Source organism: Candoia aspera, chromosome 3 (assembly GCF_035149785.1).
Source record: "Candoia aspera isolate rCanAsp1 chromosome 3, rCanAsp1.hap2, whole genome shotgun sequence".
Lineage (NCBI taxonomy): Eukaryota > Metazoa > Chordata > Lepidosauria > Squamata > Boidae > Candoia > Candoia aspera.
In genome coordinates this window covers 40545757-40647511 of record NC_086155.1, presented here as the reverse complement: position 1 = coordinate 40647511, position 101755 = coordinate 40545757, and the positions used below count along the sequence as shown (strand labels likewise).

The 101755-nt window shown below is 41.1% G+C and overlaps 2 protein-coding genes across 2 annotated transcripts; one reads left to right on the top strand and one right to left on the bottom strand.

The window, feature by feature from the left end:
• Positions 1–35217: 35217 nt before the first annotated feature.
• Positions 35218–78743, top strand: C3H6orf132 (chromosome 3 C6orf132 homolog). The gene is made up of 5 exons (XM_063297436.1): positions 35218–35609; positions 52345–52460; positions 66458–66533; positions 70506–73473; positions 74524–78743. The coding sequence occupies exons 1-5, from the start codon at positions 35462–35464 to the stop codon at positions 74624–74626; spliced, it is 3411 nt and encodes a 1136-aa protein (XP_063153506.1). The 5' UTR covers positions 35218–35461; the 3' UTR covers positions 74627–78743.
• Positions 78744–83993: 5250 nt separating this feature from the next.
• Positions 83994–101233, bottom strand: WDR77 (WD repeat domain 77). Its single transcript, XM_063297435.1, has 10 exons — positions 101037–101233; positions 96215–96400; positions 93007–93148; positions 92876–92925; positions 90887–90957; positions 90598–90652; positions 88788–88859; positions 88588–88696; positions 86986–87054; positions 83994–85935 (listed from the first exon to the last, which is right to left on the bottom strand). The coding sequence occupies exons 1-10, from the start codon at positions 101158–101160 to the stop codon at positions 85773–85775; spliced, it is 1041 nt and encodes a 346-aa protein (XP_063153505.1). The 5' UTR covers positions 101161–101233; the 3' UTR covers positions 83994–85772.
• Positions 101234–101755: the final 522 nt, after the last annotated feature.

The window sequence follows — 101755 nt, the reverse complement described above, 5'->3', positions numbered from 1 at the left end:
AGCCCAGAGCTACAGGAAATTGCTTCTGGGGTTTGTGTGCAGGAGCTGATGACTGGAGCAAAGCTTCAGCCCCTTTCTTCGCCTGTGACATCTTGCAAGGTTTGACATACGATCTTGTCTTCGTGGATAACTTGGTCTGTAAAGAGAGGAACCAAGGGGAGGGACAGATTTAGTCTTCCTCTTCTATAATTAGTAGCAGGAGGAGTATTTGGCCAGCTGGTTGCCCCCAAACTCAGGACCACATGAAAAATGTGCAGCAGAAACCTGTAAATATTTGTGTTAGTCTGAATTCACAACAAGGAGGATGTTAACAATAACAAGCCACCCACCAGCAACCCCTCCCCCCAAATATTTTACAAAACTATTTATCTCCTAATGAAGAGATATTTTTAATCTGTAATAAATTGATTAAAAGTAACCACTGCTAGGGAAAGGGGAAAAAAGGGAAATGGCAGGAGGGAAAAACACTTTGAGATGTAAAACAGAGATGAGATTTCCACCCCACCCCACCCACCTTCACTCATGCTGTGCTTTAACTTAGTGGTTCTCAGCTTTTCACATTTCATGCCCCACAAAGACTCTATTCTGATGTTTCTCAACCTTGGCCACTTGAAAATGTGTGGACTTCAACTCCCAGAATTCCCCAGCCAGCATAGATGTGGCTGGGAGTTGAAGTCCACACATTGAATTCTGGAGTTGAAGTCCACACATCTTCAAGTGGCCAAGGTTGAGAAACACTGCTGTATCCAGTAACCTGTATCCTACCATGATAGAAACTAAAAGTCCACTTTTTTCTACAAAGACATCTATATGTTTACAAGCACTACATTCTTTTAAACCATTTAAAAAGTAACTTCCTCCCCAAACAATCCTCTCCTACCTTTCCAATTAATTTTGTAAATGGTTTTCCATCCCAGAAGAGGCCATGCAGTGGTGCTCCCCTACTGGCAAAACAACAACAATAAAATAAAAATAAACAGTGAGTCAAAACCATCTCACAATAACCATAAGCAATCTATCCCCCCAGGCTTGCCTCTATCTTCTTGCTTTTATTGCAAAGTAACAAACAGGTGAAAAGATGCAGGAGGAGCTCAGCAGTTCCATGGAGAAGGTAAAAGACTGAAAGTAGGAATCAGGGTGTTCACAGGCTATGGTCAAAAAAAGTCAAGGTGGCAGCTCTGACATGTGACTGAAGCTCTTCCCATTTTTTATATGTGTTGCACACGTAATACACACAAAACTGGGCAGAACTTCAATCATACCTCACAGCTGCCATTTTGACTTTTTTGACCATACCCTGCAGACACACCTGATAGGAATTTTCAGAAAGCACAGCAGCTTGTCCAGATCACCCATTATGCCATTTTCCCTCTGTTGGTTTCCTTGCAATTTGAAGCTAATTTCCAAGCAATGAAAATAATTTATAATCAGTTTTCATTCATTTTATGACAACCAACAAAAGTAGTCAACAATATTCTTCAAACCAGAAGTGAGTCTTGTTAATTTTGCCTTTGTTTCAGCCAGTGCTTTGACATCTTGGTATGACAAATACACACACACACACACATTCATTCATTCATTCCAAATAACATATTTTATTCTCCAAACTGTTCCTCCTGTGATGCTTACATTCCTAGAGATTGTTGAATGGAAAATGATTTATTCCGTAGTTAGTGAAACTGTTTATTTGTGTATTATAAACATGGATGGCTCTTGACGTTACTTTAAAACCTTATTAATGGTTTTCTACTTTCCATGACGCTTTGAGCTTGTTAGGCTGCACTAATTCAGCTCTCTAGATCTAGTTCTGCCCGCTAACTTATAAAGCCATTAATCCTCTAACAAGGGAAATCACTGAACACAGCAGTTAAATCCTATGGAGCCAGGTTGATACAGCAAAATAACTGGATTTTGTCTGGTTGTTTTCTGTTTAGGGAAAAGACACCTTTCAGCAGCCACCCTTCTCAGGAAAAGGTTCTTGTTGTTGTTGTCAAGTAACAGATTTAGATATAAAGAATACAGATGTCCTTTTTTAAGGAAACAGCTCAGTTCAGAAATAAAACAGTCTGAGCAACTTTAAGAGGTGTGGACTTCAACTCCCAGAATCCCCCCCAATTCTGGGAGTTGAAGTCCACACCTCTTAAAGTTGCTGAGGTTAAGAAAAGCTGGTCTACACTATACTGTAAACCACTATACACTGGTCTACAGTACTCTATACTGTAGAACAGTACACAATTCATTTCCAAGTAGAATCAATCTGTGGCCTCAAGGAGGCCCCAATCCCTTTTCATAGCCTTGAAATTGGTGGTCTGATTTCCTATCTGTTTGGGATGGGAAATAAAAAAAACTCTTGAGTAAGCTCTAAGAGAACTTTGCACTTCAGTTTGAAGGAAATTTGAGAGAAGCATCCCTTCAGTGAAGCAAAGCAGCTCCCATCTTCTAACTGGCAGTGCAGTGACGCTGCATTGCTGAGCAACAGTAGCTTTGGGGCCAGTCTTTGCAAGGCAAGTTGGCCTTGACTCTGAGAGCTGCTTCATTGGGTCAACGAAGTGCTCAACAGCTCTCCAAGCAAAGTGTTTCATGGGGCTGGATTGCTTGTGTCATGTATACCCATATAGACAGATTAAAAACAGTTAAAATGGCCTCCCCCTCCACCAAAAAAGAAATAAAGAAGAAAGAGTGGGAGGAGGAAGAGGAGGAAGAGTTTTAGTAAAAGGAAAGATCCAGCTGCTGAAAGATGCAGCATGATATCCCCCCCCCCCAACTATTTTATGTTAACTGGCATGGTGAAGCCTTTGGGGCTTTCAAAAGCTTTTCAGTCATTCCCTGCCAGCAAAAGATGCCCCCCCCTCCCAATCGCTGGAGAAGAGGATCAGAAATTATGCCAGCTGCTCGCATCCTTTCATGCATTCAACACCTTGTCTAAACAGGGACCTATACAAGAACACTCAAATGAGGGTTCAAGGGCTGCCTCCCTATACTACACCCATAATGAGCAAGAACAGGGTTTACGATGGGAGAAAAAATGGAAAGTGCAATTCAACAGTTCAGTTCAAAAGAGAGCCAGTTTGCTCTAGTGGTTAAGCCAACGGGCTAGAAACCAGGACACTGGGAGTTCCAGTCCTGCCTTAGGCCTGAAAGCCGGCTTGGTGACCTTGGGCCAGGCTCCCTCTCTCAGCCCAACTCTCCTCACAGGGTTGCTGTTGTGGGGAAAATAGGAGGAGGAAGGAGTGTTAGGTATGGTCACTGGCTTGAGTAATTTATAAAAATAATAAAGGCGGGATAAAAAAAATCTAAAAAAAAAAAGACAAGCCATCAGGAAACAGGGTCCCATCCCCCTTCATTAACCCAGGAGGAGGACTGCACTGGATGGCCATTTCCCATCCTGTCCCTAGAGACAACCATTTCTTCTCAACTCACAGTGGACAATCCTAACTATCTACACTATACTAGCTCATAGACCATCACTTTCCATGAGAATTACTTGTCTAAAGATGGTAAAACGAGGCATCCGTTCAGGGACTGAAACTTTCTAATCCATCCAAATGTTGACTATCCTTTTTCTAACAGGCTCCTTTAGCATCAGGCAATCTGATTCAAGCACTTTGCTACTACACTTCAGTGCTAGTTAGCCAACCCTCCACAATCTGCTGCCCTCCTCCCACCACATTCAACATATTTGGAGGGCATTGGTTTAGGGACAGTGACTTTAACTGGATGAAATGGGCAGGTTTTGACACACTTTCATTTTCACTACTTCTCTATTCTGAATATATTGTCTTCTGATTCAATCCAGACATTTTGACAAGGGGAGCTGTTCTCCCTGTCACCTTGCCAAAATTCTGCAGCGGCTGGAATTCTGCAGCACATGCAGGGGTCAGGCAGCCTGGATTCCTTGGATCCTACGCAGAAGCGATTATGATGAAATGGGGGACTCCCTTCCTCCTGCTCCGCCCTGTCCTCTGAAGCCCAGCCGGCTCCTACCTCCGAGGGAATCCTCCCTGCGGGGTTCTTCTTTGGCGTCACGCTGCAATTCTTCTCCACGTGAGCACCCAGCTCCTCCTCCTCCTCCCGTTCTTCCTAAGCTCCTGGAAAAATGCGGCCGGCAGAGAGGAGGGAACAGATGGCCGTCGCTGCCGGACACATGGTGACCTGAGCCGTCCAGTGCCGCTTCTCGACTGCAGCTGCGGATGGCGCCGCGCCGCGCCGCGCCGCCCGGTCCTGCAGATCTGGGTCATTGTGACTGGGGCAGGGCGTCAGCTGGTGAGGCCGGGCTGGATTGATCCCTCACAGGGAAGCGAGCGGCTGGGCGTCGCTGGCTTCCCGCGGTCGCAAGAGAGTCGGAGGAGCGACTGGGGCTTCAGGGGAAAAACGTCTTTCCTGTTTCAGAGCAGCCCGGTTCTCTGCTGCTCCAGAAGCGAATGCCACACCAGGCAGAATCACAAAGCAGTTAAGCAATTAAATATCCCGCACACGCTCAGCGGTATTTTTAAAATCTGGATTCTAAAGCCGATCCCTTGTTTCGAGAACCAAGGAATTGGGGGTCCGGGGGCCGAGGCATGCGCCGTCCCGCTCCCGCATCTCGCTCTTTTAGCACAGTGGCTTGCTCACGGGACGTCCGTAAACGGTGCCAGGCAAGCAGTAGCAGCGATCGTGTATGACAAGCGAGGGCTATTCTTTGGGGCCGTACCAACATTATAATGTTGACATTTACTATTTTGGAGTATCGTTTTGTAAATCATGCTGTTGTTGGCGGGGGCGGGGGCGGGGGCGGGGGGGGGCGTTGGTTTTGGTCCTTTGTGCGCCGCCTAGAGTCTCTGTGGTGAGATGAGCGGCGATAGAAATAGCTTACATTAAACAATTTATTACAATTTATTAACAATTTATTAATGTAATAGCTTACATTAAACAAATATTATTATTATCTAATATTATTCTTCAGCAAAAAGCAAGCGCAGAAAGTTAATCTTGTGCCTCTCTTTGCATGTCCTGCAATTACTCACCCCTTTCTTCCCCCGTGGGTTGCCAATTGTCGTTTCTTAGGCTAAGTTTAGAGATGTGATGATGTCAAATGAATGAACCGCATTTATCTATTTGAAACTTTCTGGGCTGCTGTTCCAGTCAGTATTTTTGGGGTGATTAAGCTAGTTGAGAGAAGGACAGTCAATCAGAACTACCCTAAATGTTGTTCTTAGAGTTTGTCCTGCTTACTGAAGTTTTTAGCACATTGCATAATAAGAGGTTTTGTTTTTGGGCAGGCTGTTGACTGCAGACCCTGACACCGATTAGGACGTAGAAGGAATGACTGGCCCAAAGTCCCCCAGCTGATTTCCATGTCTAATGGAGGACTAGAATCTAGGTCTCCCCATTCCTAATCCAGCACCTTAAGGCAGAGTAGCTCAACCCTAGAAACTTTAAGATGCATGGACTTCAATTCCCAGATTCTGGGAGATGAACTCCACTCAAAGTTACCAAGACTGAGAAACACTGCCTGAAGTACTACACCACATTGGCTCTCTCAGAACAGCAAACCATAAGCTTTGAGAAACTTCCAGCTGAGAAATTGCTAGTGCTGAACTGAGGGGCTATATAGCTTGAGAGAACTGTACTAAACTGGTGCAAAGGAGTACAAGAAGATATGTGGCAACTGTAAGTAAAACATGAGCTTAGCCTGGGAAAACAAGAAAGCGTGAGAAAGAAACTCAAGGTTGCCCCACCTTGACTGTCTTTGTTATAGGAAGGAGGGAGAGAAAGGGAAACACTGGCAGACTTTCATGATTCTGTTACTAGAGCCTGTATCAATAAAGTCTTTTCTAGTATTTCTCATGGTGTTTCTTTCCTGACCTGGTCTACCTTGAAGGGCTGACAGCTGGATTCCTCCAGTCAGAGGAAGACTGTAGCTGGTAGCAGCCATACTGGTCAAGAATTGTCCTAACAGCCAGGAACCACGCTGAGACAAGGAATAGGTCTCTAGTTGTCATGAGTGCCGTTGAGCTAAAGTCATCAGCGCAATGGCACTCATGACAATGACAAGGAAATAAGTGAAGGGGCACAAGTTAAGTAGCCATCAACCCACAACGACTAACGGCTAACAAACAATAGCTAAACGAATCACGGAGCCACCCAAGCCATCAGCGGCAATACAACGGGGATCGCCCAGCTGAAAGCAATCAGCAGAAGAATGGAAACCTGAGGATGGGCGATCCCGGAAACCCTCAACCAATGGCAGGGCAACGCATGGGACAAAGGGGGGTGACGTGACCGTGAGCGAGGGGGCGCTGACCGGCGCGGGGTATTTAAACCCCGCACCGGCGCGCTCCTGTCACTCTCAGCTTTTTTCTACCAACGTTGTACCTAACCTGAAATAAACCAGAACCTGCTTTGCAAACCAGCGTCTGAACGTTATTCGGAGGTAGGCAGCGCATGACATAAAGCTGAGAGTCATAAACTCAGCCTCGCCGAGCCCCACCGGACGACAACGAGCCGCGGGAGGAGTAGACGGCGAGAAGACCAGCAAGATGAGGCCGGAACGGCGCGGGCAAGGAGGGCGAGCCGCGCGGCAAGAGACAGAGGAGGACCGACCGAGGCCAGAGGCACCGCGGACTCCCGGAGCCATGGACGCCCACCCCACCCGACCCGAGCCTCAGCTCCAACCCCAAGGGGAGATGGCGACGGAGGCAACCCGACCGCGGGAGGGAGCAGCACGACTTCCGAAACCAGCGGAGGACCCCGCGCCCCACATCACACCCCAGCAACGGGCGTGGAGCGACAGCCCCACGGTGCTCAACACGGAGGAGGACGACGGAGACACCCATCAGACGGAGGAGGAAGCGGACCCGCGGCGGAGGGACGATGAACCCCACCGGCAACCCACCCCCGAGGACGCGCCAACGGAACCGGCCCCAGCGGCGGCGCGGGCTGTGGACGAGGAGGCACGAGCTGAACTCGCGGCCATGCGGGCTCAGCTGACGGAACTCCGGACCATGCTCCAGGCGCTTATGCCCCCCACGCCACCCAACGACGTCCCCGCACAAGCCCACACCCCGAGCGAAGCACCGAACCCACACGGGCCAGCGGAGAGCCAGCAGACGGCACAGGCGGCCGACACCACACCCCGGGAAGCGAGAGGCGGGGCCGCACAAAACGCCCGGGCCCCAAAGGACTTCCCCATCTTCTTCGATGGGACCCCCTCAAAACTCTCGTTTTTCATTACCAACGCTAGGGAGTTCATGGGGAGGCACGGACACTCCTATGACTCCGAGGCCGACAAGATCGCCGCCGTGGCGATGAAACTCCAAGACAGGGCGGCGGACTGGTACGTCCAACTGTACGAGTCCAGCTCCCCCGCCCTCGCCACCTTCCCTGCTTTCATCAAAGAGATGAAAAACTACTTCGAAGACCCCCTAGCTAAAGTACGGGCGAAAAGCGCACTCCAGAGACTTAAACAGGGCACACGCACGGTCCCTGACTACGCCCTGGAGTTCAAAGCCCTCGCGGGAAAGGTCTGCGACTGGTCTGAGACCACCCTGCTGGAAATCTTCAAAAGGGGGCTCAACCGCGACGTTCTTCAATGGGCCCTCTACCGCGACGACCCAGAAACGTTACACGGGTGGATCCACCTCGCGGGGAGAGCCGAACACGCGCACCGCACCTTCCTTATGACAACCACGGAAGACACAAACTATGTCGGGAAAAAGGTACCCGCACCACACGGGGGGATGGCCGGCCCCATATACCCAAAAAAGAGGTTCAATCGGGAGCCCTGCGGGAGGTGTGGCAAATTAGGGCACAAGACGGCGGATTGCTTCGCCAACCGACCGCCGACCAGCGCGCCCAAGCCCGCCCCGAAAATTAGCCCCAAACCACCCAACCCGGGGCCGCCCCCTCACCGCCGAATGACCGTGGCCACAGCGACACCGGAAGAGGGCTGGGACGCGCACTGGGGGGAAGAGGACAATACCGACCCCGACCAGCCGGCGGGAAATGCTCCCCGCCTGCTCTGAGACGCGTGGCGAGGCAGGCGGTGGGACAGCAACGCGGACCACCTCAACGAAACGACAAAAGCTCCGTAATATTGGCAGCAATCCAACTCTCTGCCGGCAACGGAGCCACCACGGCCGCGGCACTAGTGGACTCGGGGTGCTCAAAAAACCTCATCCACCCCGACCTAGTCGCTAAACTCGACCTCCGCTGCTTCCCCCTCCCCACGCCGCTGGCATTCCACCAGCTGGACGGCTCTACAGCGGGAGGGAAACCAGCCACGCTACAAACCGAGCCGGTCACCCTGCAAATGGGCACTCACACCGAGCGCACATCGTTCGTAGTCACGCCCATCGGACGGCCCATTGCAGTCCTGGGGATGCCATGGCTCGCGAAAAACAACCCGCGGATCAACTGGGCGACCCGCACCTTCACATTCGGCGACGGCGAGTATCGAGCACCAGCACCAGCTGGCAAAAGCAACCCCACGGTAGGACGAGCGGAGGCGACCACACAAGACAACGCCGCTACCACAGCAGACCTACCAGAACAATACGCCGACTTCTCCGAGGTCTTCGGAGAGGCAGAGGCAGACCAACTACCCCCCCACCGCAAGACGGATTGCCGGATCGACCTACTGCCCGACGTCCCCCTACCTAGACCAAAGATCTATTCGATGACCCCGAAGGAGATGGCAACCCTCCGGGAGTTCATCGATAAAAACCTAGACAGGGGATTCATAGAGCCAGCATGCTCACCGGTCGGAGCCCCCGTCTTATTCCGGGAGAAGAAAGACGGGACCCTACGGCTCTGCACCGACTACCGGGGCCTAAACGCGGCTTCCCTGTCCAACAAATACCCCTTACCCCTGGTAAAGGACATGCTCGCCCACCTCTCCACGGGCAAAGTCTTTTCCAAATTGGACCTTCGCGAGGCGTACTATCGCATCCGAATCAGGGAGGGGGACGAATGGAAGACGGCGTTTAACTGCCCCCTAGGCGCCTTCCAGTACAAGGTACTGCCCTTCGGACTCGCGGGGGCCCCTGGGGTGTTCATGCAGCTCATCAATGAGGTACTGCATGAACATCTGTTTAAAGGGGTCCTGGTCTACATCAACGACGTCCTCATTTACACAAAAACACACGAGGAGCACGTAACCTTAGTCAGGCAAGTCCTCGACAAGCTCAGAAGGGCGCAGCTCTATGCAAAGCCTACAAAGTGCGAGTTTCACAAAGAGCGCCTAGACTATTTGGGGTATCGAATCTCCGGGGACGGCATCGAAATGGACCCCGCAAAAGTCGAAGCGGTGCTAAACTGGGAGCGGCCCCGCAACAGACGGCAACTACAGAGCTTCCTGGGATTCGCGAATTTCTACAGGTCCTTCGCCCGGGGGTTCGCTGAGATAGCCCTCCCCTTAACGGACCTCCTCAAAACCAAAGGGGTGGGGGACACCCGACGCGCCAAGAACCCAGGCACAGTGCTGAATTGGACTCCCGCGTGCCAGACCGCATTCGACAAGCTGAAAGCGCTGTTCACGACGGAACCAATCCTCGCACACCCGGACCCAGAACGGCCGTTCGTGGTCCAAGCCGACGCCTCAGACTTCTCCCTGGGAGCCATCCTGCTACAAAAAGACTCCACGGGGCTCCTGAAACCATGCGCCTACCTGTCAAGGAAGTTCTCCGAGACAGAGAGGCGATGGCACGTCTGGGAGAAAGAAGCCTTCGCGGTGAAATCGGCACTAGAGACATGGCGTCACCTACTCGAGGGAGCCACCCAACCATTCGAGGTCTGGACGGACCACCGGAACCTCGAGGCCCTACGAACGCCTAGACGCCTTAGCCCAAAACAGGTCCGATGGGCCCAATTCTTCAGCCGCTTTGATTTCCAGCTGAAGTTCATGCCGGGCAAGAAGAACTTCCTGGCCGACGCCCTCTCCCGGCTGCCCCAAGACGAAGAGCCCGCCCCAGACACCATTGGGACGGTCCTATCCGCCTCGCAACTGGGAATGGCCGTGACCACCCGAAGCGGCGCACGGAGGCAGCTCGACGCTACGGCGCAGCCGACGGCGGGACAACCGGCGACGGAAAGAAGCCAACCGCAACTACCAGGGGGAATGCGCACGGACCTCGCCGCCGCCCTCAAAACCGACCCCTGGTTCCTGGCAAACCCCGACAAGGTAACGATGGCGCAAGACCTGGCATGGGGGGAAGGCAGAATCTACGTCCCGGACTCGCAACGCCAGGCGATCTTGCATAGGTCACACGACGCCAAGCAAGCGGGACACTTTGGGTTCCTCAAGACCCTACACCTAACACGGCGCCAATTCTGGTGGCCCGCGCTCAGGCGAGACGTAAAAACCTACGTGGCGTCCTGCCCAACGTGCGCTAGGGCCAAACGGGCACCAGGCAAACCCGCGGGGCTATTGCAACGGGTGGCAGAACCCTCCCGCCCATGGGAGGAAATCTCTATGGATTTTATAGTGGACCTCCCACCCAGCCAGAAGAAAACGGCCATTTGGGTGGTGAAGGACTACTTCTCAAAGCAGGCCCACTTCATCCCCTGCACGTCGGTCCCATCCTCACAACAACTAGCCAAACTCTTCCTCATCCACGTGTACAGGCTACACGGATGTCCCGCACGTGTGGTGACCGACAGGGGCACACAGTTCACCTCCAAATTCTGGCGGGCCTTCCTGAAGCTGACGGGGACCCAACAGGCCCTATCTACGGCTTGGCATCCGCAGACGGACGGAGCCACTGAGGTTCTTAATGCCACCTTAGAGCAATTTATACGATCATATACGAACTACCACCAAGACGACTGGGCTGAACTGCTCCCGTTCGCCGAAGTCGCATACAACAACGCCGTCCACACGAGCACGGGGAAAACCCCGTTCGAAGTAGTCTCGGGGCGCGACTTCGTCCCCATACCGGAGCTACCTCAACCCCCGGAACCCCAGGTGGACGCCAGCAACTGGGGACGGAAGATCGCGGAAGCATGGCCAGTAATCACGGCGGCGCTGAAGGAGGCACAGGCTGCTTACAAAGAGCAGGCCGACAAGCACCGGCGCCAACAACCGCCGTTCCAGGCGGGGGATATGGCCTATCTCTCCACCAAGTTCCTAAAGTCAACCCAACCCTCGAAAAAACTGGGGCCTAAGTACATCGGGCCGTTCCGAGTCACGCAAATAGTGAACCCGGTAGCAATACGCCTGGACCTGCCACACAACCTCCGGAGACTCCACCCGGTGTTCCATACCAGCCTCCTAAAACCGGCAACCACCTCCCGATGGCACCCAAGCACGCCACAGCCCGCACCGCTAATGATCGACGGGCAACACCACTTCGAGATCAGGGACATCCTCGACTCCCGCAAGCAACGAGGAACTCTACACTATCTGGTCAGGTGGAAACACTTCCCCCACCCGGAATGGGTGGCGGCGCACAACGTTAACTCGCCTGACCTGACCAGAGCATTTCACCGGGCATACCCCGACAAACCGCAATCAAGGTCAGCAAAACCAACCCCCCCCCCGCAGGCCCCCCCCCGCCTCCCGTGCCCCAAGGGAAAGGGCCCCCCCCAAGCCCGCGACTTGGGTGGACCTTCCCCCCCCCGGGACTCACTCCCCCCGCCCCGGGCCCACGGGGTGGTGACAAACGATCGCCAGCACCCTCCCCCCGCCCCCCGGCCGCGGGGGAGTGGCAAGCAAGTCAACAGGGCAACCTGGGGGCAACGCCCAGGAGACACAACAAAGGCGACGCACTCTAAATAAGAAAAGAAGGGCCCTACCTGGAGCTGAGCAGCACCCGACCAGCCACGCCTCTCGCCTCGCCGAACTGAGCCAAACAAACAGGGTGTGGTTGGAGCATGCGCACGCCAGGTCAGAACCCGAGCATGCGCACCATGGACACACCCTGGGAAGGCACGTGGTAGAGGGAGGAGCAAAGGGAGGGGCGACAACTACTCCGGCGGGAACTTTGGAAAAAAAAAAAAAAAAAATGTGGCGTTTTGACAGCTCCACGGGGAAAACCAAGAAAACCAGGGGAGAACACTATTCGAAAAGGGGGCAGTATGTCATGAGTGCCGTTGAGCTAAAGTCATCAGCGCAATGGCACTCATGACAATGACAAGGAAATAAGTGAAGGGGCACAAGTTAAGTAGCCATCAACCCACAACGACTAACGGCTAACAAACAATAGCTAAACGAATCACGGAGCCACCCAAGCCATCAGCGGCAATACAACGGGGATCGCCCAGCTGAAAGCAATCAGCAGAAGAATGGAAACCTGAGGATGGGCGATCCCGGAAACCCTCAACCAATGGCAGGGCAACGCATGGGACAAAGGGGGGTGACGTGACCGTGAGCGAGGGGGCGCTGACCGGCGCGGGGTATTTAAACCCCGCACCGGCGCGCTCCTGTCACTCTCAGCTTTTTTCTACCAACGTTGTACCTAACCTGAAATAAACCAGAACCTGCTTTGCAAACCAGCGTCTGAACGTTATTCGGAGGTAGGCAGCGCATGACACTAGTGTTTTATTACTGCTACATAACAGAAAATCCTAACAAACTGAAGAAGCGTGGTGGGCCCGATCTGTGTCTCTTTGAATAGATACCTAATTCCTCAGTACTACGCATGCGCTTTACAGCCTGGATGGGAGCCCCCTGCTCGCCATCCTTACTCATGACAAGAATCCTGAGAACTGACCTACAGTATCAGGAGGCAACAGATGGTCTAATAGCTTGCACACTATTATAATTATTTATAATCATTCATATGCAATTATCAATTAATCTGGCTGCCAGAAGGTTTGCATAAACTTAAGAAGGGTAGAACTACAAGCTTGCCTCTGAGTTTGTCTCTCCCCCCACAACACGCAATAGAAAAATCCTGTATATTACTGCATGATTGTGGATGGAATGCTATACAAATCAGTTTGTTCCTGCTTAGTTGTCTGTGACAGCTTATCATTCTTTAAAATCTCTTCAAAGGGACTACACCCTTCTTGGGCATGCATCATTTAATTTTTATGCATAGCTGAGTTTCATGTGAGTTAGCGGCATGAATAACTTGCGTCATGTCATAACAGATATTTACAGGAAAGGGAGTGCTGTGTTTTTGTTATATAACTTCTCTGCTGCATTTTTATACAGCTAGCACATAGTTGTCATTGCTGATTACACAGATCTGTGACTATGCATAATCTGAACTATTGTCTTTTCATGAATCAATGAGCTCTCTAATTTCCAAGGTAAATATATACAGATCTGGAGACACCATGTCATAATGACTGCTTTAATCCCCTTCCCACCCCCAGCTTAAGAAATGTATTTTTCTCTCCCTTGTTGTTGTTTGCAATGATTTCCCCCTAGCACATCTACTCGAGATCACCAGGTATTTGCAGAAAGGACAGTGAGCACTTGCTTTACCTACAGAATCTCAGGTCTCGCTGGGCTAAGTGGAACATGTCTGACTCAGCATAAAAGAGCTAGTTATGTTCCATGCTAGCTGGGGAATTCTGGGAGTTGAAGTCCACACATCTTCAAGTTGCCAAGGTTGAGAAACACTGCCTTAGACAGTATGGAATGCACACAAATCACATGAAGAGATCAGACAATTTTAATGTTAAATATCTACTTTTTTTCTTCTTTTTTTAGAGTACTGCCCTCTTGTGGAAAAGTAATCTGTCACATTATTTCTTTAACGTGACCAAACAATTTTTTTTTGCTTTTGGATACATAGTCATCACCATCACCATCACAACTGCTGATTCTACTGTGACATTTATTTCCGACCTTATATTTTAAGAAATATATTTCTACTGCAGTAAAATCTTCTAAATTTGTTTTAAATGTTCTAATTTTCAATTTCAATGTTCTAATTTCAAATTTTCTAACTTTCTAATTTTCAAATTAAATGTTCTAATTTTAAATTTCCCATAGGGTTTCATTGAAAAAATATAAGGGAAATAATAAGCAGATTCCATGGGTGCTGATGTGTCTGCAAAGCATAATAAATAAATATGGAAATTATCCTGTCTTCATTCCACTACACCAGCAAGAAAAACCCTGCATTAAATTCTTCCCTTTATCCAGGATGTTAATGCACTAGAAACTGATTGTATGTATGTATGTATGTATGTATGTATGTATGTATGTATCAAATTTGTCACTGCCCATCTCCTCCCACCAGAGGGACTCTAGGCAGTTTACAGCAAAATAATTAATAAAACAATAAAAATACAGTTTTTGGCACCAGATCAAATGCAAAATTTATTTCCTAGGGCTTGAGGGACACAGTCTGTAGCAGACTGTAGTTAAAGAAATACCAACAAGAAGCAACTCCTGTTATTGGGCAAAAGAGCTGTAAAAGTCAGCCAGATGTGATCAGACTACACCTCTGGAAATTATCGGGAGGGGTCTGTCAGAGAAACCATTCCTCCTATTGCTTGAGGATGGGAAACCTAAATGTCAGGTTACTAACATCTGTCTCATCATCAATGTGTGAATCATTTGACTACATTTTCCTCAGATTTTCTAGCTTAGGCTTCATACCTTTCAGTGACTTTCAGTTAACTGCCTTGGTGCAGTAGCAGTAGCATTTTGAAACAGACTGTTGAATAAAACAAACATGTTTATTTTCACATTGTGATGTGGTTTTAGAGAAACATGTTATTGTCCATGTTCCTTTTTTTTAATCCATTGTTATATTACTGTTTTCAACAAAACAACGTGGAAAGATGCAATTAACTGCATTAAAGAAAATAATCAAGGCTTCTGAAACAGCTTGTGTTGTTGTGTTCCTCTTGCTGGATCAAATTCTGCTGCTGCCAGTGCTTTTGACAGAGAACTGATTTGTCAAGCAGAAGAGAGAGGAGGCTTATATCTAGCACTTTCTATAAAAAGTTAATGTACATTTGAAAATAGGTAGCATGTCCCTAATCTGTGCTGGTAGACTTTTGCATAGGACAGTCTTGAAACGAGGAGCAGAATTCCCTGCCTCGTTTTATCTTCCTTCAGATATGGGCAGTTTTATACCTGCTCTTGGTTTGTTACAAGGATATTTCATCATGACTTTTCTGAGTGGCTCAGGGCAATGCACGTGCTTCTTCCTTCCCACCCACCCACCATTTTTTCTGCAAAACAATCCTGCAGAGTAGATTAGGCTTAAGACCAAGGCGTGATAAATATATCTCGAGACAAAATATTAAAGGGCAAAGATATCACATGGACAATAAAGGTATGTATTGTCAAGGCCATTGTTTGCCCAATTCTAACATATGGTTTTAAAGAAGCAGTTCTGACCAATAATCCTGGCAAAATGATGCTCATTTCAAAGAGTCAGAAACTGCTGAATGACATAAAGAGAGCTTGCTTCAGACACGAGGAGGAAAGGGTTTAGAGAAGAGAAGACTGTGCAGGCAGGAGAGGTCAGTTTCTTCAAACCTCTATTCCAGTGTTTCTCAACCTTAGCAACATTAAAATGTGTGGATGTCAACTTCCAGAACTCCCCAGTGAGCATGCTGGCTGAGGGATTCTGGGAGTTGAAGTCCACACATCTTAAAATTGCTAAGGTTGAGAAACACTGCTCTGTTCAAACGAAATGAGAACTGAAATTGCTTCAGGAGTTTGGAAAGGAAACTCTTTTAAATTCTAATATTTTAAAAAGGTACCCTTATTTTTTATTTTGGACAGAACAAACAAACCGGTCCGATTTCAGTCTTGTCAAGGCAAGACGATTTGTGCAAAGGTCCAGAACTACAGAACAAAGAAATTAACTGCCCCCTTTTTTAGCTAACAGTGTCTAGGAAAATTGCAGGTGTTTGTAGATTTTTAAATAAAACAGAGGCATGCACCTCTTCGAGGGTCATAATTGATTTCTATTTGCAGATAAAGGACTCACTATTTTTATCCTGATGAATTGTGATTTGAGAGCTTCTGATGAACTGTTCTCTTGTAAGTCACTCATTTCCACCAACTGCTCTTTCCATCCTTCTTCTTGTATTTTAGAAGCAAAGGCTTAGGGTTGCACTGATTGCCAATACAGGGTTTTTCTGCAGGGCTTAGATCAGTGTTTCTCAACCTTGGCCACTTTCAGATGTGTGGACTTCAATTCCCAGAATTCCCCAGCCAGCATGCTCACTGGGGAATACTGGAAGTTGAAGTCCACACATCTTCTCAAGCTTGAGAAATGCTGGTGCAGAAGTTGGAAGAAACTAATCTCTCCTGCCTGCACAGTCTTGTCTAAGCTCTTTGCTCCTCTCCCTGTGTCTGAAGCAAACTCTCTTTATGTTGTTCAGAAGTTTCTGATTCTTTGGAATGGGCATCATTTTCCAGGACTGCTGGTCAGAACTGACTGGGGAATTCTGGGAGTTGAGGTCCACACATCTGAAAGTGGCCAAGGTTGAGAAACACTGGTTAGATGCATTGAATTGCTTCACAAGGATCTTGCTTTGCTATACAGAATCACACAATCAGTCCAGAGCAGCCTGACTTTCCTTAAGGATCTGTCATCATAGACACAGATTAAGAGGTGAAATCGCCTTTGAGTTCAGCTTGACTCCTAGTGATTTCATGGACACATCATTATAGGCTTTTTGGCAACAATATGGAAGTGGCTTGTTGGTGCCTTCTTTCAGGATGTCCTTTCAACTTCCCAGTCTAGCCTATAACCCTGTGATTTCCTGGAGGTCTCCCATCCAAATGCCAACCAGGTATGACCATACAGTCTCAAAAGATTGACAAATCTAATGAGATGTTGGTGATTTCCAAGAGATCATTGAAATCTTGTGCCTTTCACACCAGAGCATCGGAACCTTGGGAGCTCTTTCACTTGAGCTTGAAAAGGTTACTGATCCCTAACTTATGACTTTATGACTGAATGGGGATGTCTACCAGTCTTAGTCCTAAATGATCCTGCAAATACAATATTATATGCAATTGTCAATTTCTAATGCCTATCTGAAAAGGGCTCCCTCTGATATGGAAACCCCATTACTCAGTTCTCAGAGAACAATGCTTCCTGCATGTGCCTGGATGTCCTAACATCACTGCTACACATGTTCTGAGGCTGTGCTTTAGCATTACAAACACTTTCTGATGACTGGCAAGCCCTAACTTGTCCAACCACATCTTGACTGAAAGTGCTGATTATGGACAGAGCCTGTGTGCTTCTGACTTCTTGTCTCTGGGTTCCTTTTGATTTCCCATGCTTTAAAGGTTCATAATGTAACAGACAAAAAAACTGACAATTTCCTCCACACTAATGATTTGTAGTCTAATGCCATCATTCTGCAATTGTGTGGAGATGCAGCAGTTATGAATATAGGCTTTACTTTGTCGTAGTGATGACTAGTTGATGTTATGCAAGATTACAAATCGTTGGTGTGGAAATGCAACGTGATTGCACAGACTTACTCAGCCTTCTTCTCAGATATTTTAACATCCAAAAGTTTGCTTCTGAATGGTTCCTTCTGGAATTTTCACCACCTATTCTCAAAACCAGATCAAAACAAATAAGGGAGAACCTATTAGAAGAGTGACTATATCAGATTTTCCTGTTTTTAGAGATAATCCAGTGTCTTACATAACTGAAAACATGGAAATATAAGATTACCTTAAAGAACATGTTACAAAACAGATGACCTTGTACTAAACTCAGTTTGTCAAATCGAGATGTGGAAAATGTTCCTTTGTACATGCAAGTTGCTTACTTCCTGATATACATATCTTCTGCACTACACTGCAAAGGGATAAAAGGATTGTACATCCTATACCATGGTAGAAAACTGGCATGGGAATATGGTGAGCTGAACCCCTGAGGTATCCATGCTTTTTGGACTAAGATAAGGTTGGAACAATTTCATGAATGAATTTGTTGTTGTTTATTCATTCAGTCACTTCTGACTCTTGTTGACTTCATGGACCAGCCCACACCAGAGCTTCCTGTCAGTCATTGCCACCCCCAGCTCCCCCAAGGTCAAGTCTGTCACCTCTAGAATATCATCCAACCATCTTACCCTTGGTTGGCCCCTGTTCCTTTTGCCCTCCACTCTCCCTAGCATCAGCATCTTCTCCAGGGTATCCTGTCTTCTCATTATATGGCCAAAGTACTTCAGTTTTGCCTTTAATATCATTCCCTCAAGTGAGCAGTCTGGCTTTATTTCCTGGAGGATGGACTGGTTTGATCTCCTTGCAGTCCAAGGCACTCTCAGCATTTTCCTCCAACACCACAGTTCAAAAGCATCTATCTTCCTTCCCTCAGCCTTCCTTATGGTCCAGCTCTCGCAGCCATATGTTACTACAGGGAACACCATTGCTTTAACTATGCAGACCTTTGTTGTCAGTATGATGTCTCTGCTCTTAACTATTTTATCAAGATTTGTCATTGCTCTCCTCCCAAGAATTAAATGTCTTCTGATTTCCTGGCTGCAGTCAGCGTCTGCAGTAACCTTTGCACCTAGAAATACGAAGTCTGTCACTGCTTCTACATTTTCTCCCTCATTTTGCCAGTTATCAATCAAGCTGGCTGCCATAATCTTGGTTTTTTTAGGTTTAACAGCAACCCAGCTTTTGCACTTTCTTCTTTCACCTTCATCATAAGGCTCCTCAGTTCCTCTTCACTTTCAGCCATCAAAGTGGTATCATCTGCATATCTGAGATTGTTAATGTTTCTTCCAGCAATTTTAACTCCAGCCTTGGATTCATCCAGCCCAGCATGTTGCATGATGTGTTCTGAGTACAAGTTGAATAGGTAGGGTGAGAGTGTACAGCCCTGCCATACTCCTTTCCCAATCTTAAACCAGTCCATTGTTCTGTGGTCTGTTCTTACCATTGCTACTTGGTTGTTATACAGATTCCTCAGGAGGCAGACAAGAACTATGGACAGAAGTTCGCAACATTGTTCAGGAGGCAGCAACAAAATACATCCCAAAGAAAAAGAAAACCAAGAAGGTAAAATGGCTGTCTGCTGAGGCAGTAGAAGTTGCCCAAGAAAGAAGGAAAGCAAAAGGCAATAGCGATAGGGGGAGATATGCCCAATTAAATGGAAAATTCCAGAGGTTAGCCAGAAGAGACAAGGAATTATTTTTAAACAAGCAATGCGCGGAAGTGGAAGAAGACAATAGAATAGGAAGGACAAGAAACCTCTTCCAGAAAATTAGAAACATTGGAGGTAAATTCCAGGCAAAAATGGGTATGATCAAAAACAAAGATGGCAAGGACCTAACAGAAGAAGAAGAGATCAAGAAAAGGTGGCAAGAATATACGGAAGACCTGTATAGGAAGGATAATAATATCAGGGATAGCTTTGACGGTGTGGTCAGTGAGCTAGAGCCAGACATCCTGAAGAGTGAGGTTGATTGGGCCTTAAGAAGCATTGCTAATAACAAGGCAGCAGGAGATGACGGCATCCTAGCTGAACTGTTTAAAATCTTTCAAGGTGATGCGGTCAAGGTGATGCACGCCATATGCCAGCAAATTTGGAAAACACAAGAATGGCCATCAGACTGGAAAAAAATCAACTTATATCCCCATACCAAAAAAGGGAAACACTAAAGAATGTTCAGACTATCGAACAGTGGCACTCATTTCACATGTCAGTAAGGTAATGCTCAAGATCCTGCAAGGTAGACTTCTGCAATTCATGGAGTGAGAATTGCCAGATGTACAAGCTGGGTTTAGAAAAGGCAGAGGAACTAGGGACCAGATTGCCAATATCCGCGGGATAATGGAAAAAGCCAAGGAGTTTCAGAAAAACATGAATGAATACCATCCCCTTTATCGGTACCTTGAAAGCATCCCAAAATTGGAAAAGTCTAGCTGGAAGATTTTGTTTGTGTGTGTCTGTGTGTTTCCTTTATTCAATTTATATGGGCATCAGAGAATCTGGATAGCTAATGACATTAAAAACAACAGTCAACTAAAATTAAAATTAAAATTAAAATCCAGTCATCAAAGCTTTGCATAGTTTTATGTACTAATGATAGACTGGATCCTGTGAATATATAACCAAACTGTACATTCTGAGGGTAGAAAGTTACTTAGTGATTCAAATATGTTTAGTCTTTGCAAGTAGAAAATAGTGCAGTCACAGACAAAAGAGGAAGGTAGAGGAAGGTATCATCGTCATCCAGCTTTCTTGAATCCTACTCAAGAAAGTTGCAGAAATAGTGCCAGCAGAAGACTCAGCTTGGTATAATGCCAAGAAGAGGTATCATCATATTAAATGATAGCATTTTGGATGAGTATTTTATTTAATTTTATTTATTTTTTTACAAATGACTAATAGTATAATATGGCTGCCCATCTACCAAGAGAAATTCTGGATGGTTTGGTTGATGCTGAAGTTTCTCCACCATTCACATAATGCATTTGCAAACTGATTCTGAAACACAAGATTGAAATGTGTATGTAATTTGCAGTTAAATGCAAAGTACTGGACCTCAACTCCTATGATTCTTCAATAGCATGGTTTATCGGTTGCCCAATGCATCTGGAGGATACCAGCTTGAGAAACCCTGATATAAGCCGTTCAAGTATGAGTGGTGAAAACTAGCCTATGATTGTCTATCACTTCCACTCTTAATTTAGCCACACATAGATGTGGATAAGATACAATATAGCTATTTACTAACAAGGAAGTGCATGCAGAGTACACCAAAATGGCCATGTGATATCTTCACATGATATCGTAAACTAGAAGGTTTAGAAAAGTACCATACTTGTTTAGAGGCCATCTAGCTAAAGAGCGTGCAGTCAAAACAAACTGTGCAGCTGCTTTATCTTTTCCTATTTTCTCTCTTTCCCAGTAAGGGAAACGATGGAATAAGCAATGAGGAAAATCCCATATATGAGTCAGGATGATTGGATAAGAGAAGCATCCCCACAGTATAAAAGTTCCAGGAGAGGTGACAAAACACAAGTCACTGCCAACCTGAAAGTTCTTGGAGAAAGAGGATTAATAATGATAATGATACAGAATACAGAATACATAATACATAATAGTTTCCTTCTAATAATCATGAGAGTAGACATTCCTCTTGGTTCATTAGAAATAAAAACCCCAAATAACAGCATTATACCATTTTTATCACAAAGTAAAATATCTTACAGCAGTAAGCAAGCTCTGAAGTTCCCCACTGGTCTGATAAAATCAAAAACTTTCTACTTTTTTCCTAAGTCGTTCTTGCTCTCGTACATGTTTCTACCAACCCCTCGAGATAGTACTCTTTTAGAAGGCCCCTCCCATTTTTGTTCCTTCCTTCCTCCTCTGTGTATAATATAGCTTGCTAAACAGGTTTGATCAAACAGTGCAAATACCAGGCAATATGTCTTGCATATTTCTTAAAGGTATTATATCCTGCACATAGGTATGCACCTAACTTCTCTGCTGAATAAGAATATCACTGGGCCTGCTTTTAGCCCCACTGAATTCAGTGGGATATATCTCTGAGTAGACCTGTATTGAATTATAGAGTCATAACATGTAAGGCTTGGAACTTACCGTGACCATCTAGTCTAACTCCCTGCCCAGTGCAGGAATCCACTAGTACAGCATGCTTGACAGGTGACCATCCAAACTCTTTAATTGCCTCTAGCAAAGGGGACTCACCACTTCTCAAGGCACTCTGTTTCATTACTGAATAGATCATTCCATTGGAAAATCTTTTCTGATGTCCAACCTAAATCTTATTCCTTGCAATTTTAAAGCCACAATGTATTGTCCTCTGTTCTAGAACAACCCTGAACAATTCTGCCCCATCTTTTATATGACAGCCCTTCAGATTCTTGAAGACAGCTATTCTATCTCCTCTTCTTCAGGCTAAACATACTCAATGCCTCCTTCCAGTCACCCTTTCATATTGACCGCCTTTCTCTGGATATGCTCCGCTTGTTTGCCAAAGAAAAAACAGTGTCCTGAACTGAATGCGGTCTGACCAATACAGAGTAGAGAGGAATGGTAGCTTTCCTTGATCTTCATGTTATACTTCCATTGACAAACCATAGGATTTTTTCCCCCAGTTGCATCACGCTGTTGGTTCAAATTCAGCCTGTGAACCACTAAGATGTTGACATTTATCTTGCTAGTTTCTGTCCCCTGTTTCAGCTTCTCAGGATCCTGTATTTTAAATGGATTGGCAAGATAAATGTTTGGGAGGAAGGGAGTAGGGTGTTTGTACTCACCAAAACAGTCCCCTTCTTCACACCTTGGATGTATTTTTGTCATATTACAGGACCAATGCATACCAAACACATTATGGTTCCCTGCATTTCTGAAGACCAGTAATGGAGAATTCAGAACAAGGAGGCTGGTCCACAGGATGGCTGCAATATGGGTTTGAGGAGCCTTGGTGTAATTCCAATTGTGTACTGCAGCATGACATGCATGTGCAGGAAATTTCCTGCATGGTTGCATCTTGTATCTAAATATACATGAAAAGTTTGAAATTACACCTGAAATGTGCAGTTAACTTGAAAACATGTTGATCTGCCATCTGGTAAATCCAAATAGGCAAAGCAGTAACCGGATATCACACAGCCACTTGGCGTAAAAATCACTCCCCAAATACTGCCAGTTTCTCAGATTAGTTTCTACTTCCTCTTTCACTTCCTATTCTGGTGCTACAGATCCAAAGAAAGCTACAGTCTAATCTAGTAAGCCAATTTATGGGAAAGCTGGAGGTTAATCCAGGAACAGTGCAGCTGCTGAGAAAAGGTCACAAGAGTTTCTTCTCATTAGATATGACTTCTAGGGTGCTACCACCTGGTGCTTTGGCACCAGCCCTGGATCACCTGTGCTCCCATCAACCCACAGCACTGTCACAACTGAGCAACCAAGCCAATTTACTTCCAGCTTGACTACAACTCAGGAGGAATTACAACATCTCTGTTTTGAAACTACGAACAGTGGAGTTCAATAGAGGCCTGTTTTCCTATTGGGAGAAGTGCCTGCCTCACCCTGCTTTCCTGGCTTCCCTTTCCTACAATTGCCAAACTGCCATCATACTGGAGTGAAGGGACAGTTCTGCAGTCCTCTCCTCTCATTGACTATTTTGCTCCACTCCTTGAAACTAAGCACAGTGAGGCAAGAAGCTTTGTACACCATGGAATGCTGTAGACATAGTGGACATGGACCTTAGCAAAGCCTTTGATAGAGTCTCTGGTTATATTCGCCTTCATAAAATGGTAAAGAATTGACAAGATGCTACTTCTCTTAGATGTAGACACAGCTGGCTGAATGATCACACCCAAAGAGGGGTCTTTAAGGGCTTTATCTCAGCTTAGAAGGAAGTATCAAGTGGTGTGCCACAGGACTTTTCAGGAACTTGGATGAGGGAGTTGAGGTGACAGTTACAAAGTTTGAGGATGACACAAAGCTGGATCTAAATACTTTAGATAACAATGAGAAGATTCAAGAGGATCTAGACAGGCTTGAGCAGTAAGCTGACATCAATAGGATGGAATTTTAGAGGAAGAACTGTAAAGTTCTGCATCTGGAAGGGAAAAAATGCAAGACACAAGTATAATATATGGAGACCTGATGTGTAATGGATTTGGGTTCTGGGTATCCTTGTTGATTGCAAGTTAAACAAGAGCTTGCAGTGTGATGCAGCTGTTAAAAAGACAAATTTTATCTTCAAGTGCATTAACAAAAGCTCAGAGTTCAGATCCATTTGGGGGCACCACAGTTCAAAAATGACCATGACAAATTGGAGCAAGTTCAGAGGAAGGTACCAAGAGGGTAAAAATGTCTGAAAACCAAGTGCCATGAGGAATGATTAAAATATTTGAGTATGTTTAGCCCACAGAAAAGACTAAGAGGAGATAATGATAGTGATCTTAAAGTATCAGAAAGGTTGTCATTCAGAAGAGGTTTGAACCAATTATCTTTTGCCCCAGAGAAGAACAGAATCAGCAGGCTAAAACTACAAGGAACGAGATTCAGGCTAGACATCAAGAGGAAATTCCTGACTATACAAGCTGATTGCCAGTAGAATAGGCTACCATATCATATAATGAGTTCTCTTTCACTCAAGAGAGATCTGCAAACAGTAGTTAGATGGTAATCTCTCAGAGAGACTATAGTGGATCCTTCACTAGCAGGGGGTTGGACTAGATGATTTCTGGAGTCACTCCCAACTCTACAATTCTCTGATTCTAAGAAAAGAAACTTCAGCAAAGGATCGTTACCTTGTTGTGGTGCTGGAGCTTGAGCACCTCAATGATGCCATGAGCTAAACTGTGAAGGGCCACCCAAAACGGGAAGGTCATGACAGAGAAGTCAGACTAAATGCAATCCCTGGGGAAGGTAATGGCAACCCACCCCAGTATTCTTGCCGTGAAAACTAAATGGATCAGTACAACCAGAGCTATGTCAGTATACCATCGGAAGATGAGACCCCCAGGTCGGAAGATGGTCAAAACGCTACTGGGGAGGAACAGAGGATGAGTTCAACTAGCCCCAGATGTGATGACGCAGCTAGCTCAAAGCTGAAAGGACGGCTAGCGGCCAACGGTGCTGGTGGTGAACGGCGAATCCGATGTTCTGAGGATCAACACACCATTGGAACTGGGAATGTAAGATCTATGAGCCAGGGCAAATTGGATGTGGTTATTGGTGAGATGTCAAGATTAAAGATAGACATTCTGGGCGTCAGTGAACTGAAATGGACTGGAATGGGCCACTTCACATCAAATGACCACCAGATCTACTACTGCGGACAAGAGGACCACAGAAGAAATGGAGTAGCCTTCATAATTAATAGTAAAGTGGCTAAAGCAGTGCTTGGTTACAATCCAAAAAATAATAGAATGATCTCAATTCAAATTCAGGGCAGGCCATCTAACATCACAGTGATCCAAATATACGTCCCAACCACAGATGCTGAAGAAGCTGAAGTAGAGCAGTTCTATGAGGATCTGCAGCACCTACTGGACAACACGCCTAAAAGAGATGTTATTTTCATCACGGGAGACTGGAATGCTAAGGTGGGCAGTCAAATGACACCTGGAATTACAGGTAAGCATGGCCTGGGAGAACAAAACGAAGCAGGACATAGGCTGATAGAATTTTGCCAAGACAACTCACTCTGCATAACAAACACTCTCTTCCAACAACCTAAGAGACGTCTTTATACATGGACTTCACCAGATGGACAACACCGAAATCAGACTGACTACATCCTTTGCAGCCAAAGGTGGCGGACATCTATGCAGTCGGTAAAAACAAGACCTGGAGCTGACTGTAGTTCAGATCGCGAACTTCTTCTTGCACAATTTAGGATCAGACTAAAGAGATTAGGGAAGACCCACAGATCAGCTAGATATGAGCTCACTAATATTCCTAAGGAATATGCAGTGGAGGTGAAGAATAGATTTAAGGGACTGGACTTAGTGGATAGGGTCCCGGAAGAACTCTGGACAGAAGTTCGCAACATTGTTCAGGAGGTGGCAACAAAATACATCCCAAAGAAAGAGAAAACCAAGAAGGCAAAATGGCTGTCTGCTGAGACACTAGAAGTAGCCCAAGAAAGAAGGAGAGCAAAAGGCAACAGTGATAGGGGGAGATATGCCCAATTAAATGCAAAATTCCAGAGGTTAGCCAGAAGAGGTAAGGAATTATTTTTAAACAAGCAATGCGCGGAAGTGGAAGAAGACAATAGAATAGGAAGGACAAGAGACCTCTTCCAGAAAATTAGAAACATCGGAGGTAAATTCCAGGCAAAAATGGGTATGATCAAAAACAAAGATGGCAAGGACCTAACCGAAGAAGAAGAGATCAAGAAAAGGTGGCAAGAATATACAGAAGACCTATATAGGAAGGATAACAATATCAGGGATAGCTTTGACGGTGTGGTCAGTGAGCTAGAGCCAGTCATCCTGAAGTGTGAGGTTGAATGGGCCTTAAGAAGCATTGCTAATAACAAGGCAGCAGGAGATGACGGCATCCCAGCTGAACTGTTCAAAATCTTGCAAGATGATGCTGTCAAGGTAATGCATGCTACATGCCAGCAAATTTGGAAAACACAAGAATGGCCATCAGACTGGAAAAAATCAACTTATATCCCCATACCAAAAAAGGGAAACACTAAAGAATGTTCAAACTATTGAACAGTGGCACTCATTTCACATGCCAGTAAGGTAATGCTCAAGATCCTGCAAGGTAGTCTTCAGCAATTCATGGAGCGAGAATTGCCAGATGTACAAGCTGGGTTGAGAAAAGGCAGAGGAACTAGGGACCAGATTGCCAATATCCGCTGGATAATGGAAAAAGCCAGGGAGTTTCAGAAAAACATCTATTTCTGTTTTATTGACTATTCTAAAGCCTTTGACTGTGTGGACCAGAACAAATTGTGGCAAGTTCTTAGTGGTATGGGGATACCAAGTCATCTTGTATGCCTCCTGAAGAATCTGTACAACGACCAAGTAGCAACAGTAAGAACAGACCACGGAACAACAGACTGGTTCAAGATTGGGAAAGGAGTACGGCAGGGCTGTATACTCTCACCCTACCTATTCAACTTGTACGCAGAACACATCATGCGACAAGCTGGGCTTGAGGAATCCAAGGCTGGAGTTAAAATCACCGGAAGAAACATTAACAATCTCAGATATGCAGATGATACCACTTTGATGGCTGAAAGCGAAGAGGAACTTAGGAGCCTTATGATGAAGGTGAAAGAAGAAAGTGCAAAAGCTGGTTTGCAGCTAAACCTCAAAAAAACCAAGATTATGGCAACCAGCTTGATTGATAACTGGCAAATAGAGGGAGAAAATGTAGAAGCAGTGAAAGACTTTGTATTTCTAGGTGCGAAGATTACTGCAGATGCTGACTGCAGTCAGGAAATCAGAAGATGCTTAATCCTTGGGAGAAGAGCAATGACAAATCTCAATAAAATAGTTAAGAGGAGAGACATCACACTGACAACAAAGGTCCGCATGGTTAAAGCAATGGTGTTCCCCGTAGTAACATATGGCTGTGAGAGCTGGACCAAAAGCAAGGCTGAGAGAAGGAAGATCGATGCTTTTGAACTGTGGTGTTGGAGGAAAATTCTGAGAGTGCCTTGGACTGCAAGAAGATCAAACCAGTCCATCCTCCAGGAAATAAAGCCAGACTGCTCACTTGAGGGAATGGTATTAAAGGCAAAACTGAAATACTTTGGCCACATAATGAGAAGACAGGACACCCTGGAGAAGATGCTGATGCTAGGGAGAGTGGAGGGCAAAAGGAAGAGGGGCCGACCAAGGGCAAGGTGGATGGATGATATTCTAGAGGTGATGGACTCGTCCCTGGGGGAGCTGGGGGTGTTGACGACCGACAGGAAGCTCTGGCGTGGGCTGGTCCATGAAGTCACGAAGAGTCGGAAGCGACTAAATGAATAAACAACAAGAAAAGAAAGATGAAAGGACTGTGAGCAGATGCTGATTTTTGTACTCTGATTGGTCAATAGGAGTGCGGCTTGGTCATCTGGATTTCTTTTCAGCAGCTACAGCAAGCACAAATCTAGGCTATAATGAAACTGTTTCATAGAGCTTGGGAAGGATTTAATAAAGGACAACAATGGCTTTGGATGTGTCCCTCGAGTCTTAGTACTTCCTTTACACTGTTAGTTTTTACTCTGTTTTTCTAATTATAGTTATTCTGTAAGCTGCCAGGAGTTGTAGTAGATTGAGGCAGCCTATAAATCCCATAAACAATCTGTGAATTCATAAAACATTGTTCAGTGCTACTCTCTGTTGTTTCTTATGCTGCTTAGAAGTTTCTGAAGATTGGTCCCAGCTGCAGAAATAGCACCCTTCAAAAATTGATTGTCTGAATCTGACGTCACAGGTCTGAACAAAGGAGAAATCAGCATGTAATGATTGGTTCTCAGGGTGAGAAAAATTCAGATCGTTGTATAAAGGGTCCCCTGGAACCTCCTTCCTTATCAGTGAAAAGACTAGTAGTTCACAAGAAGGCTGTTAAAAAGAAGATAAGGAAATAGCTATCCTAATGTACTTTGGGTTATACTGGTTTTAGATAGGAAGTAGTTCAATTACTGGAATGCTTGTATTCCAACCTTTCCTTCTCAATACATCTTGCTTTTAAAGAAACTCCGCGTGAAAAAAGATCTCTTTTGGTTGTAGGCAGACAGCAAGAGCCTGATACAATACTTATTATAAAATGAGTATTCATAATAGTGCCATAAGAACTCTAACATCATAATGAAGTTAATATTAAATATGAAAAAGGACAGACGACCTTCTGTCTCTCTTAATCTTACTCGTTTGCACCAATCTGCAAATGTCACACTAGGATTCTCATACATTTCAATAGGCTACACTAGATCAACCAGATTTATTTGTTTTTTGGTGGGATTGTTTTTTAATTTTAATTTTTATTGTTAAAATAGTAACTTATAAAACACAACAAAATAAGATTATGTCTTAGTGGTTAAATGACTTAAACATTACAACAAATTAGTAAAAAGAAAAGATCCATATGATAAGCACCAGGTTTTTCTCTTTCTGTTTTTATTGTTTCTTGTTTTTACTCTTTGTATGATATTGCTTTGTCTTATGGTTGTTTGCCACCCAGAGTTCTGGTTTTAAGATGGATGGTCATATAAATATTTTAAATAAATAAATAAATACCTATATGGAATTAATTCAATTGCTTTAATATTAAATCTGGACTGTATATCAACATAATGTGTCATCATCTCATTTTTAGAGCATAAATTGATGACAAATTCATACCCTGAATCCATTCCTAAAATCAGAAGTGTGACTTTCTTCACAAAATTCCATATTTTAGGAATATAATTCAACATATCCTTAAATAAAACATTACTTCTAAGAATTATGTCAACACAAGAATTAGAACAAGACCAAATCATGAGAGTTAAAGAACCTTCACATTTCTTACATCACCAATGTAAGAAGTTTAATGTCTATCCCTTTTTAAGCATTCTTTGAGGGTCCAATAGACCCAAAATAACATCTTCTGATGAATTAGTTTCATTAAATCATAAGAAGTGTATTTCACATTTTTAAATTCCTGGAGCTATTCCTTGATATTCTAAATCTTGGATATTAGAGCTGGATATTCCAATTCTGCCTTCCACAGATTCAACATACTGTATATAACTAATACTGATTCTAACTGATTCCAGTTAATCTACCCATGATAACGAGGACTACCAGATTTGAGTTGCAAAAACTCGAGACAACTACTAGTGTCAAGGTAGAAAAGAGATATGGAACACATATTTTTGCATCCCAGATCTGTTAGTCCTAGTCCAGTAATCGTCTCATCAGAAAACTCTGGGAAACTGCAACTGTTTTCAACATTCTCTTAAGCAGTGTTTTGTTTTGAATATGGGTTGTTGAACAAGCCAGAACTGATTGGTCTTGCAGACAAACAAAGTAACTATGGCTTGTTTGGCCAATTCCTGGGTTGGTTTTCCTAGATCCTTTTTAGTTTACCTTTACCTTGCATCTCTGTGAACTTGTGAGCAGTTTGAATGGTACACAGAAATGAACAAGGAGGAAACCAGGAAACTACAAGGACTTTCTCCCACCTGAACATCACATATAGCCACAGCTGCAGCTCAAAATAGGCCAAGATGTCATTTACCTGCCTAAAATAAACCATAGTCTATTCTCTGACTGTTTGCATATCCTGCTAAATAAAAAAACCCAGCATATTATTTATTTTATTTTCTATCCTGCCTTTATCATTTTTTATAAATAACTCAAGGCGGCGAACATACCTAATACTCCTTCCTCCTATTTTTCCCACAACCACCACCCTGTGAGGTGAGTTGGGCTGAGAGAGAGTGACTGGCCCAACATCACCCAGCCAGCTTTGTGCCGAAGGCAGGACCAGAAGTCTCAGTCACCTGGTTTCTAGCCCGTTGCCTTAACCACTAGACCAAACTGGTTATGGATTACTATGTTGTGTGAGCTCTGTTTCAGTCTATGCCACTCATCTATAATAGACAGATATTGAAGACTCTTGCCTACTGCTGTTGTGTTAATCATTATGTGAAACCTCTTGACACACTATGTGAAACCTCTAGCACACCATTGTTGTTTATTTGTTTAGTTGCTTCCGACTCTTTGTGACTTCATGGACCAGCCAATGCCAGAGCTTCCTGTCGGTCGTCAACACCCCCAGCTCCCCCAGGGACAAGTCCGTCACCTCTAGAATATCATCCATCCATCTTGCCCTTGGTCGGCCCCTCTTCCTTTTGCCCTCCACTCTCCCTAGCATCAGCATCTTCTCCAGGGTGTCCTGTCTTCTCATGATGTGGCCAAAGTATTTCAGTTTTGCCTTTAATATCATTCCCTGAAGTGAGCAGTCTGGCTTTATTTCCTGGAGGATGGACTGGTTGGATCTTCTTGCAGTCCAAGGCACTCTCAGCATTTTCCTCCAACACCACTAGCACACCATAGGTAATGTTATTAGTAGCAGTAGTATCAGAATCTTTAGAAGCAGCAGTAGTAGGCATACTGGATTGCAAAAACCCAGATGACCATTAGACGACTACAAATGGCCTGTGTCTCTTTGGTGCCATCTAGCGAGTATCCAATTTTTGCAGCCTAGTTGTAGAAGCGTAGGAAGGACTCCCATTGAAAAGAGGGAAATGCACATCATCACTTTCTTGCAAGATTCTTCTTGCAGTTCGAACAATGCTTAAAATGAAATTTATTCTCAGATTGACAGCTCAGTCAGGTTTACCAAGAAATAAATGCCACTTGAGTTTAAATGGAGCTTAAACCCTTTAATTCTAAGTGTTTTAAGTAGTTCTGGCAAATTATGGTTGTGAGAAAAAGCTGTAAGCATATGAAACATCTCTCAACATTACATCTTAAACACCAGGTAATATTTCATAAATATTGAATGGCTTAAGAAATTAATGCTTTAACTTGCTAATTTTTGTAAATATCCAGTATGCAGCATATTTTGGTTAACAAATGTCTTTCATACTGATGTACTTTCTGCTGATGAAGTGAATTAGAAGGGGATTGACTTTATAGCTGCATGAATATTTTTTGTTCTTTAAGAACTATGACCACTTCAATCTCATACATTTAACTTTTACAAAGAACAAGTAAACACTTACTAGCTTTTAAGAGATAAGTATAACTAATCATGCTAAATGATAGTTCTTGCTTAAATATGCTTTTTTAGGAACAGTTCAAACTATATTTAATCCAGAATTCTTGATTAATCTAGAATCTACAACTCCCAGGATTCCCAATTAGAAGGCATAGTCCATCTCACTGACACCTCTGGTGGACTTCGGGATGAGAAAGGTTGCTTTAATAAAACATTCCCTAAGAGCTGGCAGGTGGACAGAAACCATTGGAAAGAGACAAATTGTGAATCCTTGCCTACTTCTGCTTACCCCTGTATTTAAAAAAGGTAAAGGTTTCCCTTGACGTAAAGTCCAGTCGAATCCGACTCTAGGGGGCGGTGCTCATCTCCGTTTCTAAGCCTTGGAGCCGGCGTTGTCATAGACACTTCCGGGTCATGTGGCCAGCATGACGACTCGGAACGCCGTTACCTTCCCGCCGAAGCGGTACCTATTGATCTACTCACATTTGCATGTTTTCGAACTGCTAGGTGAGCAGGAGCTGGGATTAACAACGGGAGCTCACCCCGCCGCGCGGTTTCGAACCGCCGACCTTCCGATCGACAGCTCAGCGGTTTAACCCGCAGCGCCACCGCGTCCCTCTCACCCCTGTATTTAATGACTGGAAAAAAAGCTAAAATTAGCAAAATTTATAATCTCAAAGCGTACTTTGATCCATTATATTTTTTCTATAAATATATTCTTTTGTGAATTCAAAAGAATTCACAATTCATAGTTATTTCCTCCTAATCTGTGCATATTTAACAGGAGATTTACATTTCTTTTTAAATCTCTTTTTATTCTAAAAAGACATGTTCAGCTGTCATAAAATGCTGTCATCAATATATTTGGGAAATGAATCCTATTTGTGTTTTTAAAGCAGCCCCAACACCACACACAACAGCCATACAATTGCTCCTTTGAAGTGCAACTATGCAGAGGCCTTCACACAGTCAGCTCAATTTTCTAGAGCTGAGTTCATATTTCCAAGAAATTTCTCTGATAAAATTTGTGACAGTTTTACTTGTCTCAACTTAAAGCCCTCTCTTCCCCTGAAACAAAGATAATTTTATCAACCATTCTTTTTGCGGGGGAGGAGGTGATTGCCATCCCCTACATCAAAGTGGACAACTGGAGTCTCAGTGTCCCACATGAACCCTGGAGATCTTGGAAGTGATACAGTTTTTCATTATCTGGAGTCAGGAAACTCAAAAATTGTCCTACAATAGGCTTAATTAAATTTAAAAAACCCCGTACAATATCTTCTCAAAGCCCAAGGGAAAAAGAAAACTGTGGACCCACTGAGGTGTAGAGAACGCCACCCCTTTTGCATCACCATTGCCTTGTCTCTGAAGCCTTTGGTTCACCCAAAACCATTAATTGTGGCCCCTGACCAAAAAAATTAGCCCTTGACTATGGGCAACCACAGCAAAAGGAGCTTTCATCAAAATGATAAAATGTGCATTATTACGTATATCACAGTGCAACCTCCATCTCTTACATATTTGTGTGTTACATCATGTTGCAAGTACAAAAGGGATGGAGTTTGCATCACAATGTAAGGAAACATTTTCATTATTTGCCCCCCACCCCACTGCGCTCCTCATCCCCTGCAAATGACTGGGCCATAGGTGTCTGCAGAGGGGAAGGGGTGACAATGATGATACGCGTGTGATGACATCACCTCACAAACGCTTCAATTCATATATTTACCTCAGACTTCGGGATAAAAGTATGTAAAGGTGTCATTTGCGTGATGATGTCATATTACTCATGTTGTCCTTTTGGCATCAGTCCAGTTTGCTGCAGATCCTGTTGTCCCTGTCACATGATAGTCTTTATTACAGTATGATTGTCCAACAGGAGTGCAATTATAAATTTCAGTAGCAACTACAGAATTCTCACATCTGTCTTAATTTCACATTTTGACACAATATTTGTACCTCACTGAAATAATTTAAAAGCTGAGTGAAAATGGTATTCCTAAATTCTTTACCCAATTAGAAAATGGAAAAATTGGATGAAACTAAATATTCTTCCAGCTGTTTGTAGAGATGAGGGCTTGCTATCAGCAGTAACAGCATCACAGCTTATTCTGTTTGTTTGTTAGCATATCAAGAGACAGCAGCAATAATTATTTTGGCAGTTTAGGTGCCATTTATATCCTCCATATTGTCATGGATATAATGATGTTCTAGATCAGTGTTTGTTAAACTTTTTGCTCTCAGGACCCCTTCCCACTTTTAAAAATTATGGAGGCCCCAAAAGAGTTTTTGTTTGTATGGGTTATATTTATGGTATTTACCATATTAAAAATTAAAATTGATGCATTCGTAGAATATTTATTGTTGAATCATGTAAAAATAACAACATTAAACTCATTAGATATTAACATAAATAAAATATTTTTCATGAAAAAACCCTATATTTTTTAACAAATAAATAACAGTAATAAGAAGAGTGACATTGTTTTAAAGTTTTGCAAGTATCTTCAATATCTGGCAAATAATTTTGATTTCGCAGACCCCTGAGGGGGTCTTGGGTGACCGCCCCAGGAGTCCTCAGACCCCACTTTAAGAAACACTGTTCTAGGTAATATGTGACGTCTTTGTGTGCATGAGCATGAAAGGCAAATGTTAAAATCAGGACATAGGATATAATTATTCATATTAAAGATTAAGTCATTTCCTGTCTGGAAAGCAGATATTTTTTTCATTCCTATATCTCAGCCTGGGAATGGTCTCTTCTTAATTCTTAGAAAGGCTATGTGAAAAAGAATTTCCAGTGATTGCTATCCATCATGAGGAGGTTCGCCAATGCCCAAGTCCAGGTTATTCGACTTGTTCTAGACCAAGGGCCACACTATCCCTTCAAGATTGGCCAGGTTCAAGAAACCACAGGGATTCCAGGAATGCTGTTTATTGTAGTAAGGTACAGTAAGAGAATCTTGAAAACCTATCCAAGTTTTTCTCTGCCCCATCTTATATTAAACAAACATTGAGTTTCTTTCTCACACTATTTAGTTTCTAGAACAGTGTATTTCAAAAAGAGAATTGGGAACAAGAATGACCAATCCATGCTCAGCAGCATCTGATGTGGGAATGCAAGAAAACTTGATCTTTTTCTTGTTTAACTCATGCCAAAGTGAAAGAAAATTCTCCAGTTCTTTGCATGCTGGCTGGGGAATTCTGGGAGTTGAAGTCCACACATCCTCAAGTTGCTGAGGTTGAAAAACACTGTTCTGTGTAATTGCTTCTCCAAGCCCCTCATTAATGGTTCCTTCATATCTTCTTCAAGGTCATGTCTACATTGCTTCACACACAGAATCTTCCCAGGGAAACTGCCCTGCAAAATATGGATGGGACCAAGTCAACAAAACTTGATTTCACTTCATGTACAGTTACAGGTAATGCCACTTAGTGTTTTGGAATGTTTGGGGGTGCTTGCGTAAACACCTGTCTGCAGCTTCTTGAAGTAACTGTTCCGCTCCCCAGGATTGTGTGATTACCTTCTGCAGCTGCACTGTGCTCCCAGGAAAAGTCATGTTTTGTTAGGGAGTTCCTAACAGATACCACATACGCTTGTGTACCCTGAACACCTGCTTCCCTTTCAATCCAAGGTGTTGCGCAGCTCTAATACATATTAGATTCATCACTTTCCCTTTCAGAGACATTAAACATGACAATTTGGTGATAACTTTTGGATGGCACCTGATGGCCACATTCAAGATTTTCAGAGCCCCCCGAGAGTCTTGAGATCTCTGATTCTGAACCTCTGCTGTGGCTGAGTTCTCTTGCCTGTGTAAACCTTAGCTAAAAAGAAAATAAGGTAGTTTTTCTTTAAAAATGCACATTTACCAATGTTGCTTCTAAACCTTTAACAAACAGAGGAGGTTATAAACCTAAATAAATATTGACCTGGCAGGCTGGAGTATCTGTGTGTTGCTCACAAATACTTGCGTGTTTACTTGGTTTTAATCTGAAAATCTGGACAGTGTGTGTGTTTTTTGCTGTTTTTCTGGGGTAGTGCTGTAAGGCTTATAGTCACCCTTGGGACATGGCACTGCCCTGGGGAAGACCTTCACCAGTTCCAGGGGTAAAGAACTGCTTTGGGCGTAACAATGGCTTATTGTAGCAGCAAGGAAAGAATGTGATGGAAGGAGCTGCCGTGGGGTGTGGCCAGGTAACAGCAGCCAGCCCTCTACCTGCTCAGGTGGTTTAGCTTTAAAGCAGCTGAAAAGAGAGCTCCCCGGACTAGCACCTGCTGGAGCTCTGTGTGCTGCGTAGGAGCTGAGCAAACGGAAATATGTTTTGCTAGACGGAGGAGCTAAGAAACATCAGGGAAAGCAGAAATAAGGATGAAGAAGCATCACTCCGTGCAGGGAACTTTTAGCCGACTCTTTGGGAAAAAACATGCCACCAACAATTCCACCAGTTCTCTCTTTGTCACTAACCCCCCTTGGATCTTCACACAGGAAGTCAGTTCTGACAGCCTGGCAACCTCAGGTCAGTATGGCTTTTTTTCTTTTTTTTTGAGTTTTCAAGGCAGAGTGGGAAGGACAAGGGAACTGATTTACGCTTTGGCTGTGGACTTTTGTCTGAACGGGCTCTGTACTGTAGAACAGATCCAGCCATCAGGGCTTTTACTAGGGTGGCATCGGTGTGCATGTTTCATTTGTACCCCAAGAGATCTGTATTAAGCAGGAATTCAGCTAGAAAAATACAGGAAGTATTTGGTAAGAATGACTGGATGAAATGGAACATGTTGGAACTCGTAAGACCAGACTATCAGCCTGGATCCTCTCTCCCTCTCAAGTAATTAAACATAAGAAAAATGAGTGGATTCCAGTGGTAGTCCCTGTAAAGCACTGTTTAAAGAGAAAATGAGAAACAGATTTTCTAAGACAATTTAATAAAATGTTTGCCATTTCAGAAGGTATTAAAATTGTTCCGCTTGCAGCCATCAGGAGGCCTTTAGATGGTAGTGGTTTCTAGAGATGACAGCAATAGACTTGTTCTCTGGGTAGTAATTCTCCCTTGTAGCCTATAATTGTGGTACAACAGCCTGGAGGCGCAGATGGGTGGGTGCCAACTTTGAATTCTTTTGGAGCAATTCAGAGCGACCATGAGGGGATTAATCTGGCAAATTTAAGGTGCCTTCCAGCAAGACAGCAGTGCAACACCTGTTGGTTTCAGCCAGGGATTGTGCAGAGAAATTCAGAGCAAAGGCCAATGGAACAGATGGAGACTGCACAATAAAATTCTTCATAAATGGTGCCCTTGGAGGTCACCAAGTTGTGTAACTTGTACCTATATGTTAGCTCAAGAGAGAAAAGGTCTTGCTTCAACAGCACATGTACTAAAATTGGGAAGCATCTCAGTATCCAGGAGAGAGTTGCTTCTTGTTTAGGGCTTCTGGTTCTGGGCTGCAAAAATTTGGACAATCACCAGATGGCAGCAAAGAGTTAGAGTTTCCTCTATCAGTTTCCTGATTTTTGCAGCCCAGATCTGACAGCCCTATTTTTGTCAAAAAAGAGAGAACAAACTCTTTGAAATTAAAGAAATGGGAAACTTTACCATTTTATTTGTTCCTAATTCACTAAAAATAGTTTTAAGCATTTAATTAGCAAGCTCTGTCTCAGTTCTGAGATAGTATCTGTTGACACCCCAGCTACACTAGGTATGACCATTAGGAATACATGTTTTGAGATGTCCTGACTATATTCAGATATTCTCTCTGTGGTAGGCTGGTACACTGTCAAGACTGAATAAGTGTCCATATTTTGTGTGAAGATCTAACGAGTTAAATCTGCAGAGGATACCTCTGTTGTCATTCTTTACATTCTCTACTGCTGTTCTTACTTGTGTCTTCATAGACTTCTACTCCCAGCTGTAAGGTATACATATGATAAAATGTCTGTAAAAATGAAAACACAGTTGAATCATGAGAGCCTTGACTATAACCTGTCACTCTGAACAGCCCAAGGCAATGCACTGTCCTAAAGGAAGGACATCTCACTGCTCATCAGGCAGCCCAATGATCTAATTATTCCTGCAAACAAGAAATTACAGAGAGCTGTGCCTCCTCCCTACATTTAATTTTTAGCCCAGGATCCACTTTTCTGTGTCATTCCAAAATAAGCTCAAGAAGAGATGAAGAGGAGTGGAACAATGTCTGATTTCATTCTTGTTGCACAAATATCTAAACTGGTTCTGTGCTCTGTTTGTACACACGCAAAGCTGAGCAATCTGACCCCCACACAACAGGTTTCCTTCTAGCTTGTGTCAAGGTATCTCAGTTAGGCTATGCAATATCAAATCCTCCCTTTGCGGAGAAGAAGAGCCAAAATGAAGTGATGTATAAACATATCAATGCATAGATTTGGCACTATTTCTCACACAAGGGAACTAAAGCTCCCATAATAAAGTGGGATAAATAAGACAGTATCTATGGTGTGGATCAATGTAAGCAAAATTGCAAAAGCAGTTTCATATTCATATCAAGGATTAGAATGAACAGTGGAGTCCTGAAAAAATTATTTTACTTTAGGTCCTTGTATAAATGCTTACAAGACTCTGTTTTCGCTCACGTGTTTTCTAGTTGTATATGTGATGCCCTTCTGTTAATCTCAGAATAGGAGTAAGCATTTTTTGCCAGCAAAGGCCATGTATAGTTGTGGACAATGAGTTGGGCAAGTCTATGTGCACTGGGCAAGGTTGGTGCTGACAAAGGGGATCACGTCTGGCTCCCTCCTCCTCTTCTCTCCCACACTACAAAAGTGCAAAAATGCAGTTTGAGCTCTCTTTTGGGAAGCGAGGCAATAATTCTCAGTTGGAGAACAGCAGCGGCCCTCTTCTGACTGTTACTTTTGAGTCCCTAGAATAACATTCCCATGGATATCCACAGGTATGTATATGGTACACAGGCTGACGTGCTGCCCCTTGCTATTCTAGTCCAATACCTGCACTGAAATCAAATTCAGTTGGCTGTTTCCTTTTATTCCCAACCTTTGCCTCTGTATTCTTCTGCTGCTAATACTGGACTGCACATCCTTTAAAAGAGGACATCTTCTATATTTCTACAACCCCCTTTCCCAACCTGCATACTTTATTTGCTAGATTTCTCCAGCCAGCACAGAGACTGTGAGAATTGTGGAATTTGCATACCAAGGTTGAGGACATTTGCTCTACAGGATATAACATTGCTCTGGTCCATCCATACTTGTGATTACCATGCAGTGCTGTGGAAAATTCCATCCAAAGCATTAATGCCTTCTTAGAGAAAGCTACCTATTTTAGGTGAACGAGTAGCTAAGCATAACACTGAAGTTGCTCCATGCCTGTATGTTAAACAGCTCCTTGAATGTAATGTTTGCAGCATGTTTTATGCTGCATGGACTAAAAAAAATAGTTGAATGCTCAGCTTGAACCTCACCTTAATTTTGCATAAATGAATTGCAGAGTAAACACAAGTTACCCAACCTGCAATGGGTGTGGACTTGTGGGTGTCACTGACTCAACTATTTCTGAATCTCATCTCTGGCCCTTCCCCTTCACTTCCCTTAAAGCTATGGATGTACTCAGCATAAAACACAGCTACACCTCTCATGTGTAATGCAGAAAAATGACACAACATTGTTCTACATATCTCAAAAAATACCCCTTACCTACCAAATTAATTATATAGTGATTAGGAAGAAGTTGCCACTTTTGCAAATACAATTCAATCATTAGGAGTGACTAATTCTGTAATGATTTCCCTGCAAGTTCTCATCAGACTTAACTTTCCTTCTATGCTGTCTCTGAGTAACTGATTGAAATATTGTCAAGGTTTATCACCTATGAATTGTTTCACAAATGTTCCTTCCTAGGATATAAACCATTCTGTCGGTTTAGTGCAATGTGTCTCAAACCTGGCAACTTTAAGATGTGTGGACTTCAACTCCCAGAATTCCCCAGCCAGCATGCTGGCTGGGGAATTCTGGGAGTTGAAGTCCACACATCTTAAAGTTGCCAAGTTTGAGAAACACTGGTTTAGTGCTTTATTTTAACCTTGGCAGCACACTGGGTGGAAAATTGGGTTTTTAAATTTACAATTAAACTCCAATAGTGTAATAATAGTCCAGAATGTTTTGAACTGACTTGAATAAATATTGCAAGAATAACTGAGAGTACCAAACTTTACCAATCCTTTTGCCCTCCTAGTCAAATGAGCCCTCAGCTGAACCACGGAGGCAGCTCTGGAAATTTATATCCATTGCACACTTATCTCCTAACGCTCACTTTCACTTATGGCAGTTCTTCTCACTGATTCCTTACTTACTGTTTTCCATTCATAAGGCAAGTCAGGGCCTTCATTCTGCATAATCCTCAGAGTTGGCGTTACAACTGGAGAGGTGTTGATAAGGAAAGTATGAGATGCGAACATCAGCAATAAAGATTGTTTCCCAACTAAATACTGCTCCCAATGAATCTAGAGCATTAGGTATATTCACTTATTTACTTTTACTTGAACACATGCACAACATTTTCAGCGCCAGTCACAACCAGATGCTTACCTAATTAATCACAGATCTCAAAGTGTAGGTTGGCTGGGAATTCTGAGAGCTGCCTGGATTTGTTTCCAACATGGCTGGAGGATCCCTTTTAGCAAAAACTGGTATAAGGCATATCACACCAAGAGTTAGTGGAGGCACAAGTCCATTTTGACACATTTATATTAAACCAGACAATGCAGTTCAACACTGTTGACTGAAGACCAGCAAATCACTTCTTAAATTAGGCTTTTGCTTTTTAAAAATTCTTCTGAGTCTGGTGCAAGAATTATTTTTCATAATGGTAAGAGGAAGAGCAGTTACCCAAATGATGAACACATGCAGACTGTCCTACTTTCACAAAAAAGGCAAGCCTCCTCCCCTCAGCCTTGAAAAAAGTATACAGAAATGGACAAAATGTTTTACTGCCTATATGTGAGCATCTCCTCGGAAATTGCTGGAATTCTTTTGTTATACCTTTAGCTTTCCTTCTAATAAATACTATTAATTAGAGCTTTGCAGTTCTTTTTCCTTGGGTTAACTGTTTTCAGGCCAGATGGTGAAAAGAAAAGTCTGACATCTGATTAGGCTTAGATGAAATAAGAATTAAGTCTGATCTTTGTCATGCCAATATTTCATCTCAACCTCAGGAAGATGGCTTTAAAAAAACACCCTTAGGAAGGCTTAGTTTGCAAAGGCTTGCTTTAAATAAAGATTTTGCTGGCTTGCATTAATTTGAATTGTGTTACACGTTCATGGTGCATTCATCCTCTAACAGGCTTGATATGCCTATTACTGTTAAAGATACCACTGTCCACTGCTCTAAAAATGAAGAAAGGGGCAGGAATTCCATTTCTGCAGTGAGATCATCACATCACCATCACAACGTCTGCATCTTCTTGAAAAAATCTTTAAAAAATCTATTAAAAGCTGTATTCTCCGGGTGGAAAAGTATTCTTCATCACCTCCTGCTTTATACTAAGTAGACTAAACTTTTGGAATCATCTGATGTTTGAGAAAATTAGGTTGCCTTATAAATAATAAGGTTGACAGGGATTTTTGCTTCTTTTCAGTGTAAGAACATTTCATAATTTTGGCAGTCTTTGGATGAGAGATTTGCAGACTGTCAACAATCTCTGAGGTGTACATAGTGTCCAAAAACCAAGAGTACGCCAACTAAGTTCTGTCGTGTTCTTCCATTTGAATAACCTGCTGACTAACAACAAGGAACTAGGTCATGCCCGTATTGCTGTCAAACTCTGTACACATCATAGTCTTTGGTTTACTGGAGTGTTTTAACTCAACCTTCCAGATTTTCAGCCTTCTTCTCATTCCTTGCCAGCTCATAAGGAAGATGTCTCCCAAACATTCATATTTTACATTATTAAAAGGGGATACATTCAATCTAGGAAATGATAGGGGCATATCAGCCTTCCCCAATCAGTGCCTTGCAAATGTATTTTATAATCAACATGCACAACCAACTTGGTTAAATAGAAGCTGTTGTCCAACTCCCCTTCAGGACACCAGACTAAGGAAGACCAAGGTCTTCCCATATGGGGGATTTCATTCCTCTTATTTTACTTTTTCAACTTCCAGTTCCAAATATCCCCTACTTCCATTTCAAATTCATCTTTATCTTTGCAAGGTTTTATTTTGCATTCCTAGAATGAAAAAGCCACTGAAAATAATAGGTGGAGAAAGCATTAAGATTTTTCTCCAATAATTTTTCTGTTCTGAATTCCTCCTCTCAGATTTTGCTTTAGTGAAACTATGCATTGGGCATCATTAAACATATCATTGTATTATATATTTAGCCACCTTGTTTACGAATATATTATACTCCACATTTTCATTTAATTGTCTGTTCATTGAATGCAATCATACTACATTCTTTATATAGGCACTGATCTGGCATAATGTGGGCTCCCCACCTCTTCCCATCATTTATGGATGTATTGGTGCTATTTCCAAGATGATATGTACTCTAACAACTGGAAGTAAACCTTTAAATAAGCTTGCACAATTTGCATAGATACTGTCTAAGCAATGTATTCAATGGCTGGCTGCCTGAGACTAACTTAAAGAGAGATGGGACAGCTTGGAAAATATGGCTTCTACCGGTCTTCCCACAGCACTATAAAGCTAGCTGTGGTTATCCAGTTGCAATACAGAAGCAGGCAAGCTACCTGAATAGAATCTATGTGGGCAGAGGCAATTGCAGGATGGGTGAAGAAAGAGAGCAGCTCACATGGGGTGGGGATTATTACATCAGGGAAACCTTTGGATTATGCAAGGAAGAGATAAGGAATACCTGGTAGTATATGACATGTACAAATCTCCCCCATGTACAGTTAGTAAACAGAATGTGAATCTAGTCTTAGATGTAGGTTGGACAATACACTTACTACATTGCTACAGACAAGTCTGTTTTCTTCACATTTAGTTCTCCTTTCTTCAAATGTAATGGCTACTGATAATGGTCCTACCTACAGTGCAATCCTATGCATGTTTGTTTAGGAAGAAATCCCATTAAATTCACCATTTAGTATACTTAAGGCAGCAGCTTTAATAACATCTTGCAGGTAACCCTTGAGGAATACATGGGACAGATATGGCCTTCAGTGCAATTTCCCTCTCACACTGCCTTATCATTCTTTTTTCCTAGAGGGTCCTAAAGGCCCATTCCAGGAGCTATTTTCTGATTCAGTTGAATCAGCCATTGTGTGACAAACTAGCAAACTCCATGTGATTTATCAGGCACACCTTGGTTGTAAGCTGTGAGAAATGGACATCCAAATGAAAAGTTGCCAAGCTTTTGGAAAGTATCCAAAAACAAAGAAAGGATGTGATGAATGACAATTTGGAGATGTGATGAAACTATCACACAACCAGCTCATTACATGTCAGTTTGGGTTGACTGACTTCTCATATGCAGTTAATTTGGAGAACCTTTTTGAAAATATGAGTATTTTGGTTGGATATTTGTTCTGCCCCAAGCGTCTTGTGTTATTCTGCATGCCACTACAGCCCTTTTAATTTTTCCTTCTACACCTAGCATCGATTGTCCTATCCATATCAATAACTACTTAAATCCTAATATCTTCTGATATTATGTGCAACCTGATCCACAGTGATCCCAGAGTTTTCTGTAGGGACTAGCTATCCTGGGAATCTTCCTTTAGAAATATGATTGCCAGGTAACAATAGCCTGTTCGAACAACTGACAACATAACTCTTTTTACGTTACCATTATCTACATTCCCTACCATCTACCTACCATTTTGTCATTCCTTATCATTCTCAGCAACTAGAATCTGTTTTGAATTGAAAGGATCTTTCAAATCCTTTGCATTTCTGCTCTTTGTGAGTCTATACCCTTAGCTTGTCCTTGCTATTAAATAATAAACTTATTTTTGGACTGTAAGAAAACATGGGAATAGTGTAAGTTAAGATATCAGTTAAATAGGATTAAAATCATGAAAACAGAAAAAATATTTATACAATCAATACAACTTTAATTGTGCTACATATTTCTTGCTGTTTTCCAAAGCTCATTTTGGCCATCTAGAAAGAAAACTGGTCCAAGAATTCATACATAAAAAGGACAGGTGAATTTAGTATCCATGATCTTTATTAATAAGACAATCCAGAAGAACAGGTATTTGAAGAATTTCAGGTGCATGCTTATTGTTATGGAAGAAATACTCAGAAATATGTATTTCCATAAGAAATATATTTCTTCCAGCTCTTTCCTGATTAGAAAGGGAATTAATGGCTTGCGTTTGCTAAACAGAAAAAAGCCACATATGGTACAGAAAAATATTTTGCAGATGTCTGAGCCTCTTTGGTATGTGTGGGCAAGGCAAACCATGACCTTTTCTTACTTGTATCATGACACAGATGCCTAAAATGGGCAGCGCTTGTAGTGCAATGATGCTTTCATCAATCTGACAAAAACAGCAAGAGCCTACAGACCTGCTGTGTGGGTGGCGAGAGAGACAGAGAGAGAGCACCCATAGATATGTTCTTTATGTAATAAAACTGTATTAACTCCTTCTCTTTTTCCAACTTTGGACCAGTAATGGAATGGTAGTGATTACAGTGGGCATGGACTTTTCTGCTTCCTTTGTTGCTGATCATGCATGTTCTGTGTGTCTCCCTTCTTTTGATGCACTTCACTTTAATGTTAGCTTTCTCTGCAGCAACGTCCTACAGAGTTTTCCAGCAGAGGTGGGGCTTCTAGACTCTGAGTGTGTCTGCTGATCATACTTGTTAATTCATGCTGTTCACCCGAGAATCTTGTAAATTATGGGCTGTATTCACTATAGAAAGCACAGCTCAGAGAGGTGTGATTCTGTGGCAAGAATGTGAGGCTGGAAGCTAGGAAGTCCACAGGTCCTGGTTTGAGAATATACCAGCAGAATGAAGAAATTTCCTCCCTGCCATTTTTATAGGATTGCCTTTAGTTGGGATCCCAATTGCCATTGCAAAACATGTGGAAGATGCCAGGTTGGGAGAATAAAATATGGTCTAATCTCTATGGTCAAAAGACCCTCTGACATTTCAGATTGTTTCTCTTTGTCAAGAAGATGACTTCAGAGGATATTAGAGTATGTTTAAGATTCCAAACTCATTTTGGATAGGCCCTACCATGAGAACTGGAACATATGTGGTTTGTTGGCCCAATTTTCCCCAGATTAAAGTAACCATTGGCCATTCTGACTGGCTTGTTCAAAGGACTCCTTTTCCCCCTCTCCAAATGTCAGTTATGAGTATTCTATGCAAGTGTAAATGTTTGGGGGGAAATCCCTTGTACTGAAAAATGGCCAATTTTTAAATTATCATCTTTCTGAACATGTTGATTTTTCAGCAATTTTGAACGTGCATGATGATGCTAGCAACAAGGTGATAATGTTCCCCAAACATTCCCTTTCTATGAAACAACAGTCCCCATCATACAGCTGTGTATACCAAATTGAAGTATACTTCTGAAAGTCCGAGGCCAGGTAGTAAAACAGAAAGAACAAATGGGCCTTTCAGGAAATTGATAAAATACAAGAAGCTTGTCCTTGGTGTTATGTTGGTTCAGGATAGTCTACGTCAATCCTCCTCACCCTATTTTCTATTCCTCCTGTTCCGACTTCTTTGTTGTTTTGTTTAATTTTATTTTCCTCCATACATATTTTGGGCCCTGCTGTTTTGGCTACAGAAGAGAAGCAAATACACCTGAGCATTGAAAAGGAACAGAACAAATGGAATATTCAGGGTCCTGCACTCTTTCTTCCATTCTGTTTTCCTGTGATTTCCTTCCCTTCTCCCTTAAGTGTCACAAGCTTGTCTCATCCCCAGAGCATGTCAGTCCCTGCCCAGCTATTTTGGGATTCCCCTCCCAGGGTCAGATTTTCTGAATGCTTATCAGGTGAGGGAGATTTCTACAAATCTTAGATTCCTGCCATCAATTCAAGGTAGCTGGGTCAAAACACAGACACCACAGGGATTCCAGGAATGCAATTTTATTGTTGCAGGGTATAATAACAGAATCTTGTCCAAGTTTCTCTCTGTCTCATCTTATACTAAACAAAAATAAAGTGGGGTTATTTTGAGCTTCACATTTCCTTCTGTCTCTGGACTGTATAATCTCTTGTCCAAGTCCCTCTTTAATGGCTTGCTTACACCTTCCCCTTTAGCTTTAAATTCCTTTATAACTCCCAAAGATTGTTCTAGGAAGGCATGTGCACATGTGATACAACTTTGGCTGCCTAAGTGCTTACATTTGGAGAATTGAGATTGCTGTAAGAAAATGAAAAGATAATGAGTAAAGGTGACTTCTCAAAATTTTCAAACTATTTGTATTATCCAATTAGCACTATTAGTTTGGATATGTAACCAGGTATGAGACAAAGGGAAAGATGCCGAAATGTAGGTTGCTGCTGTTTCATAGGTTAAACAAGCTGTCCTAAGCAGCTATCATCCAGATATACCAAAACTTCACCATCTAGAATAGTGTTTCTCAACCTCAGCAACTTTAAAATGCTGGCTGGAGAATTCTGGGAGTTGACAGCCACACATCTTAAAGTTGCTGAGGTTGAGAAACACTGACCTAGAATACCAACCCAATGTGACCAAAGACTATGTTAGCATGGCATTCTGGAAGCTGTAATACCAACACACTTCATCTTCAAAGGTACTAGGTTGCAAAAGGTTGATTTAAAGTAATTTTATATTGCTGATTAACTGTAAGTATGCATTTCCAATGTCTTTTCATACGGCTGTTGGGATGAACAGGTTATATTAATTCATCATAAACTGTGCAATCCAATACATACTAATTTGAAAGTATTACATATATTAATGATAGTCCTTAATATGGACATATAAAATTGCAGGCAAATAAGTAATTAAGGCATCCCAATTAAAAATACATCAATAGAATTTCTTATAAAATTGTATGTGGCAAGCTTAATCTCAAAAATTGCATTTCCTGCAAGTAGCCCCTGCTGCTATTTTGTGCAGGGATCATTTGAAAACACACCCACATATATACATACATACACACACACACATATATATATACACACATATATATACATACACACATATATATACATACACACATATATATACATACACACACACACACTTTATGTATATATATACTGCATGTATGTATGTGTATACACACACACACACACACACACATACTGTATACACAGACACATATTCAGAAATAAGATTAGCTTACTCATTTACAAATACAGAAACACTTGATTGAATTAATTAAATAGCTAAATCTTACATATTAAGGCTGTAACTCTATGTAGATTTTCTTGGAAATAAGGCCCATTCATCTCTGAAGGACTTAGTTTGCAGAGATGCACAGGATTATGGGGGCAATCAGTTAAAGTTCCTTTAATAATCTAACAGCTCTACATCTGTATTTCTTCTGTCAAACTGCCAGCCAATTTTGAACTCTAGTTGAGAACCTAAGATGAGATGCTACAATGTAAAAATAGATAATTATTGTTAAGAGGTACCAATTTAGGAAGATTAATTCTTGAGATGCTTTAAGGGGAAAACCAAGGAACTAAGCACTGAATGTTTTGGCACAATGTTAAAGATGACTCTATTCTTTGATTTGCTGCTATATTTCTATGTTTGTGTGTGTTCTTGGTCCTGGTACCAAAACATGACTGCCTTTGGTCTTCACCCTCTGAATTGTTCCCTGTTCCCAAGAAATAGGAGCCACTGCAGCTGTTTGCCCAATTCATCTTGGGCAAATAGCTGCAATGATTGGACTTCATAGGATAATGCATTTTTTATCCAACGAATGGACCAGGCTGAGCATTTCCAAGTACTTATACGTATTGCTGTTGCGACTATGAAGGATAGCCTTCTAATTCTTACTGTTTCCCAATGCCTTACTTAGTCAAAAATGAAACACCAAGATAGTTTGGATGGCTTTAAAATGCAATTGGATAAATCATGAAGGATAGATCTATTGAGGGTTACAGTAATTCTTTTGAAGACTTGTATTATCTCTGAGTTGGAGAAAGCATGCCTCCAAATACTTGCTTCAGGGAAACAATGGTGAGAAAGGGGAATGTCTCCGCCTACTGCTTGTGAGATTCCCATTTCTCTTTCAGTAAAGCCTCATCTCTGCCTCCCACTGGAGTTTCCTTGAATGCATTGAGCCCATATCTATGGCCCTGCTTGATGTTTCCTTCAAAGACATCAGACAAAAGCACTGCTGGGCGTGCAGTGTTGTAAACCTGCAAAACTGAAACAGTAAAATATTGAGGACTCTTTGTCCCTCACTGCTCTGAGCATAATTAAATGACCAAGATCTGTTGATGTGATAAAGGCAACTAAAACACTTGGGTATGAGAACAGAGTCCCTGTCTTTGGCATTGTGCGCTGTCAATGAAAGGACATAAAGGAAAGGTGGTAGCCTGGGACTAGGCAATATGGTTAATGGCAGCTTGTTGCTTGCTCTTTAGCACCACAGTTTGATTGGTTGTTCGGTCAAAACCTGCCAGATAAGGCCATGGGTAGAAAGAAGTTATCAGCAGGATCAGCGACTCTGCTTTAGAGGGAAGGCTGATAAGAATAGAAAAGGGACCTTTTCACCACACTTGAAAAAGCTTTCTTGATTTCTCTCTTTTTCCATTGCCACTAGGGATTCATCTGCACTCCATACTGAAAATGACATTAAATTGAAGGTCTTATTGTTTAAAACATCTAGTCTCATTTTTCAACTTTCTTGCTTCTTCTGTATCCCCTATTTTTATATCATCTTTCCTGCTAGAACATTCTGAAAAACTCAACTTTGCACATGTTTCTGTTATTTCAGTTAATTATAGTGAAGATATCACCCAGCAATACATTTGGACTTTTTTCTCATGGACCAACATGGCTACAATCTCTTTTCAGAAATGTGGGACACTTTGAAACTGTAGTGCAGTGTCTGGCACTTCTGAATGTGATGGAACTGCAAAAGCCCACATTCCCTGCCAGCCAGCCAGCTAGACTTGTAAATAAGGGTGTGTTATTTTGATAGGGATATATTGATTTATGTGTCTAAACTCACAACTTTATTGGTGCTTATAAGGAAGTAACCAGCTCTGATTTTATTTTCTCTCACAAGGATTAGTTTGTGGATAACATGGTTTAATCTTTAAGCAAGGTCTGAATGCCAGAATAAGACAGAAGCAGAGACATTTAGGTATTATAGGAACTGTTCATGTGCAAATGTAAAAATTGTGCTGTGTGAGTAATAGTTCCAAGACTGAATGTCTATTAGAATATAACTATTAGTCACAGTGTCCATGTGTACAAGCCTCTTTTAGATTACTATTCTGAAAACCCTTCCTCCTCCCTTCCTACTAAAATGGGTCTCCAAATCTATATTTGTTAATCACATTATTCTTTCATTTCATGACTTGATGGGAAGCACCTGCAGACAGAAGTCTCCTGGCCAGATCATCCCATCCAAAGTGATCATTCCATTTGAACTTCTCTCTCTGGAAGCTGTTCAGTCCTCCCCATCAACCCTGCCCTGTCAATAGAAATATATCTGTGTTCTGGAAACTTCCTTTGCTGGCAAAGGAATGAGACCATGCCATGCCAAGCACCCCACTTTGCAAACCAGGTTCATAAACTATTTTTCACAATACAGATTCATGTAATTCATTTTATTCTTTACACCAGGGTTCCTCAACCTTGGCAACTCTAAGCTGTGTGGACTTCAACTCCCAAATTCCCCAGCCAGCTTTGCTTAGAGTTGCCAAGGTTGAGGAACCCTGCTTTACACAATTTAATTTAGGTCCTTTGTCCAGCCTGGGTTTGGTCTTACCAGCAGACTGCTGGCCTGCAGATTATCTGATTATAAAAGAAATTAAAGGAAGCTCTGACTAATAGGCGCTAAACCATATGCCTGAGCAATCAGGAGTTTAGGGTAAGCATTATTAATAATCATAGTGTATGTTGGCATCTCCTTTTGGCTTTGGTGGATAAGGAAAGGGGCAGAAAGAAGTACCATCTTGGTGTTTAAAAGGAAGCACAGAAATGACTACTCTGAACAGCCCGTTCTCTTCTACTTATTTCTCTCCTACATTTCTTCTTGTAATGGCAGATGGAAACACCATCGATAAGTGTGGGCAGCAGTAAAGCTCCCTGTCCAGTTGATCATTCAGAACAAGGCTTGGTGGCATGGGGTTATGGTGTCTGGCCCCCTGGCAGGAGGGCGCTTCTGCTAGGAGAAATGGCTCCACATCATAATCCCAAAGCGAGTGCTGCAAAAATGTCTTTGCAATGTTTCCTCTGTTTTTTTTTACATAATTTTTGTTAATAGATTTTACATAAATAAAAATACATTCAAAGAAAGAAAAAAGAAAGAAAAGGAAGAGGAAGAGGAAAGAATATTTTCTTTTTAACTGTGAAAAAGAAAAAAGAAGAAAGGAAGATAAAAAAAAGAAGCAGCAAATAAAAAGACAGAAAGCATGAAAAAAATTATGTAAAGAAATGGCTTCCAATATCCCTCTCAGCAGATATGCAGAGTTCTAATCAAACCACTCTCTCCAATTACCTCATAATTCCCTTCTTTCTATAATCTATTCTTTCTAATCATCAAAACCGTAAACCACAAAATCATTTTCTTTCTCACGCAAAAAGTCCGTAACGGGTTTCCAGTCTTTGATGAATGTCAGTAATGACCTTTCTCTAATCAAAGAAGTCAATTTGTCCATCTCATCAAGTTCTGTCAATTTCACCAACCATTCCTCCATGGTGGGTAATGCTGAATCTTTCCATCTTCGAGCACATCGTAATCTCGCCACATTGATCATATATTGAAATAATCTTCCAAGGCTCCTTTCTAACCATTTATCCATCAATCCTAAAAGGAAAAATTCTGGCTTCAACTGAATATTAATCTTTAAAATCCTCTGCATCAATGTATGTATATGAATCCATTTTGTTTTTTAGCTTTTTACATGTCCATCAAACATGATAAAATGTCCCTTCGTGTTGTTCACATTTCCAACACACATTTGAAATGCCTTTATACATTCCAGATAATTTCCCTGGCATCATGTACCAACAATACATCATTTTATAAAAATTCTCTTTAAGGTCATAACATAATCTAAATTTCACCCCTTTTAACCATATATTTCCCCATTGTTCCATCTGTATATTATAACCAAAATTCTTAGCCCATTTTATCATACACTCTTTAACCTGTTCTTCCTCTGTTTCAAATTTCAACAAAAGTTTATACATTTTAGTCATTACATGTTCATCATCAGTGCACAATTGTACTTGTGTCTTACTTTGCTCCCTACCATAAGTCTTTTTATCCATTTTAAATCTTTCTGATAACTGTAAATGGAAAAATCATTGACAACTATATCATTCTGCCATTAGTTGCTCTCTTGATTTAATTTTGTATTCCCCTTTATGATTTTCCAATAATTCCTAGTACACTAATCTTTTGTCTTTGCCTGCTGTTTCTCATCTATAGAATGCTTCTTGTGCTGAGATCCACATAGGTGTTTTTGGGAACAGCCTGGGTTTATATCTGTTCCATATTCTCAATATGGCACATCTAATAAAATATTTTTTTAAATCCACATTAACCTTAACTTTATCATACCATAATGATCCATGCCATCCAAACATCAGGTCATGGTCTTCTAACTCTAAAAGTCTCTTGTTTCTCAGCAACATCCATTCTTTCATCCAGACCAAACCACAAGCTGCAAAATACAGTTTCAAATCTGGTAAACTCAATCCTCTTCTTTCCTTTGCATCTTGTAACACTTTATATTTAACTTGTGGTTTTTTCCCTTGCTATGCAAATTTGGATATATCTTTTTCCTATTGCTTAAATGGTACATCAGTTGTCAAAAAAAGTATTGTCTGAAACAAAAACATCATTCTAGGCAAAACATTCATTTTTATCACAGAAATTCTCCCTAACAGTGACGATTTTAATTTTTTCTTATCTTAACCTGCCCTTCTTAATTTTATTCCATGTCTTAATGTAATTATTTTGAAATAACTGTCATTACAATGACATGCAATTCAAATTCGCCATAATAATATCCAAGTATTTTACTTTTTTCTCAATCTTAAGACCAGTTTTCTCCATCAGTTCTATTTCATATTCTATTTTCATATTTTTGTTAGCATCTTCATCTTCTGATTATTAATCTTAAAACCTGCAAGCATGCCAAAGTCCTTTAATTTTCCCATTAATGTTTCTACCCCCTATAGCAGATCTTCCAAAACTAACACCAGCTTATCTGTGAATGCCCTTAATTTATAAGTTTCTTTTTTAATCTTAACTATTACATTGTACAAAATACCCTCTTACAAAAGCTTTCCTTGTGTCCCAAATCATTCTTACTTCTACGCCTTTATCAAGATTATTCTCAAAAAATTCTTTAAACTTCTTTTTACAGTCCTCCACTACTATTGCCTTTTGCAACAACATCTCATTCAATCTCCATCTAAGGGAGCCATTTTTCCTTTTAGAAGTTAAAGGTACTGGATTGTGGTCTGAGAAATCGTTGGTAATGTCTCCACTTTATGAACATTAATAGCCAAAGTCTTAAAGATCCAAATCATATCTATTCTTGAAAAATATCTGTCTGTCTTTGCAATGTTTCCTTTGGATCAGTTGAGCTGATAGTTAATCAGCTCAACTTTTAAGGCCCACACAAGCTCTACAATGGTTATAAGGACGCAGGATGAGAGTGGAAGGGATTTACATGTTTGCTAGATCATCTTGTATCATATTGATATTAACTTTGGGAAGCTTCCAACTGCCTGTTGAGGTTACATTTGATAGCAAGTTTGGTTGCATCTTTAGAATGATTCAAATGATTTTTAGGTTCTATGCATAAAATAACTTGATGTGACTTCCAAGTGCTTGTGAAATCATGGTGGCCCATTATGTGCTTCTGCTTTTAATGCTCATTAGTTTATGCCCTCTGTACAAAGGACTTTGATAAATCTCATGGACAAATATTATTACAAGCTGTTTAGGTGGTAGGATTGTTTGCAAAAACTGTATTCTAATTGCAATGATATGCAGCTAGATAGAAAAAAATACAGACTTGACTAACGTATGTGGTTTACAGCTCATCTCAAAAACATTTGGACTTGATTCCTCTGCTTATTTATTCTGTTTTTGTTTTTAGGTGAAGTGGATGGCATTTATTATGGGGATAATCGCTTTGGGTCAGTGACAGATTCTGGAACAGCCACACTTAAACCACGTCCAAGAGTTCGCCCTCTGCTCACTTTCTTGCCTCTAGTGAGTATTTGCTACATGATACATACTTTATCTGTCTGTCCATCCATCCATCCATCCATTGTATTCTCCTTGTAAAAGAAGATACAATACAAATTGATTAGTTTTAGTTTAAAGATTTTCAGCTTCATATAGCTGCTTTGAAAATAAGATGGGGGTGTTTTGGAGGGGAAGGGAGAAGTGAGAGAATTCCAAAGTTTTCATATATCAGGCAGATGTTTACAACTGAAATTGTATGTTCTGGTTTTACGTGAGCAGTCATAAACATGAAATGTAACATGATGTCATGGAAAGTGAAAAGGTCTTCAGGTCTCATATAACATACTGCTGAAAATCTCAGCCTGAAGTGGAAAGATATTTTGCATACAGCATGGAAATATATCATGATTCAGGTCAGAGTGGGTATACCTGTATCATTAAAAAGGAGAGTGGGAGAGTTCTTTCCTTTTGCAACAGTATCTTAGAAAGATATTTTAAAATTTCCTGTATGACTTCAGATGTTGCAACCTATTGGATTGCAACAAGATTTTTCAAACAGGAATGTCTGGAGAACTATTTTGAGCATCAACTATTATAGATATCAGCTTGCTTGACTGGACTGGCACCTTTTCTGCAAATGCAGTGGAAATTATTGTAGAACACATGGTTCATAGGAATGTTGAAGGGATCATTATTAGTTACATCACTACTTGATAATCTAGTTTTCAAAATGAATCAGATTAATGAAGAAAGCTATGGCATGGAAAAACAAAAAGCAGGAAAATGTGGCTGGAATGATCAGGAGTAAGAGTTTTCAAATTTATTTTCAGTAGAGAATCTTCATACAGGTATAGAAAAGAAAAACTTTTATATTCACTAGAATCACTAGAAACATGCCTTTGAGGGCTGGCTAAAGGAACTTGGGATGTTCAGTCAGAAGACAAAAAAGATTGAGGAAAGACAGGATAACCATGTTCAGGTCAAGAACTACTTTCAATGGCCATATTAATGTCAGAAATAACAGCTATAAATTGCATCCACCTAGATTTCATTTAAATATAAGGAAAAACATATTGACAGTAAGAAGTCTACAACAGTGGAAAAATCCACCTATAAAGGTTGTAGGTTCTCCAACTATGGAAGTTTTTAAGAGGAATCTAGACAGTTTTCTCTCATGGTTGGTTTAACTGGTTTTCCTGCACATTACAGAGAGTTGATCCTTCTGGTCCCTTCCAACTGTACGATTCTATGATTCTATGATCTAGGACACACCATTGATGATGTGGTCAATGATACAGTTAGTGGCTGGGATTTGCCCAGTTTTCATTGGCTATCTTAGGCTGTTGAATGTATGCCTGCTGCCCTCCATTCCCTGGGCACATTTTTGCAGGACCATTCTGCTCTTGGCAGCAGAAGGGTCTGATCCTTTCAAACAAGCCTCTTCTTCTGGACCCCAAAGCCACCTCTCCTCACTTCTCCTACCACCCCTACAGATATGGCAGCATATCCTGGGACTGCCAGGAGTTTGAGAGGGGCAAGAGAAGGGTAGGGAAACTGCTCTGAACAATCAGAGATGTGCCAGTTTGCCATTCTGCCCAGCATTGGTCTGGTAGGGAGGGAAGAGAACTGGGGGGGAGCGGGAAGGAGACAAGGAGAGCTGATTTCTTTCATCAGATATCTGATGGCATGGCAATCTGGTGGTGAAAGAATTTGCTCCCTGCAGCCAGCACCTGTAAGCCAGCCTGAGAAGCAGCTGACTGACACTGCTGGGTGCACCATGAAATGGGAGAGATCGTGCTTTGTTTCATAGCTCCCATAGCACCCATCAAACTATTTTAAACACAGGTTGGGCACTCTCTCCCTGAATTGGGAGAGTGCCTTCTCACTACAGCTACAGCACCAGATCTGCATGGTGGTTTGGGGCACCTTGGTAAAGCAGCTGGCAAGCACATGGGGGAGTTGCAAAGTGAAATGGGAGAGCCCTTTCCCACTTTACCTCATAACTACTATCTCTCTCCCCATCAAGTTTGGGGATATCCTTTTGGGCACAGATTTTGTGCTATTTCAAAATAGAGCTATTCAGGAATAGTTTGACCCTTGTCCAAAAGGAGCCAGACTATCAGCTGCACACCTGTGCAAAAACACTTACGTAAAACTGGAGTTTTAACAGCTGGAGAAATACACGAGTCTAAACATCTGTCAAAACTCATCTCCTGCCCAGGTGCAATTCTACTCCATGTCAAGGAAAGTGATTGGTGGATGTTTTTCCCAGTAGCTGGTGAGATTTGGTGGGAAACTAAACAGAGGCAAGGGAATCCACCAATTTCTTTCCTTAACTTGTCCCACGTTAAAACTGTAAGGACTGCACCCCTCATTACTGAGGCAAAATGGGGCTCAGAATTGAAGGCAGTGCAAAGTCTGCAATCATACTTTACTGCCAGCTCAGGGATTAGAGACATGTACACTAACATCATTGTGAGGAAGACCTTAGTGACCTTGTGAACATCAAGTTTTCAAAGCGACAGGCAGAACCTCTGGCTTGGTTAAAAAGTAAGTTACTGTTTATGAGTTTGCACTAGGAAATGAACAAGCAGAACAGAAAAATAACTTCAGGATAATATATATTTGTTGTACAAGGCTGCAAAAGATGCCAGGTCTTAAACCAGGGCAGATTTAAGCAATTCTGAACTATCTTTGGCCATTACTTAGCTTTTCTCTGTGTACAGAGAGTAGCACATGTAAAATGATATTTGGCATCTATTTTAATGTGATGGTTGATGTCACTCTTTGAGGCATGTTTCTGTATCATATAAGTTATCTCTTTTGTAGTAGCCCCTCCCCAATTATAATTCTATAATCTAGTCATTCCAATCATCTATAACTTTTCTTATCCAATGAATCCGTTTGATAAATAACTTTCCAAAGAATGTTTTACAAATGCAAATTCGTCATCCAGCAATATTTGCATGTGTGAATGATTTAGCACAAATGAAATAATTCTAGCTGGTCTTCCATAGCCATTTTGATGTTTTTCAGAGAGGTCAGTACAGACACTAGTTGCAAATTAACAAATGGTAAATATAAATACATATGGAGACTGCAGTGAATCCAGATTTACTGTATTTGCATTTAATCATGCTTTCTTCAAAGAGATTGCATGATATGTATGACTAAGACAGAAGCAATTCAATAAATGTTAACATTCCCAAAATGGATTCCTTCCAGATAAGTTGAATGAGGACACCATCTTAGCCTGTTGTGTCAGCACAACTATTGGCTATGCCACTTTGAAAGATGGAGCATGTGGTCCAACATTCTGATCTTTTTTTAGTTGCTGTTGTTCTGATGGATATAAATATCAGAATATCTGTATTCTAGGAATCATGCTATCTAGAAAACAAATCTCATGGAAGGTATTGCCAGAAACCAGTGGGTTGTACGTTAAGTTAAAGTACATGACATGGCTCACATAAGTAAATAATTTAATCAACAGTCTTTCCCCATTTGCACCTAACCACACCACAAACTTGTCCTGGCAGCATCATTTTTTCTACCATGACTGCATGATATTGCCTTAATTGCATCCCCAGCCAATGATAGGTTTGCATCATCCTTCACTGAACCTAAAGCAATGTTTTCCCCTTTATTCTACATCATCCAAGGGAAGACTCACTATAAATCTGTAGGGATTTGTCACCCATTATGTTAGAGAAAATGAGGTGATTGGCACTGACCGGGAAGAGAGGAATCAGCGATGAATTGTATGTCAAGCTAATTTTCTGCCAACTCAAGGATGGAGGAATAGTGCTAAGCCAGCAGTGGAGAAAAGCCTTACTGGCATATATCAGTCTTGTTGTGGCTTTCCTACACAGACTGGACTCATATGCCTAACCCTAAGTCCAGAGCAGCACGCAAATTTTGCTATGTTCACATAACATGCTGTGTCCCAAATAAATTATATTATTGCTTGGTATGATGGTCTAGTTCACACAATATCATAGGTAGGCAGATTGGGAGTGGCTGATATTCATTAGCCTTGAGGGTGGGGGTGCTCAAGGGGATGAGTGGCACGTGCACAAATGATGCAATTTATTTAATTGAAGCAAGTTACAAAATTCACATTTGTAGGATGAAGTTACAATATCTATGTGACATTATAGTCTCCACTAGATTCCTGTGCAAGTATTTGAGAACTGAATCATCTGCCTATTATTTGTGTCCTGGAGAAAAACTCACACAGTTTCCCTTTTTTAACCATCACTGTCATGAAATAGATCTGTGGTTGTGATGTCAGACATCTACTTTGACTCTAAATGAGCCAATAAGTCCAAAGAGTTAAAGAAAAAAAAAAGTAAGATCTCTTGTGAGAAGCAACGGACACTGAAGAAACAGGACAGAAGAGTACTGATGCTTTTGAATATTGGTATTGGAGAAGACTCCGAAGAATACCTTGGACAGCCAAGAAAACAAACACATGGATCATTGAACAAATCAACCCAGAAGTCTCACTCCAGGCACAATGACCAGGCTCGAATTACCATGCTTCAGACACATTATGCAAAGACTTAGCTCTCTGGAGAAGTCCATAATGCTGGAAAAGGTAGAAGGAAAAAAGAAGACAATCACCAACAGCAATGTGGATGGACTGAATTAGAGTGATGATGGGAGCACCATTGGAAGATCTGAAGGACCACATTGGAGACAGATCCTCCTGAAGACAATTTATCTATGGAGTTGCTAGGAGTTGACACCTTGCTCTGGTTTTTGACACTGCAATAAACTCCTGGATTTGCCTACTCCCAGATTTTGACAGGCCCTGAACCTCAGCCATGCTTCCTACATGTTTACTGGACAATATTAGGCATTAAACAAGGCAGGAGACATTTTCTGTTTTTACCTTTTGCCTGTAGATCCTGGTATTATTCTTCTCCACTCCATCCCCTGCAACACCCAATCCCAGTGAAATTTGCAAGCAAATGTTTGTAACAAAGAAACAGCCTTTGGAAACAGCCTGGAGGGGCTTCTATTTTGAACACAGGAATGGCAGAAAAAGTTCCGTTTCATTTTTTTTTTTTTTTAACTCCAAATCTTCCAGAGGTTACCTTTGAATATCCATGGGTGTGTGTAGAGTGTGTTAAAAAAAGTCGAAATGGCAGTTGCAACCTCATGGTCAGAATCCTGTTTTTTATTTGTGTTGCAGGGTTTCAGTTGTGAGGTCACAGCCACCACCTTAACTGTTTTTACACACACAAACACACAGACACACACTCCCAGCAGATGCCCCTGACTTGGTGTCTTGTTATAAATGCAAATAGAAGCAGGATTCTGAAGAGGAAATAGCTCATAATAACTACTTTTCCATTTCTTCCCTGCTACTTCTCTGCTCAAAATTATTTGGTTACTTTTTTAAAAAAAAAATTGGCACTTCACTATATGTACTACGTATTTACTGTATCTCTCAATTCATGTAATTCTACTTGGGGGAGATGTACAAGTGCTTTCTTTTTAATGTTGCTTAGCAAGTGTGAAAATATCCTTTTCTTTTTTTGGTGCACAAGCTTGTTTTATGTTGTGCGTGGCAGATGAGCAGCTTTCTAGAGTGAGGTGTGTATATATCTGGCATTACCCTCTTATTTTAAACAGGTCTGACTGGGCTTTATTTTTAGCTTTACCTTTATTAGTATTAGTCAATGAGCATTAAAAAACACATTACAGGTTTGAATGAGTCAGCAACAAATTAGCCATTTTCTTTTGTCTTACAGAAGAAACATTAGTGCCTACTTCTTCCTTACATACAGTTTATATTAATTCAGTCTGCTATACATGGGACAATCTTTGAAGCCTGTGCCAAGATTTTATTGAGAACGTAGCAGGAACAATGTTAAATTATTAAATAATAATAATAAACAAACCTGCACTCTGATAATTCAGTCATAAGTTGACTTCTAAAACTCTGAATAGCATTGACATTTGGGTATGAAAACATTGTCTGTTCCCATACAAATTGGTTTGAAGTCATTTTCCTGGGCTTTATTCCCTGTGTCTCATCCTCTAGAATTAAGGATATATGCAAGGGAGCAGGGTCTTGTGCATTGTGGCTCCGTTTGTGGTGTCTCTTCCCAAAATATGTTTGTGTGCTTTCAATTCTTTTCTCTGCAGGCCACCTCAAGACATAAATATCACTTCATATATGATATTTTCACATATTTTCAATTTTAGGGCAAGATATATATCATTTAACCAAGCAAAGAAATGGCAAAGGATGATTTGATAGGCATTTCTGTCACTGAAACAAGGAACTTCAGTACCCACTATCTAAGGGAAGAGACAATCTCTCAGCAGAGAGGAGATGTCTTTTAAATTTGGGCTTTTGGTATCTGAAAGTCACATCACCACAAAGAATAGATGTCACATTGGGTAGAGCTGTGATTTCTGGGTTTTCTTTGCACTTTTACATGTGCTAAGACTTTCCCATTTGTTTTGTTTTCCATTTTCCATTTAAAAAGTGGCAGGAAACCAGGAGAGTGTGAGTTCCACTCCTCCCTTAGATATGAATGCTGGCTAGATGATTTTGGCCTAGTCTCTTCTCTTAGACAAACCCACCTCACAGTGTTGGTGATGTGGGGAAATAGGAGGCAGGAGCATTAGCTATGTATGCCATGTCATCTTGAGTTGACTGAAAAATAAAGCTGGGATAAAAATCTAATAATTAATAAATAAATGCATCAATTCTGGGGCAATTTGCCTTCAAACTTTGGCAGCTTTGGAGCCTACAAAAAGGATTGTGACCACATTTATACAAATCATATACATGCATTTATGTATATATGGACCCAATTTATGTCCATATACAGACTTACGTAGATTTTCAGACTTAGTAAATAAACTACATGTAAATAGTCTGACAAATCTCCAATGACTGCTTTGTAATAAAAAAGTGTGGGTTTTGTGCATACGTATGCATACATATAGAGGGGACACGGTGGCGCTGTGGGTTAAACCGCTGAGCTGCTGAGCTTGCCGATCGGGAGGTCGGCGGTTCGAATCCGCGTGACGGGGTGAGCTCCCGTTGCTAGTCCCAGCTCCTGCCAACCTAGCAGTTCAAAAACATGCAGATGTGAGTAGATTAATAGGTACTGCTTCGGCAGGCAGGTAATGGTGTTCCGTTCAGTCATGCCAGCCACATGACCACGGAAGTGTCTACGGACAAACGCCGGCTCTTCGGCTTTGAAACGGAGATGAGCACCGCCCCCTAGAGTTGGACACGACTGGACTTCATGTCAAGGGAAACCTTTACCTTTATTATGCATATATATAATCCCCCAAAGATTAATCCATGAAGTGCTTCATCTATTTCCTTTGGATTTCCATGGGCAATTACTTTTTCATTAGGAATACACTAAGAACAAATATATCAGCAGGAAAAGGGAAAAGAGCTGGTGAGAAAAGAGTTAACATTCCCTCCATCCTGTACAATGAACTTTTCTGCTCCAAAACACCTCACCAGAAGCTGCTTTCCAAAAAAGATAAATCCAAAGAAAAGGGGTCAGTGGGGCTTCATGTCATACATTCTTATACAATGCACAGGTAGGCTCTTAAATGCTGGGTAAATTTAATAAATGAGCTTAAACTATGAAGTACGTGAGTCTAAGCCCATGTTCTAGCCATGCATCTTTCTGAAATGACTGACCTTCAGGCCTTTTTCTTACACAGGCCTTAACCCTTATGCAGTTCTACCCCAGAAAGGAATGAAGGTTTGACCAGCCATCTTGAGTGCAGGAATGAGTCAATATTTGAAATTGCACAGGAACTGTGTACACCCAAGATTGGACAGAAGCCCATATATATTATTGTACAGTACTCTGAGAATATCCTGTAAAAATGAAGCTTTCTGGCCCTGCCCTGGGCCAGACTTGGCATCTGCCTTACAGGCTCACAGTTTAGAATCTAGGAAGCCTACTTTAAATTTGTCTCAGTCAGATATGTGAAAGCACTCATTGTGGTTTAGCCTTATGTGTGAACCAGACTGTTATAATTTATTAAACCATGGTTTAAAAACATGGCTTTGTTTTATACAAAAAAAAGTCTTTTCGCTTATAGCTGTGGGCTTCTTTCTTTGAAGATAAGAGGAAAGTCCAAAGCAATTGTGAAAAAAATCATATTACAGATACAATATTTTTTTTCAAACTTGCACTATTACAACATTCCCAGTAAAACAATCCAAGCAGCTAAAAGGACAGCTCCAAAACCCATTAGAACAGGCAAAATTTCATAACTATCTACTGATTGTTATTGAAACAGCAATGGAGTCAGAGGGACCTCCTTTTGGATGGACAGGGTGGAATCATGATCTTGGAGCTTGGCAGAAAAGGTCCTTTCCTTCATATCGTTCCAGAACCTCATCAAATGCAACGATGAAGTTTTTACATTATCTGGGCAGAAATCCAACCTCCATCGCTAGCATAATGAAAACATGACTGGAAAAGATGAGTGATGCATTCAAGTAGCTGATTTAGATTCTGCAAACCTGAAATGCTGGTTTTGCTTACCTTTTTTATTCTTTCCAACCCCACAGAATGTCAGAAATAGATTATGTTCTGTCTGTCTGCCCATCTTTTGTCATCAGCAGGATAACAGAACAAAAGAGGATCAAATGTGATGTGGCAGGAGAAGCCAGCAAAAGAAACATGGATCCAAGTAGGTTGGATCAAGTCAGGGTGGGATGGAGAGTTTTTCCCCTAAAACACCCTATGGGAAAGGCAATTGGGTAGCAGCTTGTAATGCTGCTGATTCTTCCAGTGTTAAGTCCTCTCTCTCCTGGGCATGTGACCCAGAGTGAGCCATATGGAGCCCACCTTGTGCAAACATATGCAAGCATGTAGAGACAGAGACCCTGGAGAAGATGCTGATGCTAGGGAGAGTGGAAGGCAAAAGGAAGAGGGGCCGACCAAGGGCAAGATGGATGGATGATATTCTAGAGGTGACGGACTCGTCCCTGGGGGAGCTGGGGGTGTTGACGACCGACAGGAAGCTCTGGCGTGGGCTGGTCCATGAAGTCACGAAGAGTCGGAAGCGACTAAACGAATAAACAACAAAGAGACAGAGACACAGCACATATGTACCCATCTTTATTAGACCCACACATATCCAAAATAGTAACACATATACTGTACATGTGCTGGTTGGGGAATTCTGGGAGTTGAAGTCTGCACATCTTAAGTTACCCAGGTTGAGAAACACTGCTGTACGGTATGGTTAGTTATCCCTGGTCCTAAATGGAGTACTTTTCTCTTGTGTCCAGGGCATACGGAGGTGGTGGGTATAAAAAAAGTCAAAGTAACAACCATGACTGTGGGACTGAAGCTGCCATCCTAAATTTTTGACCCCCTCCAGCTGAGGCCGATACTTGTGTCACATTAAAAATTATAATTTGTTAACAACCTTTGGAGATCTCTGGAGATTGCATTCAAGACTTCTGGAGCCTTCACAAAGCTTTTGTACTTCAGGCTGCATGCCTCTTTTCCTACACTCAATTCTGAAATAGGCTAGAGCGGAGGAGACACTGGATACAATACAATGAAAACAAATGAACGCTGGATACAATACAATGAAAATTTGGGAAAGGTGGATTTTTTGTAACAACGTAACTAAAAGGTGGTTCACACCTCCCCTGGACTCTTTCTGCACCTCTCCAAGGGAGGTACACCTCACAGTTGGGGAAACCCTGGACTAGAGCAAGCTCTGGCTGTTACAAGGCAAGATACAGGAATGGTTGCCTGGTTTTCTCCTTCCATTATAAGCTTATTGGTTTACCCCACCCCAGTTTTTAACTCTTTACTTGCCCTTCATCATTTTGATCTGAGTGTTTTCATGTTCTGCTAAGTTCAGAAGACTTTGGCCTTTCGTTTGGCAAATACTCGGTGGAAAGCCCAGGCTTTGCTTAATCATTATTCAACCTTGTATTCAGAGCAGTAAATATTTAAATAAACAAAGCACCAAATTCCAGTAAGATGTCTCATTTCCTAGTTACTTGTTAAAGCAGTTGTTAATGCACTCTCAATCTCATCACATCTGCAGCCTATTGGTCCCTTTCTGACGCCTGTGGCTGACCGTAGAATATTGTGGAATCAGTCTTCAAGTTGTGTGATGCAGTATACCAATTTTCTGAATCAATTCAGATAAACATAAACCAAGATAGGAACAAAGCAGTAGATCACAGCCCCAGCAATCCTTTCTTATGAGCTGTGATTAAAATTGGAGGTTCCTAGCAAATTAGATTGTTTTACTCTGAAACAGGAATTTAGGGTTCTAAGGCATCTCATACTAGGATAATACTAGGAATCTAGCAGAGAGCCAGTTTGGTGTACAGTACAGTAGTATTTAAGGTGCTGGCCTAGAAACCAGGAGACTGTGAGTTCTAGGCCTCCCTTGGGCATGAAAGCCAGCTGGGTGACTTTGGGCCAACCAGCCCAACCCACCTCACAGCACAACCCACCTCACAGAGTTGTTGTTGTGGGGAAAATAGAAGGGGGGAGTAAATTGTGTTGGTAACTGTATCTTCAGTCATGTCTGTGTCTGGCTTCATTTATCACACTAAGGGCCTTACCATGCTTACGCCTAACCATGATACAAGCTTGTCCTAGCAATATAGTTCTTGCTCCTCTGTCTTCATCTCAGCCTGTGAGTGAGAAAGACTGAAGTCTTCCTTAGCTGTACCACTGTTAAAATACTATTTTATTTTTTATTCCACATAGTTCAAGAGTAGGCTTTGTCTTTGGGGACAGCAAATGTTATATCAGCATAGTTTTTTACTGAGTCAAGAATGAGAGGAGTGGTAGGAAAGACTCTAAAGCAAAATGTGATTAATTTGGTTTTGGTGTAGTCTATTGTGTGAACTGTGAGATTATGGCTTGTGAACCATAGTATTTGAGAGAGAGTGGTGAGAATCCAGACAACTATGCTTTATTCAGTTAATCATGTTTGAGCAAAACCTTAGCTTAGCATGTGTAAACCTAGTTTTAATTCTATTGTGGTTTGGTCCAAGTATAGTGATTTATGCTAAAGCTCTAAATAGAAAGTTCATTCAGTAGACTGAAACATTTTGGTATAAAAACACAGTACCTTAAATGCAGTTATGAGAAGACAATAGCAGAGGGTAACAGCAGACAACTTCTAGCCACAATAATTAACAGCAAGTTAATGAAGGAGATTAATTATAGTGGGACTATGAGTATGCCAGTGCCATATTTCTAGTCTTCTATTCCAGTATGGTGCAATATCATATTGCATTATTTTCCTAGTTATCTTTTTAAAAAACAGGTAACAGTGAAGACTCCCTTGAGTCAGTTTTGACTCTTGATGAATATATGGAAGTGGGTTTCGCTGCCTCCTTCTGTTTTGCTTTGTTTTCTTAAACTTTGGAGCAAAATGTATAGCCCTGGGATTTTCTCATGGTCTCCTATCTTAGTACTAACTACTGTATGCCCAACCAGACATACTGCACCTTTTGGGGATCAACCAAAGTTGGATTGATGCTGCCATTTGGTGTAACTTGGCTAAATAGCTAGGTGAATACTCATGTTGATCATTCAGATTTACCAAAACTATGGACAATTTTGTTCCATGGTTAGGAGGGGGTTATGTCATAACATATGCCATAAGTGTCTGACTCTGGGCTCTGATGCTGGTCAGTTGAGTTTGGGTCAAGCTGAAACTTAGTGCTACTAAGTAACTCTGAGTTTACTTAGCGACATAAGAAGTATGAGGTTGACTCATCTCTAATTTAGATGCATTAACATATGTTGAAAGGACAGCAGGAACACTAAATTCTGTTTTGTGGAATAATTTCAAGAATAAGTTGCAAGCGTGTGGAGGACAAATAGAGTTTCGCTCTGAGGCTAGATTGTGGCAGAAGCCTATTTCACCATTCTAAGCTATTAAGAGAGATTGCAGCTGTAAGTGATATTAACTGAAGCTGAAAATGAAGCAGGGAAGGTGGGCAACTAAAATGGTCCCAAACTGCCTTTTCACAATCATGGAATCTACCTCAGGCTTAGAGTCACAAGGTGAACCATAAACCCACTACTAATGTTGAGTAGAAACTAGAAGTAACCTTAAAAGTGGTAATTCAGCCCCAAGCCAATTTGCCCATCATCTCTATGTGGTCCACCTATTTCCTCTTTGTTGTTTCTTATCCAGACAAAACTCTTTCAACCTTTCTTCATACTATTATTAATACATTTGTCTTAATAGTATATATTATATTATATTATATATTATATTATATTATATTATATTATATTATATTATAATATTATTTGTTGTGATCTGAATAAATAAAAATGATAAACTTAGTTTACTGACTTTAAAAGAGGAGGAGGCTTAAATCCCAACTATCTGCAAGCTCTGCTTTGAGCTTTGCAAGAGATTAAACAAGGAACTTTGTCAGTGGTGCTTGTCTTATTATGCAAACTGTTTTATAACTGCATTGAAAGGCTGGGTTGTCAAGGACACAGTCCACACCATTGTCCCTGTGAATTCAGTTTGCTTAAATACACCATGGGCCAGGACTAAAGAAGGACGTACTTCACATGGATTCAAGGACTTGGATATCCTTGAACTAAATGACTTCTTTGCCTTGATTAGTATATCCAAACCATAACATACAGCTTTTGAAAGCCAACACTCAGATTTCAAAAACAGTTTATATGTGACATTAGGGAATGCTAATTTGAGAAATACTAGTCTAGAATATCTTGGACCCATGGAAATAATTGCACAATTTATTGGATTCTGACCAATGGGTTTGTGATACAGTTCCCTGATTAGAAAGAAATGCCCCTCTTTCTGCTCTGCATGATGTTTTATAAAACAACAATTAAAAAATCTGCATACCCATTTTCTAGATGCTTATGTCAATGTGAACCAAGAACTTCAGCATATGTCCAGTGTTGGACACATGAATTTATGCACCTGATATGAACACGTGAACCTGATCATAAGAATTAGGTTGAATCAAAATTCTGTGGAATCAAAATAGATATGCTACTTCAACTTTCCAAATCTAACTTGTGTCCTCCAACATGTCATCAGGTTTGAGCAATTTTAATGCCTGTGAACAGAAAATCTTCATCAGGAAATTACATCCAAATTCCAACTCAATGGCTTTGCCTGAACATCCTTAATATTCTAGTGACAGAACAAGTGCATCACTTCAGCTGGCTATTAGTTAGGAGGCAAAAGCTTGAAAGCCTATTATTTTGCCAGCTCTGAAAAGGGAAGTATGGTAATATTATGCACTGTTCTACTTCCTCTAACTAAGAAATCTTGACTATACAATGACAAGTATGTAAACAAGTGACCATTTCAGTTCTTCTGTAAACCATGGTATGAAGGAAAGCCAAATATTGTCTTCATTGTACATTCCTGAATTAAATAAACAGGGTTTTATATCAATTTTCCATACAGACATGTATAGGATATATAGGATTGTAAACTGCAAATGTTTTGTAATGGCAGAGAGAAAGTTCTTTTGACTGTAAAATATATTCTCATATCCCTAACAGTTTTATTTGAAGGGTTATAGATATACAGTAGCACTATCATGCAGGCTTTATATTTATACTCAGGGATTCCAAGTCAAGATGAAATGCAAAACTATTATTTCTGCATTTTCAAGACTGGGTCAATGATTGTGTGTGTAGATGCATCCTGAAGTCTCCCCCAATTTTTATTGTAAAAGTTGGGGAAAGTTTAAAAGATTGTACTTCGTGGATTCCACTAATGCAAGTTAGCATTGTAACAGAGCAGATTTATGAACTGAATTTGCATACTCACTACAGTTCAAATAACATTTGTCTGGTTCTTTAACAATAATATAAACAATAAGCAATTTGTAAATATTGCAGGAAAAATATTTTGATTAAAAATGGAATAAATAGTAGTAAACTCTGTGTGTGTGTATTGTATGTGTGTGTGTCTGTGTGTGTGTATATATATAATCCATCTTTCAACCTTTTCAGAATGCTCAAGAAGCACATGGGGTAGCTGTACCAACACCATCTGTTCCAGAAGGCTTTGAGGACAAGCTGACTATAGGTAAGATGGCATTTGGGATGGACATTCACCATACCTATTATCTGCATAACATTAGCTACAGATTATTATTTTGACAGTGAAATCCTAAAGTTTGCTTTGGCATCAGTGCATCATCTTGCAATATTAGCACAATGTTGTTTTTTGTGGTGCTCCTGAACCTTTGTGAAACTGTAGTCTATCCTCACATCTAGAATCTTAGGACCAAAACAAAAGGCAACATGTTTAGCTGTTGACCACATTTTATAGAAAGGCTCTTCAGCTGGAGTAAGCAGGGAATTCATCTACCAGGAGGACAGAAAGGTAATTTCTGATTCCAGGGTCCATTATTCCTGTTAAGATAAGTCAGCCATGTGGTGCCCTTAGGCATTATGGCATCTGTGATTACTCTTAAGTGGTGCCCATGCAATAGCATTTAAAACAAAACAAGTTTGTTTGGCTTACTGTTGCTTTTGGCTTGGTGCTGCTTTTATTGCTGTTATTTATGTTTTGTTATAGTTTTAGATGTTATCATGGATGTTTTAAATCATCGTTTTATAGTCTATGCAGTGGTGTGCTGGTAAATGTTTAAGAACTGGTTCCATTGCCGCTGCTGTCCCGTTTGAAGCCATTAGTGGACAGCTAGGATCACTGAATGGAGCAGAGGTTAACACAGTGAAAGATGTGCACAGAAAAAGAATATTATCTAAAATAGCTTTAATGAGCAAGTTAGAGAAATTTTCTTCATTTGAACAGACTGTAATACCCATAATCTATACATTTAATTGCTGCACTAAATTATCTGTTGAAAAAAGAACTGGTGGAGTTGAGTGAAGAAGGATCTGAATACCAGTGTCTTAACTCATATCCTTGTCTTCAGCATTTTTAGTCAATCAAGAAGAATCCTACTGCCTATATTCCATAACTGATAATAGCTAACAACCCACTGGGGTTTTTTATTCTGAATTTAAATTCAGTGACAAATATGCATCACATCAGTGCTCAGTTAAGCTTGGCATACCTGTGATTCTATTGCTAAGGAAGGTAATTTCTAAATGCAACCAAGATTTTTAATGTGCCATCTAATGACTTTTCAATACCCCCACATTCTGTGATCATGTTTTCTTTTTAGATAAATACTCACTGTTTAACATTAAGATCATGAATTCAGTTCTAGTTTTCTGGCCCTCCTGTTCCAAGACTTTTCAAAACATCTACGACAAACGCAAAATATTTAGCATTGCTAACAGGAAGGCTTGGCACAGAGTTGAAGGAGCTATCATTAACTTAAATCAACTTCTTAAAAGCAAGTTCAGCTAGTTCCCGCAGTTGGGTAGCCATGGCAATTAGCAATCTTTTAAAAATATATATAGTTACTTCCTTGTTAATGAGCAGGTCTGGTTTGCCCCAGTCCCCTATCTGCTGAGAAAAAAAATTGATTTTGTTTGCCCTCCTTTATAGCAACTCCTTATAAGCTTACCAGTCTCTCAAACTCCAGTATCTGCTCCATCTCTGGAAGGAACATTTCCTGGATACCAAATAGGTAGAGTGCTGTGGGTAGTTTCATATAGCAGCTACTATAAATAATTATGCTAGTCCTTTTAAAGATTACTTTGTAGATCATTCAAGCAGGGCTAAATGTGCCGTTATACTGGTAGATTCATATATCTGAGTTGGTTTGTCATTGAACTGATCTGATCTGAATTGATTTGAGGCTATATTGTGCACCATTTCTGTTGTGGGCATCCTTTTCTTATTTTTCTTTCTCTCCTCAAAACTAAAATGTAATCTTGTTAACCCAGGAAGATCTCAGAGGGGACCAAACCCTTTCCTGATTGGCAAATTAGTTTGATATTCTCTCTCTCTCGCTTTCTTTCTGTACACGTGTGTATGACTTGGAATGTGTAGATCAGCCTTTCTCAAACTTTTGACCCTGGAGGAACCCTTGAAATATTTTTCAGGCCCCAGGGAACCCCTGCATATTCAGGCTCAAATATAGGCCAGATGTTACAAAATTACTATATTCATTTCATGTGTAGGCCTGTATATATGCATTATCAGTGTTCTTAAACTAAACATAAAGAATGAAACATACCTCTTTAATGTGAAGTTGCCCAAATTTGAAATAAAGTTTTAAATAGTGATCTCCCGGGGAACCCCTAATGACCTCTCATGGAACCCTAGGGTTCCACGGAACCCTGGTTGAGAAACCCTGGTGTAGAAGTTATAGAAAAGCACACTTAGTTAACATTTGTTATTATTTATTATTTAACATTAAAGCAAAAAATTAGATTAATTTTAGTTAAATAATTTAAACCAGGTTCTCTTAATATTTCAGCTTTTGTAGGCTGTCAATCTTTGTTTTTCCTGGCACTACAGATATTTTCATAAGCCTGTCACTCGGACAGATTGAGATGATGATAATCATAATCATAATAATAATAATAATAATTTATTATAGCTGCCCACTATAACAGCTTATAAATACAAAATACAAAACAATAAAAACTGTTAAAAACATACAACCCCATAGGTAGCCCAGACTGCTTTATCCAGCCAAATCCAGCCAAACCAGGGGCTCCACAAACAGAGAGAGGACAACACTGTCTGTATCTCGGGGGTGGCAGGGTGGATTCTGTTCCAGAGAGTCAGGGCCATGACAGAGAAGGTACACTTCCTCAGCCCCATAAGATGGTAACATTTAACATCCTCCCTATAGAATATAAACTATGGGGAGATGTCCTGTATTACCATGCTTTGAGTGACTGTTCTAATAATCATTATAGGCTATTAAAACACCATTTGGGCAGATGGGGAAATGGGACTTTTCTCCCGTCTATACTATTATCCCTGTCATTGTGAGACCCTGCCACTGAAAGTATCCCCCTAACCCAGGAGCAAAATAGCTGGGAACAAGTGATTCTGAGAGGGAAAAAAAGTGTTTTCATCTAATCTGTCTGCTTTATATGAATTCTGCTTTGTGTTGCATTAATATCTGTAGTGTGTCATTTAAAGCCAAGTCGATCATGATGTTGAATTTCTTTAAATTTCAATTACATGAATATAAACAATGTATATACATTTTTGGGGTTTTAATTAAAATAATCTGGTAGGAAAAATGTGGCTATTATAAACCCATCAGAAGCAAGGGAGAAATTTAAACTTTTCTTCCTGCTGCCATCCAGAATACATTGTGTCATCTGTAGGTGCCACTTGTTTGAGTTCTTATCTGTAATCAGGAACTAATGTTTCCCATGGGAGCAGAAACTCTTTGCCTTGTATAAATGTACACATCATAATCAGTTTGGCTGTTACTCAGTGGCAGCCTTCCCCAACATAAGGTTCTATAGATGTTTAGGAATGCAGCTCAAAACATTCTCCAGCCAGAATGGCCTCTGGTCATGTTGGGATTCTGCATTCTGTAATCCTGACATACCTGCAGATTGCAGAAGTCTGCTCTCCAGCATCAAAAGGAACAGATTCAACTGCAAATTACAGATATGCCTCAGATTATAGGAATAGACCATCTTATTTTTCAGTGGAGATTCCAGTGACCATTCCATGTGAGGACACACAGCTCTCTTAAATTTGATATGGTTGCTGCATTAGTGATTATGTTCCCCATTTGACTCTTCTGTTAATCTTAGGACCCAAATGAACTTCCCCCAAAGAACTTCCCACTTGTTTAATTAGAAAAAAGCACCAGTGACTAAAACTTCCATTATGAAAACATCAGTTAACTTGCCATAGCATATTAAAGAAAAGAAATTAAAAACCAAAAATTGAAGGCACTATAAATGAATTTGTACATTTTGTTTCTCTTTGGGTTTTGACAGCAGGGAGGAGCTACCTTCTCTGATTCCCTTCAAAACCTTTTGAATATATTTCTCAATATGGTCCAACAAAAAAATATTCACTTAGATAGGTTTACCCTTCCCAATGTAAAATGAGAGCAGTATAATATATTTATATATGTATGTATTGTTTTCTCCCTAGGTTCACAAATCAATGGCAGTTATAGAAAGTACAATTCAGCACTTGACCTGAGGACAAAGGCATTTGAGGAGGATTATTTGGATGATTACATTCCACCACCACCTTCAATTCCTCCTCCTCCCCCCCCACCACCTTCAGTTGACTTACCACCAGTTTCATCTTCTCTGGTAGCTCCACCTCCACCTTCCATGGTAGTTCCACCTCCACCTCCACCTTCCATGGTAGCTCCGCCTCCACCTTCTGTGGTAGATCCACCTCCACCACCAATGTCTCCTCCACCTCCACCTCCACCACCAATGCCAGCCCCATCTCTTTCATCTCTGGTTCCACCTTCATTCCCATATTCCAATGTGTCTTCTCCCAGTACTCCATCCCCACCAGACTTCATTCCTCCTCCTCCTCCTCTAGATTTTATGGATAGTGCAGTACGTCCTACTCCTTCAGTTTTACCACCAGTTCATACACAAATCTTCCCAAATTGTATGTCCAAATGGAAATCAGAGACTGTTCTAAATGCTCATAATCCTTCCCTTATCTCTCCAACAACACCTATTCAGAAGGAGTCACAGTTACCACGATCCAGCCCAGAGCCTCACCTCACCTTTCCCAAATCATTAAAGGTACCCCCTCCTACTCCCATGAGAACATCATCTATTTCTTCAGGAGAAAAGGAATCCAGCCCCAAAGAACAGCTTCCTAGAATGGCACCTGACAGTCACACTCCTCTGTTACCTACTGTACAATCTGCTACCACAGTTCACCCAGAGGCAGAAACTGGAGCCAAAGCTACCTTGGAAAAACATTTTGCTTTAGCCATAGAATCTGAAACATCAGATTCCAAAAGCTGTCCACTGAAAAAAGAACAGAATTTATTTTGGTCCACTGAAGAACGAACAGAATTTTCATCTCCAGATCATGCATCATCTGATGATGATGGCTGGAAGGAACGTTGCAATCTGGATAAGTTGAAGAACGAACTGTCAACCCTGCTGTCCTCATCTTGCAGAAGGGAAGACAGACAGATTGAAAAAACTATAGTTTCCAAGTCTAAAGGCACAAATATTGATAGCAACAATGTTACTATGGACGAATTAAAACTAGTTAAGCATGATGTGAAAAAAACATGCTTACCAGAAGGAGCAGAGAATAAGAAAGAAAAGAAACTTGCTAATATTTCTTCCCCAGCCAAAGCCTTCACCAAAGATGGTTTCTCAGCAACAGACAAGTGCCCTACCATTCAAACAAATTGTGCTGTGAAATTTAAAGAGGAGTTGGAAGCTTTATTGTCTCCAGTCAAGGAGGGAGGCCCACCTTTGGCAATTGCAAACTTGAGACATAATCCAGACACAAGGAAACAAGTTACTCTTCAGTTTGGTGGCAATAAGGTCAATAACGGTGAGTTGAAATTTCCGACAGCAAAACCATGTAATACCACATCGGAACTTACAGAGAAAGAGCCAAAGATGCCTAGTGCTTCTGTCCAGACCTGCAAACCACCAGTTTCACCTTTAAAACCCAAAAGTGAACACTTGGCTCCAGCTGCATCTTCCCCTTCCACTTCTGGGACTGCCTTGCCTATGCAAACTGCTTCTCCCAGCATGGATCTCTCTCTTCTTCAATACAAAACTCATAGGATGAGATTGGGCTCTGATGACAGCCGTGTCTCTGCAACTTCTTCCCAAACTACACATGATGGGCCCAGCAGCCCAATTAATACTGAAAATCAAAGAGATTCTACTAGGAATGTGCCCTCAACAACAGACAAACTCTCTAGGAATGCAGAGCAAGTGAACAGTGATATTCTTTTTCATCCTGTTACAGGAGAAAAAGTAAAGCAAGGCTCTCCAATGGCTCTTCTTTTGGCTGCACAACTGCGGGCCCAAAGAGTCAAGTGTTCTGCTTCTGCCTCCCCAAAGAATAGCTATTTATCAGAGAGGCCCCAGCTCAAGTTGAACGATAGCAACCAATCAGAGAATGGGTCATCCACCATTTATTACAGCAATTCAATGCCCAACACTGTCAAGGTTGTACCAAATTCGCCACACAAGGACTTATTGGCAGTCTCTGAAAGTAAGCACTGTAATGGAGCAAGTGCATCCTACAGCAATATCTGGAGCTTGTCAGGACAAAGTGAGAATAGGCCACAAATATTCTCTGATGCCTCCAAACAATGCAGGAGTACAGTGAAGATCAGGGAGATGAATGACTCTCAGAGTCTTTCATCAAATAAGTGTGGTTCATCGATTTTGGTTCAAAACTTCTCAGAATCCAATCACTTGAAGCAGCAAGTTCCACTGAACACATCAGAAATTCCCTTTCATTTTCTCCCTCCATCCCAAAATCATATTGTCAGAAATGATGAGGTAGAAGGAGGATTCAATTATGAAATAATTCCTCCACCACCAGAGTTCAGCAATGATGCCTCTGAGATCCTAAAGTGGTCTTCAAATGGGGAAGAAAACTGCAAATGTCTCAACCTGTCATGTGATACTCAGACCCCAGATAAGCAACTTAACTTCAACAACTTAAGCTATAACTATCGCAACAGTTATTCTTTGTCATCTAACTCAGCCCTGGAAAGCAGTCCAAGGCCAAGTGGATATAGTCACCATTACCCAGCTGGTAGCTATACCTCCAGTTACCTTAGTAGCTGTTCCAATAGCCGCCCCCTAATTAAAAAACGCCTTTATATATCAGAGACTGATGACTTATATAGCAGGGCAGCTATGTCTGCTCGCAGTATGAGCATACCTAACTCCTATAGCTACAATGCAGTGACCTACAATTCTCCAGCTGTGGAAGGAGCTCGAGCAAATTCTACTCATAGAAATGTTCCCAGTGGTACACAGGTGCGAAGGGTGTCCTTGGAAATACCTGGAAAAATTATAACTTATAATACAACTGTCAATGATGTCCAGTATAAAAGCCAAAATGGAGAATATTCTACCAATGCAACAGCTGCTGGCAGGTATGTTCCATTTGTCATACTGTAAATACAGGAGCTGTAATGTGAGTAAGGGGCTGCATGGAAATATTCTGGCCAGACGTCAGCATGCAGGTCGACGTTCTGCAGTTTCCATTGTCCAGTATAATATGAGCAATCTGTTTTTTTCCTCCTTTTCAGAGTTTCAATGCTGTAGGCAGAGTTTTTTCCATTTAAAATCAAGTTATTGTTCAGCCCGGTGACCAGATGGCTATTGCTCCAGCCAAATGCATGCTTCTTCCACACTTGTTCCTACAGCTAAGGTCACTGTCAAAATCACCAAGATCTTGGTTGAGAGGGAAATACTGCATTACTAGTAGATGACTGTTTAATATGTCCAGCTGTTTATTTGAAGTTATATTTAGAGAGAAGAGATAGGTACTGGGAAACTTGTGTAATTCAACAGACCTTATTGCCAGGTAGACTAGCATTTTATTTCTTTTTGAAATGGTAGTGAAAATATTCAAAACACCCAGGTTATTCATTATTTATAATGGTATAATAACACTGTTAGAATTTAGCTGAAGAAGCCATTATGCCAAAAACTCTATATTGAGTATTGCATATCTGTTTGTGCCCCTGATAACCAAAGGCTATTTTATGGAGTCCTTGGTGCTCTCTGAGCCTTGTTGTTTTCTTGCAGACATTTCATTGCCAGACTAGGCAACATCTTCAGTGCGAAGAGGCAGTGGGCCTTGCTCTCAGTTTTGACTCAGTTTCAACTGAGAGTAAGGCCCACTCCCTCTTCGCACTGAAGATGTTGCCTAGTCTGGCAATGAAACGTCTGCAAGAAAACAACAAGGCTCAGAGAGCACCGAGGACTCCACAGTTCAACCCTGAGCTACAAATATTCGCTTTGATCAAAGGCTATTTAACCATCAAAATCTCAGATTATATTGTCTTGAAAAGTTTCTCCCTTCAAAATAGAGTTCTTTTACTTGGAATGAAGTATACCTATTAATTGGATCACAGGACTTAATTATTGCTAAAAATTTCTGTTGAACTAATGATACTTTTTCTATTTCTTCTGTTTAGACCTTTACATGTGAGTCCACAATATGGAACTGTAAATACATTTACTGTCAGGCCTGGAACACGACAACCCATTTCTTATTCATACCAAGGGGTTCTTCATTAAGACACTTCTGTCAGAAGCTCTGCATCTGCACATAGCTTGGGCCAAGCTTGTTGGTTACTCATCCTGGACCTCATTCTCTTTTCTGTATTATACCTCTTCTTTGTATAGCTCTGTAGGGCCTGTATCTTTTTGTAAACAGATTGGTTTTAAGTTATTCAGATGATGTTAAGAATGAGTCTTTTGAACCTATCGTGTTACCAAGCTTCCAGGCAGAATGTAAGAGTAGCTACATAAGCTTCTTCATTTTAGGGCACATTTGACTAATAGGTCTCTGCTTTGAATAGAAGGGCATGGAGTAAATTGTAACTTACTGGAACCATCTTCATGAACATGCCTGTCATTCAGGAAAAGCAAACAAAGGATGAAGAATGCAACAGAAAGGAGAAGCAGAGAGTCCAAGATCCAAGATGAAGAATGGCAGTTCAACAACCAATTCATGGCTACTCTAGAGCAGCCATGCATGGCCTAGAAAGCAGGCTGTTAGCTAGAAGGAAATGGCACAGTTATGGGAAAGAGAAGGAAGAGTTTGCAAGAATAAAGGATGAGCAATGCAGAATGGATCGAAGGGACTAGAGTTTTGTGACATTTGCAGTTTCAATAGTGCTGCCACCACCAAAGAAAATTGACCAGAGCTTTTCTCAGCATTGCATCTCCAAGTTGCACCCACTAGTTTTTTGTTTATCACATCATTTTAGAGGCTCCGGAATCCTGATTAGAAAAAAGTGAGAAACCCAGGAGCCCTTGTCAAATATTCTTAGAGCTTGCAAAATACTTGAGACTGAACTTCTTCAAACTAATTTTTTAGACAAAGCCATTTAGCTTTTGCATTATCCACTTACACAAATAAAAATCAAAGCATTCTAAAGACACAGATATAATTCTTGCAGTCCCCTTTAAAGCCAACTACTGAATTTAATTTGGGAGGCATTTTTAATTAAAAACCATACAAGATTTGAATAAACCAAAGAGCATATCTCTGTCAGACTAACCTGGAGATTCTTCACCATTGTTGCATTTATGTTTTTGTTTTCAAGGATGCAATCATTCTGTCCACAACATTTTTTTCCTTGTGGTTTCTTATTTTGGTTTAGGATTTTTTTAAAAAATACTTTATGGATATGACAGGTGTTTAATAGAACAGGTGCTGGCACTTATACAAATTAAACCCAAGTATATCTCTAATTAAAGTGAAAGCAGTACATGTTTAAAGGTCACCTCTGAAAATGTCAACTATGTCTGCTTGGAGGTAAATCTTATTCAGTGGGATTTACTTTTAAATACCTAAGTAGAAGATAGCAGCTGTAATCCATTTTGGCTTTTACTGATTATACGTGAAAGTTATAGTCCCATTGTCTATGGATGTAGCTCTAGGTTTTAGAACTGAGGGAAAATGTCCTTCCCAATTTATTTCTACAGATTTTGGAAACAAACAAGAAGATACCCATTGTTTTTACACACTTATACATTACTTTAAATTATAAAACATGGACAGTCATACTGATTTTGCCTGGCAGCAGATCCACTTTGACAAAAATATTCTGTCAAAACTACAGTGTAGTTTGAGTTCAGTTTAAATCATTTATTTAGGGAGTTGGTTATCTGCCCCTTAGGGATGTTTCCTAGCTAAAGCAATCAAATGTTTCCAAACATTTAAGAACTATAGTTGTAAGGTGGAGTTTGTTATACTGTAGTGCTGCAAGCCGTCTTCTGTATCATATTTATTCATCCTATTTACCCATTACTTTATTTCTTGCACATTCTTACATATATGTGTGTGTGTGTGAACCTAGAGTAAAGCCACCTCAATCCACCTCAAACAGAAGGTAAGGTAAGGTAAGGTAAGGTGGGGTGGGGTGAAAAGAAGTAAATTGTTAGTTACTTAATCTATTTTTTTTCCTTTGATTTTTTGTTCTGTATTTTTACTGCCAGGACTGGAAAGATTTGCTTCCCTGGTTTTCTGCCTCATGTGTCAGAAGAATTAGTCTACCACGATAAGTGTCCATTTGTTGCTCTGCTTCAGGCAAGGGAACAATTTGAACTAGCCCTGATTATAACCTTTGATACTAAGATAAACTAGTTGAAGGAAATTCCATGCCCTCTTCTCTAGAAGATCTAGGAGGCTCCTGACCTGCAACAGGAAGCAGGAGTCTGCCTGCATGTCCAACTATGAGAGATTCTGTTCAGCAACATCCAGAGTCCATTCCTGCACTACACTTCAAAATGTAGAGACATTATTTCCAGGATGCACATAAATAGCATGTTCAGCAGTATAGTACAAATGTATCATGAATTTATCTTAGCTTTTACTTGTATTAATCACTCTTATGATTAGCTTTGACCAAACTCTGGTTTCAAAGGAATAATAATGGTTATAGCTCATTTTGGTAGGAGACATGAAAGTCACTTAGGAAAACCTAGAATAAACTACAGCTTTGTATTCTCAGCATCTATCCGAAGTTTGTTAAGCTCATTTCAGATGGCATGTTTGTAAACAATCACTGAGATCAGTCACACCATCAGGCTCTCCGTTTGATAAACATTTACTGTGTATTTTAAAACCAACCATTATTTCTCCACCATTTTTTTAACCATCTGCTCTTCTCAAATGCTTTCTGCATTATTTTTTTTATATGCTGGTGAGTCTGGAGTTCAAAGAGCGGTCGTTCAGCTAATAATTGCTCATTTTAAGCTAGTCAATATCTGACTACACAGAATGTCAGTCGAAGAGGGCTCCTCGTGTCTCAAACTGGTTACCTGCTGAGTGTACAGTTTCAAAGCTTCCAGTATTTAGTTAATCAACAAACATCCTTTCCCTTCCTAGAAGAGGAAAACCCAGAAGTTTCTAATTTGTCCCATCCAACAACAAAGACAGTCTATGTATTTGTCTACATATATTTGTATACGTTTGTCTGGTAGGTTTTTCTAAAAAAACAAACTCCTTATAGAATTCTTTGAGGTGGGCTCAAAGCAAGCTCAAATTCCAAAACAATAGTATTACTGTAATAACAAATGCACTGAGAAGCCTCAACAGCCTTCTGTTCACCATGGCGCTATTGCAGAACAAGCAGTTTGAAGGTGGCATTCTAAAGAACCCAGTGTACTGTCATGTGCTGTAGAGGAAAGAGCGGATGGCCTTGAAGGACAGAAGGAAGAACCACTACCAATGCAATGGTCAGATTAAAGGGGGCCTGAGCCCAGGCCAAGAAAGTTACATGAGTAAATGGTTCAGATTAGCCCCTCCCTAGTTCACACGAAGATAAAGGGAGGAAGGAGGTAGTGCATTCAGACTTGCAAGATTCAGTTACTATAGCTTTACAATAAATGTACTGATCTACATGGCATTGGGTTCCTAAACTGGTCTACCTTGAAGGGCTGACATGTGCTAGGAAATCCTGACAGTGTTGCATGACAGCAAACTCTGTGAGAATAGCATGTTAGCAAAATTGCAAGGATTTTTTTCTCCCTAGCTGGGCTGAATGAAAGACCAAGTAGGAGTTGGGAGGTAGAGGAAAGGGCAGGCGTTCTTGTACGATAACAAATGACTATAACTTTTTATATTAGGCATTTCATCTGATTCTGAAGCAAAGGAAATAAAATGCAAACAGGCTTCCTGAGATGAGGAGTTTGAGGTTTTGGAAATCTACATTACATTAGTATTGGTCTGCAGAAGAAGGACATATGCAGACTAAGATGCAGGGGAAAACCACATCTGAAAGCAGGCTACTGAAGGATTTGCCAAAATGCAATGAAAAAACTGTAATGAAAATGTAAACATTTTAAAACTACAGGAGCCTAAAGCGCTTTGAAATAAGCATATCAAAAGCACTATTTTCCCCCTACTTGCATATCTATATGTAGTTCATTAAAGCTCTAGTATAAGCTCTATGCATGTGTGGACATAAGTACAATTTATATATACATCACTTTTAAGTTAAGACCTATGTTATGCATATGAACTAGTTACTTGGCAATACGTGTATCTGCTTGTAAAAAGTCATAGTTTGTTTAGTTGTCATTTTCTGTATCAATGGCCTATGAAATCCAATTCTCTCTTTCCACTAGTATTAAGTGAAACAAAATAAATTCCAGACTGCTCTAATGCAGACACAGGATACCTGTACCAAGCATATTAATCTAGAAACTGCATGATTTCTTTGTGTCCCTGTATATCCATCCTTGTGGCAGTGCATCTACACAAGCACAGAGGGCCAGGATCACAGGACTTGTTCCCAAAAGTTTGTTCAAAGAGCCCAAACAAAGAATCCTACAAAAAGCTTTACATCTACTACTTTTTCCCCAAATCAACTTGGTTTTGTTTCAGTTGTATGAATGAATAAAATTACATATTCAGCGACCTTCAAGAACAAAGCTTTACTGCTCTGCTTAGTAGGGTTGCCAGGGTTAAGAGGGCTCTGGAAATTGGGTCTCCTCATTTTGATTCCCCAAACGCACATAAATGTTGGAAGTCCTGGCAAATCCAGCATGCCTCATTAACATGTGAATTAGCATGTAAATTGAGTTGTCCCACAATGCAACAAAGCTGTTTGTTGCTACTCCCACTTCCACCCAGGGAGAAGCAAACATGCTGCTCTGCTCTCCATTCATCAGGGCCATGGGCTCAGGCCTTGATGAAGGATTTGCCCCTTCCATGCAGCTCTTGGCAGCACAATAGGGCTGAGGGTTTAGGGCAAACTAAGTATTTAGAAAAGAAGAACAAATGAACTTCATCTTTTCCACCAAGAGGGATGTAACAGAACAACGAATAAAGTCAGTAAGATTCTTTTTACTTCTTAACCTAATCTGTCTAAGCGTGTAATTATTTAGGCTTGGGAGGGCTGAATGTGTAAGTTTAATAACTTGTGTTTCTCTGGCATGCTTATTGAAGCTATCTAAGGTAGTTTTCTTTTTCTGTGCCAGCTTCTCAGCTGTGTTGTAAGCTTTGCTCCATTTCAGTGGTTCTAGCAGGCCACTAAATTGTCTTCAATGAACACATAGATATCCTAGTTTTCTTTCCTTCTTAGCTCTATTTTTCTTCATCTTTCCAGCTGATACCAAGTGGCACTACTTGCATTTTTTCTTTCTTTTAACCTGACACTGCAAAAAAAAAAGTGTAACCTTTCTGCCAAAGGCCTCAGAGCACAAATGGGGGAGGAGAGGAATGAGGAATTTTAAAAAATGTACATGAGGCTGTATTTGCAGTTCCTCAAAGCAGCCTTGAACTTCCAATCCTGCTCTAATACACTACTGGTTCTGGTCTAATGGTAATAATAGAAGAATCTTACACGCAAGTCCTTCCAATATGAGGGGGCTCACACCCAAGTAAATGGGTAGAGATGATCTCATTTTTTAAAACATGGTGAACTAAGCTAGTAAATTACTGACAAAGCTATCATAAGATTTGCTGCTTGCATTTCTCAACATAGGTGTTACGTTATTTGAGTTGGAGCCTCTATTTGGGAAATAAGGACTGACATTTAAAATGTACTCCTATAGCTCATCTACCCAGAAGTAAGTCCTATGGCACTAACGGGGATACTTAATCAGGGAGTAAGCCACTGTTGCTGGCTTATAATACTGTGTGCCATTTGTTTTGTCAGCTCAAACCTGTTTGTCAAATGGTCTGACGAATTTTATTTTGAACTAGTAGGATTCCAAACAAGAGTTATTACAAGCTTTTCTTTCTGATCAGAATTAATTTTGTCACTATTGCTGTCTTTTTGCATATAAGCAGTGTATATTTCTTCAATGAAACAGAATATTTTCTTTCAGAAACTTCCTCCCAGTCACATGGCCTAGAGTGGTGCATACATAGTCTTTCCCATGTTTCCCAGTGCATACCTACATACAAATACATGGCTACTATAAAGGATTCCAGAGCCCATGCTCTGCACACTTTCCCTACCATTTTAGAAGAACTATTACAGAATCTTGTGGTCCCACCCATGAGCTTGAAAATGAATCTGAAACTAAAAGGCTACCTCCATTTGTAGAAATTTGGTTTGCAACTGGCTTGAATGCATGAGGAAGCTAACAGGGATCACCCACACTGATGCACCTAATAACCACTCCGAAATCTCTAACGTCTTCATCTGGCACTTAAAGGCATTCAAATATCAAAATACAGTAATGGGAGTACCAAACTTTTCTGGTGCTTTATTTCCTATGGGCATTTTTTCACTCTACATTACTGATAATGCACACCTGCATATGCAAGCTAGTCAAATTTACAGAGGAATTATTAGGAGGGAGAAGTTTTGAAATCACAGAAGTTGGGTTTACCAAAATTTCTAAGCTTAGCTTTGGTGAACACTGATGAGAGTAAATTCATAAAGTCACTTGCTTGGGTTTGGTTGAGTATCAAACCAGTCACTGTGGTTTGTAAACTAGTTTATGGGTTACCCTGATGTGTGAATCCAGTCAATTGTTTCTTAAGCAAATAATGGTATTTATTTGATTTATTAAGGCCACTCAAATGTAGACAGACTCTTAATTTGACCTAGAAATGAAATCAGAGTCTCAAAAGGACACAGTCTCCCATAATGATGCATCTTACTTATAAATCTGCAAAGGCATGGCTGCCATTGCCCTATGACTAGATCTTCAAAGGCTCTACAAACACTTGCAAAGAGTAATCACACAGTTCAAGTGAACTGGACTCTTCTTTATCAACCCACGTGAATGGAGTATAATATTTGCCCTTAAGGTGTGGAGCTAAGGAATTGTTTCAGTTTGTGTGTATACACACACACCACACATACATGATGAGGTTTTAGGGCTTTCAAGGGAAAGTTCCATTTTAAGCCAGTCTCTACCTCCCTTGTTATCTTTCCTATCAATATCAAAGGAATCATCTTAAATGGAGAGGCACAGCTGATGGAGCAATAGGGGCAGGGAATCTTGTTCTGCTACTTTTTACCTACTCATGCCATAAGCAGAATACATATTTTCCAAGCTGCCCATGCAACTCCTTTCAGCAAGCCCTAACCAGAGTATCTTTTGAAATAGTAAATATTTGCATTAATCTTCCTATGCAATTAAAGCAAAACTCTGGAAAACTTGAAACAAACCACAATTATGTTTGATCCCATATAAACAGCAATCTTAAGCATACAGTTCATGCTTCAGTACTTTTATTAAAATACTGTCAAAGGAATCAAAGCACAAGGCAAGCAACAAAAAGGAGGCAGAATACAATCAAACCAACTGGAGCAGCTATTTTGAGAAATCTTCAGGCTCTGACCTGAGTCCCTATACATAGATTATTGTTAGATGCCATGTTTTTCTGAAAAGTATTTTTATTTAAACCTCAGCAAGGAAGGTTGGTCTTCTGTTTGGCATAGCAATAGAGTCTACCCTGTGAAATCTCTGGTGATTTCCTCTGATGCAGGCTCTCTGCATGTTTTGGGCTGTAGTCCCCACAATTTCCTAAACTTTTCTGTGCCAGCTGATGGATTTAAAGTCGTAAATATATTTTATGTCTTTCCTTTTTGGTTCTTGGGAACCATTTGCATCTCATATTAAACTGCAGAAGTGTTCTGGGGTCTTCAACATTCCATATATTTTCTTCTTCAGTCCTAAATATACCACCTGCATGCCTTCAGCAACAAGTTTAAAAACACTGTTCACAGAATTTCTCACACCCAAGTTTCTTGTTGATAGGGGATTCTGGAGGGAACTGCTGTAGGGTGCACATAGGCTGTTGGGATTCATCAAGCACATGGATAAATCTGTTGACTTGTAGCCATGACAAGTGTTTAGTTCATACATTGCATTTCACTATACTTTGGTTTGGTGTGAACACAACTCAGCCATTGTGGTTTATAGATCTTGATTTAGAGCTTAATGCATGGTGTAAACATAGACAATTTTGACTTAACAACAAAACACTGTTAAGCAAGCCTTATTGTAGCACAATATGGGAACTCTCTCCATGACACTGAACTGCTTCTGCCAACAGGGGAAGTTAACAGAAGAAAGTCTGGCTCACTCAAATGTAGTTTGCCAAGGTTTAGCTTACCACCTTGTGTGAATCCAGGCACAGTGGGCTTACGGATCTTTCAAACAGGCCTGGAGCTGTGGTGGAGATCTTAATTACATAGACATCTACTGAATGACAATCTCTGCCAAGTACGGTCCTTCCAGGAAATTCCTAGCTAGCCATATTAACTTTTCCCTTCAGAAGATAAGAAGGTACAAGAAACTAGCTATCCTTGGCCAGTTATTAATATGGAAAGCTTAGATAAACAGCACAACAGTAGCATATACTTTAGGGGAAAGTGACCATGTAATTCAGGAGTTACTGATTTTAAGGAGACCTTGATGCGAGGCCACTCAGATACTTTGGACTTTAAGAAAATACTGTGGATTTCTAGAGCAGAACGTAAGTAGGATTCCATGTCAAGAGAAGCTAATGGGAAAAAAACCTCAAGAGGAGTAAAAAACAAGTCTCTGAGTTGAGCAAAAACAAGATTCAAAATTATCTTGATAGGTTAGGCAAGCAACATGGAGAATGCCTTGCTTATAAATTATATCAGCACAAGGAATTGGAATTGCAATTGAATATGAGCCAGTTGTGATATGACTGCATGAACAGCACATATGATCAGCTTGTATCAATATGATCTCCAAAATCATGGGGAATAATTATTTTATTCTGTCCAACATTGGTCAGATTAATTATTTTCCATAATACCTGAAGAGATGTCACACTGAAGAAATCCATCACCAGCCTGTATTGTACCAGGTTGCAGGTTATGGAATAATGACCTTTAGATCTTTTTTCAGGTTCAGATGGGAGCCTGAAAAAGACATAGCTACTTTACTTAGCTGCATAGAGATTCTCTGCCTGAACAAGGTCCAAAGTTCCTCTTTGAAATAATTATTGCAGGTTGGATACCCCTGATACATAAGGTAAACTGCAATATTTAGCAAAGCTAGATAATAAGAATATGTAGTAATCTGCCCCCTTGTGGTATAACAATGGAAATATCCACTGCTACTAATGGGGAAAAGCCTCAATTACTGACTAGGCAGGCAGACATATTCATTTGTGTAGCAGAAGAATGGATATTATAACCCCTCCAAACATTTAAATGATCTTGGGTTTTTGTTGTTGTTTTTGGTCTTATACTTACATGGGGGATAAGGAGCATTTAGATCTTGATCATTTGTAATGCAAACTTAATCACTGTTTTAACCATGGATTGTGGAAATAGGTAGTGACAAATAAAACTTTACCAATGCAAGTTGAAAAGTGATAGTGCCCAGTTTCATTGAAACAAGACATAAGCAGATATAATAAAGCAGACATAATAAATTCATTGAGCAGACATAATAAAGACAAGACTCGACTCAAAGCTAAAATCAATTTAAAAATGAAGTAGTTTATTTTAAAAACTGCCTTCCATTTGAGTATGGCCATCATGCATTTCGTATTCCGCAGAAGTCATGGAATAGCACTTGTTAAGAACATCAAATAACTATAACATTTCTCTACCTTCTCCAGAAGTTCTACTAGCATCTCATTACAAAACCATGATGTGCCACATCAACATGCCTACTTTACAACTTTTATTCCATGATGGAATTTGGGCCTGAATACAGTGAAAAAAAATACATTGCATGTACAAAAGCCTACTTGTTTAGAAATCAACTGTGGACAACACCAACAGCTAAGATTTCACACCAAACTTGTCTGTTTCTACGCCTTCCCCAAAAAGTGAAAGCTCCTACTGAAGAAATGCGCCCAGTAGGAGTTTGCAAGACTTCAAACCTGATTTACACCAAAGGAATCCTGGAATGTTTGATAATTTCAGAATACCCAATTTCCTTTTTCCATTCAGATGCACGTTTACCCGGCTGTGTTATACAATCTAAATTAAAGCAATCAGATTCAGTGAGGCTCTCTCTCCTCCCTCCCTGCATTTCCAAATGCTCAACCAAAACATGAGTCGTAAACATCTCCAAAGTCTTCCTGCCAAGTAGCAAAGTAAAGGAACATGCAGAAGAGTCTCTAGAGCAGCTTCCCCTAAGCTAATGCCCTGTTATCCCCAGAATTCTTAGGCAGCATATCCTGGAACTATGGGAAGTGCAATCTCAGTGTTTCTGGAGAAAGCCCACTTGGGAAGGCTTTTCTAATGAGGATTGTAAGGCAACTTAAAAGCAAACTACATTTCCTTTCAAGCTTACCAGAACTTACAAGAATACCCCCCCCTTTTTTTGGTCGTATTACTCATCAAAGACTGGGGAAAAAAAGCAGAATGAAAAATTAAGTATACATCAGCTGAAAAAACAGATGGAAGTTCTAACTAATGTGACTTTCTGAAGCAGCCGCTCTTTAGGGAAAGATGTGGAAAAAAGGTAGTTTAAAAGGCTGGGCCAAGACCAAAAAAGGTATCTTATGCAGAGTATTTTTTTGAACCAACTTTTTCCAACTTTTGTGTCCTCCTCCTTTTAAATGGTACATCCTAAAGTTAAGCCAAAAATTATTTTGTATGCATCTTGCTATTGTTACAGGTGATGTTTTGTCTACAATGTATGCTAGAGGTCCGTGGAAAGAGTTGCTGTTCAAGAAACAGAAATTGAAGAAAACTCTTGGATTTTATTATTCAGTTGAAAGTATAAGAAATTCTGTATCAGGAATGGCAACTGGAGATATTTTTTTTGTTGCATACCAGAGGATTCCCCAACTAGAATATGCCAAATTCAAGCATTCACAACTGTGTTGAAATATATGCTATAAAAGCAAATGTGAACTGAGTATGTTAAATCATAACTGTTACCTTTCAATTAAAATCTGGCAGGCAAGTCCAGAAAGCTCTGCAACATTTATTCCACATTAAAAGAAAAATACACAAAGAAAAACACGCATCTCCACAACTCTGGAGGTTGTATGAAGTATCACTGAACAAAAATTAAATGAAGTTGATACTTTTACGATTTGCATTATTGTGCATCTCACTATAAAACTTCAGTTTCCTGCAGAATTTGACTGGATGTAATAAGTTGCTGGTAGGCATCTCCTGTTCATCTAACTTGAAATTGTTACAGGACCGTTCTTTGCTGCAAACAGCATACTTAGCTCCATGACTTAACCCAAAAAGAAAAAAAGCAGCCATTCCAGAGGAAAGGACCAAGGAAATACAAGCTATGCAGTGATTATGTCGTTTTTTCCAGAACGGTGGTTATTCTGCGTTGGGACTGTGTGATGTAGAACCTGATGGTCCCATCCAATTGTTGTCAATGAGTTTTTATTCAAGGGAGACCATGATAAGCCTGTTACGAAGTCTCGATGAGACCGATTCCTAAAACTGGGAAAGACAAGAAACATTCCTGCTGTTACTTGAAGAATGCACAGATGAGTTCAGAAAGAAGCAATTAGGAAGACCAGACTACCTGCAGATTACTAGAAATGGGGTAATAGGGGAAAGATGCTGAATTGCTAAAATGAGAAAGGGCTCATGCTTGTAAGCATTCTGCTTGGGGTACCTGCAAACACTGACTATGCTCCACAAAAAATAAGGCAAGGAGCAAGAGCTCTTGCTTCACTCTGTTCATGGAGGGCCACTCTCCATGTAGCCAAAGGTAGGACATCACTATCACTGCCCACTTTCCCAAAGATACTCAGCCTCTTGGGGTATAGAGAGAGATCAATCCAGCTTTCAGACTGCTTTCAGTTCCCCAATTCTAGATTAAACTTTCATACCAAATGCTAAAGGAAGATGTTCTTAATTTATTTAAGTATGTGCAGCCCACCCATTATCCAGAGGATCTTCAGATGGTGAAATACTGAAATTAAAGATACTGACTTCAGGGAAGGGAATCCTTAAGCATTTCTGAAGCATCTGAGTAAGTCAGTTTCTAGTTTTCCCTCCTCCTCGTCTAGAATAGAGGTGGTGGCTATTCCATGCACAGTCTACAGACATACGGCCTCCCTGCCATGCAGTCTCCAGTAGCTATTGAGGAAAAGGCACAACCGATGGAATTCTTGCTCCTCCTATTGTCCTACACGCAAGCTGCTTTCATTGTGCAAGGATGACCCTGGATAAATAGACCTATCTCTGTGCCATTCTTGAATGGGTCCATTAGCCGATTATGAGGCTCGGGTGGTTCTTGCACTTGGCCACAGGATCCACAAAGGATAAAGATGGGCATGCTTTATTAAGCTCGATCCTGACCATCACTTTAACCAGAGGTGGCAATTTGGATGTGAACTACGGTGCACAATTATTTTTTTATATAAATGTACGCAGCTTCTATACCGAGATGGCGATCCAATCACTGAGAGCCTAAATGACTGCATGGCAGGGAAACTGAGGGGAAAACGAGGGAGAAGTGGATGGAACTCTTTTGCAACTTACACTTCTGAAAAACTGGAGTCAAGAACAACAGTGGAACAATCTTCACTGATAGAAGCCAGCAGAGGTGAACTAGAGGAAGAAGCAGCCTCCATTAACACGTATGATATTTTTTGCTGACAAAGACTTTGTTTAAATGTCACAAAGAGACGTAAGAGAGCTTATTACTGACATATAAATAAAAGAAACATGTCACAGCAAAGATAAGCTTACAATCTTACATTGTTTGTAGTTTTAATAGATACTGTATATGTACAGTATGTATTAATAGTATATTAATGTTGTTCTAAGTGTTGGTTGGGAGCCGCCCAGACTTTGATATAAGATGGGCTGGTATGTAAATGTTTTAAATAAATAAATTAATAAAATCTGTATGTTGAAACAGAAGCAAGTGATTATGAAACCAATGTGTGCAAGCACGCACACAGATGTATTTATGACTGGACTGAGGGATAAAGTAAAAAATGTCACTCAAGAGGAGAGGCATAAGAGAGATTGCCTGAAGTGAAAAAAATAAATTACACTATGTATTTACTGAGTTCCAGGGAGAAAGAATGGATCAGCTTTACACATAAGAATCTTTTTTGTAGCAAAGCAAAATGAACAAAGATAAAGTAGCTTTTGTAGTTTAAAATTGCCAAATCCGGTTAGGAAAAATCACTGCTGTACTGCAATTTTAGCCAAGTGCACCAATCAAGTCCTTTTTTGCTATAAAATGTCTTCAGCTGAAAATAAAGATACCAGTAAATATTTAAAGTAAAGAATGATTGTGCAGAGTCTAGAAGAATTAGTAAATTTTTAGCCCTCCTCATTTCAGAGGAAAATCTAAAATTGAACAACAAATTTCTAAAGGCAACTGGAAACTTGACGAAGACTTTCCACAGATTTCCCCTTCTGTTGATGACTAAGGCAGAATCATTTTCGAGGTCCCACCTTACACTCTGGCAACTTGCAGCTATTCCCAATTATATGGACCTCTGTGAACTCAAACGGCCACGGGCAGGGTCTTCTGGATTCAGCACTTAGACAAAACATCAGGGGAAGGGGAAGCTTTTGTTACCTTTGGCAAATTGGCCATTTACACGGCCACTTGGAAGGAAGAAATCTGTAATGCTTTTACAGCATTTGTAATCTGAAGACAGGGTTAGCAGGCCTTTTAGTTTTTACGCTGCTGTTGGTATGGTTTTTAGTAATCTTATTGTGTGTATGTGTGTGCGTAATTATTATGAGACTGAATCCGTCCGCTGCAGGATGAAGGCCTGTTCACTGAAATTACAGATCGTACTCTATCAAGTTGATCCAGTGTGGGTTGGTGGATAGAAGTTTTTCAACCTCCCAATCTCAGGCTCAAGGAAAGTGACTGGCCCAAAGTCACCCAGCCACCTTCCATGACTGAGAGAGGACTAGAACCTAAGAGTCTCCCCACTGCCAATCCAGCACCTTAACCACCACCCCACACTGGCTCTTGTATGCACATGTGAGTGTGAATGTGCACATATATACACAAATGTGTGGACATCCACGGGTGAACAGCACATACATTTGTAAATAAAAATAACGAACAAACTGCATGCAGTTCCACCTTTTTCGATACTGCAGCCATACCTGTGTGTAGAAAAAGCAAATCCAGTGATGCTGCGGGAATGCACAGCTGAACTGATGACTGTATCTGGATTCTTTGTGTCTATAAGTACGATCATCCCACTTTCATCACCTTTGAAATGTCAATGGAGAACAGACAGTTGGAGTTAAATGGGTATTTAATATTGTAATATGTAAGAAGGGTTTTAAAAAATGCTCCTTACCCAATACGAAAGTGTCATTTTGATGTGGATGCCATACCAGTGAGGTAGAAAGGTTACTAGAGGCATTGCAGGCTGAATAAATGTAACGGGAGAAAACTATAGTTAGGTTTGAAAGTTTTTATATTTCAGAGGAGACAACTGATTGCTAGCTAATACTCAAAAGAAAACACACACCTATAGACACTTCCTCCTATAAACACATTTAGCTAGCTTATTTCAAAAACTGAAACTATTCAGTTCAAGACTTTCCTTGTCCATCTAGAACTGCCTGATTTTTTTTTCTAAAATAAAAATTCATTTAGAGAAGATTTATTCATTTATTTATTTATTGCATTAATATACTGCTTTTTCTTTGGGATCTAAAGGCAGAATTAGGAATGCCCCTAAATTTTTTCCCAAGGCCACCCTGGAAGGTTGGTTGGGTGGAGAATGAATCACTGACCATAAATGACCCCTCTAATTCGAGAGGAAACTTGAACCAGGGCAGCGTTTAACATCCTACATTTTATGCTACACTGCTTCAACTCTGTATCTTTTGATTTTACTTTCAGACAGCTAAAATCTAAGAAAAAAGACAGGGATATAAGGGTGGGGGGAAGATACTTAAAGCTGCTCTCCAGAACAGTCTTGAGCACTTAATTAGACTGTTCATTTGTTACAAGACTTCTGAATCCTGCATGCACTCCTATAGTAAGAACGATATTCTATAAAGATTTTTACGATACAGAATTGGGTGTCCTTACTGAACTCCATGATTCAAGTGATGCCAATCTGCCGCAAGTAACTATGATAAGCGCTGGGAATGAGCTGGCTTTCAGGCACACTACTAAACCACTACGGTCTTGGGCAGATAATATATTCTATCTGACTACATCACACAGCGAGCCTGGATCCCCTCTCACACACTTCCACTTCAAACCCACACTTCTCATTTTATTTACTTGGAATAATGTTATATTTCTGCACTCCACAACCAACGATTAAAGCCAAGTGTGAATGTCCCAAGCTTTGACTTGAAGTGAGTTTGCAAACCACAATTTTCAGCAGTTCCACTTGACTTAATGATCATTAATTCACTCTGTATATCTGTAAAACTACTCTACTGACTGGACTGAAAACCAGAGAATAGATTCCATGCATGAAAGAATTAAGCAAACTCTTAAAGCATTCCTATCAAGAACTGGATTTCGTGACTATAATTTCTGTACAGGACAGTGATGTTAAGAATGTATGGTTGGAAAAATTCATAATTTTGGAGACAACCACATTTCTCTATAGCTTTTATACTAAAGATCTGTAAGAGCTCCAGCTGGAAAGATAAACTACAGACTACTGACTCTTGAAAGTTAGAGGTTGCAGTCAACTGATCTCTTGGACTGTTTCCCTGAGACTTATCATCTTCTACCTGTGAGACTGGAAGTGGTGGTCTGACCCTAGAAAGGCAAAACCTTACATGCATCCATCCCCTGCCAAAGAGACCATAATACAGACTGGGCATAAAGAGCCTTAGAGAAAACTTTTTCAACTTTTGCCACCTTCAACTGTCCAGAAACAAACACTGATCTCTCTGTAGGCCTTCCTCTGATAGCAGTGGATGAGATATTCTACCCCCCTCCACCAAGAAGTGTGTGTGCAGGTGTGTATGAGTATCTAAAAACTGGCAAGGTATTCTTAGGACTGACTCTCCAACTTGGCTGTTGGATTGCCCACTCAAAAGTTATGCCTGGGGGGCAGGCAGAGAACCAAACACCCACATTTATTCGACTTAAAGCAGAAACATTTCCACAAAACTATCAAGCACAAGACATACCGATTCGAGCTGCTGGTTTTGGAGATCTGGTATCCCAGAGTAAAACCCTGTTGTCCTAAAGAAGTGCAAAATTAAAATTAAAATAAAACAGAGTTAAAAGTGAAAGTGTCAACCACAATATAAACTCCAGCATTCCAGTTTTGCCAGATTTCTCCCTTTCTTTGCAATACTATTCTTCTTGTCATCCCTTTGACAATCTCAAATATTCCATTCATTTTTTCCTTTAGAATACAGAGATCAAGACTGAACCTATACCGACAGCAATTCAGAAATAAAAAGTGGACTTTACCTCAGCGCAGGACAGGAACACTGTATCTTTTCCGGGGCAGGAGGCCACACAGGCCACTTGACCAGAATGAGCTAGCCAAAATTAAAACAAAAAGCACCATATATCACTTTAATATGAGCTTTCTTAAGAGTTAAATGAAAGATACTCCAGAAAGCATCACTGGATGCAAATGTGAGACAAAAGCCTTCCTGCACACAGGCAATTCAGAAGTGTTAGTGCTGCTCAAATGGTGGAAAACAGTAACACAATATATATACAACATTCAAGCTCTCTTAGCTATGAAGTTCAACAGATGACCATCACTCAACCCAACCTACCTTAGAAGGTTGCTGGGATAATAAAACTAGAGCGTACCACACGTAACTCCTTGAATTTATGAAGCAACAATGAAATATAATGCGTGTATGTATGTATGCATGCATGCATATACACATGCAATACATACATACACAATGGAAAATGAAGAGCCCCAAACAGGATTACTTAAGGAATGAGAGTACTGCCGATTCAGACACAGAACCAACTTGAACCACATTTCCTAGAGATGAGAAAATATACTTGGATTCACATTTCCTTAAACACTGCATCATTTTTCAGCTCAAAGAAAGCATACTAAAATGTGTTAAATATATATACAAAAAAAGTTTTAAGAAAGTTTTAAATGTCTATACATTTTTGCCAATAAATATGGAAATAGGGCAGAACAGATATATTAATGCACATACGGGCCAACGTCCAGAAATATAGTGCTCCTCAATTCTGCTTCTTAAATAACTTTCCAAGCAATTTCAAAAAGCAGACTACAAGGGAGTAACCTAAAGCAATTAATCTGGACAACAGACCTTATGTAAAGGCAGTAGTAAAAAGGCAGTTTGGGGGCTTCACTTTATAATGAAGTATGACTTATTATTTCATGGTTAAGTGGTGGATTTGTTGGTTTGGGCCAACTTAGGGGCAAGCACAATTATACAAATATAATCAGCAGAATTTGATCAGGGTAACTATCTTAGTATCTTGCAGCAAAAAGCAAAGTTTTGTGGCAAATGGCTTGTGATCCCTTAGATTAGTCAATTTCAATAATTGAAGAGTTCCCCTTGATACTTTTCTTTAATATATCTTACCTGAAATCTATCTTGTAGGTATGAGAATTCTTTTAGCTAATTTGAGCCACTATATGTAACTTAAAAAAATGAGAGGTAAAAGAATTTCTCCCTGGTCATCTTGTAAACAGCAATTATGGCTCAAAATGTTGAATCATCTCATGTGACTACTAATTAGAGTAATAACCATTGTTAAAAATTGAAATTTGGGTACCCCTTTCTGGTTTTAATATCCTGTTTTTTTTTTCATATCCAGTAGCTTTGCAGTAAGTTTTGCATACCCCAATTGTTTAGAAATTTCATGTAACCTTGCCTCCAATTCATGCTGGACAGAACTTGAAACATGGCTCAGACCAACAAAAAGCAGCAGCTACATGGCTAGGCCCTCCAAACTCCCTGTAAAGTGGAGCAAGCCAATCCTGTCCAGCATGGGTGGCACATAGTCTTCACTCTGCTGAAGTGATTTCAGCTGAATGAGACAATGGAGGGCAAGACCACTTGAAAAACAATAAACCAATCACAACGAAGATTGAGGTTTGAAAACTGCTGGGCTTCTGAAGGCACACTGAACTTCTGCTAAGGTTGCTGTATCATACTGTGAACAAACTATGATGAAACTCAGACACAGTGACCGTAAATAGAGAAAAGTAGGTAACTGGAAGCCAGTGAGTTGAGGGAAGCGACTTTGATTCATCTCTACTCATTCACAAAGTTTATTTGATCAGCTTGAGATAAATGTCCTCACTCAAACTTCTCTTATAGGGCCCTTATGAGGATAAAATTGGGACAGAGGTGATTCACTTGCAAGGTGCATTATGCACATGTACTTGGGAAGAAAGGCAGGATGAAATAATTGAGTAAGGAAGTGCAAGGCAAGCTTGGCACTTACCTCTATATGTGCTGAGTACTGTTTGTTGAGGGATATCCCAGATCTTCACGCTAGACATAAAATTCAGATCAGGTTTAAGAAAAAGTGTAGATGTTTTTATTTAAAGCAGAAAAACATCACAAAAGAGTCACCTGAAATCTTTGCTGCCACTGATGGCCTGTGTGTTGTTGGAAAGGACACTGACAGTCGTCACGATGTCGTCATGCTCATATTTACAGAATTTGTTCACTATCAGAGTCTCGTTCTCATCCAGCTCCCAAAGTTCTAGAGCACCTGGAGAACAGGGGAGAAGAGACACAAGTTCATACATTGCAGCTTGTATTATCTGACTACCTTGGTAAAAAAAGAAGCCCTTAACTAGTTTATATCCATGTCTCAAAATATTTATTAGTTTGTTCGGTTGTTCAATTTATAGAGCCACCCATCTCACATATGTGACCCTGGGGGGCTCACAAAGTCAAAACAAAATCAATAAACAATACAAAGAAACGATAAAACCAAAAATTATTAAAAACAAATGAAAACAATAAAAAAACATTAAAACTCTGAAACATAATCCATGGGAAGGTATAGTCCATACACTGCAAACAATACAACCATTTCTCAGGCTCCACGCCAGGCATGCTGGCAAAGCTATGTATTCAGGGCCTTCCGGAAGGCCAGTGGGGTCAGGTCCAATCTAACCTCGGGGGGGGGGGGGGGATGATGTTTCAGAGGGCAGGGGCCACAGCAGAAAAGGGTCTCCTCCTGGGTCCTGTCAGATGACACTCCTTAACAGACGGACCCATAACATGCCTTTTCTGCCAGACCTGATGGGATGGGTAGATGTAACCAGGGAGAGGCAGTCCCTCAAACAACCTGGCCCCATGCCAAGTATTGGGTGCCACTAAGCTATAAACTGTAATTTACAAACCACAATGGTTGTGTTCACATAACAAGCTAAGTTAGAAATAAATCACACTACTGCAAAGGGCAATCCAGTGATTAAGTTCCAAAACAGGTAACATTCCTTAACATTATCAGTGATTGGAAGGACCTTGGAAGCTGCTTAGATTCAGCTGTTGAACAGTGCAATCAAATACTGCCAAGTTTTAATCCAGATTCTGTGTTCGGTTTCCGCAGCAACTGAGTTAGTTTATTTGCAGCCATTATTTCTGACATGCAATAACTAGGCAAAATCAAACAGAATTTTGTAAGACTTTTCTTATGATTGGATGAGAGAGGCAAGTGGACTTATGTGGGCCCAGCTTCCCCTGGCTGGGTACTCTACAGTATAGCAACCCAGGTAGCTTGTAAGGAGTTGGTGTGGCTATAATCTGTAAAGAACATTCTCTTACCAGGATCCTGGAGAGAGAATTGGGCCATACTATGCGTACCTCACTTCTGGAACCAGAGAAAGACTGGGGATGCTATTAGTGCATTGCCTGCCCTACTGCCTAACAGAACTCTTGACTGAGTTGATAGAGCTGGTCTCGGAGTTGGTATTAGAGATCCCTAGGCTTATAGTGCTGGAAAAGGTCAATACCCATTTTGGGGCTGGTGTCCCGAGTGCTTCAGGAGGTCACACCAGTCATGACAATGGTGAGCCCATACTAATTGGTAACAAGGCCAATACATGATGCAAGTCACATGCTTGATCTGATGTTGTTCAGATCAGGGAGATATTCCTTGGGAGTAGATGTGTCAGGGTCTTTTGAAACCACTGACCATGGTGTCCTTCGGGGCCCCCCCTTGGGAATATGGGATGCAGCATTACGGCACTTCTCTCATCTCTTGGGTAGATTTCAGATAGTGCTGCTTGGAGACAGCTGATCCTTAAAACAGGATATATTACAGTGTCCCTCAGGGCTCCATTCTGTCCCCAGTGCTTTTCACTATCTCCATGAAACTGCTGAGGGAAATCACCCAGAGATTTGGAGATGGGTGCTGTCATAGTATACTGATAACACCCAATCTATTTCTCTGTGACATCTTCATGAAATGGTGCAACCCTCCGGCATGCCTTTCTGCAGTTCAGTTATTCAGCTGAACTGAAACTGAACCTGAATAAGGAAGAGGTACTCATTGTTAGGGGTTATAATTCCAGAGAGGTGGTAAACCTGCCTCTTCTGATGAGAACAGACTCCCAGAAAGTACACTGTTTGGGGATGCCCTTGACCCAAATCTCTCTCTAGTTTCCCAGACTGAAGAAACAGTCAGCAGTATCTTTTATCAGCTTTGATTTGTAAGCCAGAAAACATCCCTTTCTGGAAGACAATGACCTTAAACCTGGGGTGCAGGTGCTGGTAACCTACAGGCTTAATTATAGTAATACATTCTACAAGAGGCTGTGTCTAGTCCAGAAACTTCAGTTTGTACCAACTGGGCAGCTAGGTTTGTCCTGGGAAGAATGTAAAGAGACCATCTTACAACTCTGCTTGAAGCACTTCAGCAGCCAATTCATTTCTGGGCAAAATACAAAGTACCAATTATCACCTTTAAGGCCCTACAAGACTTAGATCCAGGCTGTTTGACAGAATCCTTTGTTTCACATGAGCATCCATGCTGTTACAGATCATTTGTGTTAGTGTGGCTAAAGTTGCTGAAAGTTTGTCTGGCTCAGGATCAAGCCTTCTCTTTTATAACCTCAGCTCTCTGGAACACACTCCCTGCAGTGTTGGGCCTAATACCTCCATTAGCTTTTTAAAAAGCCATTAAAGCACATAAGTTTGCATCAGGTTTTAAATTTTAACTATGTTTGTTCTAAGTACTATATTGAATGTTTCTAATTTCTGCATTTTAAAATCGTTTTTCAACTGTAAGCTGCTGAAAGATTTCAGTACTGAGCAGTGCGTCAAATTAAATAAACAGTAATTTGCTCAGCCATGATATGCAGTATCTTGATTTGCTCCATCAGATGTTCACTGAAATATGGGATAAACTGAACTCAGATAAAATGCAACTTCATCGCAGAACCAGAAATTGCCCACACACTCACAAGAGCCTTCAATAATTGTTACATCACTGGTGTTTGGCCAGATCAAACATATGGAACAGAAAAGGCAGAGAGAAGGCAGCCACTTTTAATTTGTCACTGGCTTTAAGGAAGAAATAAAACATACATTTTGTATACAAACTCCATTGTCCAGTTTTTCTGGAACATTCTGTTTTTTTATAGGATCATTCTGCTATTTTCTGGAAGCGATTCTTCCAAAATGGGAAGTAGCTTTCAACATTCTAGAATCAACACGTTCTAGGTAATCTTGGAAAGCTTTGTAATCTTTGTCTCTTCATCCTATCTTGTCCACTATCTATAAGACATTAACAAGTTTCAGGAGACAAATGCCTCTTGATACTCACCTGAATCTGAAGCTACCAAGATTCCTTTGTCTGCTACCCATTTCAGATCTGCTATTCCTGCTTCAGTTTGAACACCCGCAGAACAAAAGCCTTCATTAGGAGCTTTTGACGGATCTTTGAATACCCAAATAGAACCAACCCAGCAACGTCCACTCAAACTGGATGCACCCAGGAGCAGAGAACCATCTGCAAAACAATTAAAACAGAGATCAGTGTAATAAATGAATTTAGCATACTGTGAATAAAGCAAACAAAGACCTGAGTTTTGCATTTTAAAACCAACCGGGGTCTTTGTTTTTCAGCACAAAGACATGTTCCAACAAAAAAAAGTGAAGCTTTTGAATGGTGCTCCTAAATCCTTAATCCACTTTTGGATTCTAATTATCGAGGAGGAGGAAAGTACTGGTTTTTCTACATATACTCACAATTTACCAAAAATAGTGGAATGAGTTTATGAATGAAGTACCATAAAAATATGAAGCTGTTAATGGAATGCTGAGGACAAATGTATATTTCAAGATAGCACCAAAAATGTCTGAGTAAGCGAAGAGTTCATTCAAAGATGACCAAGCTGTTTGTCAAAGTGGAAATATAGGCTCAGAGTTTGCCAAACTGTTACTTAAGGTTATTTTATAGCCAAGAAAGGAGCAGGGCATTATTGCTAAAGTTTTGAATCTTATTTTTTAATGACAAGAGCTTATCAATCTTTAAATAGTAATAAAAACGGCCTGCTGAACATAGGAAGAGCCGCTTCAACCAACATTCACATATGGGGAACCTTCACATAAAAGGAAAAACTACTTTTCTTGAATGTTGTCCAGTTTTAGGAATGAGGTACTAAAGGTGAGTGCTTTGATACACAACTACAGAAACAGACCAAAGTGAAGAGGTTGCTACTAGGCAGGATATCATCTAGGGCAGTGGTTCTCAAACATTTTGCTCTCAGGATACCTTTGCATTCTTTAAAATGATTGAGGACCTCAAAGAGCTTTAGTTTATGCAGGTTATATCTACTGATATTTACTGTATTAGAAATTAAAACTGAGAAATTTTAAAATATTTATTTGACTTTGCGGACTCCCTGAAAGGGTGTCAGGAACCCCCAGGGTCCCCAGACCACTGAAAACCGCTGATCTAGGGTACCCTTGCTCAGTCTAGGATCTCTGCTACTGTCATTCCTTTTGTCCCTGAAGGTAATGGCAACCCACCTCAGTATTCTTGCCGTGAAAACTAAATGGATCAGTACAACCAGAGATATGTCGGTATACCATCGGAAGATGAGACCCCCAGGTCGGAAGATGGTCAAAATGCTACTGGGGAGGAACAGAGGATGAGCTCAACTAGCCCCAGACGTGATGACGCAGCTAGCTCAAAGCCGAAAGGACGGCTAGCGGCCGACGGTGCTGGTGGTGAACGGCGAATCCGATGTTCTAAGGATCAACACACCATCGGAACCTGGAATGTAAGATCTATGAGCCAGGGCAAATTGGATGTGGTTATTGGTGAGATGTCAAGATTAAAGATAGACATTCTGGGCGTCAGTGAACTGAAATGGACTGGAATGGGCCACTTCACATCAAATGACCACCAGATCTACTACTGCGGACAAGAGGACCACAGAAGAAATGGAGTAGCCTTCATAATTAATAGTAAAGTGGCTAAAGCAGTGCTTGGATACAACCCAAAAAACGACAGAATGATCTCAATTCGAATTCAGGGCAAGCCATCTAACATCACAGTGATCCAAATATACGCCCCAACCACAAATGCTGAAGAAGCTGAAGTAGAGCAGTTCTATGAGGATCTGCAGCACCTACTGGACAACACGCCTAAAAGAGATGTTATTTTCATCACAGGAGACTGGAATGCTAAGGTGGGCAGTCAAATGACACCTCGAATTACAGGTAAGTATGGCCTGGGAGAACAAAACGAAGCAGGACACAGGCTGATAGAATTTTGCCAAGACAATTCACTCTGCATAACAAACACTCTCTTCCAACAACCTAAGAGACGGCTTTATACATGGACTTCACCAGATGGACAACACCGAAATCAGATTGATTACATCCTTTGCAGCCAAAGGTGGCGGACATCTGTACAGTCAGTAAAAACAAGGCCTGGAGCTGACTGTAGTTCAGATCACGAACTTCTTCTTGCACAATTTAGGATCAGACTAAAGAGATTAGGGAAGACCCACAGATCAGCTAGATATGAGCTCACTAATATTCCTAAGGAATATGCAGTGGAGGTGAAGAATAGATTTAAGGGACTGGACTTAGTAGATAGGGTCCCGGAAGAACTCTGGACAGAAGTTGGCAGCATTGTTCAGGAGGCGGCAACAAAATACATCCCAAAGAAAGAGAAAACCAAGAAGGCAAAATGGCTGTCTGCTGAGACACTAGAAGTAACCCAAGAAAGAAGGAGAGCAAAAGGCAACAGTGATAGGGGGAGATATGCCCAATTAAATGCAAAATTCCAGAGGTTAGCCAGAAGAGATAAGGAATTATTTTTAAACAAGCAATGCGCGGAAGTGGAAGAAGACAATAGAATAGGAAGGACAAGAGACCTCTTCCAGAAAATTAGAAACATTGGAGGTAAATTCCAGGCCAAAATGGGTATGATCAAAAACAAAGATGGCAAGGACCTAACAGAAGAAGAAGAGATCAAGAAAAGGTGGCAAGAATATACAGAAAACCTGTATAGGAAGGATAACAATATCGGGGATAGCTTTGACGGTGTGGTCAGTGAGCTAGAGCCAGACATCCTGAAGAGTGAGGTTGAGTGGGCCTTAAGAAGCATTGCTAATAACAAGGCAACAGGAGACGACGGCATCCCAGCTGAACTGTTCAAAATCTTGCAAGATGATGCTGTCAAGGTAATGCATGCTATATGCCAGCAAATTTGGAAAACACAAGAATGGCCATCAGACTGGAAAAAATCAACTTATATCCCCATACCAAAAAAGGGAAACACTAAAGAATGTTCAAACTATCGAACAGTGGCACTCATTTCACATGCCAGTAAGGTAATGCTCAAGATCCTGCAAGGTAGACTTCAGCAGTTCATGGAGCGAGAATTGCCAGATGTACAAGCTGGGTTTAGAAAAGGCAGAGGAACTAGAGACCAAATTGCCAATATCCGCTGGATAATGGAAAAAGCCAGGGAGTTTCAGAAAAACATCTATTTCTGTTTTATTGACTATTCTAAAGCCTTTGACTGTGTGGACCATAACAAATTGTGGCAAGTTCTTAGTGGTATGGGGATACCAAGTCATCTTGTATGCCTCCTGAAGAATCTGTATAACGACCAAGTAGCAACAGTAAGAACAGACCACGGAACAACAGACTGGTTTAAGATTGGGAAAGGAGTACGGCAGGGCTGTATCCTCTCACCCTACCTATTCAACTTGTATGCAGAACACATCATGCGACAAGCTGGCCTTGAGGAATCCAAGGCTGGAGTTAAAATCTCTGGAAGAAACATTAACAATCTCAGATATGCAGATGATACCACTTTGATGGCTGAAAGTGAAGAGGAACTGAGGAGCCTTATGATGAAGGTGAAAGAAGAAAGTGCAAAAGCTGGCTTGCAGCTAAACCTCAAAAAAACCAAGATTATGGCAACCAGCTTGATTGATAACTGGCAAATAGAGGGAGAAAATGTAGAAGCAGTGAAAGACTTTGTATTCCTAGGTGCAAAGATTACTGCAGATGCTGACTGCAGTCAGGAAATCAGAAGACGCTTAATCCTTGGAAGAAGAGCAATGACAAATCTCGATAAAATAGTTAAGAGCAGAGACATCACACTGACAACAAAGGCCCGCATAGTTAAAGCAATGGTGTTCCCTGTAGTAACATATGGCTGCGAGAGCTGGACCATAAGGAAGGCTGAGCGAAGGAAGATCGATGCTTTTGAACTGTGGTGTTGGAGGAAAATTCTGAGAGTGCCTTGGACTGCAAGAAGATCCAACCAGTCCATCCTCCAGGAAATAAAGCCAGACTGCTCACTTGAGGGAATGATATTAAAGGCAAAACTGAAATACTTTGGCCACATAATGAGAAGACAGGACACCCTGGAGAAGATGCTGATGCTAGGGAGAGTGGAAGGCAAAAGGAAGAGGGGTCGACCAAGGGCACGATGGATGGATGATATTCTAGAGGTGACGGACTCGTCCCTGGGGGAGCTGGGGGTGTTGACGACCGACAGGAAGCTCTGGCGTGGGCTGGTCCATGAAGTCACGAAGAGTCGGAAGCGACTAAACGAATAAACAACAACAACCTGCTGGGTAGGATGAGAGTTGTAGGCAAGGGTAGTTGGAGTCCGAAATGTAGGAAGGTTGATCCTACAGCAGGAGTTTTCAATATTCAGTAAAACATCAAGTGGTCACAGGACAATCCTTGGTAGGTTTCTGCCATTTTTTAAAAAGACGGACAACAGAAATTATAAATAATGCACAGCAGAGAAGACAAAGATTTTTAAGTGTGTATGGTGAATAATACTATAGAAAATACATGTACAGAATGAAACTCAGCTCACAGCAAGTACATCGGGAGAAATAGCCAATTTAAGAGATGCTCCGGCTGAGAGCGGGTCTCACGAGAAAGGCAAATTGGGTGCCCGCAAGGTATACATTTCGGTTCCCAAGCCACGAGAGCCGCCTAAGAGGCGCAAGATCTCTGAAATGCAGGCTAAGACTTCCTCAGCTTGTCGCCCTCCAGATGTTCCGGGCAACACCTCCCATTATTCCCAGGCAGCGATGGTGATGAGAGTTGTAGTAAAGGGCACCCGGGGACACCAAGTTGGTAAACGCTCATGGGGGTACCTGTTCGGTAATGGGCCCCGTCCAGGTGGCGCTCCATGCAGGCGGGAGCGTTGGGCGGAATGTTCCATTCGGACCCGGCTTCTGCCTCGACTGCCTGTCCGGGGCTCGGCTTCGCTTCTTCCATGGCTGCAGCGGCGAAATGCGGTCCACCCAACTCCAAGCTCACCCACGTGTTCCAAAAAGACACCCGTACCGCCCCCGGCAGTTCGCTCCCTTATCTCGCGAGAACTTCCAAGACGCCTTCCAGGCGGGATTCAAGCCGGTACCTGCTTTTCTCGCGAGATTTTCCTAGACGACAGACTCAAACTCCATAGAGCTGGAGCTGGAACCAGTTGGAACAGTATTTCTCAACCTCAGCAACGTAAGCTGTTTGGTGGACTTCAACTCCCAGGATTCCCCAGCCAGGGGAAAGTCCCCATGCTGGTTGGGGAATCCTGGGAGTTGAAGTCCACACCACACAGCTGAGGTTGAGAAACACTGAACTAGAAGATGCCTTAATGGAAGAATCAAGAGATGAAAGTGGCCATTTAGTTTAAGGAGCTGAAACCCTTCTCAGTGCAGGAATCCAAATTAAATTATCCCAACAGATGGCTGCCATGCCTGTAAGTGAATATATCATCTAAAGTGGAGCCTGCCACTTCACATATTTGATTCTACTAATCTTACTATTCAATCCGAATTGGCCGTTTTGCTATGTAAATTTATGGTTTTGTGTCCAC

What these genes read in the sequence shown, in the direction of transcription:
- C3H6orf132 (XM_063297436.1), top strand. Translation starts at nt 35,462, where the DNA reads ATGAAGAAGCATCACTCCGTGCAGGGAACTTTTAGCCGACTCTTTGGG. An exon ending in TGAGGACAAGCTGACTATAG is followed by an intron (nt 66,534 to 70,505) that starts GTAAGATGGCAT and finishes TTTTCTCCCTAG; the next exon opens with GTTCACAAATCAATGGCAGT. An exon ending in AATGCAACAGCTGCTGGCAG is followed by an intron (nt 73,474 to 74,523) that starts GTATGTTCCATT and finishes TCTTCTGTTTAG; the next exon opens with ACCTTTACATGTGAGTCCAC.
- WDR77 (XM_063297435.1), bottom strand. Translation starts at nt 101,160, where the DNA reads ATGGAAGAAGCGAAGCCGAGCCCCGGACAGGCAGTCGAGGCAGAAGCC. An exon ending in CGGGGCCCATTACCGAACAG is followed by an intron (nt 96,401 to 101,036) that starts GTACCCCCATGA and finishes ATTGTTTTGCAG; the next exon opens with ATGGTTCTCTGCTCCTGGGT. An exon ending in AAATGACACTTTCGTATTGG is followed by an intron (nt 88,697 to 88,787) that starts GTAAGGAGCATT and finishes GACATTTCAAAG; the next exon opens with GTGATGAAAGTGGGATGATC.